The sequence below is a fragment of the Peromyscus californicus genome, unplaced genomic scaffold, assembly GCF_007827085.1.
Source record: "Peromyscus californicus insignis strain IS unplaced genomic scaffold, ASM782708v3 Scaffold_6__1_contigs__length_162567912, whole genome shotgun sequence".
NCBI classification, from domain to species: domain Eukaryota; kingdom Metazoa; phylum Chordata; class Mammalia; order Rodentia; family Cricetidae; genus Peromyscus; species Peromyscus californicus.
Window position 1 is genome coordinate 98,951,178 of NW_026294584.1, and position 140,328 is coordinate 99,091,505.

At 49.6% G+C, this 140,328-nt stretch overlaps 6 protein-coding genes and 1 long non-coding RNA gene across 9 annotated transcripts; 3 read left to right on the plus strand and 4 right to left on the minus strand.

Annotated features, from left to right (window-relative positions):
- Positions 1-1,431: 1,431 nt before the first annotated feature.
- Positions 1,432-6,198, minus strand: LOC128100078 (uncharacterized). Its single transcript, XR_008214656.1, has 2 exons — positions 6,072-6,198; positions 1,432-1,752 (listed from the first exon to the last, which is right to left on the minus strand). It is a non-coding gene; the product is annotated as an uncharacterized LOC128100078 (long non-coding RNA).
- A 6,155-nt stretch (positions 6,199-12,353) lies between these two features.
- Positions 12,354-14,947, plus strand: Egr4 (early growth response 4). Its single transcript, XM_052721297.1, has 2 exons — positions 12,354-12,751; positions 13,089-14,947. The coding sequence occupies exons 1-2, from the start codon at positions 12,619-12,621 to the stop codon at positions 14,396-14,398; spliced, it is 1,443 nt and encodes a 480-aa protein (XP_052577257.1). The 5' UTR covers positions 12,354-12,618; the 3' UTR covers positions 14,399-14,947.
- An 8,891-nt stretch (positions 14,948-23,838) lies between these two features.
- Positions 23,839-56,853, plus strand: Fbxo41 (F-box protein 41). Of its 2 annotated transcripts, XM_052722046.1 has the most exons (14): positions 23,839-24,176; positions 31,575-31,746; positions 42,619-43,656; positions 45,848-46,073; positions 46,527-46,600; positions 46,839-47,197; positions 47,979-48,220; positions 48,392-48,507; positions 48,623-48,775; positions 48,905-49,000; positions 50,750-50,868; positions 51,039-51,197; positions 53,124-53,239; positions 53,352-56,853. In XM_052722046.1, exons 3-14 carry the CDS (start codon positions 42,758-42,760, stop codon positions 53,412-53,414), a joined length of 2,622 nt encoding a protein of 873 aa, XP_052578006.1. In that variant the 5' UTR covers positions 23,839-24,176; positions 31,575-31,746; positions 42,619-42,757; the 3' UTR covers positions 53,415-56,853. The 2 variants fall into 2 exon arrangements, with proteins under 2 accessions (XP_052578006.1, XP_052578005.1); XM_052722045.1 differs by lacking the exon at positions 31,575-31,746.
- Positions 56,854-58,473: 1,620 nt separating this feature from the next.
- On the minus strand, positions 58,474-78,237 carry Cct7 (chaperonin containing TCP1 subunit 7). Its single transcript, XM_052722047.1, has 12 exons — positions 77,899-78,237; positions 68,995-69,148; positions 68,031-68,137; positions 65,641-65,766; positions 63,829-63,881; positions 63,212-63,383; positions 62,371-62,535; positions 61,041-61,229; positions 60,473-60,570; positions 59,984-60,116; positions 59,129-59,335; positions 58,474-58,801 (listed from the first exon to the last, which is right to left on the minus strand). The coding sequence occupies exons 1-12, from the start codon at positions 77,902-77,904 to the stop codon at positions 58,580-58,582; spliced, it is 1,632 nt and encodes a 543-aa protein (XP_052578007.1). The 5' UTR covers positions 77,905-78,237; the 3' UTR covers positions 58,474-58,579.
- A 52-nt stretch (positions 78,238-78,289) lies between these two features.
- Positions 78,290-82,882, plus strand: Pradc1 (protease associated domain containing 1). 2 transcript variants are annotated; one of them, XM_052722050.1, is made up of 5 exons: positions 78,290-78,929; positions 81,079-81,179; positions 81,631-81,740; positions 81,983-82,150; positions 82,239-82,475. In XM_052722050.1, exons 1-5 carry the CDS (start codon positions 78,863-78,865, stop codon positions 82,246-82,248), a joined length of 456 nt encoding a protein of 151 aa, XP_052578010.1. In that variant the 5' UTR covers positions 78,290-78,862; the 3' UTR covers positions 82,249-82,475. The 2 variants fall into 2 exon arrangements, with proteins under 2 accessions (XP_052578010.1, XP_052578009.1); XM_052722049.1 differs by having other exon boundaries at positions 78,296-78,929; positions 82,358-82,882.
- A 390-nt stretch (positions 82,883-83,272) lies between these two features.
- Positions 83,273-98,495, minus strand: Smyd5 (SMYD family member 5). The gene is given in 14 exon segments (XM_052722051.1): positions 83,273-84,593; positions 84,671-84,741; positions 85,324-85,350; positions 85,353-85,420; positions 87,296-87,352; positions 87,737-87,843; positions 88,131-88,201; positions 88,342-88,404; positions 89,389-89,493; positions 89,994-90,063; positions 90,369-90,490; positions 90,894-91,062; positions 91,592-91,692; positions 98,368-98,495. Coding segments are annotated over 14 exon segments (1,275 nt in total). The 5' UTR covers positions 98,464-98,495; the 3' UTR covers positions 83,273-84,445.
- A 4,055-nt stretch (positions 98,496-102,550) lies between these two features.
- Positions 102,551-106,421, minus strand: Noto (notochord homeobox). The gene is made up of 3 exons (XM_052718976.1): positions 106,043-106,421; positions 104,972-105,186; positions 102,551-103,059 (listed from the first exon to the last, which is right to left on the minus strand). Exons 1-3 carry the CDS (start codon positions 106,419-106,421, stop codon positions 102,913-102,915), a joined length of 741 nt encoding a protein of 246 aa, XP_052574936.1. The 3' UTR covers positions 102,551-102,912.
- Positions 106,422-140,328: the final 33,907 nt, after the last annotated feature.

A 140,328-nucleotide genomic window follows, 5' to 3' on the forward strand; every position in this document is an offset into this window, starting at 1 on the left:
CAAAGGGAACTACTGATCTGCCCTGGAGTATGAGAAGGTGCCAGGGCCTGTGGTGGCACAACTCTTGCCTTCGGTGCCCGAGGCTGAGGCCTCTTGGAGGGCTTCCTGGTTCACAGTGGTATCCTTTTCTCCCAGAAGGGCCCTGGAAACAAGTGCAAGCCATTAGAGATGCTGTCAGCTGTGCACTGCCCGTGCCCAGCAGCCAGAACACTGCCTTAGGAGGTGGGCAGGTCTTTCCTGGGACTCCCTGCCTAGGACTCAGAAAGAGCCTTCATTTACCTCAGCAGTAGAGCAGAGCACACAAATCTGCTAATGGCCAACTTTTCAGTCACCAGTGAGAGCAACAAGAAAGACCTGAGAGCATTCTAGAAACTCTCAGCCTCTGGTTCCTGACTCAGCCATGGCCCAGACTCCCTCACCATTTGATTAGTTATTTGTTCAAGGTCACGGAATAAGCAAATGGCAGACCTGGGCTGAACCATCTTTGGGTCTCTGTGTTCCCTATATCTAAGCAGTCCCTCGAGATGGTAAACTCCTTTTCCTGCCTCAAAACTCATTAAGGTTGCATTTCTGTCCTCTACAGCTAGAATCCCAGCTTGGTGGTGGACAGGATTCAGGGACGCAGACAGACGCCCAGACTCCAGATTCGTGGACACATCTGTGGATTGATTACCTGGTGTTTTAGAGTCACGTTACAATGGCCAGTCTGTTTCCAAGAGGAAAATGAGCGAAAGCTGAGGAAAGACAGTGCTGGGGTGGCTCTGTCGGCGAAGTGCTGGTCACGAAAGCACGAGACTCAGAGCCCACATGGAAATGCTGGGTTTCCAATGGCGGCATGCAGTTATAATCCCAGTGCTGGGAAAGCCGGTGGGAGGCTACAAAGTTCAAGGTCATCCTCAACTACATACTAAGGTCATATATACAACTATATACCTTAACTCAAAAATTTAAAAAGAAAAAAAAAGACGAAGGAGGGGAGAAGGTGAAAAGATAAAAAGATGCGCTCAAGTGGGCAGAGAGGAAGCAGGAGAACACCAGGAAAGAAGCAATACTTGGGTGTAGGGTGTAGCAGGCTTGATTGGAACATCTCAGTTCTGTTCTAGAACCCCAGACCTGTTCGTCCGCTCTAGCAGCCTCCTTTTTGCCTTGTTCAGCCCATGAACTGAAAATCTGCGCTCTTAATGCTATCGGCTAATAAATCCAGGACTGGCAAGATGGCTTAGTGGGTACAAGTGCCCTGCCACCAAGCCTGACTGCCAGAGCTCAATTCCAGAGAACCCAGCCCAGCATCCACATGGCAGCTCACACTGTAAGTTCAGTTCCAGGGAACCTGACACCCTCTTCTACGTGAGACCCTCGGGAGGCCACAACCTCCCCAAGTGGCCCCGTTTGATTTCTTTTTTGTGATTAAAATATCCCGACAAAGACCACTCAAGGGAGAAAACCTTTATTTCAGCTCACAATGTGAGGTTACAGTCCGTCAGTGCAGGAAAGTCATGGCACCACACACAGGCTGTGCAGCCATCCATGCAGGCGAAACACACATGGGCACAAAGTACAAATAAACATATCTTAAAAATGAAATAAGCTGGTGTGGTGGCACACGTCTTTAATTCCAGACGATGAAGCTAGGTCACAGAAAAGGCAGATACTTCGCTGGGTATGTTGTCGCCGCACTCTGGAGGCTGAAGTTCCAGTCCAGGAAGGGAGGAAGTGGGGAAGGGTGGTGGCGTCACCTTTAATCCCAGCACTCTGGAGACAGAGGCAGACAGATCTCTGTAAATTGGAGGCCAGCCTGGTCTACAGAGCGAGTTCCAGGACAGTCCTGGCTATGTAGAGAGACCCTGTCTCTAAATAAAGAAATAAAATAGAAACAAAACATACAAGACATCCAAATCCACTGTTGTCCTCAAAGGAAGACCAAGCTTAGCTACAAAGGGATAGTAGGAGGCTGACTCCAAATCCCAGGGTTGGAGAGGAGACATATTAGGTCCACCCCCCTGCCTCAGATCCATCTATGATTCATCTTAGCCATATCTCTTCTGTGATTATGCACCCCTCAGCTCTGTCCAATATTTACTTTGCAAAAAAAAAAAAAAAAAAAAAAAAAGATGCTGTGTGACTTTTCTTAGAGACAAAGAAACCAGGTATAGAGACAGCACCAATAGACCAAAGAATGGTTCTTTCCAAGTCCAGTTTGGGTTTAAAATTACAGAAATATGGGAAACCCAAAGGCAGCTAAACTACTATGAAGTCTCATCCCAGTCAACTGTTCACCTTTCATGTAATCTTTGGGAAAGGAGAGGCCTCCTAAGGACCTTATTGTTATAGTTAGCTTTCGTTTTCAACTTGATGCAATCAAGAATTACATTGGAAGAGTCTAAATGAGGGATTTTCTTCATTAAGCTGACCTTTGGGAGACTGTCTTGATTACATTAACTGAAATGGGAAGACCCAGCCCACTGCGAATGGCACCATTCTCTAGTTTGTGTGTGTGTGTGTGTGTGTGTGTGTGTGTGTGTGTGTGTGTGTGTGTGTGTCTTAGGCTGGGTAAGAGCAGAGAAAGCCAGCTAAGCACTGGAAGAGGCATGGGCACATTAATTTTCTCTCTGTTCTGGACTACAGATGTGACTAGCGGCTTCAGGTTCCTACTGTCTGTGGCTTCCCTGCTAGAATGGGCTGTAACCTAGAAAGCTGAGCTAAAATAAATCCTTTCCCCCAGCCTTGTTTTTGTCAGGGTATTTTGTCACAGCAACAGGAATGGGTGTGGGACACTTGGGCAGGCTCTGGTCTCTAGAGGGTCTCATGTGGGTTGTCACTGCCATTATACCTCAACACGGTCACAGTAGGGTCCAACGTGGAGGAACCTGCATGGTGCAGAGTGGAAAGCAGGAGAAAGGCTAACCGCCCTCACAGTGGGGGAATAGCTTCTAGGAAGCCATCTTGTTCTCCTCTCCAAATCCCCCATCAGCCAAAACAGGACAAAAGTAAGGAGGGTGCAGAACTGCCCCCTCCATACTCCAATCTAGTCCTTAGCCCAGCCTACAGCAGAGAGCCTCGCCTTCAGTGTCCAATGTGGCAGTATAAATGCTTCCACTTATGTGCCTGGGTGACGGGAAAAGACACACCAAGGTCCTGTGCAAGGATGCCCATCCTTACTGATGCTTACAATTGCAACCAGGATACCTCGGTTAGCTTGCCAGCTGGCTCCCCCATGCCTCTGCTTGACCTAGAAACTGAAGTCATTTTTTGCAAGGCAGGCTTGGCAATATTTATGTTAAGTGTTTCTGTCTTTGACCTAGACATCTAGCTACCATTTACTAACGTTGTAAGTCTGGGGAAACTAACAGCTTCATGCCTCAGTTCCCTCACCTGTAAAATAGAGGTAATAATAGTACCCCTGAGCTTGTAGAAGTCAATGATGCTGTGTTTGAGACTCTCAATGCCCAGCAGTGCCCATAGTGAATGGTATGTAAATGCTAGCTAGAATACTAATGTGTTAATATTCCACCAATACACCAAGTATGAACAGAAGACTAGAAGTGACTGGATTCCTTTTCATCAATTTTTGAGATAGGGTCTCATTATGGAGCTCAGGATAGCCTTGAACTTCTGACCTTCCCACCTTAGTCTCCTGTGTGCTAGGTAGACATGTCCACTCCACTTGGCTCCTGTTCTGCTTTAAGTTTTTTCTTAGATTTTTATTTTTAATTATGTGTGTGTGCATGTGGGTTTGTGCACATGTAAGTGCAGGTGTCTGAGAAGTCCTGAGGAGGGTATCAGATCCCCTGGAATTGGAGTCACAGGTGGTTATAAGCTACCCATTGTGAATGCTGGGAAACCAAATTTGGGTCCTCTGCAAGAGCAAATTTGCTGTTAACCTTGGAGGCATCTCTCAAGCCCTTTGTTTTAGTGTTTGGTTGGTTGTTTGGTTGCATTTTGTTTTGTTTTTGAGACAGGGTTCCATTGTGTAGCCTTGGCTGTCCTGGAACTTGGTCTGTAGACCATGCTGGCCTCGAACTCAGAGAGATTCCCCTGCCTCTGCCTCCCGAGTGCTGGGATGCATACATCGTCACTGCCTGGCCGTGTTTCCGTGGTTTTCTTTTTAATTTTTTTAGATTTATTTTACTTTATATGTATGAATGTTTTGCCTTCATGCATGTATATGCACCATGTGAGTGACTGCTGGATCCCCTGGAACTGGGATTGGATGCTTGTGAGTCACCATGTGGGGCTTAGAAATCGAACCCTGCTCTTCTACAAGAGCAACAAATGCACTTAAGCACTGAACCACCTCTTTTTTTTTCTTTCTTTTCTTTTTTGGTTTTTCAAGACAGCGTTTCTCTGTGTAACAGCCCTGGCTGTCCTGGAACTCACTCTGTAGGCCAGGCTGGCCTCAAACTCACAGAGATCCGCCTGCCTCTGCCTCCTGAGTGCTGGGATTAAAGGAGTGCACCACCATCGCCTGGTACTGAGCCATCTCTTTAGCCCCATTTTTTTTTTTTAATTTTTTGAGACAGGATTTCTCTGTAGCTTTTGAGTCTGAACTTGCTCTATAGACCAGGCTGGCCTCGAACTCACAGAGATCCTCTTGCCTCTGCCTCCCAAGTGCTGGGATCCAAGGTGTGTGCCACAACCATCTGGCTTTTTGGGGGGGGGGGTACAGGGTCTCATTATGTAGCCCAGGCTGGCCTTGAACTCTTGGTTCTACCTCCTCCAGCTCCCAAGTGCTGAGACTAATTCCAAACACTGTGCCCATTGAATCTTTTCTTTTTCCTCTTTTTAGTTACCATACAAAACACCCAGGTTTTTTTTAGTAATCAGTGAACTTGAGTTTAAAACATACAGATGGTGCTGGGAACATCACTCGGTTGTTAAGAGTGCTTGCTAGCATGCACAAAGCCCCGGGTTTGTGCATTGTATAAACCAGGCATGGTAGCATACACCTATAATCCCAGCTCTTTGCAGACCAGGGTAGGAGAATCAGGAGTTCAAGGCTATCTACACAGCAAATGCAAAGCTAGTCTGAGATGTGTGAGACAATCTCAACAACAGCATAAAACCAGTATGTATACATGATGATAAGCACATGGCCAACATAGCATGAGGATCTGGATTTCAGCCCCATCATGAGAAGGGGAAAATGGATAAGAAGAAGAAGGATAAGGAAGGAAGAAAATAAAAATGACTGCCTATTTTGCAGGGAAGAGAGAAGGACAGAGGTCCCTTGCTCCATAAACAGATGACTAGTCTCTTGCCATAGTGGTCATGGAAACCTGGGGACTCTGCAAGAGTTGAGGGGAAGCTGGGCACGCTGTAGACAGTTGACTCATCCCTGCTGCAGCCTCATTGGCCTTCTGCCTTGTCAATCCTGCAGCCCCACCCTGCTTCTGTCCCTGTGTTTAGGTAAAGCCTTCAGGAAGAGGAAAAGGGAAGGAAGGAGAGGAGGAAGAATGGAAGAGGGGAGAAGCAGAAAGGAAAGAGGAGCAAAGGAGGATGCAATGTCCCTGCATCCTCCTGGCCCCAGGAAGTGGGGCAGGGAACTGCTCTTCAGCTGTCAGGAGTCACCATGGCGACCGAGCACTGGTCTCTTCATGATTAATACTCCCAGGCAGCTGTCTTCTTGGAGTCTTTTAAAATACACACAGTATTATTTGAACACAATGATATTTAGAGCAGAAAGATCAAGGTGGGGTGTGGGGGAAGCGAGCGGTCCTGTTACCAGAGCTGTGGCACGGGCTGGGTTCCCTCCCTCCCCGAGGAGGTAGAAAGTAGGCTGCCTTCTCTGCCATCCATCCCCTCCTGGCTCAGCTTGCTCTCTGGATGCAGAGCTTCCCCCTGCCAGGTGCTGCAGCAGCATCACCATCTGAAGGGCCCTCGAAGCACCTGGCATCAGGCTGTGTTCAATGAATGAAATCGGTCATTCATCCATCCATCCATCCATCCATCCATTCATTCATTCAGCGACATTTTGTTCCTCGATTATCTAAAAATAAATTCCACCTTACCTGTCCTAATGGGAATTTGAAATAACCTTTTCCTCTCCTCAAGGGGACACACACACAACTTACCACCACCATCAGCTTCTACAACAGGCATCTGCGTGACCCCTGTGGTCTTGTCCATGGTGGTCCCGACAGTCTTGCAGGGATCAGGGATGGCTAGGTTGTGTTCCCTATTTGAAGAGCTAGAGGAAGACCTCCCACCCACAGATGTCTTTGTGTGAATCATTCTGTAAAGTGAATGATGTTTTCCTATGTAATCTTAAAGAATAGACTACCCTGAGCTCACCACTCTGCCTCACCAGAGAACAGAATTTGCCCAGGGCAACTCACACAATTTCTCAAGTGTTTTCTCATTGAAAACAGAAATATGTGGCTCCAAGGAGATAAGAAAATGATACAATGTTTAGGAAGCCTGGGAGGCTATCATTTTCCTTCTGAACTCACGTTTTTCTATCTGAAGTGTAATTAACCAGAGATCAGAGAGGCCAGCCTCTTACCTTTTATGCCTCCCCAAAGACCTTTATTCCATCTAGACACAGGGTCTCTTTATGAACTGCTACAAGTCGGGAGGGAAGGTTAAGGAGATGGTACAGTTGGTAAAGTTCTTGTCCCACAAGCATGAGGTCACAAGTTTGACTCCCAGAACCCATGTTTGTTTTTTTAAACAAAAGAAAGAAAAAAAGAAAAGAAAAATTCATGTACATGCCTGTAATTACACATGCCTGTAATCCTAGTTATAGAGAGACAGGTCCTTGGGAGTGTGGGGGTCAGCTTGTCTTGCAGAATCTATTGAGTTCAGAGAGAGAATGAGGGTCAGAAACAGATCCTGCCTCAAAATAAGTGGAGAGCTGTTAGCTAAGTTTCTATTGCTATGATAAACACCAGGACCAAAAGCAACTCGGACGGGAAGGATTTAGTTCAGCTTACAGTTGTAGTCCATTATGAAGGGAAGTCCGGGCAGGACCTCACTAGAGGCAGGGACTGAGGTAGAGCCCAAGGAAGGCTTCTGCTTCCTGGATTGCTTCCCCATGGCTTGCTCAGCAAGCCTGGACCACCCGCCCAGGAGCTGCAAAGCCCACAGTGGGCCGGACCCATCCACATCAACCATTCATTAATCAAGAGAAACACCCCAAAGGCACGCCTGCAGGCCAACCTGGCGGGACCTTTTTTTCCTCAGTTGTGGTTCCTTTCCTCAGACGACCCTACTTTGGGTCAAGCTGACAGAGAACGAGCCAGCACAAGAGTGATTTAAGAAGATACTTGAGAGCTGGAGAGATGACTCAGGGGTTAAGAGCACTGGCTGCTCTTCCAGGGGACCCAGGTTCAATTCCCAGCACCCACATGTCAGCTCACAACTGTCTGTAACTCCAGTCCCAGAGGGTCTGACACCTTCACACAGAAATACACGCAAGGCGAAAACACCATTGTACATAAAAATAAAATCTTTTTTTTTTAAAGATACTTAACATTGACCTTTGGCCTCCAAATGCACTAGCACATATGTGCATGCACATATGAACATGTACATGCATGCACAAAGTTGGAGGAAGAGAGCCAAACCAGAAGAGGAATAGTCAGATGTCTCCCATTTACTCCCCACTTGTCCACAGGGAACAAGATACAGACAGCTGCTCATTACCTATCCAGGAGCAGCAATTTTGAGCATGTGTATGAATGTATTTTCCATAGAGGGTGCACAGAGATGGGGTGTGCCAGCCCCAACTCAGAGATGTCGCCTGTCTCCTCTCCTAGCCTTTCCTACTCTCCAGCCCAGCCCCAGGTCTGGCCTCTAGCAAGAGCAAATTAAAGTGACTTGGATGCTTGTCCCAGCACAGACCTTGCCCAACAGCCCTTGGCAGAGAGTAGCAGTGGCCTGGCACCTCACCACAGGACTAAGGGAATTATCCATGACTAAGAGGGAGGAGGGACACTGTGGCAGAGGGAAGAACAGCAGAAGGAATGGGCGACCTGGGGCTGGCCAATCTGGCCCGACGGGCCACCTGGGGAACCCTGGACACCCGCCCAGCCAAGTTCCTCTCTTCCCCTCCCCTTAGGCCACAAGATGCCAGAGTGTATGTGAGACACGTGTGCCCTTCCTGTCTGGTGAGGGCTCACCTGGCCTAGGCGATGCATTTGGGTGAGAGTCAAGCTCTGGGTCTGAAATAGGTGTGTGTGTGTGTGTGTGTGTGTGTGTGTGTGTGTGTGTGTGTGTTCCTTATAGATGGATTTCTTTTTAGATAAGGTTTTATGTAGCTCAAGTCTGGCCACGAACTTCTGAAAATCCTCCTAACTCTACCTCCAGGGTGCTGGGATTGCAAGGATGAACCACTGCACCTAGTTTATGCAGGGATATGTACGCTAAACAAGCACTCTACAAGTATCATCCCCATTTCTGTATTTTCTACATGCACATCTTGTATACTGACAACATTGAATTGGAACTGTGACCGTCATGGGGACACATGTGTGCGTGGCCGTAAAGAATCCTTCACCAGGCTTGCAGGCTTGGGAAGATGCATGGAAGCATGTCAGCGCATTCTACAGATGAGTGTGTGATGGCGTTTATTCTGTGAATGACTGGAACATCTCTGTGGGGTGGAGAAATGAATAGCTAAGGATGAACCTCTTCCGTAGAAGCTGAAATTTACCATTTGGGCCCAAAGAGGAACCTAGGGGAAGAACCCTGAGTGGATGCACAGTACCATGCAATACTGAGTTTGTACAGTCCATAAAGTAAGGGGCACAGTCTCTTCAAAGGAGTAAGGGAGAGGATTCTCCAAGATACACTGTCTGCCTCTCGGTAGCCCACGCCCACAAGGAACTTGTTTCCATTTTTAGGAGAGTGGAAATAAAATGGGGAACCTCAGACCTGCTCCCCCTGCCCTCCAGTGCTGGAGTCCCAGAAACTGAAGCTCCTTTTTAAATTTCTATATTAAACTTAAATCATTTTATCAAATTATTCCAGGCTGGAGAGGCACCTCAGCAGTTAAGAGCACTTACTGCTCCTGCAGAGGACCAGGTACTGTCCCCAGCACCCACCTCAGGTGACTCACAACAATCTCTAACTCTAGTTCCAGGAGGATCCATCAATTCTGGACCTCATGGCTGAAGGGACCTGCACACAGTGGGGTGCTCCCTCCCAGACCCTGGATTAGGTACAAACCACACCCAAACACCTGTGTTCACAGAGAGAGCTTTTATTAGACAGGGAAGAAAAGGAAGGTGGCTGCTTTCTGACTCAGGCAGAAAACACCAGCAAATGGCCTTGCAGATGTGATTTTAAGAGGTTAAAAAAAGAGAGGTCTGTGTTAGAATGGGCTAGGACTCGGTGGTGTGTTTTGATTGGGCATGTTAATTGGGGTAGTCAAAAGGGGGCTTTTGGTTCATGAACCTCAATACTTTGATAGCTGGACCTTGGTGATCAGCCTTAGGAATGAGTCTGACATAAGAAAGTGTCTAAATAAGGGTAGAGACCTTGGTGGCTAGCTTTAGAGATATAATCTCTGGTTTACAAGGGAGAGGGAGGGGTAAGGCCTGCCAGAGTCATGTTTGCCATGCCAGGGCCTGCTAGAGCCCTTCAATGGGCACCAGCACCCACATGCACATACCCATACACAACCACATACATACTTAAAAATAATAAAATTAAAACATAATAAATGCTATTCCAAGCTGGGCATAGTGGTGTGCACATTTAGTCCAGGCACTCAAGAGGCAGAACAAGCAGAGCTCTGTGAATTTGAGGCCAGTTGGGACAGCAAGAAATATAGAGACCTGATCTCGAATAAGTAGATAAATAAATAAAAGCTATTCCATATATAAGTGTTTGGTTTTTTGGTTTATTTGTCTGCTTTTTCTTTTTGTTTTTTCAAGATAGGGTTTCTCTATGTAACAGTCCTGGCTGTCCTGGAACTCATTCTGTAGACCAGGCTGGTGTCAAATTCACTGAGATCTTCCTGCCTCTGCCTCCTGAGTGCTGGGATTAAAGGCATACTGCCCGACTCCGACCCCATATATAGTTTAATCCCCTTATTTTAATGGCTTCAGAAAAGACTCGAGTGACCTAAGATAAAACAGAGAATGAGACGGTAAGGAGAATCGGAAACTACAGTAGAGACGAGGAGGGATCGTGGCTGGAGCGGATTCTTGGTGCTTTTCCTGCCGGAGGTCAAATCCTCCTTAAAGTTAAGGAATCCAGATGACTCTGGACGGGGAGTCTCAGTGTTCTTGGGAACAACTTCTGTAGCTAGCGTTTTCCTGCCTGGCCCACAGTCAGGACAAATCTCTGTCACCCGCCAGTCCCACAGCCGCTCAGACCTAACCAAGTAAACACAGAGACTTATATTGGTTACAAACTGTATGGCCGTGGCAGGCTTCTTGCTAACTGTTCTTACAGCTTAAATTAATCCATTTCCATTAATCTATACCTTGCCATGTGGCTCATGGCTTACTGGCATCTTCACATGCTGTTTGTCATTGTGGTGGCTGGCAGTGTCTCTCTGACTCAGCCTTCCACTTCCCAGCTTTATTCTCCTCCTTGTCCTGCCTATACTTCCTACCTAGCCACTGGCCAATCAGTGATTTATTTATTGACCAATCAGCAACACACTTGACATATAGACCATCCCACAGCAAAGTTCTCTTCATTTTTAATTAAAAGGTTTTTATTTGAGATGAGGTTTTATACAGTCCAGTCTGGCCTTGAATACTTGATCCCCCTGCCTCTACCTTCTGAATGTGAGGATTACAGACAGGCACTTCCACACCTAGAAGGGCAGAAAAACTGCCTCCAGAAGCACCTTGTTCCCTGCAGGAGACAGAGCAGGAACTGCTGCTACCTCCTTGGAGAACAGTTTGTCAGCTGTCCGTCAAAATTTGAATATCCTGGAGCTTAGACACACATTCATAAGAATTTATCCTGGACATGTTCACATTTATATAGTTAAGGACAATGATGCCAACAACATTGGTTGGGAAAAAAAAAAGTTAGAAGTTACCCGTGTGTTCATGGATAGGCACCAGCCAGTGGCTAATTCATGGTCTTCCTGTGCAATGGAGTACTACCAACTGCCCAGCCTTAGATAACACCAAACTAGGTCTTTGTCTTAAGACATGATGCAATCTCTCAGCTAGTTTAAGTGGGAAAAAATTACAAAACAGTTTGAATGTTTGCATAGGTGAAAACATTTTGCCAAAAACTACTCAAGAAACTTCTTACATGGCTACCTCAAGAGATCAAAATGAAGGTGAGACAAGAGAAACCTTTAATTTTCAGTTAAGAATGTACTCTCAGGGGCTGGAAAGATGCCTCAGTAAGAGTTCTGGATGCTCTTCCAGAGGACCTGGGTTCAGTTCCCAGCACCCACATGGGGACTCACACGCATCTCTAACTCTAGTTCCAGGGGGATCCAATGCTCTCTCCTGGCTTCTGTGGGTACCAGGCATGCATGTGGTATATAGACATACATGCAGGCAAAATGCATACACATAAAATATTTTTTTTAAAAATGTACTATTAGCCTGGTATGACTACACACACTAATCTCAGGACTCAGGAGGCTCAGAGGCAGAGGCAGGTGGAGCTCTCTAAGTTCAAGGCCACCCTAGTCTACACAGTGAGTTCTAGGTCATCCAGAGCTGCATAGGGAAGCCTTGTCTCAAAAAAAAAAGAACGGAATACTCTTGCATGCTAATTGATACCATCCACCACCATTTTCGAATTTTGCATTATGGCAATCTTTATATAAATAAGTTATTTTCAAAGCACAAACTTAGATGTTTAATCAAGAATGAACACACGCACACACACACACACACACACACACACACACACACACACACACGTAAATAAAGTCAATCTCTCAGAATCTGCCTGTCTCGGACCCCCAATGCAGTCCTGTCTGGCTTTTTCTGTGGGCGCTGGGGTTTCAAACTCAGGTCTTCGTGCTCGCAACTCAAGTGCTCTTATCCATTTCTGGGTTACGGACATCACGTTACCTGACTCAGTTTCTCTGATTAGCAAGCTCACACACAGGTGAAGAAACTGGCATTAGGCGGGAAGCAAACGGGGCAAGTAGGAAAGGGTGGATCCGAACCAGTGATTTTCCGGATGGGAGGGCAACGCGCATTCCGGGTTCTCACACGGCGCCCAGCCCCTGCGGGGCGCACCCGTGGCCCAGCGCGCACGAGGCTCCACGCTCAGGGGACTCGCGCGCACGCAGCGGCGCGGCCCCGGCGGCGGCAGCGACGTCACAAGCCGAGCTTTCCTTTTCGGGAGTCCCCGGCATACATCCTGTGTCCATGTTTGGTCATTTACGTCACGGCGCCAGGGCCGGGGCCTCCCGAAATGGCAGTGGCCCGGGGAGTCGGAAGCCCGGAGCCAGCGCCGCCTCGGCTATATAAGTGGGGGGACGGTGGGCTCGGGGAGCCCGGCTGCGCTTTGGAGCCGCCAGGAGCCGCCGCCCGAGGCCGGTGCCGGCGAGCCAGGGCGTCGCGGGCCCCCGACCCGTGTCCCGGACCCGAGCGTCGGGAGCTTGGAGCTAGAGCTCCAGGTTTCCCCGCCAGCCGCGCGCGCCCCAGCCCTGCGAGGCCCCGGGCGCCCCGCCGCCGCGCCATGCTCCACCTGAGCGACTTCTCCGGCCCCGACGCGCCCCTCGCCAAACCCACCGAAGGCTGCGCCCACGCCAGCCCCGAGCTGCCCCGGCTGCCCGCCAGGGACGCTCCCTCGGCCGCCGCCTATCCTGGAGGTAAGGAGAGGGACTAGGGGCGCGCAGACGGCGAGCGCGGCGACGGGTGGTGGAAGAGGCGCGCGTGGTGGAGATGGAGGGGGGAATGTCCCAAAGCGCGCGGTACCATTCCCACCCACCCCCCAACAAGGCCGCAGGCTCCTGGGTGGCAGCCCGCGCGTGTTCCGGTCCTGGGGCGTCCGTGGGGAGGACCCCCCGCGTTGCAGACTCAGAAGTGCATGAGGAGCTCTGCCTGTGGCTTGTGCCCGGAGGCTCGGGTGGGATGGGTCGCGGCTGCAGGATGGGGGCACGCCCTTTGAGGTGTGCGGGGCTGATGCGTGGTCCCCTCCCTCGGCAGGCGACTTCTTGAGCTGGGCTCTGAGCGGCTGCGGCGCCGGGGGGGACCTAGCTGACTCCTGCTTCCTGGAAGGCCCCGCACCCACGCCCCCTCCGGGCCTCAGCTACAGCGGCAGCTTCTTCATCCAGGCGGTACCCGAACACCCGCACGACCCGGAGGCCCTCTTCAACCTCATGTCGGGCATCTTGGGCCTGGCACCCTTCCCCAGCCCCGAGGCGGCCGCGTCTCGGTCCCCGCTGGATGCCCCTTTCCCCGCGGGCCTCGATGCCTTGTTGCCGGACCTTTACTCCCCGGATCTGAGCTCAGCCGCCTTCCCGGAGGCGTTTTGGGAGGCTGCGCCTTCGGCGGGAGCCCCCTCGCAGTGCCTGTTCGAGCCCCAGCTCTCCCCGCCCGACGTCAAGCCGGGGCTGCGGGCGCCTCCCGCTTCGCCAGCGCTGGACGCTGCCTCGGCTTTCAAAGGTCCCTACGCCCCCTGGGAGCTGCTGTCTGCGGGGGCCCCGGGGAACTGTGGGTCACATGCAAGCTTCCAGGCCACCCCCGAGGCGCGTTTCCCCACGGTAGGGACCAAGGTTGAGGACCTGCTGTCCATCAGCTGCCCCGCGGAGCTGCCGGGTCCGGCCACCAGACTCTACCCGGCAGGGGCCTACGACGCCTTCTCGTTGGCCCCCGGTGACTTAGGGGAGGGGACCGAGGGCCTCCCGGAGTTGCTGACCCCTCCGGGCGGGGAGGGAGGGAGCAGTGGCGAAGGCGGGGAGTTCCTGGCCACCTCTCAGCCTCAGTTGTCCCCGCTGGGCCTGCGCAGCGCCGCCACGGCGGCGGCGGACTTCCCCAAACCCTTGGTGGCCGACCTCCCGGGAGGCAGCGGAGTGGCCCCGCCGCCGGTGTCGCCCGCCGCCGCCTTTCCCGCGGCCAAGGCCCGTCGCAAGGGGCGCCGGGGCGGCAAGTGCAGCGCACGCTGCTTCTGCCCACGGCCGCATGTCAAGGCCTTCGCCTGCCCGGTGGAGAGCTGCGTGCGGAGCTTCGCGCGCTCCGACGAGCTCAATCGCCACCTGCGCATCCACACCGGGCACAAGCCCTTCCAGTGCCGCATCTGCCTGCGCAATTTCAGCCGCAGCGACCACCTCACCACGCACGTGCGCACCCACACGGGCGAGAAGCCCTTCGCCTGCGACGTGTGTGGCCGCCGCTTCGCACGCAGCGACGAGAAGAAACGGCACAGCAAGGTGCATCTGAAGCAGAAGGCGCGGGCCGAGGAGAGGCTCAAGGGCCTGGGCTTCTACTCGCTGGGCCTCTCCTTCGCCGCCCTCTGAGCTGGAGCTGGCCCTGTAGGTTGGGGGCGCCGCCGCTCGGCGCACGCGGCAAGGTCTGGCCGGTCCCTCCTCCCCGCTCCCCTTCCTGCCTCTTCCACGCACGTCCGGGGCCACCCGCAGTCCAGCTCCAGTTCCCATGAAGCGCCTGCCGCACACGCCCTTTCAGCACGGGTTCCGTGGACAGCGCCTGCTGTTCGCAGCCGCCTTCCTCCTAGCCAGCTGTGGGGACAGTCCTCTTGGGCCACCCACAGAGCAGGCACTTCCTTTGGGACTAAAGAGAGGTTTTTTGTTTTGTTTTGTTTGTAACTGGCGTTTGCCCCACGCCCTCCTCGTTATCCCTCCCCAGAGACAAAGCTGGGGATGTGCCGAGCCCGAGCCGGTCTCTTAAGAACTTTGTATAGCAATGTCCAGCAAGCCTTTGGATGTGATTTTTTTGCTTTGGGGTGATTTTCTTTTGGTTGTCGTTCATTTTTGTAAAGCAGATGCTACTCTCAAGCACTCGACAAAACTGTTTATTTTTGCAATTAAAATTATTGTGCTAAAAGCTTACTGAATCTGCCTTGTAAACTCCTAACCCTTCCTAACTTCTCTTCCAGGACAGTATATGCCAGGAGACAGGAAATAACCCACATTGGTGAGATGTAGGCCCCTGACACATTGCACCTACAGGACAGTGATATACGTCAGGCATTTTATAAATAAATAAATATATATATATATAGAATGAAGTGATGTATTTATTCAGAACTGACTTAGGGGTTAGCTGTGTTTCTGGAACCAAATGTGGAAGGTGTAGGTAGTAAACATAGCTGGTCTGATATCCTGATCCTCAGTTTCTAGTACCATTTCAAAACAGGAAGCAGTCAGTGTAAGTTGCTTGCAGGCAAGTATCCAAGTAGAAACAGCAAGGGTCAGGTACCTAACGCCAGCCTTTATTGCTTGCTTTCCAGCAGCTGAGAGAGAAGCATTTGGAAAAGGCTTTCAAACAGATACGGAGAAAGCTGCGGCACTAGAGGGCGCCCTGGGCATCAGAGGTTGCCGAATGACAGTGGGATTTATGAATACTCAGTATTTGCTATCACAGATAACATCTGTTCAAGAATCATAGGCTGTGAAGACCAGAAGGGTCTCCAGGTCACAGCCCTTTCCAAAACTTTACTTCCAGGTCAACCCTTCATGGTTTTGGGGTGCAGGCAGGAGGCTGGTGAAAAAAGCATGATCCTGTAATAGGGAAGATGGGTCACCCCCTTTATTCTCTGATCTTCCTCCTCAAAGCTTTTTCCATGTTGGGCAGTATAAAAAGCCTACTGTGCACCATGTTGCACCTCCTGAATGACTGCTCTAAGCTAAGGCAAGGAGAGGGCCTGTATCTGATGACTTTGTTCTTTTCTGCTCTAAGCTAAGCTCTGTGTGTGTGTGTGTGTGTGTGTGTGTGTGTGTGTGTGTGTGTGTGTGTGTGTGTGTGTGTAGGTCAACATCATTCTTCAGGAGCCACCTACTTACTGCTTTTTGGTTGTCTCTATGTATGTATGTATGTATGTATGTATGTATGTACATGTATGTGTATGTGTGTTTGCAAGTGCACACCTGTGCAAAGGCCAGAGGAGGATGCCAAATGTCCTCTATCACAACGCACCATGGTTTTTTAGCTTTGTTACTTCGGGGAGCATAAATGTGTTGCCTGATGTGCGCCATATTCTGACATCTGATGTCAGAAGACAATTTCAGACCTCCTGGAACTGGAGTTCTGGATGGTTATGAGCCACCATGTGGGTTGTGGGAACTAAACCTCTGTCCTGTGTAAGAATAACAGGTGTTCTTATCCACCGGGACACCTCTGCAGCCCCTTCTACTGTGTTTTGTTTGTTTGTTTTGTTTTGTTTTGTTTTTGAGATGCTCTCTCACCTGATCTGAAGCTCACAGTTTTGGCGAGGCTTGCCAGCCAGTAAATTTCCTAGATGCACCTGTCTCCACCCCTTAACCCTGGGTTACAAGCACTTATGAGTGGCCGTGCTTGGCTTTTACACATGTACTGTATATTAAAAATCAGACCTCCAGTCGGGCAGTGGTGGCCCACACCTTTAATCCCAGCACTTAGGAGGCCGAGGGATCTCTGTGAGTTTGAGGCCAGTTTGGTCTACACAGTGAGTTCCAGGACAACCAGGGCCACACACACACAGAGAAACCTTGTCTTAAAAAAAAAAAATTCAAACTCTCTTCCTAGCACAGCAAATGAGCTTACCCACTGATCCATCTCCTAAGCCATCTAGGTTTGTTTTTTGTATTTTGAAATTTCAGAAGGGTGGACCGCAGAGGGCAATCTTGAACCCTTTGGAGCTCAAGAGATGGATTGCCAGACACAGAGAGAGATAAGTGGTGGATTCAGGAGACATGAGATGAAAGGTGAACCTCATTATCTTACTAATTAATTGACTACACCTTCATCCACAGGCATGGACCCCAGACTTTTATTTAGATGCAGAGTAGGGCAAGGTAGAGCATAGAAGCCCATATTTTAAGCAGCACCAAACCACACCACCTGAACAAAAGGACATACAGGCAGGCCGTCAACAAGATGGACTTGCTGGTCTCTGAACAAGAACATTTGCCTGCGTCTGCTGGGTTCCATCACTGTGGTCAGCTCTGTCCTTTCCCAGACAGTCCTCACACCCTACTATTAAGCTTAGCATGATAAGAAAAGGGAACTCGGGCTGGAGAGATGGCTCAGTGGTTAAGAGCACTGGCTGCTCTTCCAGAAGACCCAGGTTCAATTCCCAGCACCCACATGGCAGCTCCAGACTGTCTGTAACTCCAGTTCCAGGGGACCCAACACCCTCACACTGACATACATGTAGGCCAAACACCAATGCACATAAAGTTTTTAAAAGGGGGAGAAGGGACTCCACTGAATTGACTTTGTAGTAATCCTGGTGCCTGGTCCTAGGACTTTGAGCCAGGAAGTCCTCGTAAGTCCCGTGTAGTGGAGATTCCACTGGGACTCTGAAGGAAGAGAATGTTAGACCAGAGATGGAGAAAATTAAAGTCAATCAGAAAACCCAAATCTAGATCCCCAAACGCATCAAGGGCTGTCAGTTCATTTTCATTTTGAGTTGTTTTTTTTATTGTTTGGGATTTTTTATGATTTTAAATTTTATTTTTTTATTACTTTGGGTTTTTAAAAATAATTTATTTTTATTTTATGTGCATTGGTGCTTTACTTGTATGTATGTTGGTGTGAGGGTGCCGGATCCCCCGGAACTGGAGCAGAACTGTGAAGAACGTTGTAAGCTGTCATGTGGGTGCTGGGAATTGAACCTAGGTCCTCTGCAAGTGCACTGAGTGCTCTTAACCACTGAGCCATCTTTCCAACCTCTTATTTCTTTACTGTTTATCTGTTTATCTGTCTGTCTGTTTGTTTGTTTGAGACAAGGTTTCTCTATGTAACCATGACTGTCCTGGAGCTCAACATGTGTAAAACAGGCTGGCTTCGAACTTCCAGAGATCCTCCTGCCTCTGACTCTAGAATCCTGGGATTAAAGGTATGCACCGCCAGGCGGTGGTGGAGCACGCCTTTAATCCCAGCACTCGGGAGGCAGAGGCAGGCAGATCTTTGTGAGTTCGAGGCCAGCCTGGTCTACAGAGCGAGATCCAGGAAAGGTGCAAAGCTACACAGAGAAACCCTGTCTCGAAAAAAAATAAAGATAAAAATAAAGGTATGTACCACCATACCCCACATCTTTAATTGTTTTTATTTTATGTGTGTGGTTGTTTTGTCTGAAAATATTCCCATGCACCACATACATGCAGCTCCCATAAAGGACAGAATAGGGAACCGGATCCCCTGGGACTGGAGCTAGAGGTGGTTGTAAGTTGCCTGATGTGGGTGCTAGGAACCGAACTCTGGTCCTCTGCAAAAACAGTACACACTTAACCACTGAGCCCTCTCTCCAGTTTCTGGTTTGGATTTTTTTCTTGTTATTAGTTTTTTTTGGTTTTGTCTGGCTTTGAACTTATGGTGCCCCTCTGACATCAGGCTCTAGGACTGGGTTCCACGTACAAACCACCACACTTGGCGGAAAGATGTCTTTTCATCAATCTTTTTTTTTTAATTGGGGGTGTGGGAGAGAAACAGATAAACAAACCCTCTCATCTACTCCTCAAAATGAGGACATTTCCTCAGACTCAGTTCTTTTTCTTTTTCCCCTGACTTGGAATTGAACGTAGGTCCTCATGCTTGCTGGCCAAGTGCTCATGCGGGTCCACAGTAGACCCAGTTCTTAGCTCTTCTCTTTCCTGCTTCCTGTGTTTGGAGAGCATATTCATTTCCACCCTCACAAAATTCCTCCTAAGTCATCCAGGTGAATGGTGACTTGTGGCCTCCACTTGAGTGTCCCACCATCATTTCAGATATAATCTATGTAGAATCAACTCATCTTTCCGTAGTCCCAGTGCTTGTCAATAATGACAATCCTTTGTTGGATTCTCTACACCCATCTGAGTAGTTACAGTTCCCTGCCAGTCACCTTTGCTGTTCCCCTATCCACATGTCCAGACTGTTGCTTACACCTGATGGACCTTATCAGCATTCTTCTTTTTTTAAGTATTTATTTACTTTATTTTACGTGCACACGTGTGTGCCTGAGTATATGTCTGTGCACCATGTGCATGCAGCAGCCTGAAGAGGTCAAAAGAGCGTTGGATCGCCTGGAACTGGAGTTACAGGCAGTTGGTAGCCACCATGTAGGTGCTGGGAATCAGATCCAGGTCCTCTGCCAGAGCAGCCAGTGTCTCTCTGGACTCCTGTTCTCATTCTTCTACGTCCTGTTTGCTGTCCTTGTGATCAGTAGTTTTATGAGTTATGGCTTTTAGCTTGTGAGCTCACCAGGCATTGGGGATTGACCTGGGCAACAGCACTCTGTGGCAGAGGTTGAAGGTATGTTTCCCTAACCCGGTACTCTAAGAGCATGAGCCCCAGTGGTAATCAGTCTTTCGTTTCTTGTTCTTTTGGGACAGGGTCTCATGTGACCCAGGCTTTCCTCAAGCTCGCTGTGTGGTCTCTGTGTCCCCGGCGCTGGCTTTGCAGACATGCCACACCACACCCAGCTGAATCTTTTGGCGTTTCTTTACTTGGAGTTCCTGTTTTGCAGACATGCCACACCACACCCAGCTGAATCTTTTGGAGTTTCTTTACTTGGAGTTCCTGTTCCAAGCAGATATAAGTAGTTACAATTTTTCAGAGGCAGCTCTCCTCCTTCTCCAAAGGATCTACAGGCAGTACAAGCCCTCCCCAGGCCTTCCAGGGGGTAAACTCAACACCTCATGCTTTTGTGCTGACATTTTTCTCTTTCTCAATCTCTCACCCTTTTTAAAAGTTTGCATCTCTCTATCTACATAGCTGTCTATCTGCATGAATCTAACCCAAGGCCTCCTGTATGGTATACAAGCACTCTAACCAATAAGCCACATCCTCAGGCCTGGAAATAAGAATTGATGAGGTAGGATCTGGAAGACTTGGACAAAACAGTCTAGAACATTTGCTCTGCCCTTTCCTTTCATCCTAGCCAACAACCCCTGTTCCTGCTTGAAAGAAGACCAGTATAAACCAGTTTGAACTACCTAACTGTGCCTCTTGTTTCTCTGATTCATGATATCTCCTTCCATTCCATTACACTGTGCTCATGCTAGAAACTCCTTAGAACATCATTCATGACATGATAGTGTCAGACTGACCAAAATACATATACCTGGGCCAAGGAGATGGCTCTCGGCGTAGAAGGTGCTACCAGCCACGAAGACTGATGGCCTGAGTGTATTGCCCCCAACCCACTTCAAAAGCCAGACACAGTGGCACAAACCTGTCATCCCAGCACTCCCCCCAATAAAATAGGAGTTGGAGACAAGGAAACCATAGAAGAATTGCCTGGAAGTTCATGGGCAGCTAGCATGGAGTATGCAGGGCACCAGCGGCAGGGCAAGAGAGACCCTGCCTTGACAGAATGGAAGGAGAGAAATTACTCCTCTAACCTCCACACACAAGCCATGACACACATGAGCCCACACTCGCATGTATGTATACACACTAAATAAACAGTTTAAAGTCACATACGCGTGGGGCATGGTGACACATGCTTTTAATCTTAGCACTCAGAAGGCAGAGGCAAAGTGGATCTCTGTCCGTTTGAGGACAGCCTCTTCTGCACGGTGAGTCCCCGGACAGCCAGGGCTAAGGCCCCACAGAGAGACCTTGTCTCAAAAACAAAACAAAATCGCACACATAAAGGTTAGAGATGGCTCGGTAGTTAAAAGAACTTCTTGCTACCGGAATGGACCTGAGTTCAGTTTCCAGAACCCACGTGGCAGCTGATAACCACCTGTAACTCCAGCTCCAGAGCTCACGCTCTCTTCTGGCCACTGAGGGCACCTACACACATATGCACACACAAACATACATGTAACCAAAAATAAGTCTTTTAAAAAACAACCACATACACCGTGAGGGTAAACCCTTCCACATCTGAATTCACCTTCCTCTCTCATCTCTCTGTCCTTTTTTTTTTTTTTCCAAGACAGGGTTTCTCTGTGTAGTTTTGGTGCCTGTCCTGGATCTCGCTCTGGCCCCGACTGGCCCCGAACTCAGAGATCCACCTGGCTCTGCCACCCGAGTGCTGAGGACTAAAGGCGTGCGCCACCACTGCCCGGCCCCTCCATCACCTCTTTATCCTCTTCCTTTCCAATCTAATACCCAAATCTTCCCTCTGAGGTAGATGTTTGATCCACACAACCTCCAGCTCACCAAGTCGACCCAGTCCACTTAAAGATTGAATCACACTGTTCTGACTAGTTCACGGAAGAGGAAGACAGAAGGGTGGTAGCCGGAGGGCATGAAGCTGGGAAAGACGGGGAGATGAAAAGCGGCAGGATGGAGGCCCTGGCACACCGTGGGATCCGGGGAGTGGGACCGTACTATACCTCTCACCAGCTGGGACTGCCTGATTCGTAATTCATGATTCCCTGCCTTAGCCTTGGGAGCCCTAGATGGGGTTGTCACTGAGCACTCGCTCTTTTGGTTTCTCTGGCCCACATGGAGTGAGATTCACATTTTTAGAACAGTGGTTCCCATAACAACCAAGCAGGAACTGTTGTCTGTGAAATATAGCATGGTCACACATGCGCACATGCATATATGTGTGCACATGTCGGAATTCATGTGTGTACTTATGTGCATAAGGACAGCACACCCACCTTCACATACACACATGTACATCCACATGCATACATAACCATACACATGTGCATCTCTATATACTTGCACAGCCACCGGTGTGTACCTCCGTATCCATACAAATCCATGTGTACACATACACAAAACACAAACAAGCACACTCTGTGCTGTAAATGGTTTTTGTATAGTCATCACAAGGGCAATATCATAACAAAGGTGGAGCCAGGACGGTATAGAGATACTTTGGGCTCGCTACAAAAACAGGTGAAAGAATCAAGTCTGCATTTGGACAGAGCAGGTTCGGGAACTTCACTGGAGCAGAGAGATGGCGTGAGGGTGCATGGTTTGACCAGAGGATGGGCTGAGTATTTTGCATTCCAGTTCTGGTCCTGCCATTCCTTGACCTCTGAACTTTAGCCTCTCCTGCAGAAGTGGGTGCATTTTATCATTTCTGTGCCAAAAACCATGATGTGAGCAACTTGGCAGGAAGGGCTTATTCTGCCTCCCCGTTTGATAAGACACCATCCAGCATGTCCAGGAAAGCACAGCAGTGGGAGTATTTGGCAGCTGCTCACATTGTGTCCCCAGTGAGAAGGAGACAGCAGTGAATGCTGGTGTTTAACTCACTTCCTCCTTTTAATTCAGTTTGGGACCTCAGGGCATGGGACCGTGCTGCCCACAGGGAGGGTCTTCTCAATTAAACTTCTCTCTAAACCCCCTTTCAGACAGACCCATAGGTGATTACAAACCCAGTCAAGTTGACAGAGGATGAACCATCACAGTGGGGATAAAAATAGTTTCTGGGGCTGGAGAGATGGCTCAGAGGTTAAGAGCACTGGCTGCTCTTCCAGGGGACTGGGGTTCAATTCCCAGCAACCACATGGCAGCTCACAACTGTTTGTAACTCCAGTTCCAGGGGACCTGATACCTGTGTACAGACAGACATGCAGGCAAACACCAATGTACATAAATACAAAGAATAGTTTCTGCTTGGTCACTCTATTGGAAAGTGAATGATGTGTATGAAGATGATTAGCATGATCATGATGCCTGGTTCACGATTGACAGGAACTTATTTAAGTCTTAGAAGAAGTGATTTCCCTTATCACTCTAAGACTTCCTGCAGGTGGAAAGACATCAGAGCTTCAGGAAGAAAAGGAGAGGGCGCTTCATCTGCTTGGCCACTGTACAATTCTTGTTAGATTTATCCTTCCCCCTAAATCACCTGACAGGTCTACAGACCCCTCCCCGGTACTGCACGTCCCTGGGGCCTCTGTCCTCACAGGAGTGGGATGGGATCAGTGGTAGTCATCCAAAGCCTCCAATTTACTGGAGAGTCCTGGAGCTATGTTGGCGTTTTGCTCTGCTACAGGCCCTGGTGCAGCCCAGCTGGGGCACCACTGTGTGGTAGAAATACCATCTCCCTTTTCCTCATCCAAAGCTCAGTTCATTCCTGGCCTTGCCCAAGGGGGCGTTTGCTGTTTTTTTTTTTTTTTTTTTTTCTTTTTCCAGCTCAACTTCAGCCCTGAGGACTTCCTCTAGCACAGGACAATTTTCGGCATGGAGTGTGCCTACCCCAGCAGCTAGGTAGGCCTGAAGCCAAGGGTGAGGGGCCTTCTAGATGCTTCAGGGTTGAGCATCCTGGAAGTGGTGGATTTGTCTGGAGCAAACCAGTGCATATTCCCTGCTTCTTTCCGTTTGTAGGTCCACGAGAGGATGGGGGCGACACCGTAAGTGCAACATTAGGTACAGGAACACAACACAGTGTGGCCCAGCTGCAGCCAAATCTTCCCAAAGACCACACCTCCGACCTGAAGTCACAGAGTGCACAACCCGCACTTGGGCACACGGCCAGTACTTGGGCTCAGAGCCCAAGAGGCCGCTGAAGAACTGTGGTGTGTGTCGTAGGGCCCGTGCCAGCCTTTTCCTCAGAACCACCCATCCAAGATGGGCTCCCCACTGGGTGCAGGCCAAGCCTGTTGGGGGTGGGTTAGGGTGGATAGGCCCTGATTGAAGGTGGGCAGCAGAGGCCACAGCTGGAAGCTCCGAGGCACAGGAATGCCTGAGTGGTGGTCCTTGGAGTGGAGAGGGCTGCACCCCCGCCCCCGCCCCCGCCCCGGCGGCACCCATCCCCCACCCGAGCCACCAGCTTCTGCGGAAAACGTGGGGTCCCGGCGCAGCCGCTCCTGGCTGCATCTGCTGCTCCCCGCTTGCTGGAGAGCCCGCCCCGGAGGAGGGGCCGGCTCCGCCCCACCTCCCTGCCGCCTCCCTCCCTGTCTCCTGGCTGCGCCCGGGCCGAGCGCCCCCTCCTCTCTTCCCCTCCTCCCTGCGTACCCCGCCCGTGATCGCATCGCGAACCCCTCCCGTTGCGCGGGGCTGGGGGACTCGGCCGCCCCCGCCCCAACTGGGAGGCGGCGGCGGCCAGCCTAGGCTTCAGTGGGGACCAAGATCCGAGGCCCGGTGGCGGCCCTGCGTCTGGACCGGGCACGCGGGGTCTATGCCTCTGCTCCCCCAGCCCAGGGCCGCGGTGCCTTGCCTTGCCGCGGACTGGAGGAGGTAAGGGCAAGTCTGGGGCGCGCTGCGGGATTGCTCCTGGAGAGGCTAGGCGGGGAGGACCTCAGCCGCTGCACCCTCCTTCCGTGCCTTCTATCCTGCTGCCCTCCTGAGGCCGCGAGGCCGCCAGAACTGGGAGGGATTCTGGGCAGGCCAGGCTTCAGGCAGCCAAGGGGTTAATTTAAGAAATTAAAATCAGAACGGGTTTGAGACCAGGCTTCCCCTCCCCCCTCCCGCCTGTCGCTGCCCTAGCCTTGTTGTGGGGCGGGGGCGGGCTCCAGAAAAAAAAAACCCACTGGGACTCTGGACTTTAGAGAGGGAGAAGGGGGAGTGCCCCGAAACCCCAGCCCTCTCCACCTGCTGGTGATGGCATGGGGGAGGGTCTTGGTCCCGAGGCCTGGCAGGGCATCTGTACCGTTGTCCGTGCGTGCCGATGTGCACGTGTGATCGTCTGGAGGTGTTCATATGTGTGCATGCATGTTTCTGCCTCCCCACACCCCAGTGCCTGTGCGGGTGACTGTGCCCACAGTATCTCCGGAGGTGTGGGCTCCACTCCATCGCCTTGCATGTGTGTGTGATACTGTGTGCACTGCCCACAGTCTGCCTAGAGAACCGAGTGAGGCCTATTCCCTCCCTTTGGTTGAGCCTGCGGTGAGGGGCTCATACGGTTTTCCGGGTGTGGGATCCAGGTGCTGGAGCTTGTGTGTGTGACCTTGGGAGGCGTGTGCATGTTTGCAGGACCACAAGAGGGGGTGCTTAGAACAGAAGGCAGTGTGGCAGGGCGGCTGTATTGACTCCTGTAGGTCTTTACCAGGCTGGGGAGCTCTTCTGCAGGCACCCAGTTTGGGGTTGTAGCTGCAGAGCCGAGGCCTGGGCTTCTTGGAGGGTTGGGAGGCTTTAGACAGGCAGGGCATTCCTTTATTCTCCACCCACTGGGGCATAATGGGGGTATAATGTGGACACCTCCAGCAGCCTCTTCATCCTCAGAATGCCTCCACCTGCTGGCAGAGGCCTCCTGAAAACACCTAGTTTAGAGCTCTTTGGGCTTCTAAGTCCTTCTAACAACACCTAAACCTTCCTCCCTCGTTTGTGTGATTTCCAGTTCCTCTGCTTCTTTCCTCTATGTGGGTTTTACATGGGAGGAGGAGGAGGGAAGTGCTCTCGGGCTCTGAAGGCCAAGTGGGAGGGTGAGAGGATGTCACGGGTAGGTCAGGCAGGAAGTTGGGGGCCATGTGGGGGCATCACCCAAAAACCGACAAACTATGCTAGCTTTTCAATTTTGCCTGATCTGAATACAGCTGGTGGGACAGAGAGCTGTGAAGTGTACACATTTGTTCCTACACTTAGGCATGCCTACCTTTTAGGGAAGGGGAGTATTTGTAAGGGGTGGTGAAGGTCGTCAAAATGTAGTAGTTATCTTGCCTCTGTGTTTCCCAGACCTTCCTTCCTCTCTGATAAAGCTTTGTATATTCAACAAATACTCACCAAGTGTCACCGTGGGCCCATCCTCCTGAGAACATCTCAGGATTGGTATGAACATCCCACTCTCAGTCAGGAAGTGCTGTGTTCAAATCCTTGTTTGTCACTGTTTTAGTTACTCACTACTATGTACCAAACACCCTCAGAATTTGGAAACTTTGAATAGCAATTATTTATTTGTTTGTTTACTTATTTCAGTGCTGAGAACTGAACTCCAGACCTTGCACATACTAGGCAAATGATCTACCATTAGGCTTAAAGTTGCAATCTGCCTATCAATCAATTATTTAGGATTCCAGGCAGGTCACCACTAACAGTGACACTATTTGGTCTATGACTCGCCTGTGGCTGTGGCTATGGGATCTGAGGATCTCACCTGGAATCACATACACAGCCTCTCAAGGTGGTCTCTCAGCCCCCAAGGCCTCCTTCCACAGTAGCCTCAGATAATTCTAGACAGCTGGGATCTAGCAGCTGGATCCCAAGGCTCGCTAAGAGGGAGCATTCCAAGATGACATGTCCTGATGTACAACGACGTATCTGACTTCTGCTCGCACGAAGCTTGCTGATGTCCATCTGGCCATGCCATGAATCAGTGTGGGAGGGCAACACTAGAAGACTTGATTCATCAGAGGTCCTCATGCGGCACCAATTTGTTACAGGTCTTTATTGGCCACAGGCAATCTGAGCCTTTGCTTCCTCATTCCAGAATCGAAGCATTCCACCTCCTTGGTAGCATTGTTTGTGAGCACGATGATGTCCCAGAAATAATGATTAGATAGACACAGGTTCACTGTTTTCTTACATTGGGGGCACCTGTGACCCTGGGCTTGACTGGCAACTTGCATTGGGCATGTGGCATACAGAATAAAGCAGGTGATCCCAAAACCTCAGCTCAACTAGAGCAGACCATGGGAATGAGAAGACAGTGAGCTCTGACCTCCTAGTAAGTGACTAGGGAGCTATCGTGCTTTACAAGTTCATTCTTGGATTGATGTAGCCAGTTTCTCTACTTGCATGATGGTGAGTGTCAAAACTTGCCTTGGTTGAGCAATGGAGACATGGCTCAGCAGTTGAGAGCACTAGACACTCCTGCAGAGGACCTGAGTTCAGTTCCCAGCACTCATACGATGACTCACAACTGTTTGAAACTCCAGTCCCAAGAGATTCAGTGCCCTCTTCTGATCAGAAATGCACATACGTGCAGGCAAAACACACCTACAAAATAAATCTTTCTAAAAATTCATTTTAGAAAATTGCTTTGGCTGCATGAAATCTAATTTATCTATGATTTGGTAACTCCTCTAATATACTAATATACTAGTGCATACTCTGTGAAGATGGTCATTTGTAGTGTCTCTGCCTGCAGAATATAAGTAATGAAGGACCCGATGTATGTGCAGGTCAATGATCCCCAGGTATGGGACCTGCTGTCTTGGGAGTTTATAGTAAGGGAGGATTTGTGCTGTGCCGGGGATTGAGGTGGAGGAGGGTGTCAGGGTGGAAAAGGTGGCATTTGAGCTGGGTCTACAAAACTCACCAGTTGGAGAACAGAGTTCTAAGAAGGGAGACCAGCATGGGGCTAGACCTGAGGATGTGACAGGGCCCAGTGCTCTCCAGTGGAGCAGAACCCTCATGGGGCTCACTGACAGTTTATGTGGAACAGGAGCAGAGACAAAAGTTGGTGCTGGCAAAGCCGAGAGCTGGTCAGCATGAGCCACCCTTGATGACAAGTATGGCAGGTGTACTTCGCTTCTGAGTGGCTGGGCTGGGGATCTGTTGATGCTTGCCTAGCATGCACCAAGCCCTGTATTTGGTTGCTAGAACTATCCTAGCATCCAGGAGGTGGAAGCAGGAGGATCGGAAATTCAAGATCGTCCTCAGCTACACAGCAAGTTTGAGACCAGCCTGGGCTACATAAGAACCTATCTTAAAGAAGGAGAAGGAAGAGGCCATTCATTCTTCAGAGATTATTTTACCTTTTTTTTGGTGTGTGTGAGAGAGATGTGTGTATATATTCATGTATGTGTATGTGTACATGTGTTCGATGTTTTCTTTTTCTTCCCCCTCCCCTGCCCCCCTTTTTTTAAAGCAAACAGGGTCTCTTTTTTTTTTTTTTTTTTTTTTTTTGAGACAGGGTTTCTCTGTGTAGCTTTGCGCCTTTCCTGGAACTCGCTTTGGAGACCAGGCTGGCCTCGAACTCACAGAGATCCTCCTGGCTCTGCCTCCCGAGTGCTGGGATTAAAGGCGTGCGCCACCACCGCCCGGCCAGGGTCTCTTATTGAACCTAGAACTCACTAGTTTGGCTAAGCTGGATGGCCATTGATTTACAGCGATCCTTTTGTCTCTGCCTTCCCAGTTCTGGTATTATAGATGCACACTGCCACACTGAACTTTTTGTGTGAGGATCTGAATTCAGGACTTCATGCTCCTGAAGCAAGCCCTTCTCCACAGCCCCTATTTTACGTTATAAGGGACATACATGACTGGGTAGATACTTGCAAAAAGCTTCAGAAGTCATGAGGATTGTCAGATGAGTGAGTTAGAGTCCACACAGATGAGGATCGAGGTCTGCACGGCAGCCGTGCCTACAGGAAAAGGAAGTCAACCATAGCAGATCGTGTGGACAAGGGTGGACAGAAGAGAGAGCCCAGAGGCGAGTCGCTGTCCAGGGTGCTGAGCAGATAATGCGGCTGTTGGTTGAGAATTGTAGGAGAGGCCGGTTTTGTAGTGTGTACATTGGAATTGTGAGTTTAGTGTTAGCCGCTGAGACAGAACCCATTTCATTCTCTACTGATTCCTTCTAAATTCATTTTGAGTTTAAAGGGAAAAAGAGGAGGAAGAAGAAGAGGGAAGGAGAAAGGAAAGGGCACCTTAGCGTGGCTTCAGGCCCAAGACCTTATTTGTATCTCTGACCTACGGAAGTGGGTTATCTCTAAGATGTTCATTCTCTAATCTTAAAAAAATGCTCCTGGATTCTCCCACACTGCCTCAGCACAGGGAACTCCTGTCCACTCAGTGCCATGCCCACAGCAGCCAGGCTCATTCAAGCAGCCATCTTAGCAGTCCCCAGTGGGCCCTCCTCAGCTCCAGGCCAGTGTGAGCTTGCCCACTCCTTCCAGATTACATCCGCACCTCCCCAAGTTTCCGGCTGGAACTCCTGTTTCTGCTGTTGGTTCCCGAGAAGTTCTTGGCTCTTCTCTCTCTCCTCTGTCTCTTGAAGGTTCCATTTTCCCCTCCACCTCCCTCTTTTCTTTCTCTACATTGCCACCCTGGGCTTGCTTTTCCAGTATTATTTTTTTTTAATGTGTCTGTGTGGGGCTGGAGAGATGACTAAATGTTAAGAGTGCTTGTTGCTCTTGCAGAGAACCCACCCACATGGTGGCTCACACCATCACAACTGCAGTTCCAGGGGGTCTGATGCTCTCTTCTGCCCTCCAAGGATTCCGCACACACTTGGTGCACTGATACATATTCAGGCAAAACACTCATACACATAAAGTAGAAATAAGTAAGCCTAATTTTTTGTTCGGTTGTTTTTGTTGTTGTTGTTTGTTTTTGTTTTGTTTTGTTTTTTTTTCAAGACAGGGTTTCTTTGTGTAGTCCTGGCTGTCCTGAAACTTGCCCTGTAGACCAGGCTGGCCTTGAACTCAGAGATCCACCTGCCTCTGCCTCCCAAGTGCCAGGATTAAAATCATTCACCACCCACTGCCCAATTTAAGCCTAATTTTTTTTAACGTTTAAGTTAAATAAAATTTTGAGACATGTTTTTTTTTTTTTTTTTTTTAAAGATTTATTTATTATGTATACAGTGTTCTGCCTGCACGGCCAGAAGAGGGTGCCAGATCCCATTACAGATGGTTGTGAGCCACCATGTGGTTGCTGGGAATTGAACTCAGGACCTCTGGAAGAGCAGCCAGTGCTCCCAACCGTTGAGCCATCTCTCCAGCCCGAGACATGTTTTTATGTAGCTTTGGCTGACCTCAAACTTGCTATGTAGCTGTAAATGACTTTAAACTCATAATCCTTCTGCCTCTGCCTTGAAACTGCTGGGGTTACAGGCATTGACACTACATCTGGCCAGTAATGTGTTTAATTTTTTTAATTGCACTCATTTGTGTGTAGGCGCATGCAATTGGATGTGCATATGGACAACTTGTGGGAGTCCATTTTCTCTTTCCACCATGTGGAAAGTCCACCATGTGGACCCCAGTTATCAGGATTGTAGCACGTATCTTTACCCACTGAATGATCTTACTATCCCCAATAATGTATTTCAGGCTACATACTGCAAAGGTCCAAATAGCTTTATGTTTGTTTTGTATTACAATTATTACTAAGTACATGCATGTTTTGCCTGCACGTATGTCTGTATATATGCACTACATGTGTCTGTGGAGGCCAAAAGCAAGCTTCAGAATCCTTGGAACTGGAGTTACAGACAGTTGTGAGCCTCCATCGGGTCCTTTGGAAGAGCAACAAGTGCTGTTAACTACTGAACCATCCCTTCAGCCCCTGCCCCCGGTTTTTTTGTTTGTTTGCTTTTTGGTTTTTGTTTTGTTCTGTTTTGAGACAGGGTCTCACTCTGTAGCCCTGGCTGGCCTGGACCTTGCTATGTAAAACAGGCTGATTTTTGAACTCACAGAGATCCACCTGCCTCTACCTCCCAGACACCAGGATTAAAGGCTTGTGCCACCGTACCCAACTCTTTTAATTATGTGGATGTGGGGTTTGCATTTTCCTTTAGGTCAGAAGAGATCATCAGAGCCCCTGGAGCCACAGTTAGATGTGGTTATGAGCTACCTGAAGTGGGTACTGGGGATTGAATTTAGGTCCTCTGTAAGAGCAGTGTGTGCTCTTAATCACAGAGATTTCTGTTCATCTCCCATACTGTTTTGACCATATCATCTTCTACCCAAGTTTGCCTCAGGACATCACCAGCTACTTGGAGGAAAGGACTGGATCTTGTTTATCTGTGTGACATGCATATGCCTAGCACAACACCCGTGTAGTGCATGGCGCTGAACAGTTGCTCAGTAAGTGGACACAGAATGAATTCATGTTTAACTACAGCTTAGGTAAGAAGTGTAGACTGATTGATTAGGTAAGAAGAGGGATGGTTTCGTTTTGTTTTGGTTTGGTTTGGGTTTTCAAGACAGGGTTTCTCTGTGTAGTTTTGGAGCCTTTCCTGGAACTCAATCAGTAGCCCAGGCTGGCATCGAACTCAAAGGATCCTCCTGCCTCTTCCTCCGGAGTGCTGGTATTAAAGGTGTATGCCACCACTGCCCGGCTTAGAGAAGAGGGTTTTATTATAAGTGGTAAATCCAATGTTATTTAGTTTTTAAATTACATTATTTTGTGTGTGTTGTGTGTGTATACATATATGTACTACGGCCGTAGAAGAGAGAGGTCAGAGGACAGTTCCATATGTGGGTCCTGGGGATCAAACTCGGGTTATCAGGCTTGGTGACAAGAACCTTTATCTGCTGTGCATCTCACCAGCCCCCAGTTTTATTTTCAACGATAAAATATCTTCACACTTCCGGTAACTATGAGGAGGGTAGATGAATGGGCCTTTGGCATAACTGCATCCAGGTTCTCAGGAAAGTGGGGCTGACCCTCCAGCTCCTGGCTCCACCTCATTGGGTGTTTGCATGTTTTTCCCTCCATGCATGGACTTCCTCTGTGTGGTCAGGCAGTCTGAGCCACTGACGTCCTTTTTCTCATCCATACTTCAGTGGAGAGTGCACAGTTTCTTAGAGTGCTTCATCCTAGCATGTGACCACAAAAGGAAAGGGGCACCCCTCCCCCCATTTCCCAGTGAAGGACCCCAGTGGCTCGGTTTGAGGAATGTACATACCCATTCCTGGGTCAGTCACTATAACCAAGGAAGTGGGACTAGGTCATGTCTCCACTTCCTAGGCATATGGTAGGCCTGCCAGAGGCACGTGGAGTGTGAAGGGGCAGCTCACCGAAGAAAAGCAGAGATGCTGCCATGACCACATAGTGAGCAGTTGAAGTAATAATGTCTGCTGCAGGACTCAGCAGCGGACGCCACAGAGTGAGACCGCCCGTGCGTCTGCAGTGGCCACAGGTGAGACTGATTGGAGACACTCCGCTGAGATGGGCCTGAAAGCCTAAACGTAATAAATAAATAATAAACGAGTAAAATCCCTCCAGTGAGTTCAGCCTGTGGAATCCTAGCCAAAGAAAACCTTAAGTTGGGCTTGGATAGAAAGGCACCCTGAGATCGGCGGCGTTTTTGGATGAGAGAAGCAGTGTGGCAAGGGATAGAGCCAGGCAGAAACGGGGGTGGGGGGCGGTTCTCAGGGCTGCAGTAGTTGTTAAGTTGGGAGAACCAGAGCACAAATGAGGATCTGACTAGTCTCCCCCCGGGGCTCAGAGTACAGAGTACAGACAGGCTGGAATCGAAATAGATGATGAAACTCGATTGTCATTTTTTTTCTTTTTCTCGTCCCACACTACCTTCCATCACCTTTTCCCCCTTTGTTCGTGTGTGTGTGTGTGTGTGTGTGTGTGTGTGTGTGTGTGTTTGCGTATGTGTACATTTTTGTATGTGTGTCATTCAGGTATGTGTGCGCATGCCCACATGCAATGGTCCAAAGTTGGTTGCTGTTAAGAGTCATCCCCATCACTCTTTCACCTTAGAAACTGAGGCAGACTTTTTCAAACCTGGAGCTGTCTGGTGTCTGGTCTTGAAACCCAACTTGCTCTGGGGAACCTGTGTGTCTGCCTTCTGATGCTGGCATCACAGGCAGGCAGCCATGCCCGCCAGGCATTTATGGGGGTTTCTGGGGATCTGAACTCTGATCTTCACACTTGCCCGGCTAGCGCTTACCCGCTGAGCCGTCTTCCCAACCCCCTATCACCTTCTTGCTTGCATTCAGAGAAAGCTTCACACTCATGCGGAGGTGTGCAAAGTCTAGACAGGAATATTCTCAAGAACGATTCACAGTCATTTCTGGGGTGCAGCAGGTGGAGGGCAGCTTCGGAGTGTCTGCTGGGGTAAAGAGCTACTGGGATATGAGTAGCCCCTGTTCTCACCCACCCAGGTGCTCACCCACAGGCCTGCCACTCCCAGGCTTTACCCTCTCCTTGATTTCTTGGAGCCTGGCTAGTAGGGTGCTATGAAGGCTGAAAAAAAAATGTTCTTCAAGAGTGGGCAGGGACAGGGAGAGGGTTGGAAGCACGCTTAGGAGGCTGCTGCCCTTTGCAGGTCCGAACAGCCCGGCTCCCCACCAGCTGGGTATGTGAACTTGGGATCTCAGGCCCACTGTTGTGTGACAAACTTTTCTTGGGGAGACACTATACACGTCTACTCACCCCTGATAGGGAGCCAGCAACAGATCAAAGTATGGATACCACCCAAGTCCAACTTGGTGAAGCAATGAGTTTTATTGGGGTTACTTACAGAATATGGGTGAGGGGTCACTTACAGGAGCAAAAATGACTCAGACAGCTGCATCACCAAAGCCCACCCCAGCCTGAGTGACAGCTCGCAAAGCTGGGGCACCGGAGCGTGCTCCACAGCCTGCAGGCAGCTCCACAGGCTGCAGAGTGTCTTTTCCAAGTGACTCAGTTGGTCTAAACGTCTTCCAGACAGCACAGCTGGTTTCTGCTTCTGGCAGGCAGCTGGTGGGGTCTCCGGGTCTTTGAGCTCAGCTTGTCTGAGAGTGACTCAGCGGTTTTCCTTGTTTATTCTGGGAGGGAGGGGCCTAATGAATCTGGTCAGTTTCAGACTTGCTGGAGCTATTTTGAGTTTTTCGCCTTCTAGCTTAAAGCCTCCCCCCAGGATAGAATGTTTCAATTTCAGAGGAATTCTCCACAATGGCCAGCTTCGTCTGTCTTGCCTGTGATAGCGAATCTATTCAGGTCTTCTGTTTCTTTTTCTTTTCTCTTTTTTTTTTTTTTTTTTTTTTTTGTTTGTTTGTTTTTGGAGAGAGGGTTTCTCTGTGTAGCCCTGGCTGTTCTGGAGTTTGCTCTGTAGATCAGGCTGGCCTTGAACTCACAGAGATGCTCCTACCTCTGCCTCCTGAGTGCTGGGATACAGGCATGTGCCACCATGCCTGTTTAAGGTCTTCTGTTTCTTATCCAGTCAGTTTGAAGTTTTATATTTTTCTAGGAAAGCATTCAGCTCATTCAGATTTTCAAGATTTTGAGCCAAGAGTTATACCTAGTAGTATTTCCATAATTGAAAAAAAAATATCTGCATGCAAGTCACATCCCTCTTCTCGTTATAGTGTTATATATGTGTTCTTGTCCTATCTATCTATCTATCTATCTATCTATCTATCTATCTATTATTGATGTTTTCTAGAAAGCCATTTTTTGAATTTACTTCTATTGGCTAGTCTTTAGATTTCAGTATACTTAGAGGACAGTGATACCGGCACAATTACTAAGCATTTCATGGCTTTAGATTTTTGACGTGGTGCTGGGAATTGAACCCGGTGCTTGTGTATGTGAGACATGTGCTTTCCCAGCTGAGTTGTTCGCCAACATCAATTACCAAACATTTGTTTAAAATGAAAGAAGGAGGTTTAGCCAGTTAAGTCGGGTGTGGCACCGAAGTCCTGGCAGCTTCGCACTTTGGAGATGGAGGCAGGGAGGTCAGGAATGGAAGGCCAGCCTTGGCTACGTGAAACCCTATCTCCAAAGAGAAGTGGGTGCAGAGATGGCTCGTCAGCTAAGAGTGCTTGCTGACCTTCCAGAGGATCCGAGTTTGGTCCCTAGCTCCCATGTTGGGCAGCTCATAACCACCCCCTTTGACGCCAGCTCCAGAGGCTCTGCCTCTCTCTTCTGGTCTCCCCGGGCCCCTACACTCTCACGCTTATTCCTACACACAGACACAAACACGTAAGTGTAGCTAGAGTTTTCCTGCCTGGCCCACAGTCAGGACAAATCTCTCTCACCCGCCAGTCCCACAGCCACTCAGACCCAACCAAGTAAACACAGAGACTTATATTGGTTACAAACTGTATGGCCGTGGTAGGCTTCTTGCTAACTGTTCTTACAGCTTAAATTAATCCATTTCCATTAATCTATACCTTGCCACATGGCTCGTGGCTTACCGGCATCTTCACATGCTGTTTGTCATCATGGCGGCTGGTAGTGTCTCTCTCTCTCACTCAGCCTTCCACTTCCCAGCTTTATTCTCCTCCTTGTCCCGCCTACACTTCCTGCCTAGTCAATGGCCAATCAGTGTTTTATTTATTGACTAATCAGCAACACATTTGCCATACAGAACATCCCACAGCACGTAAGTTAAAATGAAATAAATCTTTTTTATTTTTTTTTTTATTTTTTTTGGTTTTTCGAGACAGGGTTTCTCTGTGTAGCTTTGCGCCTTTCCTGGAACTCACTTGGTAGTCCAGGCTGGCCTCGAACTCACAGAGATCCGCCTGGCTCTGCCTCCCGAGTGCTGGGATTAAAGGCGTGCGCCACCACCGCCCGGCATAAATCTTTTTTAAAGGAGACAGAATCTAAGTGTGAAAGGGACAGCCTGATGTATTTACACAGTTCCCAGTTTTTGTCAGATGTGGTGGCAGGGTGATTTGGTTAAAACCCTTGTGTAAACCTGGTGGTGGCCCATGCCTTTAATCCCAGCACTCGAGAGGCAGAGGCAGGCGGATCTCTGAGTTCGAGGCCAGCCTGATCTACAGAGTGAGTTCCAGGACAGCCAGGGCTATTACACAGAGAAACCCCTGTCTCAAAAAACCAAATAATAATAGTAATAATAATAATAATAATAATAATAATAATAATAATAATAATAATAATATAAAACCTTTATTTAAAATATATTATGGGGACTGGCAAGATGGTTCAGTAATTAAGAGCACCTTCTTCTAGAGGACCTAGGTTCAATTGCCAGTACCCACATGATGGCCCCCATCTGTTTCCAGTTCTAGGAGAATCTAACACCCTCTTCTGGCCTCTGTAGGCACCAGGAACATAGGTAGTGCAGAGACACAAATGCAGACAAAACACTCATGCACATAAAAATTTAAGTCCTGAGTACTAAAAGAACACATGCATAATTGGTTATAGCCTTTGGTGGGAACAGACAGCCAAGCATAACAAGAAAGTCAGAAATCATTCTAATTTTACTGAGGTATACTTTCAACATATCAATAAAAATAAAGTAAAAGCCAATCAACATACTTGAGAAAAATATTTGTAGTGCATAATGGACAAGAGGGCAATATTCTAAAAAGCCTTTGCAGATCAATAAGGAAATATGAATGTTCAATGTAAAACTGAGCAAAATTGGGCTGAGCATGACAGACAGTGCTGTAATCTCAGCACTTGTAAGGCTGAAGCACGAGGACTGTGGCTAGTTTGAGGCCAGCCTGGGCTATATGGTGAGACCCTGTCTCAAAAAACTAGCTCCGTCGAGATAGCTCAGTAGGCCGTAGCGCTTGCTGCTAACCCTGGCAGTCTGGGTTCAGTCTCCAGAACCCACATGGAAGGCGAGAACCATCTCTCCCACAGATTGTCCTCTGACTCCATGTGTGTTGTGGCCGATAGGCACCCCTTCCAGCAGAGCCACACACAATAGGTAAGTAAACATAGTTTAATTTAAAACGACCCCACCCCAAATAGCATAGTGTATAGTCAAATCACTAAAGAGACACAGGTGACTGAAAAATGGCGGGAAAGTGTCCGAGCTCCGCAATCAAAGAAACTCAGGTGAAGAAACCAGGCCAGTTTTCACTTTCAAGCTTGCAAGAGCATGCAGAGGCCAGACAGGAAGCTGAATTTGGCTGTGGTGGGTAGGCAGTGGGGGGGCCATGAAAAGAGTTTTGAACAGAAATCATCCACCGTAAGACAGGTCTGGAGCTGAGTGTGGAGGCAAATGCCTGTTATCCCAGCACTTTAGACAGTAACGCAAGAAGAGCACAAGGAGCAGGCCAGCCCAACCTAGGCTAGAGTGAGACCGCATCTCAAAAATCACAAAAACAATAATTTTTAAAAAAAAAGGAAAAAAAAAAAAAAAAGGGAAGGCCCATGTCCTCACACAGGATGAAAGGGAGCTGTGAGACCGGACAGAGGCTAGCCCAGCAGCACAGGTGTGAGCAGGCCTTGGCCTGGAAGAGCACAAAGCATGGAAGGATGTTTGGGCTGAAAGCATCCCAAAGAGAGAAAAACCAAGATGGCGGGTGGTGTAGCTGGGAGGAGGGCGGGCAACGTTAAAGGAAACCAGGCTGCTGGGAGTGAGTGGGAGTCCCAAATCGGTTTTTGACACTAGAGCTGCGGTTCTCAACCTTCCTGATGCTGCAACCCTTTGGTGAACCCCCCAACCATAAAATATTTCATTGTTACTTCATAACTGTAATTTGCTACTGTTATTAGTTGTAATGTAAATATCTGTGTTTTCTGATGGTCTTAGGCAGCCCTGTGAAAGGGTCGTTTGATCCCCAGGGGGTCTGGACCCACTGGTTGAGAACCACTGATTTGGGTCTCCTTTTTCTTTTTGGTTTTTTCGACACAAGGTTTCTGTGTGTGGTATTGGTGCCTGTCTTTGTACACACCTGTAATCTCAACATTCTTAGCACACAGAGGAAGATGGAGACAGGAGACCTGTCCAGAGGCTGTCAGATCAGCTAGCCTGACTTATACAGCCACAAAAACAAGGAGTAAACCTGCCTTAAAATAGGGTGGGAGGTGGGGAGGCAGCTTCGTGGTTAAAGTGCTGGCTACACAAATGTGAGGACTGAAGTCTGGGTCCCCCACAGAAAGGCCGGGTGGCCATGGTGGCCTGCCTGTAACTCCAGCCTCAGAAGGCAGAGAGAGGGGATTCCCCAGTGCAGGCTGGCTAGCAAGACTAGGCATATCAGTGAGCTCTGGGTTGGACTGAGAGACCCTGCCTCAGTGAATATGGTGGGAGACGATCAAGGGTGATCTCATCATTAGCTTGGGGCTTCTGTGTGCACAAACTAGAAAAGAAAATGGAAAGGCAAGGACCACCTCCTGAAAGTTGTGCTCTGCTCTCCACACACATGCTCCGGCACATGGGAGCTACAGTCACACACATGCTTCTACACACGGGAGCTGCAGTCACAGACATCATGTTGTCAACACGAGCTGTGTGCTGAGCAAGAGCTTTGGGCACATGTGGGTGTCACTGTTCAAGTGACATCACAAGTCCTTTTCTTCTGTCCCACAGAAAAGACAGTAAGGCCACCAGAAGCCCAGGCTCCTAGCCTGCCAGCTACACACAGGTCATGGGGTGTCTGTGTTAACTAGAAATGGGAAACGTGTTTATTTCTCTCCAGATGGCCAGGCCTCTGACAACAGAGTAAGACCACACGTGCTTCCCTGGAGCGAGGGGCTGAGGTGAGCTCTACCTCAGAGTTGGCGGGAAACAGTTCTCTAAGAGAAAATTGGGAGTCTAACCAAGACCTAGGGCAGAGTGGCAGAACAGTAGAGTGGTTTATTAAACACACATGGCTTTCTACTTCACAGTTGAATAATCCAGAACGTTTTTCCTGTTCATCCCAATGCAGTCATCCATCACCAGCTTACACTCTAGTTGTCCTGTCTCCAGAAGAAGCAAGCCCACATCCTCATCCTGAGATACGCCCAGCCCCGTACAATATTGTGCCATGTCTGATTAAGCAGTAATCTAGTCCTCTGGGTCTTGCAGTCTGTGGCCAGAATAGAATGATGGAGAGAAAACTGGAAGCTGAAAGAACAAAATAACTCCCCAGCTGGAGAGGGGAAGGGCGGAAAAACACCTAGTCCACAGCCCACACCTTGACTAGTAGCAAGGATTCTCTGACCTCCCCAGCCCACTGCTCTGACGCTGCAGTCTCCATCCTTAGAGCGCTGAGGCTGTTTGTGAGAGAAGGGCTAAAGCCTGTTTGGGGACGGAGAGGACACAGTCTTAGGGGTTGGCAACTTGTTTTCCAGGCTTTTCTAGCAATATCCTGGCTTTGATCCTCAGGGGGGGCTTTCCATCAGTTTGCCTTCTTTATCCAGAGTGTTTGCCCAAAGCCAGAGACCTCACTGGAAGTTGTAATTCTGGAATGGATTCCCTGATGGTGGTGGGGAGGGGGAATGGGAGTTGTCTCTTAGCAACAGCTTCCCTTGTGCCACTCATTGTAGGAGCCCAGGCTTGGAAGGAGAGCTCCAGCCAGGGCCTCTGCCAAGGGGCAATGCAGGCCCCTAGCTCCTTGGCCCCTTCCTATTCAAGCTGCATCCCCTCAACACACACAAAAGACTGCTTATAATGGGCGTTTCCATGGAGAGGACACAGGAGGGCCAGAGGAGTCAAGAGCAGGCAGGCCCCCCGACTGTCCTTCCTCTGAGTTCCCTGCCTTCTCTCTTTGCTTGAGTTCACTTTAGTTTAAAGCTAAGAACTGGCTCTTCATTATCTCTCAGCCATATTAGATTACTGGCCCCAGGCAGAAGGGCCTCTCCAGGCAAGCTAGTTACTCCTTCTGCTTTGAGCTTGGCTGAAGTGGGTCCTGTTTGACTTTACTAAAGGGGCCACAGGGAAGACCATAGCACCTAACAATATCCTAACATTTTTCTGCTAATGTAGCAGTCTTTGTGGGGACATGACCTCAGCTCCAGGGGCTGTGAATGACAGTTTAATCAGTGGATTTGCTATTGTGACAGCGTTCACTAACTTTTTGTTTCTTTGTAGTTTGAGGCAAGGTCTTACTGTGTAGCCTTGGCTGACCTGGAGCTCACTAGGTAGACCAGTTGGCCGCTAACTCAACAGAGATCTGGCTGCTTCTGCTTTTGAGTGTTGGGATTAAAGGGGTGTGTCCACCAACTTTTGACTGGGGAATGAGGGAAGTGGTACTGTTTTACACTCCCCTATCTTAATTTCTTTCCTTGATGTTGTAATAAACTACTCTTAACAAAAATAACTTATGGGAGAAAGGGTTTATTTTAGCTTGAAGTTCAAGGTGCAGTCCATCATGGTTGGGGAGTCAAGGCAGCAGGAGCCTGAAGCAGCTGTTCATTGCAGAAGCAAGAAGCAGGGCATTGAAGGCAAGCTGCTGCTCAGTTCTTTTTCAATGTACGCACACAACCCTAGTCAGAGAATGATGCCACCCACAGTGGGCAGATTTTTCCACCTCAACAACTGAAATCAAAATTCCCCAGAGGCCCATTTCCAAGATGATTCTAGAGTCTGTGAAGGAGACAACACTGACCATCAGAGGGCCAGGGATATGGCTCAGTGGGGAAGGTGCTTAGCAGGTAAAGAGTTTGATCCTGGCTTCCATATGGTGGAAGGAAGAACTGACTCCCACAGGTTAACCTCTGACCTCCACATGTGTGCCATGGCATGATCATCCACCCCACACAAAATAAATGGATTAAATGTAAAGGGGAAAAGCCACTAACTACCACGGGGTCTATTATTTGAAAAAGGAAACCATCTTTATCTTTCATTTCTTAGTTAGATTTTCCCCCAGTACAAAGAACACAGACCCAGTGTAAGTGAAGAAGGGGAATTGATCATATGCCCCAATCCACGTGGAGGAACTGAAAACAGTGGGAAAGGAAGGCAGGCTCCCCAAGATCCAAGCGGAGTGCTGATAGGAGGAGGAAGCTAGGCACTGGGTGGCCATGGGAAGAGAGGTCTCTACATCCCTGAGGAGATGGCACAAGGCAAGCAGGACCCTCTGGAGCCCCTCAGGAAGGAGAGGTGGAGCTGAGAGAAGCCTCAAGGTAGGAGTCAGTGGGAACAGAGAGGCAATGGGGATTACCCCACAAAGAGGCTGGAATCAACTAAGAGCAGAAAGTCACAGAACCCTGAGGAACGTCCACCCTGGGCAGTATCGAGGCAGCCTGTGAGGATGGAACAGTTAGGCACCCACCGACAGACAAAGTGCTGAAGAGCTTGATGACAACTGGGTTGTCCTCAGAGGTGCACGAAGCCTGAATTCAGGCAGTTGAAGAAGGCGAGTAGGTGAGAGAGGAGTGGAAAAGTCACAAGAGGGGAAGAAGCCACAGGTGGGAGGATGGGCCGAGGGAGACTGGGTGGAAGAATGGGTGGGCTCCTTGCCAGGAATGGTTGAGGAAAGATCACAGGGCCCTTGGGGGGAAGGGCAGGAACGCCCATTGGAGGCAGTGCCTGGAACGGGCAGGCACAGGATCAGGGCCACCTACAGCATCATAGCTAGGTGAGCATCTTGCTTCTAGTGGTTCAGCCTGCATGATGGCTGAGGTCTCCCTCCGATGAAAATTAAGCATCTGCTTGAGAACCTTCTTAGATGTCACATACATGCGCTAGGGTACATGGAACACCCCAGGGTTTGTATACATGTCTTGATGATTGTGTCCACACCGGCATACAGAAACACAACCCCCGGTTAAGCTACAGAACACTCTTGACAGCAGACGAGGTTCCTTCCTGCCCCTTCCCAATTCACTGGAGACACAAGCCTCTGTTCTGACTTGTGTCTCCATCCGTTTGGTCTGTTCTTGCCGTCCAACTCTGGAATCTTGCAGTATGTTCTGTTTGGCTTCCTTCCCATAATACTAAACATATTCATCTGTTGTTATGGATACTGGTTCCTTTCTTACTACAGAGTAGCAGTCCATTATGAATATACAATTACTCCATTCTACTGTTTTCTTGATTGGAATCTTCTTAATTCTGTAACAATCTTCACTTGGCAATTCACCTGGCTTGGCCCACTGAGTGCTGGGATTAAAGATCTATGCCACCACACCGGAATCCCATTCTGCTGTGGAACAGTGCTTGGCACTTTTTTCTAGGTCAGGAATCATTGTAATTAAAATTATTCCTTTAAGCCGGGCGGTGGTGGCGCACGCCTTTAATCCCAGCACTCGGGAGGCAGAGCCGGGTGGATCTCTGTGAGTTCGAGGCCAGCCTGGACTACCAAGTGAGTTCCAGGAAAGGCGCAAAGCTACACAGAGAAACCCTGTCTCGAAAAACCAAAAAAAAAAAAAAAAAAAAAAAAAAAAAAAAAAAAAAAAAAATTATTCCTTTAATTTTTTTTTTGTTCTGTTTTTTGAGACAGGGTTTCTCTGTGTTGCCCTGGCTGTTGTGGAACTCACTCTGTAGACCAGGCTGGCCTCGAACTCACAGAGATCCGCCTGCCTCAGCCTCCCGAGTGCAAGGATTAATGGCCTGCACCACCACCTCCTGGCTCCTTTAATAATTTTTTTAAAAAAATTCCTTTAAGCCAGGCACAGTGGCTCATCCCTGTAATCCCAGCACTTCAGTGAATTCCTGAAGGTCTGAAGCCAACCTGAGTTACACTGTGAGTTCCAGGCCAGCAAGTCTAGGGACTAAGATCCTGTATTAAACACTCTATCAACAAAGAACTCAGCAACAACAATAATAATTCATGTTTGTTTCTATGATGCAGAGTCTCAAGTAGATCAGGCTAGCTGTACCTCTTTCTGTAGATAAGGATAATCCTGAAGGTCTCATCCTCTTGGCACCTGCCCCACTGGGAAGCAACTTTTTTTTTTTAAATCAAACATTCCTTAAACATTTTAAAAAGTTTATTTTGTGTGTATGAGTGTTTTGCCTGCATGTGCACCATGTGTTTGCCTGGTGCCCGGGAGGTCAGAGGAAGGCCACGGATTCCCTGGAATTAGAATGGTTGGGAACCATTAGGTGTGTTCTGGGACCCAAACCCAGGTCCTCTGCAAGAGCAACAAGTGCTCTTAAGTGCGAGGCCATCTCTCCAGCCTTCCAAAACAAACATTGAAAAAAACAAATCTAGCCCTAGGAATTTCAGCACTTGAAAGGCAGGAGGTCAGCCTGGCCACACCTGGAGGACCGTAGTCCCTCCACTTCCAGCGAGAAGTCGCACTCTAGAGCACAGGTCCCAGAGCCCTCCATCCTAGGCATATTCATAGAGCCAGGGTACAGGATTGCTGGACCTGGGAGTGGCAGGTGGGGGTGCGGCTAGCAGGTTGCTGAGCCTCACGTTCTCTCTTCTAGCCTCCTGGGCCCTGGCTATTGGTGACCAGAGCCGTCCTGATCCCGCAGGCCGGGCCCACCCGCGGCCCCCCATGAGCGCGCCCGGCTGACCGGTGAGGCGGCCGCGGTGGAGCCGGCGTGCACCGAAGGCGGCGGGGCCATGGCCTCGCTGGACTTACCATACCGGTGCCCGCGCTGCGGGGAGCATAAGCGCTTCCGGAGCCTGTCGTCACTGCGCGCGCACCTGGAATACAGCCACACCTACGAGACGCTCTACATCCTCTCCAAGACGAACAGTATCTGCGACGGCGCGGCCGCTGCTGCAGCGGCTGCTGCCGCAGCTTCTGGCTTCCCCCTGGCGCCTGAGCCCGCCGCCCTGCTGGCGGTGCCCGGGGCCCGGCGCGAGGTCTTCGAGAGCACGTCCTTCCAGGGCAAGGAGCAGGCGGCAGGGCCAGCGCCCGCGGGGCCGCACCTGCTGCACCATCATCACCACCACGCGCCGCTGGCTCACTTCCCTGGCGACCTGGTGCCCGCCAGCCTGCCCTGCGAGGAGCTGGCCGAGCCGGGGCTCGTGCCTGCCGCGCGCTATGCACTACGCGAGATCGAAATCCCTCTCGGCGAGTTGTTCGCGCGCAAGTCCGTGGCATCCTCCGCCTGTTCGACGCCGCCACCCGGGCCCGGCCCTGGTCCTTGTTCCGGGCCCGCCTCCGCATCGCCAGCTTCGCCATCACCTGCCGATGTCGCCTACGAAGAGGGCTTGGCACGCCTCAAGATCCGTGCGCTGGAGAAGCTGGAGGTGGACCGGAGGCTGGAGCGGCTGAGCGAGGAGGTGGAGCAGAAGATCGCCGGCCAGGTGGGCCGGCTACAGGCCGAGCTGGAGCGCAAGGCGGCAGAGTTGGAGACTGCTCGACAGGAGAGTGCACGGCTGGGACGCGAGAAGGAGGAGCTGGAGGAGCGCGCATCTGAGCTTTCACGCCAGGTGGACGTGAGCGTGGAACTGCTGGCCTCGCTTAAGCAGGACCTGGTGCATAAGGAACAGGAGCTGAGCCGCAAGCAGCAGTGAGTAGACCCTGGGAGTCGAGTGGGTGGGTGTCTCTGGATCTTACTCATTTAATCCCTGCCCATGCCTGGGGTGTCTCCATGTGGTCAGTCTTTGGAACACAGGTTCTAAGATGAGTCCTTGATAGTGGTGCCAGCGGGTTCGAGTGTGTCGTGGTGATGAATTGGGAGCTCGGAATACGTGCGTTTCTTTACCTTCGATAGCCAGGCCAGGCAGCTCTTGAATTTTGTACCAGATTTCCCTTTAGCCTACCCAAAGAACTGGCCCAGTTCTCCATGCCGTCTTGTACTTCGTAAAAGCATGCAGACACAATTGCATCTTTCCCAGGTCCCATAAACCTGCTGCTTCTTAACCTTCTAATTCTTTGCTCTTGGCTTCTTGAAACCCTTTCTTGTATTTCTGGTTCCCGAACCTACCCTCTGGGGTCAGGGTGCCACCTCCAGCACCATCTTTGTGTCCTCAGTAAACTTCATGTTCATCACCGTCCTGGATCCATCTGCACAGTGTCTGATGTAGACTCTCACTATGTAGACTCTCACTCCTGCCTCAGCCTCATGAATACTGATATTATTGCCGCGCACCACATGTAGCTTTCCTTTCCTTTTGCTCCTCCTCAGCCATCTTTTCTGGACACCTCCTTGTTTCTCTGGTCTGCAAATGGAGTCATTTGTTGTGTTTGTTCTCATTGTCATACCAAGTTCCAAGCAGGCAGGGATTTCCTTTTTTTTTTGTTCAGTACGTTTCCCCTGTATCTCCAGTAGCGCCCGGCACCTGGATTAAATGTTTAACGAATGCATGAACAGCTGAATGCATACCAGGATACACACACGCAGGTAACTGCGAGGGTGCCGCGTGTTTATCTACCCCTCAGATGCTGGGGCAAACTATAGGAATGCTTTATGTTTTTGTCTGTGTTGATGTGACTCAGTGCATTTTGATACTTCTAAGAGTACATGCGTGTGTTTGATTGGGTTGGTGGGCTTGGCTCTCCATGCTTCTTAATGTATTTCAGAGTGTGAATGTGCCCTGAGAATGAGCATGATTGCATACATAGGAACATGCTGAGGACTGGGTATTGGACCAAGTGAGGATGTGTGTTCATAGCCCTGAGGCTCTCAGGGTATGCCTGGGCATGTAACTATGTGAGGAGGCTGTGTATTGAGACCACAGGGAATGAAGGATGTCTGCTTTTGCTTATGGGACTCTACATGTGCCTGGAGGTGACTGTGTATAGGATGAGCATACCCATGACTATGTCCCTGAAGACCAGTTGTGTTTAGTTACTTTGCTTGTTGCTATGACAAAATACCTCGTACAGTTTAAAGGGCTGTCAGTTTGTTCGCTGGGTCCCACATGGTGGAAGGAGAGAACTGACTCCTTCACATTGGCCTCCAGCCTCTGCACATGTGCTGGAGCACAGATGTGATTAAATTTTTGTTTTAGATTTATTTTTACTATTTTTTTTATGTGTATGAGTATTGTGCTTGAATGTATGACCTCCGGTGCCCGCAGAGGTCAGAATAGGATGTCACATCCCCTGAAAATGGAGTTAGGGTGGTTGTGAGCCAGTATGTGGGTGCTGGGAACCAACCTCAGGACTTCTGCAAGAGCAACAAGTGGCTGAATGATCGATTTCTCCTGCCACGTGTAGTAAAACTACGTTTTTAAAAAGCAACTTGAAGGAAAAAAGGGTTTCCTTCAGCTCACAGTTTGGGGAGACAATGGGTCATGGCAGGAAGGGTGTGGTCTCAGGAGTGGGAGGCAGCTGGTCAAGGGTCATCTATAGCCAGGAAACAGAGATGGAGGCTCCTGCTCCGCATGCTTTCAACCTTTTATTCAGTTGGGACCCAGCCCAGGGAATGGTGCCACCCAAATTTAGGGTGGATCTTCACACCTCGGTTAACCCAATCTAGAAACTTCCTCACCGATGTGTCCAGAGGTTTGTCTCCTGGGTGATTCTAGATTCTGTCAGGTTGACTACAGTATTAACAGGGGTGTCCAGTTGTGTGTGTTTTGAGTGTGTGGCGACTTGTGTGTCTGCCTGTTTGTGTTGTATGTTTGCCATTGTGTGGGTCTGCGTGCTGGGCATTGTCCATGGGACCATGAGCAGACACTCTAGGCCACTGCCAGGCTTTCCTCCAATGGGCAGTCAGGCCAGGGACCTAGGGTAAGAGACTGCTCCCGGCCCAGGGAGGTGGTGCAGATCGACCAGTTCCTGAAGGAGACAGCGGCTCGGGAGGCCAGTGCCAAGCTGCGGCTGCAACAGTTCATTGAGGAGCTCCTGGAGCGTGCAGACAGGGCCGAGCGCCAGCTGCAGGTCATCAGCAGCAGCTGTGGCAGCACACCCAGTGCCAGCCTGGGCCGAGGAGGTGGGGGCAGTGCCTCAGGGCCTGGGGTGAGAGGCCCAGGCAGAATGGTGAGTGTGTACGTGCCCTGGCTTCTCACCTGCTCCTGTGGTCCCCACAGCCTTCCCCCACACCACCCCAGCTTGCCTCCTTTGTTCCCCCAGGAGCAACCCCAGACCTGAAGTGGGAGGGAGGTCCACTCTGTCAGGGCTGGAGTGCTGCCCCTGTGGCAAGGCTACTTCAATAGCCTCAGCCTTCAGAAGCCCATGTCTGTTTTTTTCCTGCCAATGAGAGCCTAGGAGCCACAAGCTGGGCCCTGGGAGGCTGGGTGGGTGCATTGGGAGGGATTTGGGAGCCTGCCTGTCTGGACTGTCTGTCTGTCCATTCGTCCATCTTTTCCAACTTTATTCTTCTCTCTCCTCTCCTTCTTTTCTTCTCTCCATCTTCCTCTCTCTCCGACTATTGCCTTCTTCTCTGGCCTCCTCTGCCCATCCTTCCTTTCCCTTCCACTCTGGGGGCTACAGCGAGAACACCACGCAGGCCCAGCTCTGCCAAGCACATACGCCGTTTCACGGCATGGCTCCTCTCCCAGCACAGGGTAAGCCTTGGCCCACCCCACACAGCCTACCCTCACCCTGGAAGGTCTGCTGGCCCATCAGAGGCTCGTCTCCTTCTGTGCCCACCCCCCTGGTGTCACCAGTCTGCCTTTCCATGCTCAGGGAACTTTTGGAAAGCAGGACAGTGGGCTCCCCTTGGCTGGTGGTAAGGAAAGTGTGGGGAGTTGGGGCAATCTGGTATCCCTCAGCCTTCACTCTGCACTCCCCCACCCACCCCAGGGCCTCCAGCCGTGTGCCAGCTGCATCCCAGAGCTCAGGCTGCTATGACAGTGACAGTCTGGAGCTGCCCCGGCCAGAGGAAGGGCCCTCGGAGGACAGTGGCCCTGGGGGCTTGGGTTCGCGGGCCCAGGCCGCCAACGGTGGTTCAGAGCGGTCCCAGCCCCCTCGTAGTTCAGGCCTGCGACGACAGGCCATCCAGAACTGGCAGCGCCGTCCGCGCCGTCACAGCACCGAGGGGGAGGAGGGTGACGTCTCAGATGTGGGCTCCCGAACTACTGAGTCAGAGGCTGAGGGCCCCTCGGATGTCCCACGCCCTGGACCTGCTGTAGCCGGGCCCTTGAACAGCTGCCGGCTCTCGGGTAAGTCCTGGGAAAGTGGGTAGAGAATCCAGCCCCCCGGGGTGCCGGGTTGTCTCAGGGGACACAGGGTGGAGGTGGCGACCCTTGGCTCCTGCACCTCTCTTATTCTTGTCTACCTGTAAAACACTCTTCAAGCTTGGAGCAGGGGTTTGTGTGACAGGCCAGGCCTGCAATGACCCAAGGATGCTCCATTTAAGGGGGTCTGTGTACATGGTGGATTCCATCACGGGTAGGGGAGAAGAGCCGAGCGTTTATTTGGGGCTCTGAAGTGCCTGGGGGAATAGCCCTGTGCTTATATGGAAGGCTTAGAGGCTGAGAGTCAGGGTGATCCTCAAAAGGGAAGTTTAGGGCTGGGGAGGTAGTTCAGCTAGTACATGCTCATCTAGAATCCAGGGCTTTGATCTCTAGCACCTCAAACTGGACATAGTGGTACACATCTCTAATCCTAGTACTTGGGCAGCAGATGCAGGACAATCAGAAGTTCCAGGTCATCCTGGGCTACATAGTGAGTTCAAGGCTAGGCTGGAATACATGAGACCACGTCTGAAAAAGTTTTGGGTGTGTGACAAAGCAACAGACACCCTTTTCCAGTTAGTAAAACTTAGGGTACTATAGAGAAGGGGAAAGCAGAGGACCTGTTGTCTTCCCTGGGAGGTGGTCCCCAGTGTGGGTCTCATACTCACCCCTCCTGGCAGCTTCTGCCTTGCCCCAGCTCCCCACCCACAGCCCTGTAGCTGCTCTTTTACACCCCACCGTCTCCTTTGGCCCCCATGTTCTACAGCCCGCCCTGAGGGAGGCAGTGGGCGAGGCCGTCGGGTGGAGAGAGGTAGCCCCTCACGCTCCAATGAGGTCATCAGCCCAGAAATCCTCAAGATGCGCGCTGCCCTCTTCTGTATCTTCACCTACCTGGATACCCGCACGCTGCTGCATGCTGCAGAGGTCTGTCGAGACTGGCGCTTTGTGGCCCGCCATCCTGCCGTCTGGACCAGGGTGCTGCTTGAGAATGCCCGAGTCTGTTCCAAGGTGCCTGCCCCTGCCCTTCTGGGAGCCCAGCTCTTACCAGCAGTAGAGGTCTAGTCTTTGTTCCCCTCACTGCCCTGGTTTCCCTACCCTCTCATGGTGCCTCCTCCTCAGAGCTAACCCATCTCCAGCCAGTCCAGTCTATCTCTGTTCATATCACTTGATCTTCCCCAGTTCCTGGCGATGTTGGCTCAATGGTGCACCCAGGCCCACTCATTAACGTTACAGAATCTGAAGCCCCGGCAGCGGGGAAAGAAGGAAAGCAAGGAGGAATATGCCCGGAGCACCCGGTGAGGCCTGCAGCGGGTGGGTGGGTGGGGTGGGTGCTCCTGAGTTGAAGTGCGATTGCTTCCCGGATGAGGAAGTGACCACCAGCAACTCCCTGACCTCTTGGCCCATCCTCAGGGGCTGTCTTGAAGCAGGGCTGGAGTCCCTGCTGAAGGCGGCTGGTGGGAACCTGCTGATCCTGCGTATCTCCCACTGTCCCAACATCCTCACTGACCGGTCACTCTGGCTGGCCAGCTGCTACTGCCGTGCCCTGCAGGCTGTCACCTACAGGTGGGTCTTCCCTTCCAGAAGCACAACTCACACCTTCTATGCCTTGGTCCCTAGCTACCACATGGTCTCGCTTCTTGGTGACAACAGAGGCCGCCACGGTGGGTCACTCGAGCTTTGGCTTTTCCGCAGGAGTGCCACGGACCCTGTCGGCCATGAGGTGATCTGGGCCCTGGGTGCGGGCTGCAGAGAGATTGTCTCCCTCCAGGTGGCACCACTTCATCCTTGGTAAGCCCGGGCAAGGGGGGTGGGTCGGGAGGGAGCAGCGGTGGGCCTGGTCTGGAGCTGAGGACTGAGCAAGTCAGCTGTTGGGGACAGATTACACACATTGATCAGTGTGTTGATAAGGAGCTGGGCTGTCTCTCTCTCTGGCTTGTGGCAGTGCCCTTAAATTTTTTTATTATATATTTGGGGGTGGGAATCGAGTATCTGTGTGGAGGTCGGAGAACAACTTAAGAGTCAGTCTTTCCTTCCACATGTGAGTCTCTAGATCAAAGTCATGTCATTAGACTTGGTGGTAAGCGCCCTTACCCACTGAGCCATCCCGACAGCCCGGCATTGCCACTCAAACCTTAGCTTTGCAGCTTAGATTATGAGAGCCGTTACTGGCTCAGTGGTGTCCTGTCCATGGAGACTGTAAGTCCAAGTACGTGTGCAGTCAACACTAGCCTGGCCTATGATAAGCCCGTCGGGGAAGGTCAGTAAATAATACATAGAGCCGGCTGGGTGTGCTGTCACACACCTGATCTCCGCTTACTCCAGAGCTCAGGTTGAGAATTCAAGACCTGTGTGAGCAATTTAGCAAGATCCCATCTCAAAACAAGAACAAATCAGTTGTTGGCGAACCCAGGGTGCAAATCATCCCTTGCTCTTCTTGGGACTTCCTCAGGTTCCCAGGCTTCTCTGCCCTGCCTCTTACCCTCCCAGGGATCCCCCTATGTGCCAGCTCCTCCCAAGCCCTCTAATACCCTGATGGAGTCTGTCATTGTGGTCCCCTGCTAGGTCCCCACTGCCCCCCATCCTGACCTTAATATCATCCATTTGGTAGTAATTTCTACTTCAGGCTCCCCTACTAGACTTGGTTCTCAAGGAAGACTCTGTGAATGTCCGTTTCTGTGTCCTTGCTACCCTGGGCATATCAGATGACAGATACTATTGCCTGAATGGATGTCGAGGGATGAAATTTGGTGTGAGTCGGGTAGGCAAGCCAGCAATGATAGAAAGGCAGACGGGGAAACATCATGAAGGCCTTGCTAAAAGATGTGGATCGGTGTATCTCATGTAGAAAGTACAAGGAAGCTGTTGGGGAGATTGTCAGCGTTAAGAAGGGGGTATTGAGCCAGACATGGTGGTTCACACCTGTCATCCCGGCCCTTGGGAGGTGGAAGCAAGAGGATCAGGAGTTCAAGGTCATCCTCAGCTGTATCATGAGTTTGAGGTCATTCAGCCTGGGCTGCATGAGACACTCCTTTAAAAAAAAAACTAAACAAACAAGAGTACCAAAAGCTAGGTGTGGTCTATAACCTTAGCCCTTGGGAGGCTGAGGCAGGGTTGCTACAAGTTCAAGGCACAGTGGCAGGGACAGATTAAAGTCAGACTGCTAAATGTTGTATGTCATAGACTGTCTGCTGTGAGGGTGGGAGCTGTCCTCATTGTCACCCTGAACTCCAGGGCCTGGTTCAGCTGTCTGGGCTGTAACAGACACTCGTTTGCTGTCTGATGAGTATCTGGCCACCAGGTGCAGGGTAAATGGAGACTCTAAGGTGGGGCTCTGGTCTACAGCTCTCTCTGGTTGGCTCCAGAATCTGAAGCTGCCAGATGTGGTAAGAGGGGAGGGGCAGAGTCAGAGATGAGCTATTGTCTGACATCTGGATTGTTGGCAAGGTGCTTGCCCGAGGCATGGAGAGGGACCTCCAGGGACGCTCACACTTGGGACTGCAGTGCCTCCCTGACCACTCTTCACTCTTCCTTCTTCAGCCAGCAGCCCACCCGCTTCAGCAACCGTTGCCTGCAGATGATTGGACGCTGCTGGCCCCACCTCCGGGCCCTGGGTGTAGGTGGTGCCGGCTGTGGGGTACAGGGTCTGGCATCACTTGGTGAGTCTTTCCTTGGGGTTGGAGTGGGTAGGTAAGAAGCAGGCAAGGGTGAGAAGCTGCCTATGAAATCCCACCAGATTAGGGGCTGCAGCCTGGGTGATGGCGAGGGACTGAGTGCTGGGCAGGTGGGTCGGGAGTTTGTCATCAGGCTTCTCTTCTTCCTCTCCTAGCAAGAAACTGCATGCGGCTGCAGGTCCTAGAACTGGACCATGTGTCAGAGATTACCCAGGAGGTGGCGGCTGAGGTCTGCCGGGAAGGCCTGAAGGGATTGGAGATGCTGGTGCTCACGGCCACCCCTGTCACCCCTAAGGCCCTGCTACATTTTAACAGTGAGCAATGGGGGTTTAGGGGTACAGAGCAGGGTATGGCTATAGCCTATCCTTGGACATTTTGCAGCACTGAGTGAACTTTTCCTGGGGAGATGCAAACAGTTGCCTCCTCCTCCTAGAAAGGGCACTTATGATCTACCAAACAGTGCCACCAAAGTCCAACTTGGTTAACTGTGGAGTTTATGGCGTATTTACAGAGCACGGATGAGGGTTACATACAGAGTGTGGGTTACCCCAAAGTAGCCATACCACTCAACAGATTTATCTCAGCACAGATGACAGCTCCCTTATAGCTACATAGGTGAAGCTCTCCGTACTCTAGTCAGAGTCTAATGCCTCCAAGGTGCAGCCGGGGCACAACTGCACACATCTGGCAGGGATGGGGAGGAAGGGATGGCTGATAGCTCAGGTGAGCATCTGTCTGATGACTCTGCAGTTCTTCTGTGAGGAAAAGAAATCAACAAGACCAATCTCGAGGGTCCCTTGGGGTAGTCATAGCCACTCTGATGAAATGGGGATGGCTGTTATGCTCTCTCCTACAACCTTTCAGTGTAACTATTTCCCACTGCTCTAACCAGCATGTGCCAGTGCTGAGGCAGACAGAGCAGTGTTCTTCCTGGCTCCTTCAGCATCTCTGAGGCCAGGATGGTACTCCAGGCCCAGCAGCATTTAATGCCAACTATTTAGATGCACAGGATATCTATTGTTCCATTCTGGCCCATAGTGGCACCAGGAGTTGTGTGTGTGGTGCCAATAGTTCCTGTGTGAGCCCCCCTCTGGGGCGGAGGCAGAGAGCAGACAGACAGGGAGCATCAAAGGTTGCAATGCTGCTCCTTAGCACATGACTTTGCTTTCTGAATTCTGCAATCTCATCTTTTGACTTTCTAGATGGTAGGTTAGAGGTCATAGTATGTTTAAGTCCTCTGGGACATTTCTTGGGGTAAGGACTTCACTCTGACTCCTCTGCTGCCCACATCATCCCATCTACTTGGTCATTCCTCTCTGCCTTCACTTGGACCACCACTCAGGACCACTGGCCTCTGGGAGGTCTTCACGCAGACTGATTGAAGGTTCCTTGGTTCTCCCCCCCCCCCCCCCAGTACTGGGTTAAACCCAGTGCTTTAAGTGCTGTACTGCTAAGCAGTACCCCTCCCCCACCCCATGAGACAGGGTCTCTCTACAAAGTCCTGGCTATGCTGGAACTCACTCTGTAGACCTACCTGCCCTACCTGCCTCTGCATCCCCAGTGCTGGGATTGAAGGCGAGTGCCACAATGCCTGGCCTTTCTTACATTTTTATTTTGAGACAGTTTGACTAAGCTGTGCAGGCAGGCCTTAAACTTATGATCCTCATGCCTTAGCCTCTTGAGTAGCTGAGGTGACAGACCTGGGCCACCATACCTATTTCTTTGACCGTTATCACCACCTAAGCCTTCCTATTTACCTTCCTTCAGCCTCATGTCCACCTAAATGGTCCACCAGAACTCACTGCTCAGCCCCCTACATCATGCTCTCTAGGTCCCTTCCAGCTCCTGACATCCCTGCACCTCTCCCTGACATCATGGCCAATAATTCTTGAAGCCCTTGTTTCAAGACTTGATTGCCTCCCACCCACCCGACTCCACACTCAGTCTCAGTTCAGCAGCTAATCATTTCCAAGTGCCCAGGCCATGGTACAAGCTGTCTCCTCTGCCAGAAAGTTGTTAGGGCACTGAGCAGCTTGCTGTCACACACTTGTCCTTCCAGAATATCCTCCCTGCCTTCTTAAGATGTCCGTTATGAGCTACACCAGCACAGGCCTGGCACTCTTGTTCTTGTGGCTGGCCCATGTATGTTTCCCAGTGGGGCTCTGATTTCATTCATGAGAGGAACCCATGGAGCACACTGCCCTTGCCAAGCACTATCCCCCTTACCTGCCTTTTGCCAGGCATCTGCCGGAACCTCAAATCCATTGTGGTGCAGATTGGGATTGCTGATTACTTCAAAGAGCCCAGCAGCCCTGAGGCCCAGAAGCTGTTTGAGGACATGGTGACAAAACTCCAGGTGAGGGGTGGGCTCTGAGGCCACAAAAGACTCTTTGGCTGGGGCCGGTGGGGGTGGCAGCAGTCCATCTGCCCAACACCAACGAAGAGCTAACTTGGGGCTCTATCTCTAGGCCCTGCGACGGAGGCCTGGCTTCTCGAAGATTCTGCACGTCAAAGTGGAAGGTGGCTGCTAACCCGGGTGAGGGGCGGCAGGGCCCCTGCCAGCCCCACACCAAGGCACTCTTTGGACCTCTGGAGGGGCCCTGGCTTGGACTAGACCTTTGGAGGCCTAGTGTTACGCCAGGTTCCAGACAGTGGTTGAGTACCCTGTCCAACTGGAACAGCAAAGTGACAGGTGACCCAGAGCACAGCCTCCCCAGGGCAGGGGCTTGGACAGAAGCTGCCCTGAGACCCCCATGACATGACATCGTCAGCTGGCACAGCAGCACCTGGTTGTCACCACTCAAGAGGATCTGCAGTCACCACCACCCAGCAGCTCCGCAGCTGTTCAGGCAGGTCTCTCCTTCCTGAGGCCAGCTCCTGGTCAGGAGCCTGTCAGGCCACAGGCCAAAAGGGGCTTAAGGCAGCTCAGACATGGCAAGGAGGACTCTTCTCCCCTTTCCCTGACCAAGCCCTCTGCAGGGCAGTCCTGTCAGACAGTGGGTCTCTCTTCCAGGTCCACATTGTCCAGTGACGATCCAGGCAAGCCTAGGAACCCAGGCAGAAGGTTAGGGGAAAATTGGGGCGGGGCCATAGGGATAAGTTTAAAAGGGTAAAAAAAAAAAGTCCGCAACTTCCCAGGATGAGGCCCGCACCTCCCTAGCAGGTAAAGGACTGGCCAGTTGGAGGAGACTACTGTAAGACAAAGACTCCTCATTATCACACCCCAGAGCGACGCTTAAAGCAGTCTCTGTACTTAGCAAGAAGGACCCTGGGCTCCCTGTTGTGCTGAGGCTTGGGGGAGAAGGGGCTTACTTTACTTAACGGCTTGCTTGAGGCCAAGGAGCCAGATACTGGTGCCAAGGCAGAGGAAAGAATTTCCTCAGCCCATCTTCCTGAGTCTTTACAGCCCTGGGCTGAGGCTACAATAGAATACTTGGGGCAGGCTGTCACGGGCCCTTGCGCCATACCCAAAAGTCTGTTTGAGCACCACAGCCCCAAAGACCGAGCATCCCTAACTGAGTTCCTCCTCTCAGAACTTGCAATGGCTAAGGCATGGGTCTTGGCGATCCTCACTTGGGCAGATCTTTCAAATTCCTGGCCTCTCACCCAAATCTTAGGGTTTTCTTTGCTCCTGTACAAGGTGGAATCGTCTTCAGTTTTCTCCAGCTAGGCCACAGCTGGCCAGAGCATGAACCCAGCTATGGGTGCCGCCTACCAGTCCCTTCCACTGCTGTACGCCCTCCTGCTCAATGCTCCCAGACCCCATAGCTCTGTCCCAGTTTGTCATCATGAGTTGTGTGGCTTGTTCTGTCCCCGTTCTTTGAAGACTGAAATGCCAAGGCTATCATGCTCGATACTCCATGCCTAGTCCCGCATGAAACCTTGGCTGTGTGGTATCTACACCCCTACCTCTCACAGCGGCCTCCAGTTGCTCCCCCCTCTCCAGCCCTGTCCCCAGGAGTCACAGGCAACAGCACAACTTTCCTTGCCTTCAGTGGCTCAGAAGGGAGGTGGAGGTGCCCTTGGGGCCCAGCTGCCTTCAGTAGGTCAGTCGTTTTGCCAGCCGCATCCATGTAGCCCTGCTCCCTGTGACTCCAAGACCAGAGGTGCTGCCCTTCCTGCCTCCTGGATAAAGCACAGAGTGGTGTGGTAGTTGCCAAGCCTGCCCCCAGGGCTTCCACTCCTCAACCCCAGGATTTGGACATCTTCCTGGGCAGGGGAGGCACCAGGATGCCTGGTGTTGAGGGGAACAGGTGGCAGTGCACAGCCATCAGGGCAGGAAGCAAGGTCAAGACAGTCCCAGGCTCTACTACATCTACACCACATCCTGATCCATGGAGAGGGAACATACCCCTTTTGTTGGCATAGTCTGCTCTCGGAAAAGCTGTTTCCAAGAAGTCTCACCTGCGTTCTTGCTGAGTAAAGGTGGAGAGAGTAAAAACTGTAGACCTAAGCCTTTACCAACCCAAGTGACAGGTCGCTGTGTCCTGGCTGAGTCTTGGGCATCTTAGTTCTCAGGCATGCCTGGAGAGCCAGCAGCTCTGCCCCTCACTTGTGGTTCCTTTGCTTCGCCCCCTGGCGACCAACCCTGCTTCTGGGTGCTATGCTTGTTTCCATCTTTAGCAGTCAAGAGCCAGAGTTGGGGATGGGGCATCTGGCTTCCTGAGAAGCACCTTATCCCATCTTCAGGCACCCCAAAGGGAGCCCTTTGTCTTATACTTAAGATACAAAAAAACATGTGAGGGCATGCCCTGCTCCAGAAGCACAGGGTCTATGGAAAGGACTCATGGGTGGCAGCCATCTGGCATCTCTTCCAATCCCACCCCCTTCCACACAGCCTGGCTCTAGCACCTGTGAAATATAGCATGTTTGGCCTGAGTACTTCATGCTTACGTAGGCTGCTTTTCCCCACAGTATGGCAAAAATATATGCACTCCTATCCAGAACCCCAGCTTTCTAACCATCAAGAGAAAGCACCCTGAGATCGGGTGGTTTGTTCTGTTTTTTTTTTTTTTTTTTTTAACCCTATGACAATAGAGGCCTCATTCCCAAGGCCTGGATCCATCCTTTGCCTTTGAGTCTTTGCTATCCCCGGCCCTTATGTAGAATGTTTCAGAACACAGGCAGTGAGCTGTCAACCCCAGTCTCTGTAAGGCGCTAAGTTGAATGAAAACTTCCCAGAGTGACAATTGGTGCCAAAGACATAGCTTCTGGTGAACTTGGAAGAAGTGTGACTGAGTGGGATATGGCCCAGTGCCCAGAGGAGATAACCACTGATGGGATCTACCCCAGCCTGTCAGCCCCTAATGACCTGGCAGTCTTTCTACCCTCGGTGGCCACACTTTCTCATCCAGCCTTGGCTCAGGCCAGCATCTCTGTATATATTACTATGTAGTGTGTATATTTACTCCTGGACAAGTGAGCTCAGTTGTAGTCCTTGCCCAGGGACAAGGCTGAAGGTTGGGTGAAGAGCAGAACATGAGGCTTTCCTCAACTCTTTGGGACCTTAGTCCAAGACTGCCCGACAATCAAGCAGGCACCCCACCATGAGGCTAGCCCCTGAGGAGGCTTGGCCTGGAACCCCAGCCTCTGCTCATCCCTGGCAGGGGTCTCGGAGGCCTGAGGTGGATCAGGCTTGCCTTGCAGCTGGTGCAGTTGGCTGGGCTTAGAGGGCACTGCCTTCCCTGCACAGCCAGGCTGCATCCTGCCCCCAGCACACTAGGCAGAGGGGCTGAGAGCAGCTTTTGGTTTTACTTTTGTTTCTAAAGTGGTGCCTGTACCTCCAGCCCCCAGGGGGCCTTCCCTGGCCCCACTTATCTGCCCCACCCAGGCATTGCCATCCCAGCACTTTGCTCCATGTCACCCAGATGCCCTTTGCCGAATGTATTGAGCATATGTATTTAAAAGGACTCATGGGCATCAGAGAATTTATGGTTCTGTATCCAATAAAAGATGATGAAACTGAAAAAATTGTGTTTGGTTCAGAAAAACATGTAGCATACAGCCATATTTGTCAGACACCAAGCCCCTACCCTTTGCTTCCCAGAGTCGCGTGTAGCCCAGCTGGTCTCAAACTCAATATTGAAGACAGCCTTGAGCCTCTGATCTTCCAGCTTTCTGGTGCTAGGGAGTACATGTGTGCACATTTGTGTGGCCCTGGAGACTGAACCCAGGTTTCTGTGCATGCGGGCAAGCACCCCACCAACAAACATCCTCAGGCCTCATTACAGCTTTTCTATAGCTATGAGTGAGGCAGGAGGAAGTCCAGTCAATGGGGCAAATGAAGGAAGAATTTAGTTACCCTCTTTAGGGCAGCAGACAATGCTAGAGAAAGGCCTGTGACTGCCTCCTGATGCCTCCTTTGCTGTCCAAATATACAAAGCTTCCATTCCAGGGTTCCAAGGTAAACCCAGATAGGCAGAACAAAAGCAGTAAGGACTGTCCATCCCACAGCAGCTTAGTCCCACTTCAGGAGGCTCTGGCAGCCAAATCACTTGACCTATGAGAGACTAAACTGCTACCATAGCCTGACCTTAATTTCCCCATTTTACATAATGGCCTTCTCATGCTGATTTAATTAATAGCTCCTAACCTGTTTAAATTTAAAAACACACACAAAACAGATGTCTGGCTTAAACTGCATACTGTACAAGTAATCCTTGAGAGCCAGCTGTTCCAACCTGACCACAGGAAGGATGTCTATCACACTCCAGAGTGCACACCTGCCCACAAATCCTATCCTGCTTCAAGACCATCTAACCATGAGTTCAGAGCTCAAATTCTCTAATCACATCCCAGTTCCAGGAAGCAAGAACTTCAATTATTCAACATAACCCCTTCAGCTCTAATAGTCACTGGCTACAGCTCTAGCTTAGGGCAGTTAGCAGAACTGAGGCACTGGTAGACCCTGCCAGACTTCTGTGCCAATAACCATTATATGCCCCTGGTCACAAGAAGCAGGAGCTGGGATGGTAGCACAAGTCAGTCATTCCAGCTTACTCAGAAGACAAAGCAGGTCAAGCCTAGGTTGGGCAACTTAGTGAAACCTTAACAGTACAAAGACTATCAGCCCAAAGTCAAAATAGGGCCAGGGACACAGCTCAATGGCAAGTGCTTGCTTAGCAAACCACATGAGGCCCTGGGTTCAATCCAGAGTACCAGTTTAAACAAAAGGGACTCTCAAGGTGACTGAGCAAAAGAAAACAGGTATTTTCTCCAAGACCTTATGAAGTTACCAGAGTCCAGAGATTATGTGATGCCCTGACACTCTCCCAAGAGCCCTCACTTACAATATTTTAAGAGGAAACATGCCTAAGCTCAGAGAACATGAATGTGGAACATAATCTACCTACTGTGATGGAAGAGATGCTGTGTGTGCAGTGTCTGAGCTAGAAGGACTGAAGATAATGAATGACATCAGGAGAAAAGGAAGCCACTATACATCGCCAGCTACTGCTCAGAACTGCAACTGCACTGAGACTTGTAGACAAGGGCCACAGCAGAGCTCACTGCAGAATCATTTACTTCTACTGCAGCAAGTATACACACAGCTCATTCTGAGAGGCAGCACGATGGTTTTGAGAAAAACTCTGACCAAATAATCTTAAGTTTTATTTAAATAACCTCCAGTGAGAACACAGCAGACTAATCAACCATTTCCTCACCACCAATTCACCTCATCAGGGTGGTGTGCCTCTCAATGGAGGCGGCCTTGGCCTCGACCCCGACCAGCTGCTGGGGGAGCATCCACAGTGGAGCGGGGGTTCTTGATAGTCTCATCCACGGATACAATAAGGCATGCAGCCTCAGACGCTGCTGTCAGGGCATTGATGCGCACCATGGCCGGCTCCCACACGAAGGCCTGGAAGTTGTCGGCGATGTCCTCATTGTTGATGTCCACCCCATACCACATACCCCCCTGAAAGAGAGGGGAAGCACTTAGGAACTATTTTCACTTCTTCCTGCACACCTGCCAAAGGACTCAATTGCCAGAAATTTTGAATTGATGGCACTTTCCCAAGGGAATCTGAGGGCAATGGCACCCTTCCCCACCTGCCAACACCTGCTTCCAACTTCAGGCATGCTGACCACAAGCACCTAGGCCCTCCCAGGCAACTGCTGTTTCCAGGTGTGCCAGGAGGGAGTTGTCCACTGCGCCTGACAGTGACCATATTCCCAGACACCACATACCTAAGAGCCTACCCTCGCCCGTCTAGTCCCTGGGTCCCAGAGAGCAGAGAACTACCTGTGCATGCCGAGCCCGCAGCTTGTTAAGGATGTTTGTGGCGTCGAAGCCAGCATTGTCACATAGCTGTCGTGGGATAATTTCCAGGGCCTTGGCATATGCCCCGATCAACAGCTGCTGTTTCCCTGGAATGGTCCTTGAGTAATCCCGCAGGTATTTGGAGAGCTCCATCTCAATGGCCCCACCACCAGCCACCACAGAGTCATTCTGCAGAAACCAAATAGCTCCCAATGTAGTGGCCCAGCTCCAGGCTTCAAGCTGGGTCACACAGCAAATCCTCCAGCCCAGAAAGCGCCCAAAACATGAATACTGGCTTGTTCTGTCCCTTCCCCAAACCCCAGATGCCCAGACACAGCCAGCATCCAGCACATCCCAACTTCAATCATAGAAACTGAAAGGTCACTGTCAAGGCCAACCATAGCTTGGGCGTGGTGACGTCAGGAGGACAGCTGAATAGATCAGCCCCAGTTTGTTAACTAGTTTTGGCCTTTAAAACATCATGGCCTATGCCAGTCAGTGGTGGTGGCTCATGCCTTTAATCCCAGCACTCAGGAGGCAGAGGCCAACCTGGTCTACAGATCGAGTTTCAGGATAGCGAGGGCTACAAAGAAACCCTGTCTCAGAAAAAAAAAAAAAAAAAAAAAAAAAAGCCAAATAAAAAAACAAGCTAAACCAAACCAACCAACCAACCAAAACCAGCATGGCCTATATATGAGGCTGAAATTATTTCTCCATGATTTGTAGGGGGAAATCAAAGCCCAACATGCCACCTAGGAAGGACAGGTTATATGAACTCTTAAGATTTTACCAGCTTTAGTTAGGGGACTGTACAGGAAAGAGGCATCATCCCAGTACCTTGATGGCCCTCCTCACGATCATGATAGCATCATGCAGGGACCGCTCTGTCTCTTCCATAAACTGCTCAGCCCCACCACGGAGGATGATGGTACATGTCTTGGCCTTAGGGCAGCCAGTGAAGAAATTGTACCTATGTCCAGGATGTAATGGTGCACACATGAATTGCTGCCACCTTGCTGCCTGATCTCCCTGCCAAGCCCTCCCAAGAGGGAGCAGTGCTTGTTCACTCAGGCTGTCAATCCTAACCTTGAAAGTATTTTTTGAGGCGGACTGGGGTGGTACCACTAGAGCTTGTGGAATCAGATCTAAGATCCAACTAGAACTACTTCCCTTCTGTAACACTATAACTGAGCTCTTTATCCACCCCTCCACCCAATAGCACCTTGAAAAGGGAACAGTACAAGCCACACACCACACCCAGAACTTGACAAAAAAAGGGGTTGGGCAGACCCAAGCAGTTCTTGGGTGCTGAGCCCATAGGCTCACCTCTCGCCTCCAATTTGGGTTTCTTCAAACACCTGGCAGTGGCCCAGCACATCTGAATTCAGAGAATTCACACTGGTCTGGATTGAGCCTCCACAGGCCTGGGGAGCAAGGAAAACATCAATGAGGCCAACTGGCCTCCTGACACCCACTCATAAGCCAGTTTCCATGCTGAATCTGCCACAGAATCTTAAGAGCTCAACATTTATCCTGACCTCTAGATGATCCCTACTACCACTCAAAAAGATGAAATCAAAACAGAACCAAACACATAAAAGGCAAAAGGGCCTAGTTCAAAGGAGAGAGATCTGATGTCTACTGCTCTGGGTTCAGCAACTCTACTCAGGAGCAGATACCGAGAGGGAAAGCCCTCACTGGAAGCAATACCCACTGAGCCTGACCCAGTGACCACAGTGCTGCTGTGTAGCACCTACTTGCTGACCTGTCTTGGTCAGTGAATTCAAAGCAGTTTCTATTACCGGGTATAGGCAGTCTATTCTATTACATCAGGGACAGAGGAAACAATCCAGGGCCAGGAAGGACAAGCAGCAGCCTATGAAGTTTTGCTTACCATCATTGTCCTCTTCAGATCCTCCTCTGGCACGCGGCCAGCACAGAACATGTCCCTATCAGCAAAGTACTGGGTGGCCACATCCCCAATGGGGAGTTTGGACAAGATGACTTTGGCTCCAGACTCATGGATCTTCTCTAATTTGTCGTAGAGAATGTTCCACTCAGCATCAACAATTGCCTGGTAATCCTAGAGACCCCCCAAAAGATGAGGGTGTTTGAGGATGAAAGTTGGTGTATATACAGACAGGCTAAGGCTAACCCAACTCCTTCCCCCACAGAAAACATGCCGACTTATCTGGGAATTAGAGGGGCCAATAGTCAAAACACATGAGGACCATTAAAAGCAACCACTTAACACTTTCAAACACAAACAAACATACAGAGTAACTTCAAGGAGGGAGCTTTGCCTAGGGATTTCCCAATACGATCTCTCCCACCACAAAGGCCATTCTGTGCTGGAAAACACTGCTACCTAGAGGCAGCCTTGGGAACCACAATGGGAGGAACACAGTTCATGAGACTAGAAAGGAAGGAGACCTGTCCAGTCCAAAAGAATCACAATAGAGGCAATTTTGTCATCCCAGCTACTCAGGACTGAGGTAGGAAGATTATAAATTCAAGGCCAGCCCGAAAAACTTAACAACACTTGTCTCAAAATAAAAATTTACAATTGTCAGGCAAGCCTGGGGTAGTGGTGCACACCTTTAATCCTAGCACTAGTGAGGCAGAGGCAGGCAGGTATCTGTGAGGCCAACCTGATCTACATAGCAAGTTCCAGGACAAACAGAGCTACATAATGAGACCCTGTCTCAAAAAAAGGGGAGGGCACTGGGAATGGTGGTGGTGTACACCTTTAATCCCAGCACTTGAGAGGCAGAGGCAGGACCTCTGTGTTTGGGGCTAGCCTGGTAGTCTACAGAGCAAGTTCCAGGACAGCCAGGGCTGCACAGAAAAACACTGTCTTAAAATACAAAAGTTAAAAAGGGGCTAGGGACTGGGGGTGTAGCTCGGCAGTAAAGCTCTACTTAATGCATGTCAGCCTTACTATGGATAAGAGAATAAACAAAACAAAATTTCAGTCAAGTTGGAGGGCTCATCCCCCTAAGAGGCAGAGCACAGCTGCTCAATAGGTTTTCATATTCAAACCACCTCAGGCAGAAGTCCAGGAAAACAAAGTAGTGGGCTGAGTGTGCAGACACGGGCACGGACAGAAGATCAAGTGCCTACAGGAACCTGAGAAACTGAGGTGGCCCTTAGCAACCTAGAGATTGGAGGCCCTCACCCAGAAAGTTGCCGGCCTCCTCACCCCTGCGAAGGGAGGGGCCTACCTCTACTGTGTGGACTCTGATTTCAGCATTATCTTTCTCTGCTTTCAGCTCGAGCTCAACATTTAAGAGGGCGATCTTGGGGTTCTTATACTTCTTGGGCTGCATTTCAAACCCAGCATAAGAGAAAGTCTTCTTGAATGCGACACCAGCCACCAGCTGAGACTCCTGGTTAAGACAGATAGCTCAATGGTTTGGTTACAGCCAGAAATTCAATCAATCTATGAACCCAGAAGAGTAAACCCCACCCTCCACTACTGTGATAGTCTTATCCATCATCATCACAAAATTTGGGACAAACCCATCTTTTAAACTTTAAGTGACATAGAACGTACTTTAGTTGCCCCTTTAAGGTGAGATAGCATTCAATTTGAACAGAGACAAGCATGGTAAAAGCTATCTACCTGGTTGACCTCTACAGCTGGCTATGCACAGCACTTCCAACAAAGGAGCAGATGGGTAGGGGAAAGGCAGACACCTCACCCTCAAGTCTCCTTATTGCCTGAACACATGAAGTATACACAGTGGAGCCTGGATGCTTCCTTAGTAGCTGTCACTGTGGCTCTTCACCCATCAACCCCTCCAGTTACTGCCAACAAAGGAACAGTCTGTGGACTGCCGACTACCTCTAGGATTTCTCTTTGGAGAATTCACAAGTAATTTATCTGAGCCAATCTCTATACACCCTGACACTAACACAGAGAACAGGATTCTCAAGTGGCATAGGTCCATGCTCCCATCCTGATGATAAGCAAACAGATTCTTGCATTCTCCCTGCATCTATACTGTGAACTCTGCTCCCAGTCAAGCTGTCTGATGTCTAGGGAGGCCACAACAGGCTCACCTCTAGGGCTCCACCCTGCACTTTCTTGATGCCAATCATTTTAAGCTGCAGCAACTCATCAAGCATCATCACAGCATCAACCACCATCTTGGCGAAGAAGACCTTCTGCTGAGAGATCAGCTTGGAGCTCAGGGCTGTCATTGCACACTTCTCCAGCATCTTCCTCTGTTCTCTGTAGCACAGGGCAGAACTGACATTGAGCTTCTTCCCTGATTCTACTACAGCATGGGAGTGGTGCACTGCATACAATACTCTATACATATTAACCATTAGTGTGACAGAAAACTACATTTGACAAAAGCAGTATCAACCCATCAATTAAACCAAAATCTACCTTAGCAGCTATACATACCACCCCATTACTTTCCCTTTAACCCAAAACTCACCACCCACCCCTCTCCACCTGTCACCTTTTCTATCGTTAGGGTAGATTATCAGCAACAGACAGCAGATGCAATCACCCCCACCCCACCCACCCCAGTGCCAGCTCTTTCATGCTGCATAGCCAAGGGTCTGACAAAAACTCAAGAGCCTCTTGCCCAGAGACTGCAACATGCTTACATACCCAATTTGGCCACAAGATAGCAAGGCTCTGACAAAGCCCACTGGAAACTTACACTTTATCTTGCTTCTTCACAGTCACAGCAATCTCTCTGATCTTGTCAACAGCCTGCCAAGAACACAAGTTGAGTGGGTCTCATGCTAAACACAGAACGGTGCAGTGGACCCAACAGTGCCAAGATCCTAAGCATATCTCCTGGGCCTGGAGCTGCCCAGAGAATGGAAAGCTCTGCCACCTGAGTGTCTGAAGAATCACCAGGCACTTCCAGGCCTTGGCTCTGGGACTGCCAACAACAGGAGGACAATGCAGGTGAAGCAGACAGGTTGCTAGGTTAGGCCAAGCCCCTGGCTTACAAGTGGACAACTTCTAGCACTTTATATCTATGCAAGTCATAAATAATATATAAACCAGCATTTTAAACCAGCAAATCCCCTCCAAAGTATTCCTTACATATGACCTGATTTCAGTGTCAGCACTGGGAACACAGCAAAGGAGAAAGTAAGGCCTACAGGGATTAAGTGACATGTCACAAGTCACATGATGGGAGACTGAACTGTAGGTAGAGTTTTCCTGCCTGGCCCACAGTCAGGGCAAATCTCTCTCACCTGCCAGTCCCACAGCCGTCAGACCCGACCAAGTAAACACAGAGACTTGTATTGGTTTCAAACTGTATGGCCATGGCAGGCTTCTTGCTAACTGTTCTTTCAGCTTAAATTAATCCATTTTTATAAATCTATACCTTGCCACATGGCTCGTGGCTTACCGGCATCTTCACATGCTGTTTCTCATCGTGGCGGCTGGCAGTGTCTCTCTGACTCAGCCTTCCACTTCCCAGCTTTATTCTCCTCCTTGTCCCGCCTACACTTCCTGCCTAGCCAATGGCCAATCAGTGTTTTAATTATTGACTAATCAGCAACACATTTGACATACAGAACATCCCACAGCACTGAACAGTCAAAACCAAGCTATCATAAGGTACCTGATAAAAAACAAAATTGAGGCCGGGCAGTGGTGGCGCACGCCTTTAATCCCAGCACTCGGGAGACAGAGCCAGGCGGATCTCTGTGAGTTCGAGGCCAGCCTGGACTACCAAGTGAGTTCCAGGAAAAGGCGCAAAACTACAGAGAAACCCTGTCTCGAAAAACCAAACCAAAACAAAACAAAATAAAATTGTACCATCTCGAAAAACTAAAACAAAACAATGTACACATGGAAACCGTCACGAGCCAGCTGTAGCAGCATATACTACCTGCAATCCTGCACTCAGGTGGAGGTGGGAGGATCAAGCAAATTCAAGGCCAGCTTAGGCTATATCAGATTATCTCAAAAAAGAAAAAAGAAAAAAGAAATTGGCTGTCTAGTGCCAAATGATCAGCCCTGAAAATATACAAGTGACATTATATATTATATGGCCTCAACAGGTTCTATTTAGGAATACACATATTCAGTAACAAGAGGCCATGAACTGGAAGGCGAGTGATGAGTGCATGAGAAGGTTTGAAGGGAGGAATGGGAAGGGAGAAATGCTGTAAGTAAAATACAATCTGAAAAATGAAAAATAAAAAAATTGAAAAAAGTAAAAGAAAAACAAAGGTTGCATTTAGTAGACATACTAAGATGTCCCTATTTTGTACACTCTAAATAATTAAAAACAGCTCTCACCTATAAAGAGCCTACGTCTACAAAATAAGTCTACCAGTCTTAATCTATCTCATCAAACAGCTACTGAAGGGTAGAATGGAAAGATGGCTGGAAATGCCCGTGTAGCTCTGCTCTGTGCAGTTCCTTCACACCCAGGAAAGGCATTATCCTAACAGAAATGTGAGGGGCCCAGGTTCTAAATCGAGTGAGCCGATGCAGTCCATACCAGCTGGGTGGCTGTGCGGAAAGCTCGGATGATGATCTGAGGGTGCAAACCTTCCTCCACGTAGGGCTTCACCTGCTTCAGAAACTCGGCAGCCAGCAGGGTCACTGAGGTGGTGCCATCACCAACCTGGAAGACATGTTTTCTGCTATTCAGGGAATGAAGCTCTGAAAATTATTTTTAGGCAACTTAGCAATTCAAAGTGGACACTTTAAATTGGGTGTCAAACTTTTTCCAAAAACCCACATATTTTGCAACAAAAATGGAAAGGTTAGAGTGTCCAGGGAATCAGCCTTTCTCAGATGGCTTTGAAGTACAAAGTTAATTCCCTAGACAGCACCATTCTCCAGAGAGCCCAGGACAGTCCACTCTCAGGATACGAACCTGGCACAGGAGTCAGCAGAAACGTTACTGTGTTAGTTAAGCATTACTAGTGCTGTGATGAGACCCCAAAGGAACGGGGAAGGAAAGAGCCTATTTGGCTTATACTTCCACATCACAGTTCATCATCAAAGGAAGTCTGGATGGGACCACAAGCAGGCCAGGGACCTGGAGAGAAGAGCTAAAGCAGAAGCCACGGAGGAGTGATGCTTGCTGGTTTGCTCCTCATGGCTTGCTCAGCCTGCTTTCTTATAGAATCCAGGACCACCTGCTCAAGGGTAGTATCATCCACAATGGGCTGGGTCCTCCCCCATCAATCACTAATTAAGAAAATGCCTATAGGCCTGCTTACAGCCTGATCTTATTGAGGCTCCCTCCTTCTCCAATGATTCTAGCTTGTGTCAAGTGACATAAAACTAGCCAGTGCACTTTACTATATACAAAGTTAGTAAGAAATACAGCATATGACAAATAACTACAGTACCAAGAATAAATAAATAAACATTCCTTAAAAATGTTTTTATTTTAAGTCAAGTGGCAGCAGCACATGCCTTTAATCCCAGCACCTGGGAGGCAGAGGCAGGCAGATCTCTGTGAGTTTTGAGGCCAGGCCGGTCTACAGAGCTAAGTCCAGGACAGGCAGGGATACATAGAGAAATCCTGTCTCAAAAAACCATAAATAAATAAATAATTTAAAAAATGTTTAAATTATATACATACACAGTTGAGCACATAAGTGCAGGTGCCCACAAAGACCAGAGGTGTCAAATTCTCTGAAACTAGAATCAGGTAGTTGTGAGGCAGAAGTAAACTAACTCCTAGAACTGGCCAAAACGCTTCAAACACTATTTAGAAGAGCAGTTTTCCAGTCTGCTAATCTTCCTCAGTTTTTCTGCGCTGCAGTCTAGTATTTATGTATATGGGTGTTTGTCTGTCTGTCTGTGTACCACCTGTATGCCTAGTATCACAGAGGCCAGAAGAGGGTGTCAAATGCTCTGGACGACTTAGAGGCAGTTGTTAACCACCATGAGTGCTGAGAACTGAATCTGGGTCTTCTGGAAGAACAACCAGTGTTCTTAACTGCTGAACCATCCATCTCTCCAGCCCCCTAAACTGTATTTTTAATGAGAGAAAAAGTAAGATCATTTACAAAAACTGGCTGACTTCTCCTTGGGAATGAATTCCTTTTTCACTCACTTATGTTCCCTATGTAAAATAAGGAATACTCAATAGGAAGGGGAACACTCTGGAGAAGGAATGAAGCTGCTAGATGTCTGACAAGAAGCATGCATTATTTCCTTGCTGAAGATAATTAACAAACCCATCAAGACCCACCTCAACATCCCTATTCTGCAGCACTCCGAAGTACAAAGCCTGCTCTGCACAATTACTACCCAGACTTTAGCATCAAAACTGACGTTTACAAAGACAGACTGGTGCTTGACAGTGACATGGACACTTGAAACTGGTTGGAAGGATAAATTATGTGTACTTGACACACACAGCAGGATGGAAACCTTTGTGTCTCCAATCCCATTTTATAAAGTGGTAAGCAGTGAATAACATGAATAACCGCTCACAGGCCCAGTCTAAATTAGAGCACTTAGACTCAGTCTCCAGAACTGAGACCTGAAGACAGCTGCCATCCACAATGGATTAATGGATAGGAAATAGTACATCCAGAATTATAGCTTTAAAGGTTATTAATCAGAGACTGGGTGTGGTGCCACATGCTGCATGGGAGGCAGAGGCAGGAGGATCTCTGTGAGTTCAAGGCCAGCCTGGTCTACATAGCCAGCTATAGGATAGCCAAAACTATTTCAAAAAACAAAAACAATAATAATTTTTTAAAAATTTTTAAATTAAAACTATTTTTATATGTAAAACAGTTAGACAAGTAAAATTTTAGACCTAAAAAAAAAAAAAAAGATCTTCAGTGAAAAGAGTGAGGCACTGAAGGAGAGACACTGTGCTCTAGCCTCCACTTAAGTTTCTATGACTGACTTTCCTACCTCAGCGTCTTGGGATTTGGCAATGTCCACCAAGGTCTTTGCTGCAGGATGGACGACATCGAGGAGTTTCAGAATTGTGGCCCCATCATTAGAAATTGTTGCCTTGCCTTAAGAGAGAAAACAGTAGTTAAAACCTCCTTTCTTAATCCTGTTTACAGACCTGGACTCCACATACACTTTTTCTTGGGATTGGGTCACAAGCTTTTAAATACTATGGGCTCTTGATTTTCTTGAGTCCAGGTTAACTGAACACAGAGTAATGTTTTAAATAGCCAAGCATGCAGCGTGCAAGTCATCTTTGGAGGCTAAAGCAGAACATCCAGTTTGAGGCTAGCCTGGGCTATACTGTCTCAAAAATAAGAGTAACCCCTAAAATACTTTGAAGACATCTGACATTCTAGTATCTCACAACAATACAACATAGCTTAAAGGGCAATTTTTCCTTCTGTGTTAGCAACATGTTACAGTGAGGGGGACCCCAGAGAAAACCAGCTTCTTAAAAATAAATACTTACATAAGTTAAAAAAAGAGATTTCCCGTTTTAATTATGTATATATGAGTACATGTACATGTGCATGCATGCAGGTGCCCTCAGAAGCCAGAGACAGCATCAGAACTCCAAGGATTGGACTTTCAGAGACAGTTAGGAGCTGCCTGACATAGGTGCTAGGAACTGGTCACCCGAAAGAGCAGCAAGCTCTCCTAACCACTGACACATCTTTCTCTCTAGCCCCCAGTTCTATTTATGTCTCTGGGCCACACTTTCCTAGAAGGCAATAGACTCCTGAGCCCAGGTTCTCCCACAGATCCCCACAGGGTTCTACATTCAAGGCCGTGCATACAGCTTCACAGATCCTTTGGAGATCCTACAAGCAATGGGATTTCTGATGGCAACTGTAAGCCCCAAATACCCCCTAGGCACCTCTACTCCTTCACAAAGCCCCGAGGAACCATGAAGACTTACCTCGACCATCCACAATAAGCTTGTCCATGCCACGGGGACCCAGTGTGGTTCTTACAGCCTCAGCAACCACCTGGCAGGCACTGATGTTACTCACAAGCTGAGGGATGCCTTGGGAGCTATCAGTCCCTTCTTTCAACAGGATAACTGGTGTGGGCTGGAGAAGAGAGCAAATGACTGCTTTTAATCATCACCTCCTACTTGAGACTCACAGAACAGTGGGCAGTGAAGGTGGTCCCAATTCCACCATGGCAGAGTTATCTGCACCCTTTTAAAGCACAGTCCCGTTACCCAGACTGACTCCCCAACCACGCCTACCTCTAGAGGTACTGCTGATGTTGAAATTTAAACAATAAATTATGCTTTCTGGTGTCCACATGATCCAGTATGGCCCTTTCAACTTTTGACATTTTGTCCTGTGCTTCATAACGGGGTCACAGCACACAGCACAAAAAGAGCAGTTCCAGCTTTTCATATACCTTCCCCCCCCCCCCCCCCCCCCCCCGCCCCCGGCCAATAAAATACACACTGGTTTGTGTTAGAGAAGCAGAGGATAACTGGTATGGAAACTGAGACACTGTCCTGGAGATGACCAGAAAGGAAGCTTTACCAGAGACCACAGCTTGAGTATAGCAAGACAAAAAGCATGTTTATCTTACCTTAAAGTGACATACTGATATCACACAGCAATGCTGTCACCTCTCATACCCATTCCAAAATGCTTCTAAGTAACTCAGTAATTTTTGCCTTTCTCTTTAGCATTGGCCCAGAAGGGTTAACATCCCTGCATGGGCTTTCTGTGCACAACCACTCTAGAAACTATGAGAAGGTAGGAATGCTGCTTGTTCAAAAGGCCTACTTGGAGACTGTACTGCTTAGTTCTTTGTTAACACAAGCCAGGATCATCTGGGAAGAGAAATAGCAATTGAGAAAATGCCACCATCAGACTGACCTATGGAAATGTCTATGGGGCATTTTCTTAATTAATGATGGATGTGGGAGGGCCCAGGCCCCTAGGAGTAGTGCTACCCCTGGGCAGGTGGTCCTGGTTGTTTTAAGGAAGCAGGCTGAGCAAGCCATGAGGAACAAGACAGTCTGCAATGTTCCTCCACATCCCTGCTTCAGGCTCTGTTCTGCCATCCCTTTATATAGACTGTAAGCTGGAAGATGAAATACGCCCTGTCCCCCCAAGTTGTTCTCATCATTGTGGTGGTTTGAATGAGAATGGCCTCCATGGGCTCATGTTTGAATGCTCTGTCTCAGTTAGGAAAACTGTTGGGGAACAACTAGGTGTGTCACTGGCTTTCAGGTTTCAAAAGTCCAGATCAGGTCCAGTGTCTCTCCCCCTGCCTGCTGCCTGTGGATCAGGATGTAGCTCTCAGCTACTTCTCCAGTGCCATGCCTGCCTGCCACTATGCTCCTCACCATGATAATCATGGACTCACCCTCTGAAACTGTAAGCAAACTCCCAATTAAATGCTTTCTTCTATAGGTTGCCTTGGTATGGTGTCTTTTCACAACAATAGAACAGTAACGAAGGCAGTCATGCTGTTTAATCACAGCAACGGAAACCTAACCAGGATAGGATCTTTCCTCCAGTGTCCAGGAAACAGCATGGACAATGAAATAGCTGGCAAACCAGAGCTCCCTACAGCTACACCTGAGCCTTCAGAAACAAGTGGTGAGCCAGGCCATCTTCTCAGTACTAGACTAACTCTGCATGTCAAACAGAAGTAATTAGGAGGAACACCATCTCAGCACATTCACAGCTCTTTGTTAGTAGCTACAGCTGAAATTTACTTTTTACTTTACAGTGCAATAAAAATGCCATTGTCTCCTTGCTCACTTCAGATACTGTCCCCATCTAAAAATACGGAGTAAAGGAATCATATTCTGTAGTCTAACAATCCATGAGCCTAAGTCCACTGTACTGAGAAACTTCTGGAAGAGGTAGAGCCTGTGGAGCAAAATGGCGCTGTCCACCTTACTGCTTCAGGAAACGTACTGTTTTCGTGGCTGCTGGCCCCTGCTGGGCTCCAGAGTTGCTCTTCAACACGGTCAAGTTCTATGACAGGAGCCAGCCAATGCTAAACCTAACTGGCTGAGAGTTGGGCTGACCTTGGGCACCATGGTTTTCCTGTGGGTTTTATCTCATCAAACAACATAATGTAGATGTTTTGGAGTATAAAAGAAATGGACTGGAATAAACTTTGGAAAGGTTAATATAGTCTGCTTCATATGATGATCATGGTCATTCCTCTGGATTCACCCATCCGTTGAGTTGTGGATATGAGGAAAAAAGTTGTATGTGAATGTGTATCAGTTAAGTTAACATCTGCATTTTACATTATTGAACAAATAAAAATACTAATGTTCTTTAAAAAAAAAAGTTTAACTCCTTTGGCCAAAATGGCTGAAGGCAAATTAAGAGGATGTGTGGAATAAAGCTGAAGAGTTGGGCAGGAAGTTAATCATATATACTTGAGATCAGCCATGGCAAGCTCAGGCTGTATTCCTACTTAGAAAGGAAGCTGTAGAAAATCCGTCCACAAGAACTACACACTGTGAATCACCTTAAGCCACTCCAGAAAATGACAGCAGGTAAGATACAACATGCAGATGTATAAAAGGGATCTGAAGTATGGCTCATGAATGAATGAGGGGTAGTTTAACACAACACCCACTACATTTTTTAAAAGAATATTTGCCAGGTAGTGATGGCATACACCTTTAATCTCAGCACTGCAGAGGCAGAGGCAGGTGGATCTCTGTGAGTTTGAGGCCAGCCTGGTCTGCAGAGCTAGTTCCAGAACAGCCAGGGCTACAGAGAAACCCTGTCTCGGAAAAAGAAAAAAAAAAAGAGTATTTGTTGCAGGACATAGTGGTGCACACATGTAAGCCCACTAATGAGCTAAGCTGAGGCAGTATGATCATTCCATGTTCTAGGCCTGCCTGGGCTACATAATGAGATCCTATCTCAAAACACAAACAAAACCCCAAATAACTCACAGAGCAAAGAAACAACACTAAAAGTTGAAAGTGGGAACTGAAGAGATGGCCGAGCAATTAGGAGTACACACTGCTCTTACAGAGGACCTGAGTTTGGATCCCAGCACCCACATCTGATGGCTCACAACCACCTGTCATTGAAGTTGCAAGGCCGACGCCTCTGGCCTCTACGGGCATTGACACTTACATGTACATACCCACATACAACACAACATATATACATAATTAAAAGTAAATCCTTACAAGGGATGTTTGCAGCAGTAGACCAAAAAGCCAAAAAAGCATGGAGTACATTTCAAGGAGCCCTCAGAACAAATAACACCATCCAAGACTGCTATATACAGCAAAGCTGTCTTCTAACATTGAAGGAGAAAAAGGAGCATTTCAAGATAGCACATGACCACCAGCACTAGAAAAGGTACTCAGAGAACTACAATACAAGAGGAAACCAGTTTCCTAATTTGAGTCTTTCTACCAACACATGCCATTTTCTGTTTTGGTCATTTTATCCTTGGTTTCTCCCATAAAGCTCCATTTTAGTGTCATCAGAAGTATTTGCATGTATTTCCACATGGCTGTTCAGATGTGGTAAGGCTGTTTATTGACTATCACTGGAGATTGGACCCAACCACCGACAGAGCGGACCCGCTTGCTCACTTTTTAAATAGTTTGGGAAGGTGATGAAATGACATTAAGAACTATAGCCTGTGCACAGAAGGCAAAACTGCATTCCTGTCTCAGTTAGGGTTACTACAGCTGGGATAAAACACCACGAACAAAACCAAGTTGTGGAAGAAAGAGTCTATTTGGCCTATGCTTCCACATCACTATTCATCACTGAAGGAAGTCAGGACAGGAACTCAAAACAGGGCAGGAACCTAGAGGCAGGAGCTGATGCAGAGGCCATGGGGAAATGAGCTTACTGGTTTATTCAGCCTGCTTTCTTACAGAATCCAAGACCACCAGCCCAGGGATGGCACCACCCACAATTGACTGGTCTCTCCTACATCAATCATGAAGAAAATGCTCTACAAGCTTGCCTACAGTCCACTCTTAGGGAGATATTTTCTCACTTGGGGTTCCCTCCTCTCAAATGACTCTAGCTTGTGTCAAGTTGATTGATATAAAACTAGCCATGACAATTGTGAATGATAACTGCATATCAAAGAACTCTAAGCTAGCAAGGGCAAAACCTCAGCAGAGCTGCAAGTGGGCAATAAAGGTTCCACCAAGTCAGGCCAAGTGTGAAGGGCATCATGAAAGATGCCTTTGTACATAGGCAGCTGAGAGAGAATGTAGCAGACACCCCTGGGGGCCTAGATAAGTTTCCAGGCAAAAGATTTTATGTCTACCAATTGGCTCAGGGTAGTGCCCAGAATGGGAAACTAAAGCAAAAGGGAAGAGGGGCACTGGTCCATGGAGGGGCACACATACTTTGTACCAAGAGCTATAGGAATTCACTGGACTAACACATGCTCAGACTGAGTGCTCCAAGTCCACTACAATCACTGCCATGAGGCAGTGGTAGCTACCTTTGCTGAGAATTACACAGAACAGACCCTGCTCCAGCTCCAAGTCCCCAACACACCTATGGCGAGTCAACTCACTCCACCTCTCCTGATCGCTGTAATTATCTGCTGCATGCAGCCAGAGACCCCACTGTCTGAGAGTACTACAGTTAGGGGCTTCAGAGGGTGCTGTCCAAGTTTCCGCAATCACGTAGATTCCCTGCTGGATGTCCCCCTGTGTGAGCAGTATGTGGGCTGGACATAGATAAGGCTTCTGAAGTGGGAGGGGCAGCGGCAGAAACTGAGCTTTCTCTGCACCAAGAACTCACTTTTCATAGCACCTCATCTCCTGAATGGAACCTTAGATCTTAATGTACCTTGCTAAGTGCAGACCTCCTTTCTTTCCTCTCTGGCTCATTTTCCTCTCTTCTGTTACTGAATCATGTGGCTGTCATCCCAGGGGGCCCCATTCTATGCAGGCACTGTAGTGGGGGCTGTGCTGTCTCCACCCTGCCTCTCAACTCCAGTGGGTGTTAGGTCTGGAAATGACCTTGGTCAGAGTCTCTGCTCCCAACTTTCTTTTTTCTTTCTTATAAAGGCTACAGAACTAGACCTTTTTAAACATAATTTTTGAGGAAACATAGAATACTAGTCAACTTTTTGTTAGGTTATTTCATAAACATTTTTTTTGAACCACGCTGCTTACTTGTCAAAATCCTCTGTGAGCAGCACAGGCACACATGCTACAGGTCAATGGCAAGACATGCAACAGCATGAGCTCCACCTGAGAACTAATCAGAAACGTGTCTTGCTGCATCCCAGACCCAAGGAAACGGCCTGAATTTCAGAAAGATCAAGTGGATTTACATGTACCCTCAAGCTTGAAAACACTACATACAGTTCATATGTGCAAAACCAAAAGGCCTACAATTGAGTCTCAGCTGATAAATGGTGCACATTTACCAGATTTCAGACAATGTGAAATAAAGCATGGTTTCGGCCCAACATGACTGACAGGAACCTGGGATCCAACAAGCACAGTTGTTGAAAAAAAATTGCTTGGGGCTGGGGAAATGGCTCAGCAATTAAAAGTACTGGTTGCTCTTCCAGAAGACTGGGGTTTGACTTGCAGCACCCACAAGACAGCTCATAACTACCTGTAACCCTCCTAGGCACCAGGCACGCAAGTGATACACTCTCCTGCATGCAGGCAAAACTCCTATACAATTGAAAGAAAATTTTTAAAAAAGGAATTGTTCGCCGGGCGGTGGTGGCGCACGCCTTTAATCCCAGCACTCGGGAGGCAGAGCCAGGTGGATCTCTGTGAGTTCGAGGCCAGCCTGGTCTCCAAAGCGAGTACCAGGAAAGGCGCAAAGCTACACAGAGAAACCCTGTCTCGAAAAAAACCAAAAAAAAAAAAAAAAAAAAAAAAAAAGGAATTGTTCAAGCAAGGTATTAGCAGTCCACTGAGATGCACCCAGTATCACACTATAGCCTATCTTGGTTAGAGAGCCACTGTATTTAGTGAATTAAGACTGGTATCAGCCGGGCGGTGGTGGCGCACGCCTTTAATCCTAGCACTCGGGAGGCAGAGGCAGGAGGATCTCTGTGAGTTCGAGGCCAGCCTGGTCTACAAAGTGAGTTCCAGGAAAGGCGCAAAACTACAGAGAAACCCTGTCTCGAAAAACCAAAAAAAAAAAAAAAAAAAAAGACTGGTATCAGGGTGCTGGCCTCAAAATTGTATGCACAAGTCACAGAACCTACAAGATAGCTATAAGCCAATAAAAACCCTTTTTTTTTTCTTTCTTTTATCTCCCCCTGTCAGGGTTTCTCTGTGTAGCCCTCACTGTCCTGGATCTCACTCTGTAGACCAGGCTGGCCTTAAACACACAGAGAGAGATCTGTCTGCCTCTGCCTCCTGAGTGCTGGGATTAAAGGATTGCACTACCACTGCCTGGTTCAAAGTAAAACGACCAGCTGTAGGCAAGCAGACACTCAAATGAAAGAAATAGTAAAAGTAGTAATAAATAAAGTTGTATTGGTCTAAGTAAAGGTATCAAGAGTGAAATGTAAGAATAGATTTGAGGCTGGAGAGATGGCTCAGCAGTTAAGAGGCCTTCCTGCTCTCCCTGAGGACAGGGAATTTGATTCCCAATACCACAACCATCTGTAACTCCAGCTCCAAGAGTGAATCCAATGCTCTCTTCTGGCCTCCACAGGTACCTACATGAATGTATACACACACATGTCCACATGAGTGAATACACACACACAAAAAAATCTAAAAAAACAAAACCAAAAACAAAAAAACGACAACAAAAAACGCCCACCAAAAGATAAATACTTTAAAGAATATACATCAAGCCACTAAAACTAGTTATGTATAAGAGGAAGAGTTCCAGAATAGCTAGAGATACACCAAGAAACTCTCAAAAAACCAAAAGGGGGGCGGGGACACAAAAGGGTTTATTTTAGCTTACAAATCCAGGTTACAGTCTGCTACTTGGTGGGTGTGGGGGTGTGGTGTCATGTAACCTGAAGGTCAAGATCAGAGAAAAATCAATGTATGCATGCTGTTCACTTGCTAGTGCTCACCTAGCTTTCTTCTCTTATACAGTCCAGAACTCCACGCTCAGGGAATGGTGCCACCCATAGTGGGCTGGGTCTTCCCATATCAATTAAAGCAACCCAAACAATTAATTCCCCACAGACCAACCTAATCTAGACAATCCCCCATTGACACTTTCTTTCCAGGTGATTCTGAGTTGTGTCAAGCTGACAAAACTCATCACCACGGTGGGCTACACACTGACTTCCAGACAAGCCTTGAGCTACAAAGGAAGACAAGCTTGCTATTGAAAATAAATAAAAGTCTCAGGGGCTGGAGAGATGGCTCAGCGGTTACGAGCACTGGCTGCTCTTCCAGAGGTCCTCAGTTCAATTCCCAGCAACCACATCCATAATAGGCTCTGATGCCCTGTTCTAGTGTGCAGGCATTCGTGGACAGAGCACTCCTATCTAAAAATATACATAAATAAATAAAATTTGGAAAGGGGAGGAAAATCTCAGGCTATAGTTAAGTGGTAAGACAATCAAATGAGGCCTTAGGTTCAATTTCCAGTACCCGAAAAAATAAAAGCCATTACCGTTAGACCTGATGATCTATAAAAGACCAGACAACCTGAGACCAGTCTGTTAACAGCATGGTGGACTCACATTTTAAGAAAGGAGATAACCAGAAGGCAAACAAGCCAAGTGGATAGGGCAAGAATAATCAATTCAGGTAAAACCCAAATGTAGTGGTCTGTGCCTTTTGACAAAAGGTTTGCTATTTTTGGGGGGGCTGAGTGGGCTCGGATCTCAGGGCCTTGGCCATGCTATGCAAATGATATACATTGGGTCACACCTGCAGCCCTGATGTTTTACTGTAGCACACACCTCAGCGCTGGTCCTTGCCAACCAAATCAATTTGAAGAATTAGTAACGTTGAAAATAGACTTTGAAAAGGGACGGTGCTAGGGGAATATGGACACGCTTCTGTAAGGGTTCCTTCTACTGAGTAGGAGCTGCAATCACAAAGCATTTTTATTTGGTAACAGGGAGAAGGCCATACAGGTCATCAGTCAGTGTGGACTGTGGAGACCAGAAGCTGCAAAGGGCAAAGGATTGACACCAAAAAGCAAAAATTAATGCGTGAACTGGTGCCAAGTGCACAGGAATCTGAAGTTGACGTTGCTCTCATTAACAACTGAGGTTTATCATACACAGGGAAGGTCTGATGAAGGACCGCTACAGGCAGACCTTTAAGAGACTCCTGCCTAAGGCAGTCTGGTCTTCCCATCCCTGTTGCTGTGTACCTCAACTGCTGCCCCTACGCAGCATGAAGCTGGGCCTGTACATTCAGGAGACATTAAGAATGCACCCGCTGAACGACTGAGCAAACAAACGGTTCCAACAGGAATGAAGGAGTCTGTTTTCCCCGCATGCGGCAGCCGGGCTGAGTATATGCGGGAACGCAAGCGACCACAGTGCCATGCAGGGCGCCACTCGGCCCAACCCAAAGATCCTCCCGCTGCCTCTGAGCACTCTAGAAGCTCGGCCTCTACTTCTGCACCTCCCAGGGCAGCGAAGCATACTCCCAACCCGCACTCGGTTCCGAAAACCCAAGTCTCCAGTACGGGGAAGGGGGCTGAAACGGCCCTGAATCACCGTGGGACCCGTCGTCTCCGGGCCCGGTGGAGCCGCGAGCCCCATTCGGCTCTCGTCAACCGCTCCAGTTCCGGGCCGCGGCCGCCCACAGGCAAGGGGTGGGAGCCGGCCTCTGCAGACTCCCGGCAAGGCGGGGGCCCTACGGCCGCGGATGGCAACGGATACGCAAGGAGCCACTCACCATCATCTTGGAAGCGGCTTCAGGGGCCCGCAACTCGTCTGTTCTCGGCCTCGGAACCGCCCACCCAAGCCCACAATGCTCCGCGCCGGAGGAATCCTCAGACGCTTCTGGCTAGATGTAGGCCCGGGAGAGGAAGGAGACGGACCACTTCCGCCACTCTATGGTTAGCTACAATCGAGGTGGCCGGCTAGAGAAGTCGGAGGCCCAGGGACGCTCTAGGAGCTCGTGTTTGCTATGGTGGGGTCATCGAGCTCCGACGTGCTTTTGCACTGTGAGGGCGCAGTCGGGTCCCACTTCGGCCCGCGTCCCTGGATACCATGGTAGACAAGCGATGAAATGTCAACACTGAACGCCGGTTGTGGGAAGCACCTTAGGTGAGCGAGCTCACTGCACCCACACAGCTCCGTGGCGTTGGAGCTCTGTGCGTTTCACAGATAGCCTGGGAAGTTGGGGTGTCCCGGGTCACAGGTGCGGAGCCCCCGAGCGCGGGAAACTTGTCCGGGCGGCGTCTATCTCTGCAGCGCCTCCTGTCGGCCGAGGCACCGCCCTGCGGCCTGAGAAGGGTGAGGTCGCGCGCGGCCCCAGCGCGAAGCCAGCCTCAGGCCGTGAGGATGCCCGAGCATCCGGCAAGTCTGTCTCCGCGAGCCGCCCACCCTCGCTCGGGTCGGGTGCCGCGTCTATACTGAGGAGCGCGGGGGCGGGGCTGCGAACTGCAGTTGCTATTAAGAGTTTTGGCCAATCAGCTCCCGGCTCCACTTCTCCTGGCCAATAGGAAGTAGCCCAGGGAGCAGAGGCGGAAAGTACGGCCGCACGAACAGGCATGGCAGCCAATCAGCCGCCGGCCTCGGTTCCGCGCTCCAACCCGCGCCGAGAGCGGGCCTGGGGGAGGCCGGGGCAGCTGTCAGGCTAAAGTCCGGCTAGCGAGCGCGGCGGGACGGCGGCGGCGGCGGGACGGGCGCTGGAGATGAGCCGTGGCGCCGCGGGCTGGTGCTGTCTCGTGCTCTGGCTGCCCGCGTGCGTCGCGGCCCACGGTGAGCGGCGACAGGCGGGAGGGCGGGCTGGGTGGGCATCCAGTGTGCGCGCTGCTGGGGCCGGGGGCCACGGGTCACCTTGGGGACCCCGCGGAGTTTGGGCCGACCTGGTTCTGCGACCAGACGGCCGCAGTGGGTGGGTGCTGGTCCCCGGGACCATGAGTAGGCGCAGCCAGAGGCTCCCCACGTCGGAGCAAGATCCTCCAGCCCTCCTCCCACTGAGGGCGACCCGGGTGACAGCTAGAGATCTAGAATGGAGAAACGTGAGCGTTCATACAGGCAGGAACATACACGTGGGCTCACACGCACAGGCACTCACTTACACAACTCGCACATAAATGTACACACCTACGCGCTAAGTGAACACATGAATATATAACCGAAGAGAGAAACACATCAAACGCCAGACAGGAGTGTGCTTGTGAAAAGGGTTGCCTCATGTTAATCCAGAAGGCTTCCTTGGGGGTGTATCCATCTGATGGAGTATATCTACACTCAGGACAAAAAGCTGCAGGCTCCCTGAGCTCTGTCTGGGTGGCTGCGATTTGGACCATAGACAGGAACAGCTATAACCACAGCCAGTCGAAGCCACAGCACACACAGTGATAGCTTGGTCGTTAAATTGATTAACAGACCTGAGGCAACAGCTTCCATCCGTCAACATTCACTCATCTCTCTGGACTTAAGCAATCCAGGGACTCAAAACCCAGGAAATCATTAAACTTCGATGCTGAAAAGTGTCTCTGTCCTAAAATCCTGGTGGTTCTGGCAGTTCTCTTGTTCAGGACAGGGCAGGTGTCTGTTTATTCAGTAACCTTTGCTGAGCAGCCACTGTGTCCTAGGCACTGGGGATTCATCACTGAGTAAAGCCACAAACTTAGAATCATTGCTTTAGTGGAAGAAGCAGACATAGAATATTATACATACATCATAATTACAGAGGAAGCAGCAGTGGGAAGAACACATTTTGAATGGGTATAGGAAGGGACAAGGCAGCATCTTTCTGAGAAATGACAGGTAAACTTTTAAGAAGACCCCAAAAGATGGAAACACTGAAAAGCGAGTTCAGCTTGAACCTGGGAAAGAGGAAAACAAGATTGGAGCGGGGGTAGGAGTCGGATCATGCAAGGCCTTCTACACCACAGTGAGCAGCAGCATACGCTTTAGTCAGTGAAGGAGACACTGAGGCTCTGGCAGTGAGTGGGTGGCTAGAGGACCTTAAGGACTGTAAGGAGGGCATGGAGAGAGGGAGCCGAGAGATGGCTCAGCAGTTAGGGTACTAGCTGTTCTTCTAGAGGGCCCACTCACAACTGCTTGTCCCTCCAGTTCCGGGGAGCTGACACTCTCTTTCTGGATGCTGCAGGCACCAGGCACACACATGGTGCATGGATATACATGTGGCCAAAGCACACATATACATAAAATGAAATGAAAATTAAAGAATGAAGACAGATGGGAACCTGAGGCAGGATTGCTTGAGCCCAAATGTTGAAAACCAGTCTGGGTAACATAGCAAGACCCTTCTGAAAAAGGAGACATGGAAGCAAGACCAGTTAAGATTGAATAGTCAGGACAAGAGATGACAGTGCCTGGATTAGGAGATGTCAGTGAGACCAGAGCTAACTTGTAAGCTCTGGTTAGAAACTTGGGGTCTTCAGAGCAGCCATGGATGCTAACTCAAGAGCTCTGGGTCTTTGTGGCTCACCTGCTGTGGCAGGAGGATCAGGCAAATACAAATCTCTTGTATCCAGTCTGTCCTGTCCGGTGCAGGAACCAGCTCTCGAGCTGGGGGTGGTGATGCATGCCTGTAATCATGTTTGGGAGGCAGTCAGGAAGAAGGACTCAAGGCCCACCAAGGAAACAAAACTAGTTCAAAGCCAGCCTGGGCTATGTGAGGCCATTTTAAAAAGGGGTGTGGTAGTGCACACCTTTAATTCAGCACTAGTTGGGGGTTGGGAGGGAGGCAGAAGTGGATCTCTGTGAGTTTGAGGCAAGCCAGGGCTACATAGTGAGACCCTGTTTTAAAAATAATGCTCCCAGAGGATCCAGTCAGTTGATGTCCACCCAGCTGAAGACATAGGGAACCCCGTGATCTAAACCCTAACCAGCTTGTTCCCAAGAGGCTTTTCATCTGCACTCTTCCCTTTAGGCTTACGCATCCATGACTACTTGTACTTCCAAGTGCTGAGTCCTGGGGACATTCGCTACATCTTCACAGCCACACCTGCCAAGGACTTTGGTGGTATATTTGTAAGTACAAAGATGCTCAGATCTCTGACCCTCAGCAGCCTTCTTGCCATCACTGAGCCATGGTGACCCTCATCCCACTTCTATGCTGGAACAGGGCAGGAAGGAATCCAGCTGTGCCCTCAAGAGCTGCTGCATACTGTAAGCCAGGGAGGGACTGCCTTCATTGGTGGAAACACCTGAGAAACCAAGGGCACCAGCTTTCTCTGTCCTTCTGCCTACTTCCCCTGGCCTGGGTTGTAACCAGCTCCCCTCTCACAGAAAGGCAGGGTGAAGTCGAGTCATCAGATGGATCTTTGTGAGAATTAAAGCACTCAAGGCCTCAGCCACAGGGAAAGCACTCCCATTTCCTTCCTTCACTCGTTATGAGGTACCAGGAAGAAGGAATTGTTAGCTCGTTCAAAGCCATGTTTTCTTACACTCTTACTTGTCCAAATGTCCAAACATTTTTCAGCACACGCGGTATGAGCAGATTCACCTCGTCCCTGCTGAACCTCCGGAGGCCTGTGGGGAACTCGGCAATGGCTTCTTCATCCAGGACCAGATCGCTCTGGTGGAAAGGGGGTAAGGAGTAGGCAGGCATGACACATGGGGTGGGCAAATTCTGATCACAGCTCATGGTACTTTGAAATGTCGATCTTTAAATTCATCCTTTTTGGGTCTTTAAGAAATGTCTTGTCTGCTTTCTGCTGTGTACTGATGACCCTCTATACATGTCCTCTATGGTCCTTTCATCCTCCCAGAGAGGATGAGGGAGGGGCAGCTAGCACCTGCTTTTCTTTTGGTCTCAACACTACCTCTTCCAGGGGCTGCTCCTTCCTCTCCAAGACCAGGGTGGTGCAGGAGCATGGCGGGCGGGCTGTGATCATCTCGGACAACGCCGTGGACAATGACAGTTTCTACGTGGAGATGATCCAGGATAGTACTCAACGCACAGCTGACATTCCTGCCCTCTTCCTGCTGGGCCGAGATGGGTGAGGGCTCTTTGCTTACGGCTGTCCACACTAAACTGGGTGGCATGACTTGGTAGGTTCAAAGGCAATCACCAGTCCCTTCTCACAGGCCGTCTTGAGTATCCCAGTGAGAGGGCCAAAGTTCTCAGGTTCTGGAAGCTCCCAGAGTAACGGGCAGAGGGCAGTGTTGGGGTGCTGAGAAAGTGACTGCTCTTCATGCCCTCCCAGCTACATGATCCGACGATCTCTGGAACAGCATGGGCTGCCGTGGGCCATCATCTCTATCCCAGTCAATGTCACCAGTATCCCCACCTTTGAGCTGCTGCAGCCTCCCTGGACGTTCTGGTAGAAAGGCTAACCCCAGGTGCCAGCTACAGGTGATTCACTTGGAAGAGGAAACCTAAGATTCTGCCACTTGGGAGTTTGGAGATAGACTCTGAGGACAAGTAGAGCCAGGGAGGGACAGGGAAGCCACACGACTGGCTTTCCCTTCCCCGGGACCTGCAAGGATATCTCATTCTCCAGCAAGAAGCAAGAACCAGACCCAAGGCTTCTGGCTAGAACTGGGAACAAAAGCTGCTGAAGGCAGGTGGCCTTGTCATCTGCAACCTGTCAAACGCCACCAGTTTCAGCCTCCTGTAGCCAGGATCTCCTCACAATGAGCTTTGTAGCTGTTGCTGGAGCGGTTTAAAGAACTGGTATTCCGGGACTAAGGATCCCCTACTTTTTAGCAATAAAGCTAAATAAAGCTCATTAGGTTTGTACCTGTGTCCTAAACTAAGAATGCATGGGTGTGGTGGGACTCGTATTTGGTCCTACATCATACTGCTGCATTTTGGGGAGGCTCACAGAAGGCCATGGCTTCTCAAGGCCCATTAGGATTATACAGACTGCTAGTTGTGGTCTAGCCCTCTGGGAAGACGAGTTCTATATCTAGAGTCAGCAACTGAAACCAAACCTCAGGGACCCTTGTTCTGGCTTTAGGGACGTTTACCGCGTGTGGCTGACAGTATGAGCACCACTGAGAAAGCTGGAGCATTCTGCTGCCACCCCCGGGTCTAACTTGTGCCCTCTGCACCCACCTTGACTACTGCAGGCCCGGAGTGCTCCACCCAGCCCTCTCCACAAAACATCGCTGCAGAGGCCTATCACCACTCACATTTTATTGAGGCCAGTGGGCAGACCAGAGGGAGAGGGGTGCTGGCTATGTGAAGAAGTGTGCCCCTACAGGTAGGGGCCAGTCAGGCACGTTCTACCTGGCTCCACCTTAGAAAGAGCTTGTAGCATAGGTACCAGTCCTCCCTGGGAACCCCCAGCAGGACTTATGTGCAGGCCTCTCAGGGAAAGAATGGGGAGTGGTAGCTGTCATTTCCACAATGCCCACCCCAAGAATGAGATGGTCATCTGTGGCGAGGAGGGAACAAAGTCATGGCTCATCTCTAAGCGTCTGCCCAGCTCCTTCAGGTTTCTGGAAGACTTCGGTGTTCCTCTATGGATATCCTAAAGGTGAATGTCTGAGATCAGACCCTTCGCTGGACCATTTCAGCTGGTCCCAGGGAAGAGTGGAGCATCCTAAATTAAGGAGCACAATCTGTCGTCTGCCATACTGCTAGAGTCCTGATGAAGACAGGCCTCTTCTATACCTTATAGGGCTAGCCATCTTGCCTGAGCCCCAAGAGGCAAGGCACAGGCATAGCAATCTGGAGTCTAGAGAGTAGGTTACTCTCCACCTCCCGTGTACAATGGGAACAGCCCAGCACCCTGGCAGTCTTCTGAAGTGTTCTGAAGGCCTAGACCTTTGTTCCTGCCTCCTGCTGGCAAGTGGCAGGCTATTACTTCAGCTGCAGCTGTGGTAGGTGAGCAGTAAGGAAGAGGTAAGGCATCACATCACCTCTTTCTGTCAAAGAAACCAGTCTGCTTTCAGATTGGCAATTTTGTTGTCCCCCTCAAATTAACAGCCAGTCCAGAAGGGTCAAGCCTCAGGTGGATGGGTGAGTATGGGCCAAGGGGCCCAGAGGAAGAACACTATGAGGCCTGGAGCCTGTTCCAGTCTCACAGCTACAGTGGGGCATGGCAGGGGAAGACCGGTTCTGGAAGGCTTGGTGAGGGCACAGGGCCGATGCAGCTCAGCAGCAGTGCTCAGGGCATGAGGTCTGGTGGGGGTAGGTCCAGCCTCTCTCCTGCCCTCCGACAGAATGCCAGAAGGGAGAAAGCAGGCAATGGATGCAAGGGGGAGGGGATGTTCCTTCCAACCACATTTGTGGAGGATGGGCCCCCTTTTCCAGCAGGGTTTGGGCAGAGCCTCTTCAGGCAAGATCACACATCAGTCATCTCATCCCCTAGTTCGGCATCTTCTGGCTCTCCTTCCTCCTCATCTTCCTCTTCCTCCTCTTCTGAGGTCACATTGGGGTCATCAGCCTCTGCCAGGCATTTGGGACAGGAACAGATGAACAAGTAGTTCTCCCTTCAAAGTAGAGAAGTGACAAGTCAGGCATTGCTAGGATGAAGAGCCCAGAGCCCGACCATGTCCCCAGCTGGCACCTGAGGATCTTGTGGCGGCTGTGGCGGCTGCGCTCCCGCTGACAGCAGTCTAAATAGCTGATACAGATTTCCTGTGGGGTAGAGGAGGGTGTGACTGCCTATGCCCTCCATCAGATAGGAAAGAGTTTCCCCAACAGCTGCCTATCTATTGTCAACCACTGGTCCTGGCCCAGCATTTAGGCCTTCAATGCCCTTCAACACTGATCCATACCCATGCCTCCAGCAGGCAAAACTCCCACCTGGGTCTGACAGACAAGGGTGGAGGTTGGCCTCAGACCCTGAGGAAAACTAGCCAGTAGCCAAGGTCTGTAGATGGAATCAGAGGTTAATCTCTGGATGATAACTTGTATAGGAGAAAATTTCACCAGGCTGTGGCCACCAACCAGGACTCTCAATCCACACTACACCCTGTGGCTCAAGCCACAAAGAAATCAAAAAGTAGCTGGGCACAGAGCTCTACTTCAATCTGAAACTTTCTACAGATGTTTGAAGAACTGGGAGGGATCAGAGCACACTCCCGGGCAAAAAGCCTCAAGCCCTGGGGCCTGTGTTGACTTTCCACCAGCCCAACAGAGGGCTCCAGCTGGTTACTGCTGCTCCCTGCAGAGAACCTGCAAGGCCCTGTGCAAACCCCTGCTGCCAAGTCCCCTCACCTCGCCTGGCTTAATATCTTCCAAGGCGGGGTAACATGCAAAAGGAAGTTGTTTTCTGGGAAGGAGGTCTCTGCATTGGGAACACAGCTGTGGTTGCCTGGATCACAAAAGACAGATAATGAGTGAAGTATGTGTGTGTGTAGAGCCCAAGACCTTGCACTTACTAGGCAAGCATTCCATAACTGGTCTACACCCCAGCCCTTAGTTTTGAATCCGGGTCAAGCTACCCTTGAACTTGTGACACTCCTGCCTCTAACTCACAAGTGTATCTATGCCCAGCAATGAAAATCAGTTTTTAAAAAATGGTAATTCTAGCTGGGCAGTGGTGGCGCACGCCTTTAATTCCAGCACTTGAGAGGCAGAGGCAGGCGGATCTCTGAGTTTGAGGCCAACCTGGTCTACAGAGCTAATTCCAAGATAGACAGGGTTACACAGAGAAACCCTGTCTTGGAAGAAAACAAAACAAAACAAAAATATAATTCTAGGGGCAGGTAGATGACTCAGCAGGTAAAGGTGCTTGCTTCAAGCCTGACAACCTCAGTGTGAGCCCTAGAAACCACTTAGTAGAAAGACAGACCTGACTGACATCTATCTGTTCACCCTAGGCTGTGTGTGTGTACATAAATGTTAAAAACAAAAGAAAGCAATGTGTAGTAGCACTCGCCTTTAATCCCAGTACTTGGGAGAGAGTGCAAGCGGATCTACAATACCAAGTTCCAGGCCAGCTAGGGCTACACAGTGAAACCTTATCTAAAAAAATACAACAAACAAATATAAAAAATAAGTAAAACTGAAGTAATATTCTCAAGCCAAGTGGCTCACACCTGTAATCTCCACTCCCATGAGCTAGATAGGAGGATTTGCTGTGAGTTTGAAACCCAACAGGACTACACAATGAGTTCCAGTCTGGTCAGGACTCTAGAGACCCTGTCTCAAAAAAAAAAAAAAAAAAAAAAAAGAAAAAGAAAAAGGCTGGGCATGGCATGCCTATAGTCTCAGTACTTAGGAGGTGGAGCCAGGATCATCCCTTGTCTATATAGCAAGTTCAAGGTCAACCTAGGCTACAGGAAACCCTGTCTCAAAACTCTTAAAAGGTCCAGGTCACTTACTTTGTGGTTGAACACTGCAAGGAAGGGCAGGTGTGATACCCCATTTCCTGTCTTCTGACCCAGTGCCTCTTCCCTGAAGACCGCAGTGCTGATACAATGTGCTTTGTATCACTGCTGGCTCCACCCCCACCCCACGAGACTGACCATGTTCTCATATGTGTCCCATTGTCTCGCCAAGGGAGGCATGGGGCTCTGAGGACATCTACAACAGACCATTTACTTGTCTGCTGACTTGGAACCCTGACCACCCAGCCTGGGAAGAGAGGTTATTTAGTAGTGAGGAAAGCAGGAGGTGCGAGGCTGGGAGCTGGGGAAGGTCTTTGTTAGAGGTGGCCTTGGCCTTCCCAGCTACTAAGGAGACTTCCAGCGTGAGGCCTCCTCCCAAGATCCTATAGGCCTCAGGCTCTACTAGTGCTTCCTGACCACATCCCATAGGGCAGTGGTGGTACAATGCCCATACTTCCCTTTGCAAGCAGCAGGGCTCTGTGCACCCCCTTAGGTGGACCTGGCCACTGTAAATATCTGTTCAAACACAAGCAGAAGGCTGGGGATGAATGAGCCTTGGGTTGCTTGGCTCCCAGTAACATCACAAACAAGCAAAAACAATGAATGAATGAATGAATGAATGAATGGATGAATGAGAAAGAGAGAGAGAGAGAGAGAGAGAGAGAGAGAGAGAGAGAGAGAGAAAGAAAAGAAAAGAAACTGATAAGAGCAATAATTTCCAAGAGAATTTCCAAAAAAACACAGACCTAACCCCACTTCTAGACTTGACCTGGTCAGCCCAAAAAGGGTAAACTGGGAAAGAGAACTGGCAGGGACAGAAACATGTGGGCCCATTCCTCCCCAGTGCCGAGACTCACAGCAGCTTTGAAGCACAAAGAGGCCAGACCCTTCACAGTTAAGGAACTCGCCGGTTGCTGTAAGACAGTAATGTGTAGATGCCAGTGGGAAAAGGAAACCACACTCACAGAAACAGACACCAGGTCTGCTGCCCTGCCACCCTCCAAAACAGCTACCCAGGCACTCGCCTTTTACCTAACCCTGCTTCTCTGAGACAAGCCTGCTCTTCGGTCTGCACCACTACTATTTATCTGGCACTCTCCCTCCTCCCAGCATGGAGCCTCTGGGTGGGTCTCAGGACCACTCACCTGCATGTCCTGTGGCTAGACCTGAAGCTTCCCACAGGCACATAGGGGTTCCCTTCCCCTACCATGAGCTTAGAGCTCCCTGGCAAGAACTGTGTCCACTATCTGACAAAAAAGCTCCAAGGATGGGGGAAGTCACAGCCCCATCTCACCAACCTGCCTCAATGTCCTTGTACAACTGGTCAATGAAGGTGTCCAGCTTTTCCCGGTCCTGAGGCTTCAGCTCCAGTGCATCACAGGCATGAACCCACTGGCTGAGGGAGCTGGAAGTCCCAGCAGCCCATGGTTGGAAACAGCCCAGGTCACAGGACTCTTCATGTCCAAGCATATTATGCCCAGGCAGAAGAGTCTCCCACCCTGCCTTGTTCTTTTTCTAGAGTAAGGGCCCTATCTTTCCAAAAGAGCAGCAGATTCCCCTGCCCCATTCCTCCCATCCAGGTCAGTGCAGCACCCAATCCATCTTGAAAGAATCTGTGGCTACCTTCCTACATTAATCTCCCATCTGAACCCCGAGGGATTACCTAATAGGTCTAGAACATTCTCTCCTAACCTGGTTCCAATCCCTTGACCATTGGTCCCAACAAGGGCAAAGAGAGACCGGAATCCATCTGGCGTGAACCACTGTAGGGAGAGAGAAGTGAGCCCCGGGCTGCTCTTCCGAATCCAGGTCTGCAGTGGGAGGCTTCTGAAAGCTGGCCTCACTTCAACTCCAGGCCTGGAGCACCGAAGAAAGGCTTCAGGTCGCACCCTCCCACACTTACCTGGCTGAGGGTCTCCTCGTAAAGGGCCTCCGTGAAGAGCCTACGCAGAAGTTCCAGCTGGCCCTGGTTCAGGGGAAACAGAGGGACACTTGCAGCCCTGGAGACTTCCCCTCAGTACCATGTAGGTGAGAAAAAAACTCAGATGAAAGAGGAAAAGGAGACAGCCGTGTGGCCCGAGCTTTCCCTGGGGTAGAGGCAGTACTTATTTCCAACTGTCGGAGGGCTCCAAGCGAGGGTGGGAGCCCCAAGTCTCTTCCTGTTTTCGTACTTGTTCCAGCAAGGCTGAGGCTGCACGGCTTAGAACACCCATCCTCATCCTCCCTTGGAGCTTCCCTGAGACCTGCCTGGCCTCTGACCAGCTAGGCTCTCTCCTTTATTCTTTGTTTGTTTGCTTGCTTGTTTGTTTGAGACAGGGTTTCTCTGTGTAACCCTGGCTGTCCTGGATCTCACTCTGTACACCAGGCTGGCCTCGAACTCACAAAGCTCTGCCTGCCTCTGCTGGGATAAAAGCATGCACCACCACGGTCTGGCTCTCCTTTTTTCTAGGTCCAGCATAGCAATGCTGAGATACATCTTTCCCACAGCTGCATTCCCAACCTCTGCCTGCCTCCCTTGAACAGTCTCTACCCTCTGGCAGCCTCCTCACGTTGGCAACTCCAAAGGAAGGCTGAGGTCCTTACTGTCTTACTGCCGCCACACCAATCTCACACCACTCCCTGACCTGTGGACCTCCGGCCCTCCACTCTCCAGAAAACCTGGTATGTCTACCGCGGCCTTCCTCAGGAGTCTTGCCTTCCACACGGCATAACAAGCACTCTTGGGTAGGACATGCAACCCCTCTTCCTACTTCCAATTTTAGGTCTGTATTAGGTCACAAAGGTAAATGGTGTCAGGAATGCGCATTCTTTGAAGGGATTTTTAAGACCAGGTTTTAACCCCCACTGTAGCTGAAAAGAGATCAAATGTGGAGTTAGTCCCCTAAAGGTAGCCACAGTTCCCCCAGGCTACTTGAGGAGTAGAGAGAGGAGGCCATGAGAGAAAACCAACCTTGAATTTGTCTCCCAGGAGTTTGTGGACAATCTCCTCTTCCTCATTGGCGGTCTTGCTGCAGAACTGGGAGAAAAGCCTGACCCAGTGGTCCTTGTCCTTGGCCTGCAAGACAAAGACACATAAGGGCCATGTGCCCGTATGGAACAGAGGGCTTATGTTTCTCAAGTCCCTTCCGTCAGGAAATGACCACCACCCAAGACCTTCTGCCCAGGGCCCCTCCCCACTCTGCCCACACAGCCATTTCCTAGCTGGAGCCGGACTTGCCAACTCAAAATACTTTGAAAACATAAGGCCACTGAGGAAGGACAATATAGACAGAAGTGGGCAGCATGGTGTCTCTCACTTCATGTAAGAGACGCTGTCCCGGAACAGTGATGCCTCTCAGTCAAATTCAGGAACCGCTGCTGCAGAAGGCAGACATCTCATAGAAAAACCAAGACAGGCAAAACCAGTGCCTACGCCTCTGCCTGACTGCTGGATAGCACGTGCTGGAGGTTCTACACAGCAAGCAGCTACCCTTCGGGAAAACCCAGGAGCAAAGCATCCGAGCGAGGTCAGGTGACAGACCCAGGGCTGACTGGGGGTCAGCTTCTCTGGCTTACCTGTTTCACCGTGGCCACCATCCGGGCCATCAGCATTATACTTGCAGTCTCTGGAGGATAGTGAACACTCCTGGGGAAAGAGAAAGTGTAGCCTAAAAATCCCCTCCCTAGGAGCAGAGCCTGGGAAGTCCATTCTGACGGCCACAGAGACATCGGTTATCAAAGGCTGGACTCAGACAACTTTGTATCCTTAGGGTTTGATGGACTCTCTTGGGGAGTCTGAAAAGGGCTGAAGATTAAAGGCAGGGTGCTGAAAACCGTGACTTCCGTTTAAGCCTAACAATGGAGAACACATCTTGGGGATGTAACTCACAAAAGCTCCCAACTGCTGAGCCAAGGCAGGAATGGAGGGAAAGGAAAAGAGAAGAGACCTACCTCCACGCCTCCTGAAGCTTATTGAGGGGGTGCCGGGGGTCATCCTGGGATGCACCTGGGCACAGGATTCGGTGGTATTGCTCTGCAGCTGCCAGCCGACATTCTGCACTGCAGTACATCACCTGTTAGGTGGGGTGGAGGTTAGCCCCCAGGACTTGGGGTACTCACCTCAATTTAACTGCATTCTTTCAACAATAGCCCCAGAATAAGAGCTCAGAGAGGATAGTACAGGGTGTTCTAGGGCATGCACCTAACCTAAGCTCGTTATACTACATGAAGGGAAGAGAGCTTTTCAGCTCTTCTCAGACTCCCCAGAAAAAGTTATGTCCAACGACACCTATTTTCTGGATGGGCCACACTGGCGGCAAAGAGGCTGAACAATTACTGGGTCCTTTCACTGTCACACACCAGACTGTGAGCCTTGAGGAACAGACCAGGTCTGTTCAGACTTTGTCTTGCCAGTGAAGGCTAACTAAAGCCTCCTTAGCCTGCTCCCTTCCCTGTGCATTCCCCAGGGGTGCTCACCTGGCAGTGGGGGCAGTGCTGGTGGAGGTCCTTGCGCACAGTGCATAGCTCTGGGTGTGGTAGAACCTGGCCTGGCTTCCCAGTCAGCCTCTGGGCATTCTCCTCTGCCTTCTCCAGTGCCCGAAGACAGTGGTCACAGGCTGCATAGAAGCCAGACACAGTAAGTGCCCTCTTTCAAGAACCCTCTAGCTCCTCCTGATCCCACTGCTTTTCCATCAGACTCAGTCCATGGGGATCCCTACCTCAGACTGCTGCTCCTTCCAGTTTGTCTCTAGCTTAAGGAAAATATGAAAAGGCCTATGGCTGGCAAAGCCAAGGATCATACTTGCTCTGGCCCCTAACACAGTCTTCATCAAGCATGGGTTATGCACCACCTTTTAGTAGGGACATCTAATTTGGTACAGAGCCCTTCAGCATGATGTCCAGACACTTATATAATGGGACAGACTCTTAAGTTCTGTCTAAGAGAGTGTCCTCCCCAAGAAGCATTTTGGAGGCATATTCCATTGCAGGTACACAGCCCCAAACACAAAGGTAGGCAGAGATGTGATTCGCAGGTCCTGTTCTCCAGGGGAAGACAGCATTTCCTCCCAGCACCCAGGGGGTTAGCCAGAATATGTGTGATGCTCTCTTCCAGGCACAAAATGGACGGGCCCAGCCACCACCTGAAGCAGGCAAGATGTGCTCACCCCGGGTACCGATAAAGTGCATTCCAGAGAAACTGTGAAGCCACCAGGGGCCTTTCAATGAAGATGGTCTCTCCCTTCCGGATCAGCTGTGTGGCAAACAGTCCCTTTCCCTAACAGGGCAGAGAACAGACAGGGTAAGATATAGCTCCAAACCTGCCACAGTGACACACACCTATAATCCTAGCACATGGAAACAGGGGATCAGGAATTCAAGGCTAGTCTGGGCTACATAAGACCTTTTTGTTTTGTTTAAAAAAAAAAAAAACAAAAAAAACCCGGGCAGTGGTGCACACTCCTTTAATCCCAGCACTCGGGAGGCAGAGGCAGAGGCAGGCGGATCTTTGTGAGTTCAAGGCCAGCCTGGACTAGAGTGAGATCCAGGAAAGGCGCAAAGCTACACAGAGAAACCTTGTCTCGAGAAAAAAAAAAAAAAAAGCTTGAAAGATAGAAAGATAGATCAATAGTTAAGTGCACTTGTTCCATAATCATGACTACCAGAGTTTGGATCCCAGTACCCACGTAAGTAATACAGGAGGTGTCTCTACAAATGCCTGCAACCCCAGCTCCAAAGAAGGCAGAGACGGGAAGATCACTGGGGTCTACGGGTTTTGTTTAAAAAACAAAACAAAGCCAAGCCGAGACAAGAGCCCCAGATTCAGGAAGAGATCCTACATCAGGGGAGTATGTGGAATGCAATGGAAGAGGACACCCAATGCTCTCTTCTACCCTCTGTGCACACAGGCATGCACACCTACATATGGATGCATACACACACAAATAAAAAGAAGTAAAAACAGGCGATGGCTCAGCAGTTGACAGTGTTTACTGCTCTTCCACAGACTCAAGTTTGGTTCCCAGCATTCTCATCAGGCAGCTTACATCCAAGGCCTCCACCGACACTAAGCACATTGGGATACCCTTATGCAATTATACATGAATAAAAATAACTTTAAACAAAGACACAGCTCCAAGAGCTCTCAAGACCAGCTGTACCTCTGGTGAGAGAGGTCATCAGCCTCCTGAAATGTCTGCTCTAGAAGCTGACTGACCTACTTCCAGCTGCACCTCTCTCAGTCCACAGGACTGAAGTACCTGGCCAAGGAGGGAACCACCTCAGCAGCCACCTGGATACCTGGAAATAGACAGTTCAGAATGGCTGGGAGTAAGACCAAGGTTCCTAGCAGGTTGGGGCCTCCTATATCAGCAGTGGCTAGCGGGATGGCACCATCTTCAATTCCCCACCAACCTGTGCTACTGCTCAGGGTTACAGAGAAATCCTATATCCCAGCAGAAAGCAGCCTAGTCTGGGGGAGAACTGACCTCTTCCTTGGACAATGTTCAGGGGATGCACAAAGCACTGAACTAGTTCTAGAACCAGCTCCCAACATCTGGGAACCTCCTAGTCAACTGCTTCCCACTGGAGACATGGGTATTCCAGTAATTCTGCCAGGCAGTTTCTGAGGTGTGGTGATACAGTGTAAGTGAGCACCCTCATGAACTCTACCTTGTCACTACCATGTTTAAAAGGCAAACTCTCAGGCCCTGCCCAGACCTGCTATATCAAAATCTGCATCTTTATTTTTATGTTAGTGCGTGAGTGTGCATGCATGTGTGTGTGTGTGTGTGTGTGTGTGTGTGTGCGCGCGCGCGCGCGCATGCACTCATGTATGTGATGTGCATGCATGAGCGCAGATGCTGTGTGACAGTCAGATGACATCTCCTTTCTCTACGGGATCTGGGGAATGAACTCAAGTTGTCAGGCTTGTATGACAAGCACTTTTCCCACCTGAGCCATCTCACAGGCCTAAAATCTACATCTTAACGGGATTCTGGCAATTCCTATGAATGCTAAAGGTTAAGAAGCCTATTCTAAGCCAGGCAATGGTGGCACATGCCCTTAATCCTAGCACTACAGAGGCAGAAGCAGGCAGATTTCTTTCTGAGTTCAAGGCCAGCCTAGGGTCTACATAGTGTGTTCCAGGACAGCCAGGACTATACAGAGAAACCCTGTCTCAAAAAGCCAAAAAACCAAACCAAACAAGAGCCTAGCCTGGTACATCTTACAATCAGGAGGAAGAGAGAGGAGAGGAGACAGCCCTTGAACTATTCTCATCCTCTCTCTTTTTCACAGAGAGACAGACAGAGACCGACAGACACTGGCTTCAAACACGTTCCGTCCTCCGGAACACTAGAGTTACAGATATCAGCCACCACCTCTGGCTCCACTGCTCTCTTCTGAGCAAGCTGAAGAACTCAGGAGAACTCGGAGCCCAGGCACTTAATGGTTCTGCTGACCCTGCAAGTGACAGTGTCCCTGCCAACAAGGAGCTGCCATCACCAAGTGCCAGAGAAAACGCCCTGTCACTGTGGTCGCCACAGCAGCTTCCTGTTCCCTTCAGCACTGGTACTGGGTGCAGATGGGTCTTTGCCACACTCACAGCAAATCTCAACCTACGCATAACCCAGAGAGCTTCTTTCTCTTTTTTTTTTTTTTTTTTTTTTTGACAGTGTCTCCCTACATAGCCCAGGCTAACCCTGAACTAGGTATGGATAACAGGTATGCACTACTACCCAGCTCTAGAAGCTAATTACAGAACAAGGAAGGTGGAATAAAGTGAGAGGCAAAGCCCAGGACTCCCCCTTGACTGCCTTTCTGGAAGCCCTATCTCTACACTTTGTGGCCCCTAGGATCAACCAAGCAAAATGAAAACTCAGCCTCAGGTGACCTTTGACAATTTCAAATCTTGAAACTGGGTAACTAACCAGATGTAGTGGGCATGTCTTCATTTTTTTGTTGTTTGTTTGGTTGGTTGGTTTTTTGTTTTGTTTGTTTGTTTGTTTTTGTTTTTCGAGACAGGGTTTCTCCGTGTAGCTTTGCGCCTTTCCTAGAACTCAATCTGTAGCTCGCGATGGCCTCAAACTCACAAAGATCCGCCTGGCTCTACCTCCCGAGTGCTATGATTAAAGGCGTGTGCCACCACACCTGGCACGGGCATGCCTTTAATCCCAGTACTAAAGGTTAAGGAGCCTAGCTGGCACACATCAGAATAAAGAGTGAAGGAAACAACCCTTCAACTATTCATTCTCTCTCTCTCTCTCTCTCTCTCTCTCTCTCTCTCTCTCTCTCTCACACACACACACACACACACACACACACACACACACACACACACACACAGAGGATAGCTTCAAACTTGTTTCATCCTCTGGAATACAGAAGCAGGTAGATCTCTGAGGCAGAGGCTGAGGCCATACTGGTCTACAGAGTGAGTTCCAGGATAGCCAAGACTCAAGACTACAAAGAAAAATCCTGTTTAGGGAAAAAAAAAAAAAAAGATAACTATAGATCTCCCTCTCCTTTAAGTCCTGAAAGACCAAATGCAGAAAATATTTAGTCACTAAAGCAAAGGAGAGCCAGAGGAATGGTGGTTGGTGTTTGTAACCCCAGCATTTAGGAGGAAGGGGAATTAGGAGTTCAAGGCCACTCAAAAAACAACAACAGGGCTGGAGAGATGGCTCAGCAGTTAAGAGCATAGACCGCACTTCCAGAGGACCCCGTTCAATTTCCAGCACCCACATGGCAGCTCACAACTGTCTGTAACTCTAGTTCCAGGGGATGTGACATCTTCACAGCAATGCACATAAAATAAATTAAGAAAAACAACAAAAAATAAAAAGCAAAAAAGAATCAAGAATTGTTTCTTTCTAATGTTACTCATTCCTCAAACATACAAAAGTATTTCAAGAAAAAACAGCTCCAATGCAGATCAAGAAGCATGCAAGGTTGGGCACTATGGCTCACACCTGTTGTCTCAGAATCTAGGAGGCTGATGCAAGAGGACTGACTACCTTAAGTTCAAGGCTAACCTAAACTATATGATGTGGTTCTCAGTCTTCCACATGCGTGGCAACCCCAACCATAAAATTAATATCGTTACTACTTCATAACTGTAATTTTGCTACTGTTATGAATCATAATTGAATAGCTATGCTTTCCGATGGTCTTAGGCAACCCCTGTGAAAGGGTCATTCAACTCCAAAGGGATTGTGACTCACAAGTTGAGAACCACTGACATAATGGGCTACACAGAGCTACACAGTAAGGCCACATCAGAAGGAAGAAAAGAACAAGAGAGGCGAGGACGGGAAGGAGGGAGGAGGGAGGGAGTGAAGGAGGGAGGAGGGAGAGAGGACAAACTTTAAGAGAGGACTATACAAACTCTTAGACCAGACAGTATATTTAAGCCCTTATGATTCACTAGGGCAGCCGGACAGCTCAGTGGGTGAAAATGTTTGCTGCACCCAACCCGAGGACCTGAGTTCCATCTCCAGATCTCACCGTGAAAACACAGAACCAGCTACTGAAAGCTGTCTTCTGACCGCTACATGATGTGGCACACACATGCACCCATGTCTAGATAGACACACATACCACACACACACAATAATAAAATACTTTAAAGTGCATGAGTGAGATTCCATTAAAAAAATAAAATCTTCCATAAGTGATTTTTTTAGAAAAATACAATTATCAAAATAATTCAAAAGGAAGCAAGCCCAAATTAATGAGCTATGCTGGGACCTAGCTAGTGCACAGCAGTGTAACATTCCAACTGGCACCTACTAGACCTCGAGTTAGGTTTCTGTCCCCACTGATTTGTCTCCGGCATAACAATTCATAGAGATCTAGACATCATTCCTACTAATACCCACAGATGCAGTACAAAGTGACTAAAAACTATGCCCACACTTGTCCCCTCCAATACTTCATGCTTCAGGAGACAGTTCTCTAAAACTGTCAGAGAATAAGTAATTCTCATTCTACCCTAAGTCAGGCTTGAGTGTTATGTGGTAACCTGAGGAAGAGGGCACACAAAGGGAAAAATTACAAATCAATCATGACACATGACTCCAGCTGCCGGAAGCCCATGATAGGCTCTATGTCCACACGGGAAGGCGATTCTCCCCAGTGGAAGGTTAGGGTAGGCAGAGGAACGTGACCAGCTGGAGTTTTTTTGTTTGTTTTTGAGACAGGGTTTTACTCTGTACCTCAGGCTATCCTGGAACTCACAATAGTCCTCCTGCCTCAGTCTTCTGAGTGCTGGAATACAGGCCAGGGCCACTAGGCCAGTCACCAGCTGGGATCCTGAGAGAAGGCTGGGACAGAACTGGGCAAGGAGATTGGCAGAAGTAAAAAATGAGAAGGAAGTGAAGAAAGGGGAAGAGCAAGACAGGGAAGGGGTAAGAGAGATGAAAAGTGATTATTGCTGGATCAGAGACAACTCAAACTGTGGGCCCCAGGAGCACCAGAAGCTCTGGGTGGTAATGGGGATGTGAACAGCTAGGGACACAAAGGATATAAGGGAGCTGACTTCCGGCCGAAGGAGAGGAATGCTCCCAATGCCTGTGGAACAGAAAGACAGCAAAAAAAAAAAAAAAAAAAAAAAAAAAAAAAAAAAAACAACCTGGGATGGGAGCCTGGACAGATATAGAGAGGCTGACAGCAGATGACTACAGAGCTAACATCTTGAGCTAAGGACCAAGGATATGCACATTATTATTATTCATTCTACTTGACTTTTACACTTAGGAATGCAAATAAAGATAAAACAATACCATTTGCATATGTCAACTGGCAAAGACATAGAGAGAAAAATAGTGCTGTAGAAGACAAAAGTCTCTCTACACTGAAACCCAAGATCGAGACCTTTGCTCTCAGGGGTGATAAATAAGATATGACATAAAGGAGCTATAAATAAGGATTTGGTTGAGTGAAGTGTGGCTCTCCCCTGAAACACTATCAGTCAACTCTTTAACCAAGTAGAAATGGGCTCAATGACAGAGGAAGATGTACTGAAAGGATGTACTGAAAGAAACAGAGGAGGGGAGGGATGTTCCAGCCACTACCAAGCTGTAACCTAGCACTTGGGAGGTGATAGCAGGAAGATGAGTTACAGCAGGATGGTCAGGATGAGCTGCTACACGAGGACCTCATTCAGACCAAAGAGGGAGCTTTTAAAGATGTAACTTTAATACACATGCATGTGCACAAGTACAATACGGAGTGATTTTTATCTTTATTTATGTGCATTTTCTATTTTACAAGGAACTAATAAAACACGATAATAGAGCCGGGCGTGGTGGCGCACACCTTTAATCCCAGCACTGGAGAGGCAAAGGTCAGCATGGTCTACACAGTGAGTTCCAGGACAGCCAGAGCTACATAGTAAGACCCTGTCTCAAAAAAACAAAAAACTCACGATAATACAAATCGCGAAATCATGTCATTTTCTTGTTTAAAACCCTTCAGATAAGCACTCGGTGTGTGGGTTCTGGTCCAAGTTCCCTAGCTCTCCAAGTCTCCACCCATACCTCACTCAGAAGGGTCGCTGGGGTGCCAGGTTGCTTTATACCTCAGTTCCCTCGACTAAGCACTCCCCACCCACTGCCTCCTGACCGGCAGCTAAGCCCCAAAGCTAGCCAAGAACCCCCGAACCTGGTCCAGGAGCTTGCCCCAACCCCAGGACCTCCCAGAGTCTCAACTCCACCCAGGATAGCCGCAGCACCGCCACATGCCAGTGGGCCCTGTTCCGCGGGCACGGGTGCGCACGCAGGCTCCGAGGCCGAGCTTCCCCCACGCGAAAGCGCCACGAGCCTGGGAGCGAGCACAGACCCTGCGCCCCGGGGCCCAGCAGGCGCCAGGCCAGCGCCGTGCGGGCCGGGCTCCAGGCTGTGGGCACGGGTCCCCGGGGCGACTCTCCGGGCGGAATCCGGCCGGGCCTCACCTTGGCACTGCTCACAAAACGGACTTCCACGGCGCCCCGGGCACCGCCCGCCACGCCCACGCAGAAGGAGAACACGTCGCACATGGAGGCCGCCATCTTGGGCACGCCTCCGCCTTCTGACCCTTGACCCCGCCCCGGGAGGCCCCGCCCACCTAGCTGCCGAGCGCCCACCCTCTGTGCCCACCCCGCCCCAGGACGTGCTTGCTGAGCCACACCAACCGCTTCGCTCTGCCGCACGTCAAGGTTTTGGTTGTCTTGGTTGCTTGACCGGGTGGAACCGGGACTGCCTGTGCTTGCACTTTGTGGTAGTATGTGTTTCTGACTCGGTGGCCAGTGTCGGAGTCCACCAGTGACGGCTGACGAAGTAGCCCAGGGGCAGACCCCTAGTCTTTCCCTAGCTTCAAAACAAACAAAAACAAAAACAAAAAACCCAGTCTGTGTTCTTAAGTGTCCATTGTTGCTTCTTTTCACGCTGTCTTGTTTTTGAGACAGGGTCTCACTATGTATCCCAGGCTGACCACGAGCTTGCAGCCATCCTCCTGCTTCAGAAGCCCCTCACCATCCTCCAACACTAAACAAAGCCTTTTTTTAGACTGAGAGGTGTGGGACAGCAGGAGGCTGACTTACTCATTTTCTCTTTGACCCTCATCCTGAAAGGAGAAGCAGTTTAGTGGCTGGGGCTCACTCACAGGTTAAAAACTCCCCTCCCTCCGTTGGCAACATTTTTATTAAGAGTGTTTGCCTTGAATGCAGGTAGAGGGTTTGAGCCCCAACACTACTTAAAGCAAACACGATGAGCTAAGCCTAATACCTCCGCGCTCAGGTGGAGGCAGGAGGACCAGAATTTCAAGGTCGCCCTCAGCTACATAATAAACATAAGGCTAGCCTGGAGTACGTGAAAACCTGTCTGAAAAAGAAAGTTTAGGGACTGGAGATGTGATTGGCAGTTAACACTTGTTGCTCTAACAGAGGACCCAGGATTGGTTCCCAACACTAGTTCACAACTATCTGTAACTCCAGTTCCAGAGGGCTCTGATGCCCTCTTCCCACCTCCTCAGGCACCAGGCACATACATAGTGCACATATACACACGCAGGCAAAGCAATCATACACATAAATTTAAACAAAAATTAAAAAGAAAAAAATTATTTCCTTTTTCTATAAACCCTCCTGCAGCTGGCCAGACTGTCTTATTTTAAGCAGGCTGGACCAGTCAGTGGCTCTGAGTTGACAGGGACTTTCCTGACTTTGCAGAGTGGAGTTAGGGAGCAGTCGTCAGAGGACCTCAGGTGTGAAGACCCCTTAACTAGATGCAGAAATGAATGTACACAGGCATTGTTCTGAGGCTTGGAGAGGGGTGTTCCTGTTCCGCAGCTAGACCTGACCACCATACCTTATTTTGTTTTGTCCCTCAGTTGACTGTGTGGTCCTTGAAAAGGGACTTATATCTGCTCTATGGTTTCATAGTGAAACTTGGGGATTAGGTAACAGCCTAGTGATTATTTCATAAGTAATGTTTTTATTTTTTGTTTATTTTGAGGCAAGGTCTCTATGTAGATCATGCTGGCCTGAAACTCACAGAGATCAACCGGCCTCTGCCTCCTGAATTTGATTTTTTTTTTTTTTTTGAAGATTTATTTATTTTGTATACAGTGTTCTGCCTACATGTATGCTTGCAGGCCAGAAGAGGGCACCAGATCTCATTATAGATGGTTGTGAGCCACCATGTGGTTGCTGGGAATTGAACTCATGACCTCTGGAAGAGCAGTCAGTGCTCTTAACCTCTGAGCCATCTCTCCAGCCCCTGATTTTTTTTTTAAGTGAGCCAGTTGGGGCTGTGTTTGCCATATAAGTGTGAGGACCTGAGTTTGAGCCCCAGTGCCATGTAACAGGCCGGGCATGGTGGCACACATTGGTAATCCTAGGGCTGGGGAGGTAGAACGAGGATGATACCTAGGGCTCCCTGGCCAACTAGCCTACTCAAATGGACTCGCTCTAGGTTTAAGAGGAGAACCTGTCTCAAAACACAAGGAGAGCGGTTAAGACATTTAGTGTTGACCTCCTCCCTCCAGTAAACACATATACATATGCAGACACACAATGAGTCAGTTGTTCCTGAAGGAGACAGCTGTGGCTGGATTCCTTGATGAACAGGACTTTTGAGTCCAGCATTCAGAAGGATTTCCCTGAGGACATGGACAGAGACAGGTTTCAATTTTTTAATTTCTCTTTTCGTTACCATTTTTGTGAATTTTTAAGGTTTTTTCATTTTTTTTTTTTTTACATGTATGAATCTTTGCCTACATGTACGTGGTGCCTGCAGAAGTTAGAAAAGTGCTTTGGATCCCCTGAACTTGGGTTATATGGTTGTGAGCTAAGAATCAAACCCCAGGTCCTCTGCAAGAGCAACAAGTGCTTTTAACTGCTAAGCCATCTCTCTGGCCCCACTTTGTTTGGTTGGTTTTTTGTTTTTGTTTTTTCCCAGACAGGGTTTCTCTGTGTAGTTTTGGTGCCTGTCCTAGATCTTGCTCTGTAGGCCAGGCTGGCCTCGAACTCACAGGGATCTGCCTGCCTCTGCCTCCCGAGTGCTGGGATTAAAGGTGTGTGCCACCACCGCCCGGCCAGCCCCATGTTTTTTGTAAAATTTTGGTTTTCTTACAGTAACTTTGTGAGTGTGTCTGTATGTGGGTGGGTGTGTGCATTGGGGAAGACAGTTCTCTCCTTCCATCATGCAGGTTCCAGGGATCAAACTCAGATCAAACAAGAATCTTGTTTGTTGAGGCTTCTGCCAGCCCTTGTTTTTGACATACCAGCATCTCACTGTTTACTCTAGGCTGGCCTCAAACTCACTATGGTAGCTCTGGCTGACTTCAAGTTCACCATCCTTCTGCCTTAGCCTCCCTACTGCTAACACTACAGGTCTTCAGCTAGGGCGGTGGTGGTGAATGCCTTTAATCCCAGCACTGGGGAGGCAGAGACAGGCAGATCTCTGTGAGTTCAAGGCCAGCCTGGTCTACAGAGTGAGTTCCAGGACAGCCAGGGCTACACAGAGAAACCCTGTCTTGGAAAAAAAAAAAAAAAAAAAAAACTACAGGTCTGCACTACCCTCTCAGATCCAGAGGATGGCTTCTTGAGACAAGGCTCTGGGTTCCCTTTAACCTGCCATTTAATGTCTACAAGTCGTTGGGGTTTTTTTGTTTTTGTTTTTGGTTTTGTTTTTCAAGACAAGATGTCTGTGTTTAACAGTCATGACTGTCCTGGAACTCACTCTGTAGACCAGGCTGACCTCGAACTCTGCCTGGCTCTGCAGTGCTGGGATTAAAGGTGTGCATCACCACCACCACCACCACCACCACCACCACCACCACCACCACTACTCCTGGCTAAAGTCCACTGTCTTGTGTGCCAGGACTTTTGAAGCTCAGCTCCTACCATCCACCTTCCTTCCTCTTTCCTCAGGAAACTGGGCCCTGAGAACGACCTCATAGAGGAAGATCAGGCCTTCTTTCTCCCCATCACCTCCCCTTAGCCCAGGAACTGTGGATGAACAGTCTGCACTACAGAAATCAGCTCTTAAATGGTGGAGGCTGACTTCATGAGAATAAGCTCTCAGCAGGCTTCCTGGCAAGAACTGAGCAGGGTGAGAGGGTCGTCCGGGGAGGAACTATGTTGTCAGTGCTGGGTGAAAAGGTGCGACAAAAGGAGGTCAACATAAATTTAGGGGAAAAAGGTCGGCGCTTCAGAGAAAAAATTGGTGGGCAAAGTAGTATATTGCTCCAGGGAAACAATTACATAACCTGAGCTCATGTTGAAACTGGTAACAGACAAAACAGAAAACGTTGGGCAAAGTATGGCGGCTTTCACCTGTTATCTTAGCACTAGAGAGGCTGAGGCAGGAGAGCTTCCATGAGTGTGAGGTCAGTCTGTGCCACATAATGAGAATCTGTGTCAAAAAAAAAAAAAAAGCTGTCATCCCAGCATGTGGGAAGTAGAGGCAAGAGCATCAGGAATTCAAAGTCATCCTCAGATACAGAGGTGGGTGGAGAAGATGAAGAGGAGTAGGGTTGAAATGTGGGAAATTGTACCAAGTAGGCTAAGCAACATGCTTCCTTCCAGACTCCAGGGAGAGTCTTCCACACCCAGATGATCATCCAGGGAGGTCCCTTCTCCACAGCGAGGCCAAGAAAGAGTGGATTAATCCGTCCTCAGAGCAGAGCTGGGAAAGGTGCTTCCATTCCCTAGGTGACAGGACCTTTAAACCTCACCGGTTCCACACCCTGACCACGGGGCTTGCACTCTGTAAGTGCTTTACAGACCTCCTATCACCCGGGAGAGATGTGTAAGCTGTGAATATACCTGCTATCCTAGCCAAGGACGTAGATCATCCCATTAGTCTGCTCCCAGGGATCTCTTGTTTGATTGTTCAAGTACATTTGGTGTCCTTTGACCTTAAGGAAGCTCTTCACTGAGATGTGGGACTGGGAGGTGGTCCAGCAGGTGGCCCAGGAAGAAACTAGCCCACATAGCATGCCTCTGGCTCAGTCCTTAACTGCCAGCTCCTGACTCAGCATCTCCACTCTGGATGTTGCCATCTGAGCTGCTGGAGGGCTCTTCCATGGCAGAGGAGGAAGGAGATTTCAGTTTTTGCTGCTTCTGATACTTCACCCTGCGGTTTTGGAACCAGATCCTCACCTGTAATTGGGGGCAGTGGACAGGCATCAGCATTTGGCCAGCAGGCCCCTCTTACCCTCCACTCACTTCCGGAGCTGCCCACCTCTTGCTGTCTGGACAAAAATCTGTTCTTCCTGACAAGCATCTCCTCCAAAAGGCCATTCCTGTCACCACCCGTTCACCCCTGGTGTACCTTTGTTGTTTTGTGATGGAATCTCATATCACCCAGGCTAGCCTCAGACTCACTGTGTAGCTCCGGATGACCTTGAACTCCTGGTCCTCCTGCTTCCACCTCCCAAGTGCTGGGATTACAGGTGTGTGCCACCATGCCCCGTTTTATGTGGTACTGGAAATTGAATCCAGGACTTCGTGCATTTGAGACCAGCACTCTATCAGCTGAGCTATGCTCTAGCCCCCAGCGAGCGCTTGTGACTACAGTGTGCTGTGCTATTATACTAGGTGACCGTGACAGTGGTGAGAGAGGCAAGGTCCCTGTCCCCTGGAGCTCACCACCTAGTGAGACTCAGAAGATATAAGTGGAGGCACAAACAGAGGCTCGGGTTGGGTGATCTCCTTGAGGAGAAGGTCCATCCTGGTGGGGACAAAGAGAAGCAGACTGGGTAGAGCAGATGATGGTATTTAAACCATGGCTATAGATGAGACGAGATGGCAGGAAGTCCCAAAGGGAAGAGTAGCCTAGAAAGGAGACAACCATGGCTGGAGAAGTTGGAGGAAGGTCAAGAGGAGAATGTGTCCAAGTCGGGGAGGTGTAGTTAATCATGAGAGCCGTGAAGCTCAGGAGTCAGCTGAGGGGAGGAGCAGGCTTGTTGGCTATGACGACTTGGATGTTTTGATGAAACAGAGGGAAAATCATCACGTTCATGTTACTTCAAGAGACACCAGAGAGCCGGGATTTGATCAGTTGGTAGAACACTGGTCTAGCACACATAAATCTCCGGATTTGACACTCAGCACCATGGTAAACGCGTGTCATCCTAGCATTTGGGAGGTGAGGCAGGAGGATTAGAAGTTAAGATTATCTCTGGCTATGTAGCAGGTTCGAAACCAGCCTGGGATACATGAGAACTTGTTTCAAAACAGACAGGCAAACAGGCAGACAGACAGACAGACAGACAGAAAGACAGACACACACACACACACACACACACACACACACACGGAAAAACAGTGAATGGAAGAGAGGACAGGACGGGAGTGAGCACAGCAACTCCTAAGAAGTTTGCCCACAGTGGGACAGAATAATGGCACAACAGCAGGGCAATATGGGGCCAAAGGAACAGTCATAACCTAAATATCGAGTCTCTTGAATACCCACTTGGTTTTGCTGACGGCCCTTGTTTAGCATGGAAACACTCAGAAGGTACTAGAGGAGGCTGGGGAAATGGCTCAGATGGCCCAAGTCTCAGGCTTGCCAAGAGCAGAGTTCAGATCTCCAGAAAGTCACATGAATGCCAAGTGGCCCACCTGTAACTCCAGCCTCAGCAAGAAGAGACAGGATCCCCAGAGCAAGCTGGCCCCACATGGACCAGCTCTGGGTTTGATTGAGAGATTCTGCCTCAGCCAACAAAGTGGAAGAGCAACTGAGAATGATTCCTGACATCAACTTTGGGCCTCCTCCACATGCACACACACTGGCACACAAGTGTGCCTGCACACATGCAAAAACATGCATACACATATGCAAAACACACAGGAGAAATAAAAAGGAGCAAGGACTAGAGGAACATTAGGTTTGTAATGTGACTCCAAATAGGAATATTATATGACATAGGGAATGTGTAAACCATTAGGGCCTTTCCCCCCAGCATCCTAGTCCAAAAAAAAGGTCATGTCTTCCTCCCGTCCCTTACTACGAGCCTATCAGAAGGTGGTGACAATCCCCACACAGCCTGAGCCCAGTCCCTGTCCTCACCTGGTTCTCTGTCAAGTGCAGCCTGGCAGCCAGCTGGGCCCTCTTCTTCCCTACCAGGTTGTGCTGCTTTGCAAACACTTTCTCCAGCTCCTCCAGCTGCTGCAAGTTAAACATCGTGCGGACCCTCTTTTGGTGTCTCTCTGTGTCCCGAAGGTCCATGGTAGGTACCCAGCCCAGAGGGCTCCAGAGGCGTGGACAGTAAGGCCACTCGGAACCTAAAGAATGACCAACAGCAGAGGAAGTCAGCCACCTGCCCCCTTCCCCGCCCCTACACACACACCGTTGAGGAGAGAGAACTCACAGACTCCAAAGCTCTCCCCTCCCCTTGGCCAGGCAACTTAGGGCAGTGGGAAGACGCTGTACAGAAATAACCCCGAAAAAGCCGGGCAGATGACTCAGTAAATCAGTAAAGGGCACAAGACTGGGGACCTGTATTCTGATCCCCAGCCCAAAGGAAAAAAAGAAAGCAGCAGGGCTGAGCTTGTGGAGACAGGTGGGTGCTTGGGGAGCTTTTCGGCCAGCCAGTCTAGCCAACTGACAAGCCCCAGATTAAGTGAGAGGCCCTATCTCAAAATTAAGATGGAAAAGGACTAGAGAGATAGCTTGGCAATTACAAGCAATCGCTGCTCTTCCAGAGGACTCAGGTGTGGTTCCCAGCACCCATGTCCAATGGCTTACAACCACTTGTACTTGTAACTCGCTCCAGGGAATCCGATGTTTTCTCTGGCCACCTCAGGTGTACACACATGGCATACATTCACACATACACATAAATAAAAGTAAAAGCATCTTTAAAAAAATAAGGTGGAAAGGTATTGAGGACACCTGATATTGACCTCCGGCATCCACACCCATGTTCACTCACCTGCATACATATGAATATACATTAAAAAAATAACCTGGAAGTGTAAAAGAGCCAGAGAAATAGGAAGGAATGTGTGAAAAGCTGTCTTCTGAACTTGACATGGTTGTTACAGCGCTGTGATTACAGGCACACACCATCGCCCCTGGCTAACTCTAGGATTTCCCTTCGATGCCATCTGCTACGGCTTCCAAGCTCCATCCCTGTACCTGTGAGGCTGAGGCCCTGCTGGCAGAAGAGGCGAGCCACGTTCAGTCCAGGCACGCAGGGCATGGAACACAGCGGGTCGATGCCCATGCTCAGGTAGGCGGGCAGCCAAGTCGCTGCGGAGCACACCCAGGGCAGGACCGGGTACTGTGACAGGGAGCTGAGGTTCAGACTGGCGCACGAAGAGAGCTGCAGAGGGGTGGCAGCTGTCTCACGGGTCTCGGGTCTCGCCAGGATGGCCTCGACAGAAAAGGAGGACTCCAGGCGTCCCCGAGCTAGGCGCGGGACCACTGGGGACGCAGCCACGGGACAGGGGCCCAAGCGTCCCCGCTGGACCTCAGCGCCTGAGGGAACAAGCTGCTGGGGCTCTGGGCCGGACATGGCGCGACCCCTGAGGGCACCTACACTGGAGGAGAGCGGGAGGACCTTCCCGGCTGTGCAAGGAGCTCAATAGGAGAAAGAGACCGCCCTACTAACCGGATAGAAGACTTGTGAATCAGGATCCTTCGGACCAGCTGGTCGCCAGGGCTTTTAAATTTAGCGGGTGGGAGGAGGCGGAGCGAAGGCCAGACTTAATCTTCCCAGAGTGAGGCCAGGCTGCTGAAGTCCCCGCAGTAGCAGTAGGTTGCATCCCACCAGGGGGTGGGGTGGGGTGGGGTTAGGGGGTGGAAGGCGGAAAGGGGATTTCCTCCACCCTGGTGCTTTGCGGGAAGGACTTTGAGCTTACTATATAGCTCACTATGGCGCCCTCCCCCTCCTCCTCCCTCTTTTATTTTAGAAGGTCTTACTGTGCAACGCTGGCTGTCCTGGAACAGACTATGTAGATCAGGCTGGTCTTGAACTCACAGAAATCCATCTGCTTCTGCCTTGTGAGTGCTGGGATTAAAGGCATGCTCCACCATACCCCACCCCCACCCTTCTCAATCTGTAGTCCAGGCTGGCCTCCAAATCACGAGTCATGGCAGAATCATGGCAATCCTGCCTCAGCCTCCCAAGTACTAGGATTACAGGCTTATACCACCGGTGCTTGGCTTCACTGTGGCTCTCTGGTGATCCTAGATGTAGGTTCTCTGCCCCTGCTTAAGCTATCTATGATCCCAGTCGTGTGTATCGTGACACCCCCCCCCCCCCCCGCCCCGCCCGCCTGCTGTGGGGAACAGCGGTCTCAGGAGGATGGGGCAGTGCCTACTGTCTTGTTTTCCTAATCTTCACCCCTTTCCCAAATAATTTTGGGCGCTGCCTCGCTGCAGCTGGGACTGCGCCTCACACTTGCTAGGCAAGCACTCTGCCAGGAGCTCCTGGGAGAGCCCTCTTCAAGGCAGAAGCCCTGCTTAGATTCACATAAGGGCTGGAATTTTAAAATGTGTAAACTTTTTATCCATAAGCACAATGAAAAATAAACTTCCTAGACTCCTCCTCCTCCTCCTCCTCCTCCTCCTCCTCCTCCTCCTCCTGCTGCTGCTGCTGCTGCTATCAATTTCTTTTCGATCTTTTTGGGAATGTCCTTACCCTCAGCCCAGGGTCTCTCTAGAAAGGTCTTTCCTGTTGGCATGCTGACACTTGGGATGCTGGAGAAGGAGAATCTAGAGTTCAAAGCCAAGCCTGCTCTACAAAGCAAAACTCTGTCAGAACAAGAAAGAAGGGTAAGTAAGCAAGGGGTCATGGTGACACTCTCCGATGATCCCAGCACGTGGGAGGTGGGGCAACAGGACCAGAAGGTCAAAGCCATCCTCAGCCACACAGAGAGTTTGAGGCCAGCCTGGGCTACATGAGACATTGTCTCAAAAACTCAGAGGCTTGGAGAGATGGTTCAGAGGTTGAAAGTCCCTGCTGTTCTTGCAGAGGACTGGGCTGGAGTCCTACGACCCACTTGGTGGATCCCATTTAATCCCAGCACTCATCAGGCAGAAGCAGGTGGATCTCTGAACTTGAGGCCAGCCTGGTCTATATAGTGAGTTCCATGCTAGCCTGGTCTATATAGTGAGACTCTGTCTTTTTAAGAGAACTAGACAGGTGCCTGGGGAAATGGCACAGTAGATAAAGCGCTTTCCAAGCAAGCGTGGAGGGCCTGAGTTCAAGTTTCCAGAGTCACATAAAATCAGATGTGTCAGCAAGTATCTGTCGTCCTCAGAGTTCCCATGGGGAGACAGGAGTCAAAGAGGGTGAAATCCCCAGAAACCCCAGGGCCTTAGGAGAGAGGGGGAGAGAGGGAGATGAGAAAGAGAGAGAGTTCTTGTTTCAGACCAAGTGGAAGGGGAGGACAGACAGCCAAGTCTGTCCTCTGAGCCTCACCATACAGGCACCATGGCACTCATATATACCGCGCGCGCGCGGGCGTGCACACATTTTGAAAAAAAGAGAAGGGGGAAAGGAGGGAGGGGTGGGAGGAAGAGAGAAGGAAAAGAAGGAAAGTGGGCAGGACTAGTTCTCGGCAGGCAGTAAAGAGAAAATGGCCCATGATAAAAGTGAAAACAAAGGCAGCACGTATAGTTTAATTAACATCAGGCCCGCAGGGCACTAGTCAGAGTCAACTGGTAACACCTGCGAGGTCCCCCAGGTCTAGTGGCCAGCAGAGGAGCCAAGGTCAGACACTTCGAGGTCCCCCAGGTCTAGTGGCCAGCAGAGGAGCCAAGGTCAGACACTGTGAGGTCCCCAGGTCTAGTGGCCAGCAGAGGAGCCAAGGTCAGACACTGCGAGGTTCCCAGGTCTAGTGGCCAGCAGAGGAGCCAAGGTCAGACACTTCGAGGTCCCCCAAGTCTAGTGGCCAGCAGAGGAGCCAAGGTCAGCAGATACAAATCACAGATGGACAAAGGGGCTTCAACATGTGGACCACCCCAAACTGAACAAGCAGTACGTGAGTGGTTCCTGATTATCTACCTTGTGAGCCTGGGAACATGACATGTGGACTCCCATTGGTCTGGCCTGGGAGAAGCCTAGAGAATTAACCAGTCTCTGTAGAAACTACCTCCAGCCTTTGCCCAGTTTCTGCTGGATGCCCTATTAAAAGCCCCTACAAAGTGGCTCTGTAGTTTTCTCCTCTCTTGGAATCCCTCCTAATCTTAGAAGTGTCTCTCATTCCCAGCCTCCCCCACCACCACCACACCGCCTTACTTTCTCATTTTCCTCAGTTTCCCTTAATAAACTTCCGCTTACTTTGTTTTGTTTACTCCCATGTGCTCCAGTAATTAATCACCATTGTCCTGAGACTGAGACTAGCCACTCAAGAGCCAGTTTTGGGACTGAGCATGGAGGCACACGCCTTTAATCCCAGCATTTGGGAGGCAGAGGCAGGCAGATTTCTGTGAGTTTGAGAAAGAAAGGATCTTCCTATATTCAGCAATTTACATTATTATTATTATGTGTAGGGTAGTCATTTGTGTCCCAACTTTGCAGACTCATCAGTCCTTTCTGGCTGTGTCTTTGGATAAATTGCAAGTTACTATTTGTATTTACCATCTGCAAAGTGGAGAATAATAGTGGTTACCCTGGCTTTGAGGTTGGGCTTGAGTGAGGTAAATCATGCAATGCTTTAGAACTGGTCTGGAGTGTGGTGAGCACTGGGCTGTGACGGTGGAGTCCCAGTTCCCAGGCTCTCCTGGCCTTCTAGCTTCCCAAGTCAATGCCTAGCACTAAAACTGCACCAACATGTTGCAGCTGGTTCCATGTCACCCTGTGGTCCAGGGCTATTTGGGACATAAACATGCTCCTCTGCTTTGCCAAACAGAGGTAGAAGGAATCTTCTTTTTTTTTTTTTTTTTTTTTTGGTTTTTCGAGACAGGGTTTCTCTGTGTAGCTTTGTGCCTTTCCTGGGACTCACTTGGTAGCCCAGGCTGGCCTCGAACTCACAGAGATCCGCCTGACTCTGCCTTGCGAGTGCTGGGATTAAAGGCGTGCGCCACCACCGCCTGGCAGAAGGAATCTTCTTGAGCATGCACCTGATGTCCTAGTTGACCCCAGTCAAAGCAAATGGGGAGGAAGTTCCAGTCCATCACTGAGGGAAGTCAGGGCAGGAACTGAAGCAGAAACCATGAGGAAGGAGGAACACTGCTTACCTTGCCTAGGGATGGTACCTCCCACAGTGGGTTGGAGCCTCCTACATCAATTAGCAATCAAGAAAATTTCCTACAGACACACCCACAGGACAATCTGATGGAGGCATTTCCTCAGCTGAGGTTCCGTCTTCCCAGGTGACTCTAGCTTGTGTCATGGTGACAATAAAAACTATCCAGGACACCTCTCCTGCCTTCTGAGCAGCCCAGCAAGAAAGTGAAGGTCTAGGGATGTGGCGACTACATGTGGGAAGCCCTGGGTTCAATCCGCAGTACCTCATGAAAACTGGGCACAGTGGTGCACGCCTGCAATCCCAGCGTAGTGGGAGGGAGAGCAGGCAGATCAGCAGTTCAAGGTCATCTCTGGCTACATAGGAGTTTGAGGCCATCCTGGCCTACACGAGACCCTTTCTCAAAAGAGCAAAAGCAAAAGGCTAGGGAGGTGGCTCAGCAGTTAAGCATGTATTGCTCTTGCATAGTACCAGAGTTCAATTCCCAGCACCCACACTGAGCGGCTCACAATTACCTTTAACTCCAGCTCCAGGGGATCTGGTGTCCTTTCTGGCTTCTACAAGCTCTCTCCTCTCTCTCTCTCTCTCTCTCTCTCTCTCTCTCTCTCTCTCTCTCTCTCTCTCTCTCTCTCTCTCACAGACACACACACACACACACACACACACACACACACACACACACACACATACACACCTGGGTTCTACCTCTTTGCACCTTCACCTTCCCAGGTTTCTGCAGATGTAAAATGGCAGTTTAGTGCAACTATCTGGGTTGGTGGCACACTTTCTCAGGGTCTGTATCTTGAGCTGCCTTCTCCAGGACCTTGATTCTACAAGTACCCAGTGATGGTGGAGATAGATCTGTCTGTTACAGGTCATTCCACAAAAAGGACCTGACATCTCTAGATAAAAGTGGAAAACTGAGCCGGGCGGTGGTGGCGCACGCCTTTAATCCCAGCACTCGGGAGGCAGAGGCAGGCAGATCTCTGTGAGTTCGAGGCCAGCCTGGGCTACCAAGTGAGTTCCAGAAGAGGTGCAAAGCTACACAGAGAAACCCTGTCTCGAAAAACCAAAAAAAAAAAAAGTGGAAAACTGCTTCTATGACAGGCAGAATTCAGGAGTATGGTTTCCCAGCCTCACTAGCACCTGGACATATATATCTCCCCTCATCCCAATCATCGATCATGTGTGTGTGTGTGTGTGTGTGTGTGTGTGTGTGTGTGTGTGTGTGTGTGTGTGTGTTGCTTGTTTTGTACATGGTGTATGTGTGTCTGGTATGTGCACATGAGTATGCAAGTGTGTGGGCCCTCGGTTAGACGTGCAGAAGCTAGAGAAAGACATTAGGTGTTTCCCCCTATTGCTTTCTGCCTTATTCTGTATTAGTTACTTTTCTATTGCTGTGATGAGATGCCTTGACCAAGGCAGCCTATGGAAAGAAGGGTTTATTCAGGCTTACAGTTCCAGAGAGTTAGGGTCCATGATGGTGGAGCTAGCATGGCAGCAGGCCAGACATGGCGCTGGAACTGAAAACTGCTCCCATCTTAAACCACAAACACAAAGGAGAGAGAACTGGGAATACTGTGTGGCTTTTAAAACTCAAAGCCTAGGGACTGGAGCGATGGCTCAGCAGTTAAGAGCACTTTGCTCTTGCGGAGAGCCTGGGTTTGGTTTTCAGCACCCACATAATGGCTCACAACCATCTGTAACTTCATTTCCACTGGATATGATGCCCTCTTCTGACAACCAAGGGCACCAAATATGCATGTGGTGCACATATATGCATGCTGGCAAAACATAAAACAAAAAATAAATTGAGTAAATCTAAAAAAAAATTCTAAAGCCTACCCCCAGTGACATGCTTCTTCCCAGGCCACACATAAACCTCCCCAAACAGAGCAACCAGCTGAGGACCAAGTATTCAAACATCTGAGCTTGTGGGAGACATCCTCATTCAAACCATCTTTGCTTTGATAAAGGGTCTCTCCAATAACCTCTTGGGATCTCCCAAGTGCCGAGGTTCCGGGCACTCACAGTTGTGCCTGGCTTTTTAAGCGGATGCTGGGAATTCAACTTAGGTCCCCATGCTTACATAGCATGCCCTCTTACACACTGAGCCATCACCCCAGACCCAACGATCTGACTTTTCAAAATTCATTCATTTATTATGGAAGGGAACATGAATGCCATTCATGTGGAGGTCAGAGGACAACTTGCTGGGGCCAGATCTCTCTTTCCATCATGTGGGGCCTGAGGATTCAGTTTGGATTATTAGGCTTGGTGACTGCAGCTGGTGACTTTATAGGCTGAGCCATCTTGCTTTGTTGGACTAACTTTTTTCTTTTCTTTTCTTTTCCCTTCTTCTCCTTCTCCTTCTTCTCCTTCCTCCTCCTCCTCCTCCTCCTCCTCCTCCTCCTCCTCCTCCTCCTCCTCTTCTTCTTCTTCTTCTTCTTCTTTCTCTTCTTCTTCGGGTGTTTTGAGACACAGTCTATGTAGCCCTGGCTGTCCTAGAACTCAGAGAGATCCGCCTGCCTCTGCCTCCCCAAGTGCTGGGATTAAAGGTGTGCGCCACCACACCCAGCCCTTGCTGGCCTACCATCGATCTAATTTTTAGCAGATGTTTGATGCTCTGTGACTTTTCCTCGGGGAGACATGAATAGACATCTTCCTACCCCAGACAAAGCATCAATGACAGACTGAAGAAATGATTCTACCCAAGTCTACTGTAGTGAACCTATAAGGTCTTTTGGGTTACTTCCAGGGACATGGGTGGCTCACAGGGGGCTCTGTCACCAAGAAGCCCAATACAGTATGGGTGACAACCCAAGAAAACTGCATCCATGGAGCTCCTGACTCCACCTCTGCCCTAGAAGAGAGTCTCCTCTCCCTAGTTATTAATTGCTCTGTTTCTATAACATTATGGAGGGACCTGTCAGTCCTGTAAGTTTCAGGATCTTCCTGAGCCTTTAACTTCCCTTTATTTTATAGGTATTATAGATTTCATTAAGTCCTCCCTCCTCCTTCCAGGAGAGAATGTTTCAAGTTGGAAGAAATAGCTACACAATGGAAGAGAACTGTGAGAGTGGGGACGTAATTTGTCCCACAAGATAGCCTTGACACTTCCAGGCCTTACTCAGTTTCTTGAAACCGGATTTTTTCTTTCTTCTTTTTTTCTTTCTTCTGTTTTTTTAAAAGACAGAATCTCGAGTAGCTGAAGCTGGCCTCAAACTTGTTACATAGCTGGGGATGATCTTGAACTCCTGATCCTCCTGCCTTTACCCACAAAGTGCTGATATGACAGGTGCAAGTCACCACTCTAATTTTTGAGAGTTTTATTCATTGCTGGAAATTGAACCCAGGACCTGGTGCATGCCGACCAGCACTGTACCAGCTGAGCTCCACCCCAAGACCTACTTCCTGCTTTGGGTACAGGATGTTAATACTAGGGCCTTCTGTATACTAGGCAAACAGTCCACGGAGCCATCTCTCCTGCCCTGTAGCAATTTTATAACCCCTAACCGGAAGCCGGCTGGAGATGGAGCTCATTGGTAAAGCGCTTCCCCAGCGTTCCGAAGGTCCTGGGTTCAGTTGCAGCACCACAAACAAAAACCTGGAGATAGGGCCTGGGACAGGGCTCAGCACTCACGGTGGCATTCACTGGACAAGAGTAAGGACAGATGCCAGGCGGTGGTGGTGGTGGTGGTGGCGCATGCCTTTAATCCCAGCCCTTGAGAGGCAGAGCCAGGAGGATCTCTGTGAGTTTGAGGCCAGCCTGGTCTACAGAGTAAGAACCATGATAGACACCAAAGCTACACAGAGAAACCCTGTCCTGAAAAACCAAAACAAAACAAAAAACAACAACAACAACAAAAAAGAGTAAGGACGGGAGTTCAAGTTTGGACCTCCAGGCCGGGGAACAGCCAGGTGGGTGTGGTGGCCCACATGTGATTCCAGCCTCAGAAGGTGGAGATGGCATCCCCAGAGCAAGCTGCCAGTGAGTGGAGCGGGATCGGCCAGCTCCGAATTTGATTGAGAGCCCCTGCCTCAGTGAATAAGGTGGAAGAGCAACTGAGGATGACGTTTCCTGACATTAAACTCGGGCTTCCACATGTATATGTACCTACACACACGTGTGCCCGCATGCATATCACACGCACACACAAACATGAAAATGGAAAAAGGGAAAGCAAACACTTGGAGACAACTTCTGAATTCCCCGGATGCAGAATGCCTAGAAGGATTCTGCAGCCCAGAATTTTCTGAGGAAAGTAATTTTTGCCACTCACCCAGGAACCATCAGTTTTGTTTTTCTCACTCAGTTGTGAATGCTCCTCCCTCCAAGACATCGTGTTTAGAACTCTTATTTTGGTGAGGGTGCAGCACTCTACCATGGAGCTACATTACCAGTACTAACTAGTTAATTGATTAATTGTATTTTTAAAGACAGGGGCTCACTATGTAGACCAGGCTGGCCTCGAACTCACAGAGATTCACCTGTCTCTGCCTCCCAAGGACTGGAATTAAAGGTGTGCAGCACCATGTCCAGCCCCCTCTTTCATTTTTTTCTCTTTTCTGCCTCTTTATTTTATAATTTTTTGTTGGTTTGTTTGTTTTTTGAGACAGGGTTTCTCTGTGTAGTTTTGATGCCTGTCTTGGATCTCACTCTGTAGACCAGGCTGGCCTCCAACTCACAGAGATCTGCCTGGCTCTGCCTCCCGAGTGCTGGGATTAAAGGTGTGTGCCACCACTAACCGTCTATTTTACAATTTTTAAATTCCAAGTTTAAAAACATCATTTATAACTGTAATTGAAATAATTACTTCTATTTATGCAATCATTATTTTTTAATTTATTCTCTCATATTTTACATTCTGACTGCAGTTTCCCCTCCCTCCTCTCCTCCCAGTCCCCTTACCTTCATCCACTCCTCCTCTGTTTCCCTTCAGAGAAGGGCAGGCCTCCTAGGGATATCAATCAACAAGATTAGGCAACAAGATTAGGCACATCTCCTCATAGTAAGGCTTGACAAGTCAACCCCGTAGGAGGAAAAGGGTCCCCAAAGCAGGCAAAACATCAGAGACAGCCCCCACTCCCACTGTTAGGATTCCCACAAAGAACACCAAGCTACACAATCATAACATGCATGCAGAGAGTCTAGGTCAGACCCACGCAGGCTCCTTGGTTAGCTGTTCAGTCTCTGTGAACCCCTATGAGCCAGGTTAGTTGTTTCTGTGGGTGTTCTTGTGATGTCCTTGACCCTCTGGCTCCTACAATCCTTCCTCGCCATCTTCTGAAGGATTCACGGAGCTCCACCCAATGTTCAGCTGTCTCGGCGTCTGCTTCCATCAGTTGCTGGATGGAGCCTCTCTGATGACGATACACTAGGCTCCTGTCTGGACTTCTCCCAGTCTGTGTCATCTCATTTTTGAGACTAGGCCTCACCAAGTTTCACAGGCCTTGAACTAGCATCCTCCTGCCCCAGCACTCAAGTCGTCGTACTTACCGGCTTGCACCCAAGCTGTGGCTGTAACTTGTCCCTTGTGATAGCCGTAGCAGGCCCCATGGTGTAGGGAAACCACAAGTACTCAATCCTTCCTTTGCTGAAGAACATTCTGTAGCTTCCTAGCTTCTACAAAATTTTTTTTCAATATTTAATGCACAATTGGTGATCTTATTTCTGTACAAAAATTCTGCAAATAGGATTAAAGGACATAAATTTATATGAATGTATATTTTATATCACATTGATCTCCAGACTCGTTTTTAATAATTCAGCCCTTGCTACCTGCTATATCCAAGGATCCAGCACAATGCCAAGGACTCAGCTGGTCAAGTAGACAATATAAATATTTAAAGCTTGGTATGATGGTGCATGTCTGTAATTCCAGCATCAAGAGGCAAGGGCAGGATGATCAGGAGTTCAAGGCCACACTTAGACACATAGCAAGTTTAAGACCAGCCCCTGCTTTTATTAGAACCTGCCTCAAATACACACACACACACACACACACACACACACACACACACACACACACACACAGAGGCTGTTATAACTCAGCTGGTATAGTGCTTGCCTAACATGTATAAAATCCTGGGTTTAACCCACAGTACCCCCATAAAACTGGGCATGGGGACACAGGCCTGTAATCCTAGCATGGGGACATGAAAGTAGGAAGATCAGAAAATCAAGAAGATTAAGGTCATCCTCAACTGTATAGCAAGTTCAAGGCCAAGCTGGCAACATGAGCTTTCCCTCAAAGACAAAAACACAGGCTGGCAAGATGGTTCAGTGGGTAAGAGCGCTTACCACCAGGACTGTCAATCTAAATTCATTGCCCCAGGGTCTATAGAATGGGAGGAGAAAACTGGCTTCTGGAAATTGTCCTCTGACCTCCACACCTGTACTGTGAGCTGCACATGCACACACACACACACACACACACGCACACACACACGTTGACTTTAAAAAACAAAACAAAACAAAAATAGCCTGCTATGGGATGTTCTGTATGGCAAATGTGTTGCTGATTGGTCAATAAATAAAACACTGATTGGCCAGTGGCCAGGCAGGAAGTGTAGGCGGGACAAGGAGGAGAATAAAGCTGGGAAGTGGAAGGCTGAGTCAGAGAGACACTGCCAGCTGCCACGATGACAAACAGCATGTGAAGATGCCGGTAAGCCACGAGCCACGTGGCAAGGTATAGATTTATAGAAATGGACTAATTTAAGCTGTAAGAACAGTTAGCAAGAAGCCTGCCATGGCCATACAGTTTGTAAGCAACATAAGTCTCTGTGTTTGCTTGGTTGGGTCTGAGTGGCTGTGGGACTGGCTGGTGAGAGAGATTTGCCCTGACTGTGGGCCAGGCAGGAAAACTCAAGCAACAATAGCCAGGCTTGGTGGTGCATGCCTTTGATTCAAGCACCTGGAAGGCAGAATCGGGTGGATCTCATGAGTTCAAGGCCAGTCTGGGTTATACATGAAACCCTGTCTCAAAAACCAACAAAACAAACAAAAACAAGAAATAAGAAAGTAGTGGTGCATACCTTTAATCCCAGCACTTGGGAGGCAGAGGCAGGCAGATGTCTGGATCTTTGGGAGTTCAAGGCTAGCCTGCTCTACATAGTGAGTTCCAGAACATCCATAGCTACACAGTGAGACTCTGTTAAAAAAAAAAAAAAAAAGAAAGAAAGAAGTACATACAATTTATCAATATATGTGTGTATATATGTTTTGTCTATATGTATGTTTGTACACCATGTGTGTGCATTGTTCGCAGAAGCCAGAGAAGGGTATCAGATCCTCTGGACCTGGAGTTGCAAGTTGCCATGTGGGTCTTGGGAGCCAAACACTGGTTCTCTGGAAAAGCAACAAGTGCTCTTGACCTCTGAGCCATCTCCCAGTCTCCAAATTTATATATTTGTAATGGTTAGTAGCACACACCTGTAACCTGGACACCTGGGAGGCTGAAGCAAGCCACTGGTCAACATGGGCTACAGAGGGAGACCCTGTTCTGTTTCAAACACAGTAACTAAAGGAGACTTGCCTATCCAGCCGTTCCCACCCCAGTTCCCCCCCCATCTCCCGCCTTCTCTGCAATGAGGGGCTCTCTCTCCTCTCTCTGAATGCACTGAGCACTGATAGTGAATGAGGTGTGTGGCAGGAAGTGAGTGTGATGATAACCAGCAACTGGACATTACGCATCATTGGAGCTTTGCTTGGCTATCTCCCTTAGGTCGAGAGCAGGTTTCCTCCACTGAATTGAGGGGTGCCCTCGCTGAGATCTTAGAGCCGCTGGGGAGCTGAGAATTGGGGAGATAGTTACGGATTCCTTGGCCACCCTTTCTCCCAGCATTTGTTTCCTGTTTTCTTTCCTCACTGTCCCTTTTACAATGGTCCCATCCCCCCACCCCCAAGGAGAGTCATCTCCATCCTAAGGCCACGTGCTTGGTGATAACCATGAAGCTCCCTGGAGCTAAGGCCTCCAGCCCACAGCCCACACCACAGGCTTCAAGTGGAGCGTAGCCTGCAGAGTGAGAGGACCTGAAGGCCCCCTGGAGGAGCCCCTCAGTTTTCCCCCTGCCCGAGCTTCCTCAGCTCCAGCGCACACCTGCTCCTCTTTCTCTGCCCCTCCTCCCACACTGCACCTAACTAAGAGCAAAGAGCAAACAAGGTTATTTGTTCCTCCCTCCCCGGATGCTCTGGCACAGGAGGTGCTGGGTGTTGACACGCACACACTTAGGCAGTTTCCAGGGCTCTCCTAACTTCTTCTTAAGTATGTTGCTTTTAAGACCCTCTGAAGTTCTGCGCTCTTTAATTAGACCGAAGTTAACAAACATGTATTTGTTTGAGCTCTTTTCTGTGAGTTGAGTTTTATGAAGGGTACAAAGAGCTATGGGTGTGTATGTGTTACGTTTCTGCCTTGGGAACTACCGGTCTCATGGTGGGGTGGGAGATGAGACAGAGAGACCCATCTACAATTTGCTAATGCAGCTGCCAAGCCCGGGACAGAGTCTATGGGAGGACGGAAGGCAGAGAGGTTAGGAATAACTTATTTAATTTTATTTTTTTCAGCACCAGGGAATAGAACATGATGTCCCAGTGCATGCTAGGCTGGCTCTCTGCCATTGAACTATACCCCTTTTTACTTGGAGACAGGGTCTTCCTAAAGTGTTTAGGCGGGCCCTGAACCCACCCTATAGCCCAGACAGGCCCTTGACCTTCCGATGTTCCTGCTTCAGTCTTCCAAGTGGCTGAGCCAACAGGCCTGCACTACTGGAGATGGTTTCCCAGAGATTTCCCTCTGTAGTTAAGTTCAAATCCAGCAAGGCTGGCCAGAACACCAGAGTCTGGGTGAGATCCAGCAGAGGGGGAATTCTGTGGAAGGAAGAAGAGCTGGTCTGCGCCTTAGAGACTTCCGGAATGAGTAAGATAAAGGAGGATCGGTCAGAGAGGGGGCAAGGATGTAGCCTAGGCTGCCCTTGGCCTTGCTATAGCTGAGGACGACTTTGAACTCCCAAGCCTTCAGCCTCAGCCTCCCAAGTGCTGGGCTTGGGAGCACATGTCATAATGCCAGGCTTGAGACAGTCCATGTCCCAGCCACTTGGAACAGCCTGGTGCTGGGATTTGGCAGTAAACTAATGAAAACCCTTTGATGTGTTGAGAAGAACACTGAAGACCCACCAAGGGAGGGAACTTCTCCAAAGGCAAATCTTGGTTCAGGCTCTGAACATCCAGGTCACTCTTCCTGGCAGCTGTAAGATAACACAAGGCAAGGCCAGGTCAGCACCTCCCTCAGTCTTTACCCATTGGCCACGTGGAGCTTAGTGCAGATATGCTGCCTTTGAATTCTTTTTCCCTTCTCGAGTCAGTTTCTGAAGAAAGAGGCTAGAAAGAGGGATGCCCCTGAACCTGATAACGTTGCAAGCACCACAAGGTGAGCAGGCATTCCCATCCCCCCCCCCCACATTGGTACTTTCTTCCCATTTCACACATGTAGAAAATAGAACCACTGGTTTTGTGACAGGGTATCATAGCCCAGGCTGGCTTTGAACTCACTATACGAGGATGACCTCAAGCTTCTCTCCTATTTCCACTTCCCAAGTGCTGGGATTGAAGGTGTGCCCCACCAGGCCCGGTTCATGCAGTGCTGGGATTGAAGGTGTGCCCCACCATGCCCAGTTCATGCAGTACTGGGACTGAAGGTGTGCCCCACCATGCCCAGTTCATACAGTGCTGGGATTGAAGGTATGCCCCACCAGGCCCGGTTCATGCAGTGCTGGGATTGAAGGTGTGCCCCACCAGGCCCGGTTCATGCAGTGCTGGGATTGAAGGTGTGCCCCACCAGGCCCAGTTCATACAATGCTGGGATTGAAGGTATGCCCCACCATGCCCAGTTCGTGAAGTGCTGAAATCGAACCCAGGACTCTGTGCATGCGAGGAAGTAGCCTACTAATAGAGCTACATCTCTAGCCCCGTGACTTCTTTCATAGCTAGTGATATCTAAATTCAACCTGGATTTGTCCAGCTCTAATTTCAGTAAGTGCTAGGGATGTGGCTCTATTATGCAACACTTGCTTTATATTTTTGAGACCCTGCATTTGATCCCCAGCCCTAAAGGGGAAAAAAAGAGCATGGTGGTTTATATGTGTAATCCTAGTACTAGGAAATGCCAAGGCAAGAGGATGACCATGAAGGCTGATGAGATGGCTCAGTGGGTAAAAGTATGTGCCACTAAACCTGAGTTAAATCTCCAAGGACCAACATAGTGGAAACAGAGAACTGATTCTCACAATCCTCTGACTTCCACATGTGTTGTGACCCACACATGCCCATACACAAACACATACACTCACTCAAAAGAAATAAAATGTAATTAAAAGTTAAAAATAAAGGCATGATGACAAATGCCATTAATCCCAGCACTCAGGAGGCAGATCTCTGTGAGTTTGAGGCCAGCCTGGTCTACATGACAAGTTTCAAGCCAGTCGGTACTACTTTTTTTGTTTGTTTGTTTGTTTGGTTTTGGTTTTTTGAGACAGGGTTTCTCTGTATAGTTTTGGTGCCCGTCCTGGATCTCGCTCTGTAGACCAGGCTGGCCTCCTGAGTGCTGAGATTAAAGGCGTGCGCCGCCGCCGCCGCCGCCGCCGCCGCCACCACCACCTGGCCAGTCAGTACTACTTAGTGGGACCATGTCTCCAACCAACCAACCAACCAATAAAAACCAACCGTAAAACAACAAAGACAAAATACATGTTTTAAAAAGTCAGACTTGGTAGCAACTATCTTCAGTCCCAGCACTTAGGGGAAGTGCTGGTCACTGAGAGCCTGTCTAAAACAAAGGCCAGGGGCCTGAGAGATTGCTCAGTGGTTAGGAGGGGGTACTGCTGCTCTCAGAAGAGGTCCATCCAATGCCCCAGGCCTCCCCAAATCCTTCATATTTCTTTCTCTCTCAAGAGAAAATCTTAAAACAACAAACAGGGCTGGAGAGATAGCTCAGAGGTTAAGAGCACCGACTGCTCTTCCAGCCATCCTGAGTTCAATTCCCATCACCCACATGGTGGCTCACAGCCATCTGTAATGAGATCTGTAATGAGAACCCTCTTCTGTATACATAATAAATAAATAAATAAATAAATCGTTAAAACAAACAAACAAAAAAAAACTAAAGCAAAAGTTTGAACTTGGATTGAGTTGATTTCTCACAGCCCATAGAGGGGAAAGGTAATTTTTTCTTTAGAGACTGGGAGATGGGATTAATAAGAGTTGGGGTGGGGAGTAAATCTCCTTCAGAGCTGGTTTTTTTTTTTCCTTTTTCTTTCTTTTTTGAAGAGTGTCCATGTAGCCCAGGCTGACCTCTAACTCTCAGCAATCCTCCTGCCTTCGCCTTGGGAGAGCTGGGACACCAGGTATGTGTTACTAGACCTCCTAACTGTCCTTTCTTTCCAGATCTCACAACGGTGCAGGCTGGTCTAGAACTGCATGTAGACCAGGCTAACTCACAGAGTTCTCTCTGCCTCTGTCTCCCAAGTGATAGGATTACAGGAATGTGCCACCATGTCCAGTTCTAATAGCTCTTTTTTAAAAGGTAGAGCTGGGCATGATGGAGCCAGCCTTGAATCCCAGCACTTGGAGGCAGAGGCAAGGACATCTGGGTCTCTGTAGATTTCAGGCCAGGCAGGGCTAAATAGTGAGACCCCTTGTAACTTCACTACTCCAGGGGCTGAGGCAGGAGGGTTGCTTCTAGTTCAAGGTCAAACTGGGCTACATAATGAGACCCCCATCTCAACACTGCCCTTGCCATTCATTGGTGCCTGCTCTGAGGATGAGGGGCACCACTGAAATGACAGAGAGAATTGAGTTAGGATGCCTTGTAAGCTGAGGGAGTCGGAGAGGAGAGGGCATGATCGAACCACCTAGAAGCGTCTATTCCCAAAGGAAAGAAAAGCAGATGCTGCCGATGGTGTGCCCTGCAGATGCCAGGTGGTGCTGCACCAGGGGACAAGGACAGACCTCGTCCCTGGCCTGTGGGTCAGCCCGGGTGTCCTCTCATCCCATGTCACCTTTCAAGCTCTTCTACAACTGGACTTCCTGCTTGCTCACTAAGCAAGCTGTTGCCATGGGCCCCAAGGCTAGGGTCCAAGCCTAGGGGAGCAGGCTGGGGGGGGGGGGCTCTGGGGGAGGGGTGCTGGAGGTCCTGGGAAACGAGCCCCTCCCAGGCCAGGTGCAGAGCCTGGCCAGGCCTGCTGAGCGTCTCCTAGTGGGATGGGGGCCTGACTGGCTGTTTGCTCAGCACAGACCCGAGATTCCTGTGAGGAAGTTTGTGTTCAGACTGATTTGTTTGCTCTTCACACTTGCACAAAGTGCTGCCCCGTGGGGAGGCCTAGGAAGGGGTATAGGCTGAACCCAAGAGTCCCCAGCATCCAGAGAATAGCCTAGAAAAGCCACTGTCTTCAAGCTCCTGGAGGGAGAAGAGAGGGTTGAGCTCGGTTGGAAGCTGTAAGAGATGTGAGGTGTTCAGCCTGCCCCCTCCTTTCCTGGAAGGAACAACATGAGTCTCATCCTGTGAGAATCTTGGGTAGAAGGACTTGGGTTTTGCAGGGACCACCCAGAGAGGAGCAAATGATCTTATTCTAATGTCCCCCCTGGGAGGTTCTGACTTGGTTGGTCTAACCTGTGGCTACAGTTGGAGGTCAGGGAGGCTAGCTGCTTCCCAAACCTCAACTGGAATATGAACCAGTGGAGCTGTGTCCCTACCTACTCAACAGGTCTAGCTTGGACTCTTAAGATCATTATTTACTTACTTATTCAGTGTGTACATGTGTGTACATGTGTGTGCAAGTGTGTGCATGTGCCTAAGGAAGCCAATGGTGCCTTCCTCAATTGCTCTCCACTGTTTTTTTGTTTTTTGTTTTTTGTTTTGTTTTTTTTTTGAGACAAAGTTGGCTTAGAATTCATTGTATAGACCAAGCTGTCCCTGAGCTCACAGAAATCCATCTGCCTCTGCCTTCCAAATGCTGGGATTATGTGCCTTCAACACCATACTCTGCTTTCTACCTTGTGTTTTGAGTCCAGTTCTCTCACTGAGATGTATTTCATCCCCCATGGCCAGGAGTACTGGTGCACAGCACGACACCAGGCTTCCTCACATGGTTCTGGGCACATGAACTCAGGTGTGTTTACATCAATAGAGTGTGGAATCAGTGGTGCGTTATAACTTCTAAGGCTAGGCCTTATGATCTGGAGCCTTCCCTCACGGTTGCATTGTTTGTTCTTTGGGTCCAATGGCTATGTGAAGAAGCTTAAGAAGAGATAGAAAGAGAGGAAGACACACACACACACACACACACACACACAGAGAGAGAGAGAGAGAGAGAGAGAGAGAGAGAGAGAGAGGTGGGGGGGGAGGGAGACTGAAATCCAGTTAAGATAATTCTTTTGGGGGCTGGAGAGATAGCTTAGCAGTTAAGAGTATTGGCTGCTCTTCCAAAGGACCAGGATTCAATTCCCAGCACCCACATGGCAGCTCACAACTGTCTGTAACTCCAGTTCCAGGGAATCTGGCACCTCAGACATACATACAGATAAAACCCCAGTGTACATAAAGAATAAGTAAATCTTAAAAAAATATATAATTTCTTTATGTGCATGAGTGTTTTGCCTGCATGTATGTCCATGCACATGTGTGTGTGCCTGGTGCCTACAGAGGCCAGAAGAGGGCATCTGATTCCCTGGAGTTGGAGTTACAGACAATTGTAAACAACCTTATAAGTCCTGGAAATTGAACCCAGGTCTCCTGGAAAAGTAGTTAGTGCTCTTTACCACTGAGCCATCTCTCCAACCCCAGTTGGGTTATTTTTCCTGGAGAAATGTCTAGTCATCCTAGATCAGCCACCAATGACAAATCAAAGTAGTAATTCCATCCAGGTCCAGCTTGGTGGACCAATGATTTTATTAGACTTATTTACAGGTATATGAGGGTTACTCCCAGGAGCGTGGGTGATCTCAAACACTCCATCACTGCAGTGTGTGTAAACAATCTCACAAAAGCTGCATAGATGTGGTCTATGCAGTCAGGCCACCACCTCCTGTATACAGCAGCAGCTCTTGAGACCGCAGACAGCTGGGGTAGATCGCCCCATCACTGGGGACCAGGAAGGGGTGAGTGGCTGGAGTCTCAGGTGGACCCCCTGAGGCTTCGCCCTCCAGTGAGGGCGTACTAATAGGCTGGATCTTGTGATGACCTCAAGCTGGCAGTCACAGCTACTCTGCTTTCATGACTGTAATAGTCATGTCCTGTCCAGACACCAGCATGAACCTATTGCCCAGGCCACCCTGCCAGGATCCTAGATTTATGAATGCAGTTATTATCCTAGACAGTCTAGTCCCAGCACCTATGGGGTTATAGCCAAGACCAACTACATAATTTGTAGGGGCCAGTGCACAATGAAAATGGGGGATTGTGGTCAAAATAAATTGTTTAGGATTCAAGATAACAATAGCAGAGCATTGACTGAACCCCAAGGTCCCTGTGAGCTTGGACCTGGGCACCCACAAGGTGCACACCCAAAAAGCCTGCTTTCTGCAACCTTGTATGATCGACCCTGGGCTAGGGCTGGGGTTCAGTTGTATAGTGCTTGCCTTAACATGTCCAAAACCTGGGTTTGAGTCTCAGCAATGCATTGACCAACTGGGCATGGTGGCACTCACATGTAACCACAGCACCCGGGAGGTAGAAGCAGGAAGATCAGTTTTTCAAGGTCACCTTTGGCTACATAGTTTTCAGCCAGCAGTAGTTACATGAGACCATGTCTCAAAAGACAGCAAAAAGGACAGGCATGGTAGTGTGTATACCTTTAACTCCCAGGGATTAAATCTACCTCAGGAGGTAGAGGAAGGCATGTCTCTGTTAGTTCAAGGCCAGCCTGGTCTTCATAGTGAGTTTCAGAATAGTTGGGGCTACATAGAGAAACTCTGTCTCAAAAATCAACCAAACAAAAAATTATATTTACTTCATTCATCTCCCCCCCCCCCCCGTGTGTGTGTGTGTGTGTGTGTGTGTGTGTGTGTGTGTGTGTGTGTGTGTGTGTTGTGCTGTGTTGTGCTATGGCATGTATGGAAGTCAGAGGGACGATTTGTGGAAATTGGTTTTCTGTTTCTATCATGTGAGTCCATGACCACCTCAGGTCATCTCAGGTCACCTCAGGTCATCTCAGGTCACCTCAGGTCATCTCAGGTCATCTCAGGTCATCTCAGGTCACCTCAGGTCATCTCAGGTCATCTCAGGTCATCGGCAGCAAATGCCTTTACCTGCTGAGCCATCTTGCTAACTCCCATTCTCAAAAAACTCAAACAAAGAAAGTAGTTGCCAGCCAGGCAGTGGTGGCACACACCTTTAATCCCCGGACTCAGCGGGGGTCGGGGTGGGGGTGATGGGGGTGGAGGGCAGAGGCAGGAGGATCTCTGTGAGTTGGAGGCCAGCCTGGTCTACAGAGCAAGTTCCAGGACAGGCTCCAAAGCTACACAGAGAAACCCTCCTGTCTTGGAAAAAAAAAAAAAAAAAGCAGTTGCTATTAAAACCACAGTGTTTAGGAGTGATTTGTTATATAACCACAGAAAACCAAAACACAGTCCACGGTGGTCTGATTCTTTACAACACAAGAGGGACTTGAGGGGAGGCATAACATGTTGTGACAGTGACAGTCCATTTAGTTATTTTTGTCTGGTTTTGATAGGGTCTTTCTGTGTAGCCTTGAACTTGCCACCCTCCTGCCTCAGCCTCTTGAGTGCTAGGATTACAGATATACTTGAGTGGACTGAGAAATACCTAGGAGATTTGTTAGGCACACTTCTGGGTATATCTTCGAGAGTGTCCCAGGACATCAGCTAAAGGAGAAAGACCTGTCCTGAGCGTGGTATCATCCAATGAGCTGGGGGAGGTGGGCAGATGGAGGGAACTGGAAAAGGAAAGCTTGCTAGTGCAGGCCCTCCCTCTCCCCTTATCTCTTCCTGTCTCTCCTCTTCCTCTTTCCTCTGCTCCATCACACCCTTCCACCAATGACACTCTACCTCAGCACAGGTCCAGCAACAATAGAACTGTGACCATGGACAGTGATCTCTAAAGCCAGGAGCCCAGCTCCTTCATCCTTCTCAGTTGTTAACACAAGCTATTTCATCGCGTGGATGAAAAGCTAGCTGTCACACGGGCCCCTGAGTTGAGAATCTCTTGGGTTAAGATCAGTGCCAGGCTTCTAGGGAGGGGAAATCCCTGTTTGCTAAATCCCAGTTCAGATGATGGAGATGCTTCACAGATTGCAAGGCAAGGACTAAGCTGGGGCTGGAGAGATGCCTCAGTGGTTAAGGACACTTGCTGCCCTTCCAGAGGATGGGAGTTTGGTCCCACACTGGGTGGTTTAAGTGTCTGTAACTCCAGCTCTATGGTATCTGGTACCCACTTCTGGCTTCCTCAAATTCCCCCCTTCCCACATTCATGTACACACACAGATACACAAACACATACAGAATAAATACAATTTTTTTTTAAGAACTAAGCTGGTGGCCAGTGAGCTGACTCATCAGGCAAAGGCACTTGCTGACAAGCCTGACGATCTGAGGTGAGTCCCGGGAGTCCACACAGGGGAAGGAGAGAACGGCTGTTACCCACAGAACCATCTGGTCAGCCCTCTTTTATTTGATTTCAGACAGGCTCTCACTATGTAGCCCGAGCCGGCCTGGAACTCACGATGTAGACCAAGAGGGCCTCAAACTCACAGAGATCTCCTTGTCTCTGAGTACTGGGATTAAAAGCATGTGCTATCATGCCAGGCTATTCTGTTTGAGACAAGATCTCATGTAGCTCAGACTAGCCTCAAACTGGCTATGTAGCCAAGGATGACTGTGAACTCCTGATCTTTCTGCCTCCACCTACCTAGTGATGGAATTATAGGCCTGTGGCAGGCACCACACAGGCTTTTGTGGTCTTTGGGTATTATTTTTCTTTCATGTTCTGGTGCACCTAATACACTAATGTATTTTCCTCAGTTAATCGGCCTGCTGGCCTTTATTTCAAACCCTGGGGTGGGGGCATTTTCTTTTTTTCCCCTTCTCTACAGTACCACCAGGTGGTATTAAACTCTTTAAACGGACATACTATTTTGGAATATCGCCCTCCGAGGTTCTGTCCCAGTCAGGACTCAAGAAAGCCCACAATAAGGGTCCGGCAGGTGCTAAAGCGAGGACCTGCGGGGCCAGGCCTACGCCGTGCCATTTCTCACAGTGGGCAGCAGAGGGCGCGCGCAGACTGTTCGATGGGGGCGCCCAATTTCTGCAGCGGTCGCTGGGGACGCGACTGCACTGTCTCAGTGATCCAGACTGGGGTTGATGCTGGGAGGGAGAGGCCATCACCGAGAAGCCTAGGAGCTGGGGCCATTTTGGCTTACAATTCCCTCCAAAGCTAGGGGAAATCAAGCTGGCCTGGAAGAGGAGAGGCAGGGCCCTGAGCCCAGAGGGCAGCAGAGGACAGGGAAAATGGGAATATAGCCTCCCTCATTCCTAAGTGAGGGAGCTGGGAAGCATTCAGTCCCAGAAGCTACATAAGTAATTTAGAAAGTAATGAGTTCAGAGAGCACAGAGCCGAGTAGGGACTTATTTGGTCAGTTCACAAGTGTCTGGATAGCAGAAGACTTCACAACTCCAAGGAGAGGGGATTGATTGCTACGGTTGTCCTGTCTCCCAAAGGTGGGGTCAGAGTGAGGCAGGGTGGAGCGTCCCTGTGTGACTCCCCAGAAAAACCTAACACATGGCCCAAAGGAAAGGGGAGAAGGCTGACACCCCATTGCTGGACAGCTGAGGTGGGGACAGATGTTTGTTCTTTCCATCTCTAGACGACCTGGAGGGCTTCCTGCAGGAATGGGTTGGGAGTCAACAGTGACAGGGCAGATGGAGGAATTGTCAGCTTACACGGGGAAGGTGCAGGGAGGGACGGAGGGAGGGCAGAGAGCAGGGATAGGGATCCAGCTAGGGACGTGGCTTCTGTGTGAGTCCCGTAGCATCCAGAAGTGGGTGACTGCCTTTCCCACCTCTGAGAGTTCTGAGAAATTTAGTGTAAGACTCAGAAACACATCCCCGGCCAGGACCAAAGGAAACTGAAGGCTTTAGGGCACCAAGTACTCAGAGCTGGGCTGGGGACCAGCGAGGTCTTCTGGACACCGTGGATACCTGTTCTGGGGACCTGCCCTAGTCGCCTGGGGACCAAGGGTGAGAAGAGGGAAGAGCCATCGAGTGGGAGTGGGGTGTATCTACCGGCAGCCGGGGAACTGAGAATGGGAGGAGGGAAGAGTCTCGGGGTCTGGAGATAGTGAACTTGGGAGTGGAGGGAGATGAGAGAAAAGGGGACCTCTTTACCGCTCCCTCTTCTTCCCACGTCTTTTCTTGTCCCCCCAGCTCGCTCTTTCTTCCTCTCCTTTCCTTCTCTTTCTCCTCTCCTCCTCTAGCTTTTGAAATAGGATGGCATAAATTCACTGTGTAGCCAAGGCTAACTTGAACCTGATCCTCCAGCCTCCACCTCTCCACTGCTGGATTACAAGCATGTGCCACCACCTCTTGCCATAGTGGCCATCTCCTTCCCACCTCTTCCTCCTCCTCCTTTTCTTCTCTTTCTCTCTCTCTCTCTTTTCCTTTCATTTCCTTATTTTGATACTTGAAACAACCCTGTTTTTACCGGGAGTTGGCCCCCACATGCTAAAACTTCAGAGGATAGACAAGTTGCAGGTTTCGTGGCACTGGAAGGAGGGAGGTCTCCCTGGTCCTCAGCGGGCGCCCCTAAGCATCTCCCCTGGGTGCTCCCCCTCCCGTGACCAGTGCTTAAGCGGCCAACGCCCGCGGGCAGAATCGCGGCAGGGGGATTGAGGCGGCGCCCTAATCTCCGATACACTTGCGAGTAGGCTTCCAGCCCCCGGCCTGCTTCGCGAGCAAACAGGCGGGCGCGCACCGCATCCCAAATGCCGCATTTGAGCTGCGGGCGGAGGACGCGGGTGCCGCAGGCTGGTCAGCGCCCTTCCTGGCCTAATCCCCGCCCGGCCCAGCCGGCTGCGGCCGGGGGATTAGCGCGCCTGCCTCTCCCCTGACTCCCTAGGGCCGCTGGCTGGCGCCCCCCCACCCCCCACGTCCTTTTCAACTGAGGCTCTCTGTCCCTGGGAAGGACAGCAGAGTTGCCAGTAGGGAGGTGGGGACACCTTCTGACTTGACTTGCAGGGGTCGGGGCGGCTCTTCCCAGGCTGGGGAGGACATGCCCGACCATGCTGTCCATCGAGGGGTACAGGGTACAGGGATTTATTGGTGCCGGTGGGTTCCTCACCCTGTGAGCTCACTATGGGGCTGGGGAGATGCCGAAACCAGCATCAGGGCCTCAGCACACCTGCTCCTTCAGGTCGACCATGAGTCCTCACTCAGCTGTAAGGTGGAAGGCAGGGGTTCAGGGGCTCCGAACCAGGCAGACACAGGCTGCTCCACAAGTAGTTAATGAGAAAGGTCACACCAGGGGGAGAGAGATGGGCTCTGTGGGAGTCTCCGAGAACTGGATGGGCTTGCAAGGCTAGACCCTGTCTTATCTGGAGGAGTTCATCTAGTGCCTCTCACCTTTCACTTCCCAATCCAGGCCGAGTCTTGTCTGTCTCACTCCCAGCCGAGGCCAGGAAACCTGAGCACAGCTTCTCTGGCCCAAGCTGACAGTGTGGTTTTTACAGACAGAGCAAACTTGGTGCTGTGGCCTCCCCTCCCCTTGTCATCTGTCCGGGTAAGGGAGGCCCAGATCCCCACCGTGGCCCTCAACAGCCTGAGGAGTTCCTTGGAGTTTTAGGAACCTCAGCTTAGACTGAAATAAGGTTAGTCGCTTTGACACAGCTAAAAATGTCAGTTTCATGAAGGAGAGTGGGAGATTTTATTGAAGATTTTTTTTTTTTTGGTGGGGGGTGGTTTTGTGTGTGTGTGTGTGTGTGTGTGTGTGTGTGTGTGTGTGTGTGTGTATGTGCGTGTGTGGTTTTTTCGAGACAGGGTTTCTCTGTGTCGTTTTTGGTGCCTCTCCTGGATCTTGCTTTGTAGAACAGGCTGGCCTCAAACTCACAGAGATCTGCCTGGCTCTGCCTCCCGAGTGCTGGGATTAAGGGTGTGCGCTACCACCACCCAGCTGAAGATATTTTAATATAGGCTTAAGCAGGGGCTGGAGAGATGGCTCAGAGGTTAAGAGCACTGACTGCTCTTCCAGAGGTCCTGAGTTCAATTCCCAGCAACCACATGGTGGCTCACAACCACCTGTAATGAGATCTGGTGCCCTCTTCTGGCCTGCAGTCACATATGCTGTATACATAATAAATAAATCTTTAAAAAAAAAATATAGGCTTAAGCATGAGGACTAGGAGGAAATGGGCACTCAGAAGAAAGGAAGGCAGATCCAATAGCCTAGACGTGGGCTTCTCAGAGTTCTCATCATTGGTTTTTACAATATCACTGGGTGGTTCCTGAAGGGCAAATGGCAGACTTACAACAGGTAAGGTCCAAGTCTAGCCCACAGGACAGTAGAAAGGTGTCTTTACTGTCAACAGTTTTGTTTGAGAATCTTAGGAGACAGCTGGGCAACGCAATGAGACCGTTCCCAAGGTCATAAACCTTAGGCCTGGGTCACTGTTATTTTAACATAAACTGTCTATAAATGAAAGGAATGTTGTGGTGGTTTGAAAGAAAATGGCCCTCAAAGGGAATGATGGCACTATTAGGAAGTGTAGCCTTGTTGGAGTAGGTGTGGTCTTGTTGGAGGAAGTGTGTCACTGTGGAGGCAGGCCCTGAGGTCTCATATATGCTCAAGTCATGCCCAGGGCCTCAGACCACTTCCTGTTGCCTGTGAGTCAAGATGTAAGAACTCTCAGCTACCTCTCCAGCACCATGTCTGCCTGCATGCTGCCTTGCTTCCCGCCATGATGATAATGGACTGAACCTCTGAACTGTAAGTGAGCCACCTCAATTAAATGTTTTCCTTTATTAGAGTTGCTGTGGTCATGGCGTCTCTTCACAGCAATAGAAACCCTAACTAAGACAATTATCAGCTTCATGTTGGTAGCCTTTACAGCAAATGTTAGTTTATAGAAGTTCCATTCTGGAACTGGAGACTTTCATCAGACTCCCAGAGGCAGGATTCCTCACCCTCTCGTGTCCCCATTATTTCCCTGCCACTGTAACACCCTGCACTCCTGGAAGGGAAGCTCTAGCTGGGCACAGGGATGTGCTGGACAGAAACACAAAGACAGAGATGGAGGAGGACTCCAGAGCAAGCTGACCCCTATGTCTCGCTAAGAGGCCAGCAAGGCCCAGTGAGTATCGGTTGTGCATGGTACTTGTACCATGGTACAAGGCAGAGTGAGCACCTGAGAGGAAGTGCCTCCTTGCCTCACCATAGTCTCAGGCCCTGAGAAACCCTTGCTCTGCCTCAGATAGCCATCACACTGTGTCAACACCCCCACACTGCCTCATCCACTTGGTTGGTATGACCAGGGGACTATGTCCCAGTGAAACAGCCCAAAGCAGAGGCCTCATCTCTTGCAGTCACTGCCAAGAGCAGTACTCAGCAAACACTCAGGGCCTAGTAAATGGCTCAGGAATTAGTAACTACCCTGAATCCACCACTCTCCTCCAGCCTACCAGAGACAGCCAGCTGCATGGCCACATGTGGCTTGCTTGTTCTCTACAGCTAGGTTTCTAGCTGACACCAAGTTTGGTATCTCCTCTGACACCAAGTGCTGCTTCGGTCTCTGGAGAGACACACAAGGCCCTGAGGGACCAAGCCCAGCTTTGAATTCCTGGAGCACTTAATGGAATGGGCCTCCTTCACACCTGCTAAGCTGGCATCCTAAACTCCACTTTTTTTTTTGGGGGGGGGAGCGGTGTTGAGGCAGGATCTCTTTACATAGCTTTGGCAGTCCTGGAATTCACTATATAGACCAGGCTGGCCTCGAACTCACAGAAATCTGTGAGTCATATGGGATGAGTTAAGGGAGATGCAATTCCTGGGTCTTATTTTATTTTATTTTATTTTATTTTTTTGGTTTTTTGAGACAGGGTTTCCCTGTGTAGCTTTGCGCCTTTCCTGGAACTCACTTGGTAGCCCAGGCTGGCCTCGAACTCATAGAGATCCGCCTGCCTCTGCCTCCCGAGTGCTGGGATTAAAGGCGTGCGCCACCACCGCTGGGCAATTCCTGGGTCTTATGTAGGTAGGTAGGCTGGTGGAGGTTTCCCAGCTCTGTTTTTGTTTTTTGAGACAGGGTTTCTCTGTCCTGGAATTCACTTTGTAGACCAAGCTGGCCCTGAACTCACAGAGATCCGCCTGCTTCTGCCTCCTAAGTGCTGGCATTAAAGGCATGCACCATGGGTTGGGGATTAGCTTAGTGGGAGAGCGCTTGCCTAGCAAGTGCAAAGCCCTGGGTTTGGTCCTCAGCTCAAATAAATAAATAAATAAATAAATAAATAAATAAATAATAAATAAATAAATAAATAAATAAATAAATAAAGGCATGCACCACCACCATACCCAGCTAGTTTCTGAGCTCTTCTCATGGCCACTAGCGCCAAAGAATGAAGCAACATACATATGTGTATGAGAGTGCTGGCGTGTATGTGTGTGTGTGTGTGTGTGTGTGTGTGCGTGTGTGTTGTCTCCTGAATGTGTGGGGTTTATTTGTGTCCTCAGTTGATGACGTGTATGGATTCTGTTAGGTGGGTGTAGGCTAACAAGGGTCTTGCCTTAGGGATATACATCTGGGACTTTGGTGTTCATACAGCATGTCCTGAGTTGTCTAATTTTGTGGTGTTGGTGGAAGGTGAGGGGAAGCAGTGTCAGTGGGATGTGCACGCAGTGTGTACAGGGCTAGGAATACACTCATGTCTCAGGACTTCTGTGTGGGGGTCGATAAAGGTGCCTGATGTCTGATTCCCCACCCCGGCTCTGGTTCTCCCAGGCAAGCAGTCAGGGTCTGTGAAGACTGGTATCTCAGGAGACCAAGAACTGAGGAACAGCAGTAACTGCCATAACCAGGGCTTGGGACTTACAAAGAGACAGGTGGTAGCTGCAAACGTGGGCAGAGGCCCTCTTGGGTGCTTCAAAGCCTGTTAGAGATGCATGGTCTTAGGTGTAGTGGTCTATGTCTATGATCTCAGCACTCAGGAGGCAGAGGTAGGAAGATGGTGGATTCAAGGGACCAGCCGGGCTACATAGTAAGACCCTGTCTCAGAAAACAAACAAAAACCAACAAACAAAACCAAACCCAAAAAACCTAGCTGGTGGTAGATGTGTGTAAATTCAGTGCCCAGGAGGAAGAGGAAGGAGGATCAGAAGTTTCAAGGGCACCTACAGCTACACAGTGAGACCCAACCTGGGCTACAAGAGACTGTCTCAGACAACAACAAGATAACAAGGCCCTGCACATCACAGACCCCAGAGATTCCGGGCGAGAGGAGATGGTAAATAATGAAGTTTGAGTCTCAATTCAGACAGCACACTGAGGCTCAGGAGAGGAACTCTCCAAGAAGGCTGAGCCCAGGTGGTTAGAGGAGAGAGAGAAGCGAGCCAGCTCTGCAGGCCCAGGCTTGCTCACACACCATCCTTCTGGGCCAAGTCAGCCCCACACTAAGGCACAGACTCTGAGGAGAGAGCAGGACCTGGATCCCAGCCCTTTACCGTTCTAGCCAGGTGCTCCCGTGCAATTGACATCCTGACTGCCGGAGGCTGGAGGGCTGAGCAGGGTAGACAGCTCACACTGTGGAGGAGAGGAAGGTCTGGGAGGACCAAAGGTGGCAGGTAGCAGGGTAGTAGAGGCCTAGTGGCTGAGGCCTGGGAAAATAACACAGACAGGGACTTCCTGATTAAGAAGGTCAGATGGCCGCTCGCTGGCCACAGAACTGTGACAGTGGAGGAGACCTGTTACTGTGACCTGTGGCTGTGCCTACTGTCTGGCCTTCACTTTGCCATTGCAGAGAGAGGGTTGTGATAAGAACTGTCCTTTCCCAGGCCAAGAGGAGCTGGGAGAGGGTGGAGAGGGCGGCCTCTCTCCAGGCTGAAAACCAGCTTGTGGCTAGTATCTGGTTGGCTAAATAAAACCTGAGGCTCCTGTGTGAAGAAAAATGTGTGGCTCTTGCAGTATTTCAGCTCCAAGAAGGACCCCCTTCCTCCCTCCCTCCCTCCCTCCCTCCCTCCATCCCTCCCTTTCTTCTTTCTTTCCTTCCAATAGTATCTCACTATGTCTACCAGGTTGCTCTCAAACTTTTAGCCTTCTGAGCACTGTGATTAAATGCCTTTTTTTCTTCCTCTTCCTTTCTTCCTTCCTTCCTTCCTTCCTTCCTTCCTTCCTTCCTTCCTTCCTTCCTTCTTTCTTTCTTTCTTTCTTTCTTTCTTTCTTTCTTTCTTTCTTTCTTTCTTTCTTTCTTTCTGTTTTTAGAGACAAGGTTTCTTTTCACTGTGTAGCTTTGGCTGTCCTGGGATTCACTCTGTAGACCAGGCTGGCCTCAAACTCAGAGATCCACATTCCTCTCTCTGCCTTCAAAGTGCTGGGACTAAAGCGGGGGAAACTATGCCTGCCTTTTCTGTCTTTCCTAATCCTAAATAAAATTTAGAGTTTGCTGCGGCGGCAGCTCACAGCTTCGCATAATCCCAGCACTCAGGAGATAGAGGCGAGAGACTGGAAGGTGGAGGCTATCCTCAGGAATGTAGGCTTCTTGGCTATCCTGGGATACATTCCGGTAATGGGGTTATTTATCTGCCCTCCAGGGCTCAGAGGACACAGAAGGGCAAGAGGCAGAGAATTCCAAGCCTTTGGAGGGCACAGAGAGCGTGAAAGAGGGAGCGGCTGGCTGCTGCTTTAAGCAGTAGGGAGGGAAGTGATGGGAAAGATTTTTCATCCCCCAGTGAAACAACAACAAAAAAAATTATTTCTCCCATTTCCTTCTCCGAGATTAATGATAAACTGTCTGTCCCCTAAAAGAAAATGATAACGACTTTAATTTTACTTGCAGGCTTAGAAATGCCATTTCCACGCAAAACAGGAGCCGTAATCAGAGCTGAGCCGGGCATCGCTTTGATAGAAAATGGTTTCCTTTCTCTCGATTGCGTCCCTCCTTCCCCATGCAAACCGAGATGCCCGACAGCTAAAAACAATGCTCAATAAAGTGAAATCATATTTTAGTCAAAATAGGCTGAGACTGCTCCCAGCCAACTGTAAATTAGCATTTTGAGGGCAAATATGCAGACAATTTGAGATAATGAAGGCTGATTATTCAATCCAATGAATGTTAACTAGGAAGCAGGGCCTCGGCAGCCTTATCTCGCTCTCTTCGATTTATTTTTTTAATCGTTTCACATTTGAACTCTTTATTTGTTTCTGTTTTCTGTGCAACACACACACACACACACACACACACACACACACACACACACACACACACACACACACACACACACACACGAGCGCCCCTCCCCTCCTCATTCTGCCCAGATTGTAGCACACTGTCATTCAGGAGGTTGTCAGTTTGTCTATACTGACCTTAGGAAGGATCAACAAGCTTCACTGAGCTCCTGCAGTGTTCTGGATCATTTGGGGAACTGGAGGGCCCTTGATGCTGTTAAACACAGGCTTTGTTTCTCTGGACTCAGAGTAGCAGGCATGGGGCAGGACCTGGAAACTGGGTTACTGTTTGTAAAAGAGGATGCCAGGGTGTGCAAGGATTAGGGAGCATGTGTGTACTTGAAATCCAAAACAAGAGGAATACAGTCCCCCAATACACCTTCCTTGAGGCCTTGAGGAGGCTCCTCTGACCCCCAACCCAGGGGCTGTGAAAAACTTCTTTAAAATGGCCTTAGCTTAGGCAGGACAGACTTCATGCTTTGTGGGCCCTGGATACAAAGCCAAAGTTCAAAGAGCCTTGATAAAAATGGTTGAAAAGGTTGACTGGCCATGGTGATGCACACCTTTAATCCCAGCACTAGGAGGGCAGAGGTGGGTGGATCTCTGTGAGTTTGAGGCCAGGCTGGCCAGAGTGAGTTCTAGGCCAGCTAGGCTACATAGAATGACCTGGTCTCAAAACAAAACAAAAGGCTGATCATTTCAAGATAGACAGAACAGAGTACAGGGCACACACCCGAGCAGCTGAGCGTGGCTCTTAGAGTCAGAGGCACCGAGGGGAGGGTCAAGGCATGCTGGTTTGTACCTATACTCTCAATGCTCTGGAAGTGGAGGCAGGAGGATCATTATCAGTTACATAACCAATCTGAGGCCACCCTGGGCTACAGGAGACTGTCCCAAAACAAAGCAGGAGGCAGTGCTAGGTTTGGTGGTGTATACCTGCAGTCCCAGGATTCACGAGGCAGAAGAAGCAGGAGGATTGCCATAAATTTGAGGCAAGCTTGGTCTATGAAGTGAGACCTTGTTCAAAATGAACACAGCTAGTTCTCATTCTCAATGGGTAAGGACCTGAGTTCAGACCCTGGGACCTACCTGAATAGCCTGGTGTGGCCATCACGGTGTGCCTGCACCCCACTGTTGGGGGTGTGCGGATAGGAGGATCACTGGGGCTGGCTGGTCACCAGCCTACCGGAAAACAGCAAGCTCCAAGCTCACTGAGAGACTCTGTTTCAAGAAAATAAGGCAGACCCATAGCAGAAAATACCTGAGTCCTCCTCTGTCCTCAACGCACATGGGCACACACATGCAGACACCGTACATGTTCATTGCTATGAACACAAAACGACACAGAGTTAGGTATGCAGGAAGACTCCCCTGGAGCCAGTGACCCCCCCCCCCCCCACACACACATACAGGTCCTGTGGGCCACTGTCATATTCCTGTGTCTCCGCTCATTCTGGGCCCTCACTGGGTCTTCCTGCAGCCTCTCCTCCTTGAACTTGCTGTTCCACACCCAGCCCACACCCTGTAGGTTGTATCACCTGCCCCAGCCTCAGTCCCTGCCTGTAAATGGGATTGTGGTGGGTGGGACCCGCTTGATGTGGTCATGGGAAGCTGGATTGTTTGATAAGGGTAACAAGTCCCATTTGGGCTAGCCTCAGGAAAGTGCCCACATTAGCTCACTGCTCTGGGAAGCCTCTCACATTGCAGCCCACGGGACCAGCTGCCCTCTTGTCTTAGATTTCCACATATTTGGAGTGTCCTTCCATCAGCCTAAGGTTATAGAATTTTCTGGAACTCACTCCTAAATGTCTGGATGTTCAGCTGACATCTCGTTTTTATCTCTTGCTTCCTCTTCTTGCTTTATCTTTCTTCTCAAGGAAGTCTTGGTTTATGTGCATGGGTGTTTTGCCTTCATGTATGCACCGTGTGTATTTCTGGTGCCCTCAGAGGCCAGAGGAGGGCATCGGATCTCCAGGAACTAGAGTTATAAAAGGTTGCAAGCCACCATGTGGGTGTTGAACACGGAACAGGCTCCTTTGGGCCACTCACAGCTGCCTCTAGCCCCAGCTCCAGGGGCTCCAATGCCTCTGATCTCTTCAAACACTTTCACTCCAATGCAAATACCCACACACATACACATAATTTTAAAAGATAAAAGTAAATACTATAAATAAGCTGGGGGTGGTGGGTTATGACTGTGTTTTGTTGAGACAGGGTTTCTCTGTGTAGTCCAGAACTCTGTAGACCAGGCTGGCCTCAAATCAGAGATCCACCTGCCTCTGCCTCTTGAGTTCTGGGAGTAGAGGCATGCCTCGCCATGCTTGTCTAGCATCTGACTTGAATCCTAGTACTCAGGAAGGAGAGGTGGATCTCTGAAAATTTGAGGCCAGCCTGGTCTATGTAGCATGTTCCAGATCAGGGAGGTACACAATAAGAACCTGTCTCAAAAAATTAAATCAAATTAAAATAAGCAAATCTTTGCTTTGTAAAAATGCTCAGTAGAGCTTTCTAAGCTTAACCCTGGCAGACAAAGCACAGAACAAGCCACAGATATCTTCTTCGATTCCCTGACACAGCACACCAAGTGGATGCTTCCTCTCCCAAAGAAGCCTTGTCCTGTGCACAGACCCCTGGCTCCCTCCTGGCTTTCTCCACTTCCTGCTGTCCCTACAGGGCTCTGTGCTCCACAGTTGGTCCTTGGGCCTCAGGGAAGCTCCTGTACCTCTTTTTTTTTTTTTTTTTTTTTTTTTTTTTGGTTTTTCGAGACAGGGTTTCTCTGTGCAGCTTTGCGCCTTTCCTGGAACTCGCTTTGGAGACCAGGCTGGCCTCGAACTCACAGAGATCCGCCTGGCTCTGCCTCCCGAGTGCTGGGATTAAAGGCGTGCGCCACCACCGCCCGGCGCTCCTGTACCTCTTAAACACTGTCCATGGAGATCTCAGGAGAGCCTGTGTGTATACATGTGGAGTATGTGCTCATGAGTGTGTATACACATGTGCTTGCAAGGGATGTACATGTGCGTGCATTTAGAGGTCAGAAGTTGATGTTCTATGCCTTCCTCAATCACTCTCCACCTTCTATTTTGAGACAGGGTCCCACTGAACCCAGAGCTCATCAATTCAGCTAGACTAGCTGGACAGCGAGCTCTAGGGATCCATCTGTCTCTGCCTCCCCCAGGGATGAGGTGGGAGGTAACAGCAGCTTCCCGCCATGTCCAGTTCTTCAGTTTTGTTGTATTGTTGTCTTTGAGACAAGCTATCACTGTGTAACTCTGTGTAGACCAGGCTGGCCTGGAACTCACAGAAATCTGCCTGCCTCTGCCTCCCAAGTGCTGAGACTAAAGGTGTGTACCATGCCTGGCTTAGCTTTGTTTATTTTAGATGTGTGTGTGTGTGTGTGTGTGTGTGTGTGTGTGTGTGTGTGTGTGTGTGCACTTTCTGCTCTGCCTTCCTGCATGTGTGCACCACGTGACTGGTGACTGCGAAGGTCAGAATCCAATGGATCTGGAGTAACAGCAGTTACTGTGAGGTGTCACGTGAATGCTGGAACTCAAACCCAGATCCTCTGTCAGAGCAGTAAGTACTCTTAACCGCTGAGCCATCTCTCCAGCCCTGATTTACTCATTTAGAAACAGGGTCTCACTTTGTAGCCCTGGCTGTCCTGGAACCCATTATGCAGACTTGGCTGGTCTAAGCGTTCACAGAGATCCTCCTGCCTCTGCCTCCTGAGTGCTAGAATTAAAGGTATGTACCACCAGTCTGGATTTACGTCCATCTCTTACATGGGTGCTGGGAATTGAACCAAGGTTCTGATGTTTGCCCTGTCACTTTACCATTGAGCCATCTCCCCCACCCCAAATGCTCACCTTTGAGGGGCCACAATATCCTGCTTCCAGCTATCTGAACCCACAGTTAACGGCTCCAGATTCATCCTCTTTATCCCCGGTTACCTGATAGAAGTGGCATTCTTGAGAGTTCCTTACCTGCTGCTATACCAAGGCTAGCTGCAGGTCCCCTGCCACAGCCTCCCACCTTCAGGTCACAGTCTGTCTCAGAGGCTGCCTGGCCAGCCTCGCCTGGTCCTGCCTGCGGAAACATCTGGGCAGAATCCTCCAGGGTCTCCTCCTCAGCTGGAGAATGGGGGACGGGGGAGGAGCCAGGGTGAGTGGCAGCTTTCATGGACACCTCACTCTTCTCGACATGTTTACTCACAGGCTGTCGGGGAAGTGAGAATCCTCCCTAATGGGTGTTTCACCCAATTAAATAATTAACTCAGAGTGTTGCTAAGCATTCTGGGCTCAGGCTCCCCTTCCCGGAGGGGCCCTCCCGCCAGGCAGAGGCTCTTGCCAGCCAGGGCCTGGCCTGGGCCAGGAGGAGAAGCTGCTGGGAGAGGCTGGGAGGGTGCCCAGCTCCTTGGAGTGCACTAGGCAAGGAAAGGATCGTGAGGGGTTTAGATAAGGGAGCTGAGAGTCACAGAGGGGTGGCAGAACTTTCTAGAGCTTTTCCATTGGCTTTCTAAGTTTTACCCTCCCCGCCCCAATCCTTGCCATACCCCACTACAGGAAAAGGAAGAGGAAACTCCCCTCTACATGTATGTAGGAGCAGGGGCACTCTCCCTGCCAGGTAATCAGGTAAGGAGTCCACAGGGAGAAGCTAAGTGCATTTGGTTCATTCATACTGTAGAATATCACTCAGCCCTCAAAAAGAATGGATTGCTGAGCGTCGGTGGCGGCACAGGTCTACAGTCCCAGCACTCCAGAAGGGGAAGTAGAGGCAGGAGACTTAGGAGTTCAAGGT

Bases quoted from the DNA above. Each gene is read 5' to 3' on its own strand.
- Egr4 (XM_052721297.1), top strand. From the start codon at position 12,619: ATGCTCCACCTGAGCGACTTCTCCGGCCCCGACGCGCCCCTCGCCAAA. The intron at 12,752-13,088 runs GTAAGGAGAGGG...CTCCCTCGGCAG, and splicing joins GGCCGCCGCCTATCCTGGAG to GCGACTTCTTGAGCTGGGCT.
- Pradc1 (XM_052722049.1), top strand. From the start codon at position 78,863: ATGAGCCGTGGCGCCGCGGGCTGGTGCTGTCTCGTGCTCTGGCTGCCC. The intron at 78,930-81,078 runs GTGAGCGGCGAC...TCTTCCCTTTAG, and splicing joins CGCGTGCGTCGCGGCCCACG to GCTTACGCATCCATGACTAC. The intron at 81,741-81,982 runs GTAAGGAGTAGG...TACCTCTTCCAG, and splicing joins ATCGCTCTGGTGGAAAGGGG to GGGCTGCTCCTTCCTCTCCA.
- Cct7 (XM_052722047.1), bottom strand. The intron at 63,882-65,640 runs GTATGGACTGCA...TGTTCTTGGCAG, and splicing joins TCCGCACAGCCACCCAGCTG to GCTGTTGACAAGATCAGAGA. The intron at 58,802-59,128 runs GTAGTTCTCTGC...CCTCTCTTTCAG, and splicing joins TGCGGGCTCGGCATGCACAG to GGGGGTATGTGGTATGGGGT.
- Noto (XM_052718976.1), bottom strand. From the start codon at position 106,421: ATGTCCGGCCCAGAGCCCCAGCAGCTTGTTCCCTCAGGCGCTGAGGTC. The intron at 105,187-106,042 runs GTACAGGGATGG...GTCATTCTTTAG, and splicing joins GCAGGGCCTCAGCCTCACAG to GTTCCGAGTGGCCTTACTGT. The intron at 103,060-104,971 runs GTGAGGACAGGG...CCCCAATTACAG, and splicing joins TGCACTTGACAGAGAACCAG to GTGAGGATCTGGTTCCAAAA.
- Fbxo41 (XM_052722046.1), top strand. From the start codon at position 42,758: ATGGCCTCGCTGGACTTACCATACCGGTGCCCGCGCTGCGGGGAGCAT. The intron at 48,508-48,622 runs GTGAGGCCTGCA...GCCCATCCTCAG, and splicing joins GAATATGCCCGGAGCACCCG to GGGCTGTCTTGAAGCAGGGC. The intron at 50,869-51,038 runs GTGAGTCTTTCC...TTCCTCTCCTAG, and splicing joins ACAGGGTCTGGCATCACTTG to CAAGAAACTGCATGCGGCTG.